This window comes from Platichthys flesus, chromosome 4 (genome assembly GCF_949316205.1).
Source record: "Platichthys flesus chromosome 4, fPlaFle2.1, whole genome shotgun sequence".
NCBI lineage: Eukaryota > Metazoa > Chordata > Actinopteri > Pleuronectiformes > Pleuronectidae > Platichthys > Platichthys flesus.
This window is the reverse complement of record NC_084948.1, coordinates 6,953,999-7,098,177: the sequence shown is the minus strand read 5'-3', so window position 1 is coordinate 7,098,177 and position 144,179 is coordinate 6,953,999. Positions and strand designations below refer to the sequence as shown.

Here is a 144,179-nt window from a genome sequence, read left to right as displayed (position 1 = left end):
TCACTTTATCTAATTGTCTCAAATAGATAAGCAACAACAATAAAGAATAGTGAAAAAAAAAGATTTATATAATGACTATATACTACTTTGCTAAAAGTTTTTCCTGGGAGGTCATTGAGATTCCACATATCTGCATACTTTTTGAATTTTCCTGAAAATAAACTCAGAAACTGCAGTGATATGAGTTTTTATGTGATAATGATAATGATAATATTAATCTGTCCACAAACATCTGTGGCTCCTCAAGATCATGTTCATAAACATTTCCATGATTTCATCCCCTGCCCTCTGTGGGCCTGTCCAGAGCCGTGTTCCACAGTTTTATATACACTGTGACTGACTGCTAATTACAGTGTCCCAGAGGAAATGCTGCTTTGAAATATGGCCGTATTGACATATATCAAATTTCTGTGGCAGGATTAGGTTTTTGTGGTGTCACATAGCCAATAAATTTAGTTCTGGTGGAGGCAGAACAAAGGTAATAATTATGAACGGGTCGAAAACGAAACCTTTCGGATGGAAAATGAGTCACACTGAACAGATGCCCAAATTCCTAAATATCCAAAATAAACAATATAAAAAAGTTAAAGCCTACAAATAAATGATACATTTCACTGGTTCATCAATGAACACTTGTATAATTAGAAATAACATAACAGAAACAAAATATAGAAGTCATTTCAAGCTCAGCTTAGATATAGCAGACGATCCACGACAAACTGTGATCGGCTGTGATTTTGGACAGTCTGACTTATTTCAGAAACAAAACTATTGATACAATTCCCTGATGGAGATTTATTCAAATTACACATACGGTTGAAAGTTCCTTTCACTCTATCTCTTCTTTGGTTTTCAGTGGAATGTTGTGTAGTGTGCTGCCTTCAAGTACAGTTGGAAACACTGTTCCAAAAAGAAAAGAAATAATGCTGCTCTCCCCTCTGCTTGATAAAATGCAGCCTTTGTCAAAGGGATGCGGTCACGCCCCTCGACGATGACAGAAACGATAGATATAGATTGGCCAGAGACGACAGCCTATTGCGGCCACTGCCAAGAAGTCATAAATTCAGCCAGAAGGATGAACATATCAAGTAATGTAAGTGAAGCAGAGGAACCAAAAAGAATGCAAGACATCTGCTGAAGAGGAATAAAGATTTCCATTCATTCATGTCTTACTTCTGGTCGATAAATTCATTTTTGTTATAATTGTACTCATGTCCTGAAGTAATAATGATAATTTGACACAACACACAACAGCCATCTAAAATAACACATTATCAGAAATACTTATACAACCCTCCTTACATTTTCATTTAAAATGTTAAATTGTGTTCCTCTTACAACTTGGCCGTAGAACATTACAAGAACACATTGAAGACAGCATCATCCACTGAGGTTCGTTCCACGCTGCGCTGCTCTGTGGGACATTCACAGCTAAACACCGAACTCTGCTGGCTACTTGTTGTAAACACAACCTTCACACTGACACGTTCATGCCAGAGGTTCCCCACTAAACATTGACCGGTTTATTCTTTAAGTGAATACACAATGATTGGGGTTGTTCCATTGTCCCTGAGGTAAACGTAGTAAAATTAAAACCTTGACCTTTCTTCCAAAAAGTACTTCACTGCAGTGAATTGATATACCACCTGACTCTTCTGCTCGTGGGATATTCCTGTTATGTAGAGTTACACTTTTATGAAATCACAATAGACAGATTTAACACTTTTAAGTTAAAGCCACAAAATCCAAGATATTGTCACTTTAAGTCTTTGGAGCAGAGTCAAGCTTTAAAAAATCACTAAAAATGTTGATGTATGTTGATGTAACTTAGTGTTACACTGTTGATCCGTAACTGCTCAATGGCCCCAGTCTTTCATATGCATGCCTCTGGTTTTCAATGCAAGCTTTGTATTGATATTGCCCTCAACAATCCTGAGTGGAGGTGACCCTGATGTTGCTGTCGGAGTTACCTCTGTCATGATTCTGCTCTTGTGTTTTTATACCTGGACCCATTCATGACACTTTTCTTAGTTGATTACCTGCTACTCCTTAGTTTTACCTGAGTCTTTATCTATTTTGTCTTTTCTCCCTTGGTTCTGTGCCAGTTCACTAGTTTCTCAGTGTTTTCCAAGTGTTTATATTGTTGGCGTTATTCACCTTGTTTGGTTTTATGGCTGTGCTGTCAGCCTGACAGATTTGTTTTACCACCTGTCTACCCAAACCCATACAGTAGGTCTTAGATAAAGACTGTTCATTGAACGTATCCTAGTTTGAACCCTGCATTTGGGTTCTCACTCATTCCTTGACCTAACAACCAGTCAAAACTGAAGAGCCAGAAAATCTGTTTTCACAAACTGTAACTAAGGAGCAGAAAACTGATGTGTTTGGCTAAAATTCATGCCAAATGTTATCATCCACTGAGCATCAGAATACACAAAAGACACAGTGTGTTTCATATTAATAAAGCTTAATACCTTCTGAGCCCACTTGCATTTTTGATATGTATATACATATATATTTTTTTATATATATATTAAGACATTTAACAAACATGAATGACACAGTAGACAAAGTAAACACAGTTGGCAAAATGGATGAAAAGGATATTATTACGAGGATAATATAGTGAGGCAGAAATAATAAATCAGTTATTTAAATGTGATGATATGAAAAGAGTGGAACAGTAAATATTAGGATAGATTAAGTAGGTGACTGTGGGTGGATGCTTGTGGACAGAAGGTTTTTGGTGTGTGTGTTATAGTGGCATTACATATGTGAGGTGACATATGAGGGAACCCACTCTCTTAAACTCTTTGAGCCAAGAAGATGTTTGTAAAGAGCATTTGTGATACAGTGTAAATGATATATGTGAAAGTAAATAACTGTGAAATGTTTGACAAGAACACCAGCCACACTTTTACACATCATCAATCTTACCTCAAATAAAACTCTAGTTTCCCTTATGGGCCAATGCTCTTTCCTCTGTGGCTACTATGTGTCTCCATTCCTCTGGAACCTTGCTTCAGACTCCTTCAAATTTATTTTGATGTTGTCCATTTATCCCACACTTATCCTTTGAGGGTGGCAGGGGGAGTTAGAGCCAGATGACATTTTATTACTGTACAAGGGTAATTTCTGCTTTTATGATATGTGACTTGTTTTCTTGAATTGATATAAAAAGTTAAAAACATTTTAAGGTAAAAAACTCTTAATAGAGAGTTTTTCCACCATCACAAGCCTCCAGAACAGTTTCACTGGCCCTCATCATGGACGTGTGTGGGACTCTACCAGAGGAATGAAAACCATCTTCTAAAAGGTAAGCACTCATATGGTGTTTTGATGAAGTCACTAGATGGTGCTGGTCCCATAGATATTATACAATGGGTTTAAATTGGTTGATTGTGAAGACCATATAGCATCTGCTTCACTTAATTCTGTGCCAATCATGAAAATGTTCAGTAACCCCTAAATCTTGGTATCCTGTAAGTTCTCATCCGTCAAAAGCCATCTATAATTTCCTGAATACTAGTCACATGACACCATCTGCCAGCGTTCACCGGATAGCATGCATGTTCCTCCTACCACTTTTTATACAGTACGACACTTCTTCACCATCATTCACATCAGGGTCATATGTTACACACTAAGCCCACTAGGTGGCATTGGTATCCTTCTGTTGACTGGAGCCGATGAACCCATTAACCCCCACTTTCCACCTCAGGAGTGAGAGAACCCTCAACCTCCCAGCACAGTAACAGAGATATGAGCCTGTCCTTATGCTGTTTTAACTCTGACATGCTGGAGCTGCCTGACTGGGATGTGATGAGCTGATTATGGATTTATGTGTGTGTCTGTGTGGATATGAGAATATGTCTGTCGGCTGAAGTGAGTTGTCAAGAGTCCATCTTGGTTTCCTTTCCCCTTTTCCCCTGCTCACTCCTTAAAACATGCACATGCACCTCCTCGCTGCATGTTGCTGCTTAGGGCTGCATGTATGTGTGTGTTGCTGTGGTGTCCTGGGCGCTGAACCCCTGCCCAGACTACTAATGCTCTACCTCCTCCTCATTAGGATGTCCCGTCTGAGTCCGGCCATCTGCACCAGCTGGATGGCAAACCCTCTGCCAACCGTTTGATGTCGACGAGGAGCACCGCGATGCTCTCACGATGGCGTCCCAGCGCCAGACTTAAAAATACCTTTTTGCTTTGTAGATTTTTTTTTTTGAAAAATCCTGATGTTTTCATCTATAGCCTGGCAGGCTTATGAGGGACCTAGGTGGGTTGGGTTGAGATTGCAAAAACCGAGGTTTGCACAGTGTGAGCAGCCTGAGGTGTGCTGGATTTGTCTTGGCAGATCCTTAAACAGAAAGTGGAGGAGGTGATGTGGTGGTAAACAGGAAGGAGGGGGGACTAGACTGAATGCACAAATTGTTTTCCTCTCACTGGTTTGCAGCCTGTTGCAAAGTCAACATCATGAAATCATTGCATGACTTGTCAACATATCCTGGTGAGATTCAGCCAGGTTTAATGGCTTCGATTCTAGACATTTGTAAATAACTGAAGAATGTCCATTCGCCCACATTACATCTTGTCTGAGTTTTATATCCTGAAGAAAGTGCAGGTGTAACACCACTGTAAAGGAGACTGAGGTTGTGTTCTGATTAGTCTTTTGGGGAGTTTGAAGTTGACAAGTTTACATACAATCTAAAACCCTACATAGTGTTTTTAAAAGCTAACTTCAGTATGGTTAGACTCAATATACTTCAGCCACTAATATTCATGGCTAATACTTTATTTCAGGTGATATAAACAGCTGTGGCTCAGGAGGTAGAGCTGATCGTCCACGAACCAGAAGGTCAGTGTTTCAATCCCTTGCCTTTCCAGTCCGCACACTTTGTGTGTCCTTGGGCAAGTTACACAACCCTGTCCCTGATGGCCGTGCTGACAGTGAGTGAATGGCAGCAGAAGCTGATTTTGAAGTTATATTCTGTCAGAATTGACTGTGCATGGTTGTCATTATCTGTAAAAGCCATTTGATGTACTTATATTCTCAAGTGACCTGGTTTTCAATGTTAGTGGTGAAGTTAAATTGCCTTCACAACCAAACGCTTGACACTTTCAAAACCCAGTGCTATTTGTGCATTTCGATACCTTACCAATAAATTGACATTGAAGAACAAGGTCCTACAAAGCAATTTCAGTAATTCATGTTCAGAAACAATTCAAGAAAAATAGAACTAAACAAATTCCATATGAACAAAAAGATAGAATGTGTGTTGGTTAGCATCAGCATATTAAAACTCAGGAGATCTCCTCTGCCTCCATCAATGTCATGGAGGTGACTGAGAATTGAGTTTGTGTTCAGCACAGTGAAAAATTAGATTTGAAAAATTTAACAGCAACACAGTGGAGCACACTGTCCACAGACAGGAACCAGCTCCGATGAAAAATTCTCAATGTGAAGTGTGTGCGTTTTCTAAAATGAGCCTTGTTTCAGTTGAATTGATCATTTAAAATGTATGTCTTTAAAAATAAACCTTTTTTTGTATCGTAACTTTTTGGATAGTAACAATTTCTCTCTTTCATTTTGTGATGTCTACCACTACTCCTCTAAAAAGGGGTTAGTTATACTGGGTTTATCGTCACTCAATCTTTGCTTTCAAGATAACATGTTCCATGGCCTGTTGTTTTTTATCACCTGTATGTGTGTCACTGACACTTCTCCTCAAAATAAGAAACCGTTGGTCATTATCTGTCTGAGGGGAATATGACGAGGTTGCTGTTGGATATCTGTGAAGTGGGTAAACATGTTCTTAGAGATACTGGATACGGGTAAATTCACCCAGAGGCACCGGCTGACACAGGACGAGCTAATCCTGCGTTCAATCTCTCTCTCTCTCCTTCACAAAGCCGAGGGTCTGCATGAGGACGAGAGGAGTGTAGGGAGGCAGTCTTTTAAACATGTGTAATGGCTGACTCTCCATCATACCGAGCCTCTCACGGCCTGCAGTTGCCAGACCTGTGCAGCGAAGGGCCCGGAGATGAATTAATCATTGTCCTTCTCTTCCACCCTCTTCTCTACTCGTTCTTCCTCCTCTTTCACCGTCTCTGCTCTATCTCCAACTCTCACAAATACTCACCTCTACCTCTCTGCTCTCCATGTCAACAATCCATTTCATCCTTCCCTTTTCGCAGCATCTCCTCTCTTTGCTGCACTCCCTCTTACCTCTTCCCATCTTCCCCATCCGTCTCTCTCGCAGCTCAAATCCTTCCCTTCCTCCCCTCCAGAGTGCCGTACTGATGCGTAATGCTGACCCACTTTATCTGACGGGAAGCAGGAGGAAAAGAAGTCAGCAACCACTGAGGGAAAGGAAAAAGGCTGAAAGGACTTCACATCTCTCCTCCTCTTCCTCGTCTTCCTCTCAATCCCCCCCTCCCGCTGCTCGTGTCCCACAGTGCTGTGTTTAAGGTAAATATTTTTACAACACCACTCATCACAAGGACTTCTGGGACGGCCCTTCCCACCTCGCCAGCCCACTCTCACCACCAGATCAAATATTCATACGCCCTCCCATCATCTCTCTCCCTCTTCATCTCTCCGTTACGGGGTGTGTGTTTAACCCCCACATCATGTCTTATCTAGCACTGTCACTCCCACTCAGGCTTTTCCACCCACTCATCCTTCACTTCTCCATACTTCAACTCCCATACCTGTGGCCATAAACGTGACGTCTTTGATGGTTTCAGAATGATGCACTTGCAATTTTCCCGCCCAGCGCCCACAATGTAGCACATGCAGGCACCCATGGGTATTACTATCTTAAAATGAGGTGTGGGCATTGCGGTGCATTATTGGTGCATCGCTATTGTAAAGCAACAGAAAGTGATGGAATGACAAAACCAGTGACCATAATTTCACTGTTATTTCAAGGTTGCATTATCAAGACAACATGCACCTACAGATGGTGCGTCCTGTGATTTCACTTTGTGCACAAGCTGTGATTTAAAGCAATAGTAGATTGGTTTATATTTTTGATTATTTACATCAGCATCTTAAAATGATTTACTGGATCGGTCTCTGTGTTTCCTCCGCTGAGCCACTTCTGTTTGATGCACACCTTTACCTCAGTGTAGGGGCAGGGCCACACAGACGTCCATGTGAAGTGAACATCGTGGGTCAAAGTTCACCACTGCATACAGAGCCACACTGTGATTGGGCGAGGGAGAAATTGTTCTATTGCTTCACCCCCGAAACATTCATGTATGTGTGATTTGGCCTGAATTCCTTCTGGCCTCTGATTGGTTAGTTCAGATGCATGTGATCTGTAAAGCATGGGCTTACATGTATGCGCTCTGCACAGTGGCCACGGCGCAAAGGATAGGACGCAGTTTCTTATTGACTGTAAATGAATTACGTTTCCACCACAGTGTGGCCTCAATCCGTCAGCGGAGACTGTGTGTGTCAAACTAAAGCCCATGAAGCACATCATGATATTTAACGTTTCATCTCTCATCCAAGAGGCTTCTTCAGCTCAGTTTACTCTCACTGTGATTGCCACTTCACGCAAGCGCAGTCAGGGGAAAAGGCTCAGAGATGGAATCGAGATGAAGTCGGTCTACCATTGGTCCAAACACTGGTCGGGAGCAATGCATCGCTGCTCGCTCCGTCCTGCATACTGCATGGCAAATGACGCACAGGGTTTCTGTCGTGAACAACAACTGATAAAAGAAAAAAAAACTGTCCATCTGTTTATTTTCATCTAGAGTGATTCAACCACCTGGAACCCTGACGTTAAAATTAGACTTGATCAAATGAATCTGTATAAGACTATTTAAGGATGTGAGGATTTGATTTAGAAGATTAGTTCATTAATTAGTCCGGTAACATATAAAAGCTGAGTAGGTGGGAGAAGGTGAAAGCTTTGTCAGAGTGGGGACATATGCTTATTGCTTCAAGCCACCAAGTACGATAAGATAAGTTATCTCTGGTAAACACTATTATACATTCATCTGTAGTGTAAAATGCTATCAAAGGAAACTCAGCAGGAGCAGTATTTTTAGAATTTGTCACATTTTTAGCATATTATATTTGAAAGCTGACGTTATATAACTCACAGTGGTACCATAGGTGTTACAAAAACACCATCACTGTCAATGTCTGTTGTTTCTGACTCTTCTCTGTCTCTGTCACTTTCTGCCACTACCTCTTTTCCAGCTCTTTCCTTATACATATTCTCCCATTGATAGCTGAAAATCAGACCTGGCTGATGACAACAACAGGGGACGACGTAGAGCAGAGAGAGAGAGAGAGATATCATGATGGAGATTTTAGGGCTGTCTGAAGAGAGGGATGGAAGTCAGACAGGAGAGCACGTGCCGAACCTGCCTCTCCTGTCTCTCCCTCTATGAATATTTGATGCAAGGGACTAAAACCAGCACCATGAACTCTGAAGAAGTGTGACAGATAAAAATGCTCGGAGCGGCTTACAACAGCGAAAACGCGAGCTGCTACTCTGGGAGACGTCTGAGAGAAAATGGGCGCTGGCACGTGAGTGTGTAGAAGCATGGCAGGGTAGAGAGAAGGGAAACTGTAGATAATGTGGTTAATGTAGGCCAGTTTCATTCCCCTTAAAACCCACATGAAGTGTGCATATACTTCGAATCCTTAAATCCACATTTATTTTAATCCTAACATTGCCTCTTAAAGAAGTGAGTTCTGCCATATTTTCCTTATTCTGCGGGTATTTTGTCTGAGCTGGCAGGCCCATTGAAATATTGATGGAAGCTCTCTCCTTGCCTTAATGAAAATCGCCCTCCGATAAATGTTTCATCCCTCCAGATGCATCACCTACCCATTTTTAACAGATGAGGCAATTTGCTGTGGAAACACAAATGCGGGGGGGGGGGGGGGGGGGGGATGGGTCTTGCAGCAATTTGTTGCCATCAGCATACAAGTAAGAGGGACAAGCTGGAGGAGATTTTAAAAGACAAAGGGAAGGGCATGAACAAAGGGAAAACAGAGATACAGTTTTACATCTATTTCTCCCTTCCTCTTCACTCGATACATAAAACAAGCTTTGGGCTGATAGATAGCAGTAAACAGCCAAATAAGACCAGGTAATTGTTATAATCTACTGACTGTGACAGATTTATCATTTACCCTATTTAGATTTAGCTCCTCTGGCCCAGGAAGTTTTAGTTTTTGAAGCTATCACGTTGTAATTAAAAATACAATTCCAAGTACAAAAACTACATAACATGTTGTATTCGATGATGATAATTAACTTACCTACTTACTTTTAATTTTCTCTGCGGCTGACCATGTTGTTACCAAGAGCTAACGAGCATTGTTTATTAAGAAGTTAATAGATCATAATACACCCTGTGAGAGGCTACGTCTTCAGGACAGAATGGATGCTACAGTGACCAGCTATTAGAAAGTGATTATACGGGCTGATTAGCATTCTAACTTTAGCATGAGCAAAGAACTGATAGAAATGAAAGTAAAACATAAGTTAAAACGATTTACGTGTCCCTGGTGGAAACGGCTCTTACCAAATTAAGTTGACGCTGAATTTGCAGCATTTCTACATAACTGGTAAACAAACAACTGTCAATACTAATGTTAGCGACAAGCTAAACTTCCAGATTGTACCTTTTTTAAAGGGAATTAAGACTAAAAGATGCTAACTATTATGCAGGTATGGTAAAAACTGCACAATATGATAAAAACTGGATTTAGATTGACTGATTCCAATGTATAAGAAATAACTTAACTGACAAGTAATCCTGGATTAACTTTGTAAAGTCAAAACAGAAAACTTCATCTTTCTGAAATGTCATCCCAATGTTGTGTGACCGTCACTGTCAGTAATGAAAAGACCATAGTCATTTTCCCCCCTGAACTCACCACTTTGACTGGATGTTTAGCAGACGCGCGGAGTGAAAATCCATCGCAGAGGAAGCAGACATATACATTTTTCCAACAACAGAACCTCTATAAACCAGTCTGCTGTGCAAAGGCATGGATTGACTTTGAACGAGAGGTGTGCCTGTGTTCTGGGAACTGGGGATTCAGAAATTTAAATAAAGTTAACAAAAACGGGCCTGACAGTAAAAGTCAATTTCACCACATCATCATTACCCATAAAACTACTCCTAATATTTAAAGCTTGTTATGAGTAAACAATACGTCATTCTGAAAGTAGATCCAACCTCTCTGTGGGGGGCTTCGTTACAACCGGATTCTGCATGTGACTATGCAGCTTTTGAAGATTTCAGATTTCCATTTCTAGTTGGACCAATCATGTTTGAGCAGGTAAACAGTCTTTGTGAGAATAAAAGAGGCGGATCACTGGCCGACAAGCAACGGCTTTTTAATCAATCTACATTCATATGTTAATGAATGTTTAAAGACATTAGCCAAATGACTGTTTGTATGGAGACATATTTGGCTAATGTGATATAAGAAACAAGTCTCTATATGATATATGAAAAATGGAGTCTTGGTCCAGATGTCAGTTGTCTACACTAGAAGCCCCAAAATATTGGTTGTGACCCCCAGAGGCTATTCCTCGTCAGGCGGTAGCCAATAGGCTCAAAGATGGAGGAAAATGCAAACTTTCTTAAGGTTGTAACACTTCTCCCATTCATATTTTTTTTCTTTATTTGACCCTTGAGTGTGAGCCAGCAAGACGATTCCCTTGAAAACCACAACAAACTAACTTTTTCGATATCAATTTTGTTGATTTAGTTTTTTAGCAACCTGCATATGAAAACCTCTGTCTCTCTGTTCTGATTTGGCTTTGCCCCTTTTATGAGAAGAACCAAACTCTAATTTAGGATATTTAAATCGACTTGAACGTTCCCTGTTGAGTGTAACTGTGTTATAAACCCTGGGATGTTGTCCGCTGACTCAACTTGAGACCTGAAGTTGATGAATAAAATCTATACAGACAGTGTGTGTGAAATGTATGTTTCCTATCAGCCTGAGCCTCTGACCCACTAACCCACTTTATGCCATACCAGCAGTCCATGGTTTTTGCCATGCAACAGAGCATCTGCTGTTTAGCTCACACCACCTGCTTGCCTATATTTATTCACTCCCATATACCACGTATAATATATATATATATGTATTTATATATATCTTGTACCCCACATGTCATAACCGCTTAAGTGCTTGCTTAAGTTTTCACACGAGCTCTTTCAACTGTCCAGCTGTGGTGGCATCAATAATTGAATGAGCGATAGAAAAGTGAATGCATGGATAGTTTCACTTGAGTCACAACAGCAAAAGGGCCCCCCTCCCCCGTCTGAAGCCCCACTGATACATAGGAATGATTGATTACCCAAGGCCCAATATGTCGTCCAAAGCATGAAAAATAACCTGAGCATTTTGATTGTTGCGTGGAGCAGCTGGGAGTGGCTGCCCTGGGTCAGATTACAGTGGAGGCTTGTTTGGGACATATTTTCCTGAACTGGAAAGCGACTGGAATTAGAAAAAGCCTTCCTGCTCCCTCGCTTGCACAGCAAACACATACTGTAACTATAACTCCTCTGGGCTATTTTCCCAAACTCTTTCCAGACTGTCAGCGACTGCAACTTGTTTGATTGGCAGGGCATGAGAGCTCAACATGGAAAGCGAGCTTATGCACAGAACGGCATATTAAAATGCATCCAACCTTATTAAGATTCAGAGCGGATTGGCTGATTCCGTCTTTATGGTGCTCTCTGTCTCTTCATTGTTATCGAGCGAAAACCCATTAAAGCTGGGATAAGACTTGGCAAGCTTGCAGGATGCTGCCAATACAACTCTGCTGACATTGTCGGTACCCTTGATACCTCAGCTGTTCGCTGTTCTCATGCTGAATGATAGAAATATTGGAATTCAACTGATTTCCCCTGGCAAAGCCCTGACTCTTTTCCCAGCTGCAGTAAGACACAATACAAGAGGTGAAATAGCTAAATTGAAAAGATAAAATAGTTGCAGCAGGCGTATTTAGAGACAATGGTGCCAATCAGGGAGGGTCCTAAAGGCATGAATAAGAAAAGGCCAAAGTCAATGGATTCTCCAGCAATATCCCAGTATGCCAGGAGGGCGAGAGGAACACGGCAGCAAAACGGCTGCTCAAAATCAACGTTTGTTAGTGCTGTGTTAACAACCTTTTTGCTATTCCTTGTCCTGCTGCTTCATTTTAATGAGTATTTCAGTCACCTGCTCTCTGGCTGATCTCTGCAGGGCCGCTCCAAACCAAATGCATGTGTTGGAGTTCATTTAGGCCAGAGCTTGGCTGGCCACCAAGACAAATACACGACTAAATGGTGGCAATGGTCCATTATCAGCTAGGTTAATAGTCTGCTTATGCTACCCTACTTGATTTTTGGAAAAACTGACATATGGGCCTGACTGTTCAAATACCAAGAGAGGCATTTGCAGCACCTGATAATGAGGAAAAACCCACTGAATCAATAAAACAAACCATCCAAATACAACGTTTCAGATGTGGTCACATTTACATTCAAACTGGTGATTAAAGCACACATCCTTTAGCCATTAGTCATTGGCTTTGGGTTATTCAGTCACTAAGTAAAACAATGTTCTACTACAAATGCCTGATAAAGGGAAATGACACAAATTCAATTCAAAGGAATGACTCAGTGGATAAACATTACAAATACAGATGCCTGCGTATGAACGATGTGAAGAGCAGGTGAAAGGAATTGTTCATCTCCAAAATAAAATCTGTTCTGTCCTTCTATCAAAGTCATTATGTAGTTCAGTGTTCAGCAATGTGATGACATTGACTTGAAGAAATTGTAACGGGCAATCTTCAATCTTTAAACCAAACTGAAAATGATTCATTGCAAAAAAAAAAATTATAAAGACAAAAAGAGTGTTTATGTATATACCATAAATTACCCAATATAAGCCGCTACTTTTTTTCACACGCTTTGAGACTGCGGCTTTCACAACAATGCCGCTAATTGATGGATTAGCTTGGATGACGAGCGGGGAGAAATCCTTTACAAAAACTGGCCGCATGCGAAGAGCAACTTTTTCTCAAGTCTGCCAGTGGATCCTAACAGCGTGGAGCCGTGTCAAAGAATCCACCTTCACCAACGGGTTCCGAAAGGCTGGACTGCTGCGTGATGAGGAGGACAGCGCTAGCTCAAGGGCGGCTTTGCCTCGGGAGGAAAGTGACATTGAGATCGCAAACGAAAGAGAGACTGACTGATATGAGTGCAACGAGGACGATGGCGATAGTGATCAATGACTTTTGCTGGTAGGTTCCTATATTTTTGCCGAGAAAATGTGTGACGGAGTAATTACATACCTTCAGGCTGTTCAATACCGATACTGAAGAAGACAACTTTAGTACTGTTATAGCACTGTTCTGAAAAAAAGCATTATTATTATGTATGTAGTTGTGGATGTTACCGGCATTTATTTAATTAAAAGTTATACAAAATCGATCCTGTAACATCTTATCGCATTAATATCTCATGTTTCAACGGGGACACCTGCGGCTTATAGACAAGTGCTGGTAATTTATGTACAATTTCTTTTTTCTTTTAAAAATTTGCAAGTGCGGCCCATATATAGCCGCACTCTATAGTCCGGAATTTATGGTAGATTGGGATATATATATGCATTTCATAGCTAACTTGATTTGTCTTCTTTTTTATTAACTTTTCTCCTATTGCCATCCTGTTTCAGGAATTGTAGTCTTCATGTAAGAGTTAATTTGTCTGTGTTTTACTACCACTTATAGTGATTTTTTTTAAATTAATTTATTGTAACAATGGTGATGGTCATAACAGCTTATTACACATAACCCTCTTAAGTTCATCATGTGTCCTAGTTCTTCGATACTCAAACATATTATTTTGAGAAATATATATCACCCTTACAAGTATGGCAAACATGCACTGTACCTGGATTATGCATTCCAAACATTTAAAAACTTGAGTGTAAAACAATGAACACCTACAATGGTTTCTGTTTTGGATAAGCAGTTAATTTGTGAAAATGGTGGCTGAGAAGGAGCACACATAGTCAGTGCTGATGTCAGGGGAACTTAATATTGTATGATGTCAAGCTACAGGTGACCACTGTTTAGGACATGAGGAGGAAACGTGACAGCTGCTGCCAGGCCAGGACCAGTGTAAAGGGATGAACATTAGAAAGAACAGAAAGATGGGAGTCAGACTTGACCCCATTTTGCGCGGTCAGAAGCTGAAAGGAAAAGTAGTACAGCACTAGGGTGACCACCTGCTAATAAGCCCAAGGGAGGACAAGGGGTATGTTTTGGGGGGACAATGGGGGACACTGCCTGAAGCGGTGGGTCCCCCACCTCACGGGCAATACCTTACATGGTAAATTAATAATGCTGTATTCCCCTAAACATGTGCAATTACTGATTAATGCTCTTGAATAGGCCAACCGATGTGTATTTTCTTCTAAATAAAGATTCATAATACTTTGAACATTCAATGAATTGACACACAGATGCACTTCCACTCACGATTTACTTTAGCTATTTAATTTTATTTATTTTTCATTACAATTTATTCACTTTAAATAAATTATAATGTAAAATTATAGGATTAACAGGAATTGTAGTTGCTCAACACCACAGGAACAGTTTAAAAAAAAAAAAAGGTCTTAAACTCACGACTCCAGAGGTTCATGGAACGAGAAGGGGGAGGAAGGATGGTGAACTTGCATGTTAGTTAAGGCAGGCGCAGGAAAAAAAACTGTTCAGTGTTCTGGGGACATCTTTAGGACGTTGGGGACACCTTTAGGACTCAAACCTCTTCACCAGCATCTGAATCAAATAAGGAAGAAAGATAAGAGACAGAATTAAAGCAACATTAATTTTTATGATAAGCTTCCAAATGGTTTTCCAGTATAGACAGAGGAGTGCAAACCCATCACCATCACAAGCTGACAACAACACAAAAAGGGGCCAAGATACAATCCTATGCAAAACAATGACATATTTTGACACATTTGCACATCAAACTTCATCTTAGACAAATGGGGTCTTACATAACTAGGTTTCTTACCTTCAGGTTTCTTCTTGAACTTGTATTTCTTGTTGGAGCGTGCAGCATTGAGGAGAACCTTCTCTTTTACTACATAAGTGTAGAAGTCCTTGCAACTGAATGTGAAGTTGCTCTTCACCTGGATTTCTGACTTGATGAGGTTTACCGAACATCTGTTCCTTGTGTCCGTCCAGCATCCTGTCATCAGTGAAAAGACCCTCTCCACTGAAGCATTGGTGATTGGTACACTCAAGAGGAAAGAAGCTAATGCTGTCATGTTTGGTGTGTGTGTGTGCTTGAGTAAGGTGGCCCACTTCTCCCCAACTGGAGCTCCAGACTGCACGATGGCCTGTTGGTGTGGCAGAACGACACAATACTCATCATATAGCGCATCCATGTCCAACTTCTTGCTTAGCTGCAGGACCTCTACAGCTTCACAGAGATGGGAGAAGTTGAATGGGCTGTTCTTTAGTGCCAGGCTAGCCAATTTCTTCTTGTAGTTGGAGTCTGAGAAGTCATAGCGCTGCTCCAGGTAGGTGAGAGAGGACTGGTAGAAGTTGCACATGTCCTCTCTGAGCACAGCGGCCTGTCTGTCTCGAAACTGCTGGAGGAGTACATCCGTCTGGGCCCCAAAGAAACCATCACTCTGTCGTAGCTGTAGATTGGTTTTTAGGGTGAACATCGTATTGTAGAGCTCACAGACAGTCCCATCCTCTTGCTCCAGCGCCAGCACAGTGTCGTGGAAAATCTTCAGCGCATTGCTGAGGAAGGACAGGTAAACCTAAAATACGTAAAGAGAGTCAATGATCCTGTGTGCTGGCACTGTTTGCATTATCATCATTTCTCTAATCCCTGTTTCATGTAATAATACTTAGATGAAAAAAAAAAGTTGAGTGCAATTAAAATGAATTACCTGTAGATCAAGGGGGTTGCCCTCACCATCCTGGTCATCCTTGAACAGCCGCCATAGTGACTTTGGGCACCCGTCCTCTCCCAATGAGAGAAAGTAGGTCTTGATAGGAGCCCAGCTGTCGTGAAGCCTTTTCACTGCAGGCCACAAGCTCAGCCATCTTGTGGGCATATTTCTAAGCAGGGGCTGGTACTCTATCTCCACAAAGGTGTGAATTGACTTAAGTTCCTCAGTGCGTTTGGCAGATGAGGAGAAGTGGCTAAAGGTCTTGTTGACGACATTTTCAATGTCGATATTTAGCCGATCTCCTGCGTGTTTTGCACTGTTGTGAACAATGTGGGCCACACAGTTTGCCTTCAAAAGGCAATTGTTGTTCTCTTTCAGTTTCTGGAAGACAGAGTTTTATCTCCCGTAATTCACACTAGCATTGTCAGCAGAATACGCAGATATCATGTCTAGTCGCAGTCCGTTTTCCTCCAGCTTGGTGACTATCTGGTTGTGGATTGCGGCAGATGTTTCATCACTGTCATCATAGAAATCTAGGACCTTCGTCTGGACTCCCAAGTCTGGCGTCCAGTAACGCACTGACAGTGGGAAGAGCTTGATGGTCCCATGATTGGAGGCATCTGAAGCCACTGAGAAGAATGGCGTGTTGGCTGTGGAGACACACACACAGATGGGGTGAATTTAAAAGAGATTCTCTAAAAACAGATTATTATAAAAAATTCAAGATATATTATCTATAGAAATATTTATACCTTTCAAAAATTATAGTTGTTTTGTTTGTTTAGTTTGGGAGATAACGAATAGTGAAATGTTGCTCACAATCATGTAAGGATACACAGAGCCTGGTTTCACGAAGGCACGGATGAGAAGCATTATGTTAGCTAAGAATGCAATTTCAGTGAACTGAAGGAAAAGTTGACTTTTAACATACAGCAGAAGATGATTAGCTAACATTAGCTAGCTAACGCTACACAAATAGCTAACACACAACAATGTAACATCCATGAACATAACTTTACCTCTGGTTGCCTCTCGTTGCTCATTCAGTGGTCTTCTGAGGACTTTCAAGAAATCTTCGACAGAGGCAGGGCCAAGTACATCCGTGACAATGGCTTCTGCCTTCGTCCGACCACAGGCCGTCCTCTTGGCAATGTCAGAGTCTGGATACATCGTTGGGGCTAGCTTTGTGCCACAATCTCCTGCTCGATATGATGTAGCGTGTTGGACAGTGTGATACACACTGGTCACCTCTGCAGCAGTCACTTTGTCAGCTAGACAGTCGTTTTTAGGTCGGAGGAAAGCATCCATAGATTTGGATGTCTCTTTCTGTTGGACACGTTTCTTGTGAGTGTCCGTGAGTCTGTGTCGTTTAATATCGTATTCCCCTCCATGTCCGATTGAGAAGGACGTTTTGCAAAGGTCACAAAAAGCCCTCTCGGTATCCCCCTGAATACCTTTCAGCCACAAATATTCATTTTCCCAGTCTTTCTTGTACCCACACCTTCTCACCTTCTTTTTAATTGGAGATCGCGATGCCTCAGACTCCGCCATTTTTGGAATTGGAAAGCGCGCATCTAAAAGTTCCTTCCCAGTGTGCATCTGGAATGCATGTGCGTGCGCTGTCATGACAACAACGAAAAAGTTGACAACAACCTAGTCAGCAGTTCAACTGAGAGGGGGGTGTGGCAACAGTAGCGAGCTGAACTGTCAAGTAATGTTCGTTTGGCTGCCTGGGGCTCCAGGATATAGAGAGCGACCAACCTTTTTTTGAAAAAGCATTGATTTCGCGTGACACGGTCTCGATTTGCGGGACGCATGGTTGGGCTTCAAAACGCTGTGCACGCACGCGGTACGCGTGACGAGTGGTCACCCTATACAGCACGGTAATGGGAAATAGGAAATGGCAGTTATAGTAATCATGATAATGGGTTTGTATATATTGATTGTAGTGGTTATGGCTTTTGAGGGAATTTTTTGTCAGTCTTTCTCCATTGGTCTTACAAATGCCAAATGCATTGTTGGACTCTTTCCTATTTCATTTGAATTGTTGTCACTGAAAGACACCATTACTGTAATAAACTGTTCTAGGTAAAATCTATTGAGGTGGTATATGCATTCTCCAACTTTCCACTTTCTATTTAAAGCTGCGTCTGTCCAATAACGGAGGCAGCCTCTCCCTGTACGTGTTGTTCATCCAGATGAATTGTACACAGATCCAATAGTTCAGTGATACAATTTCATGCCTCAGCAGATGAAATGGTGTGACTATATATTCAGTAGGAGATTTATACTCTCAGACACTATTACAGCTACTTCATCCCTCACGGAAATTCAGAAGGGAGGGAAATTTCATTTTCAAGTTTCCATACTTTTATGAACCATATATATCAGTGATAATGATTTTTATAAAGTACAAACAGTGCCAAAAGCTGACCCTTGCAGCACTAAAAAATGAATGTCATAAATATTATAAAGCCTATTATATAGGCCTACATGATCACAATGATATTAGTGGCATATACAACCAACTGTTCTAAGCTATTCCACTGAAATATGATCAAATACAGTTAGAGTTTAGTGACCATAGCGAGGAACGACAGGTCTTTGGGCTTCTCTTCATGCTGAAGCTGTGTGAATGGGATTCTAACAGGAATATAATACTAAAGTGTTTGGAGGATCGGTTTGTTTGTGATAAATTCAAGAGGATTTAACTGAATATGTGTCAGCTCTAATGTGATCAGTATGTGTGGGCATGCCTAGGCAACAGTTCCCATTTTACTGTAGTAAATGAGCCTCACTTACAAGTCAACATTTTATTTGCGTAATACAATATTTTGATAGGTGACTTTAGAGAGTTTTGCTTTCAGTACTGTCACAACTACTGTGAAATATACCTGCAACGAGTGGAAGCCGCTTATATCAAAGTGACTTTAGCTACTTTTTTTTGTTATTTGTTGACTTCAGGGATCTTAGATCAATGGTTCTCCACCTGGGGGTCAAGGGCTCCGATATATTTAGAACCAGGGTTTTTGAGGGTGTTTGTGAAAGTAACCAAGTTTGTGGGTACATGATAGCCTGGATGCCAGACGAATTTAGCCCCGCCCACAACATTTTTGGTCGGGCAGTTCGGTCTGGATCCGCTCCATTGGGAAAAAATTATGCCAGGACCGGGCCAATCAGATTGTCAGGGCGGGCTTTATACGATGATTGACAGATGATCAACGGTAACGTAATCAACCACGTCATCAAAGTGCCCTTGGGTTGAACTCGTTTTCAACAAACATGCCTGCCGCTGGCGAGCTGAGATGTGTAGATGCTGCCATTGAGTCTGTTTTAGAAGACATCGACAGCGCATTCATTTTGAAAGAGGAACAGAGAACGTGGAGGCGACGCCAAAGCACCGCGCTAATTCCTATCGCCCCGCCGCTTGGCTGTTCACAACGGACACTGAAGCGATGCTGAACCGCCGGGCAGCGCTAATAATATCACCCGTTGATCCAGTAGATCGCTGCACGGCTTTGTGCCGGTCACACCGGAGACTGAAGCACCGCGCTGCGCCAAGGCTGCCTCGCGGTGCTTCAGCCTCCGGTGTGACCGGCAAAAAGTTTTAACATGGGAGTGGATGGGAGCCAGCTGTTATTTAAGGCTTGGTGCTGCGCTGAAGCGTCCGGTGTGAACCCGGGTTAGTAAATAACTCACAATGCGTTGCATAGCATACGTCACATACTACGTTGCTCTGATTGGTTGTAGGTCTATCCAATTGAGCGAAGAGGAATTTTACTTCCTGGTCAGTTGAAACACGCCCCATAATGAAAGCCCAATGGAGCGGTCTCAGACTCACATTCTGACTAGAATTGTAAGTCTGACAAAGTCAGGCTAGGTACATGACTAAGTGCTTGAACAAAACTAATGTTTTGATTTGTATGTGCCTCGCGATAACGTATGCAAAGCCAATTATATCTGAATCTATTTTTAAAAACATTCCTTGTTCAAGTACCTTGTGCACTTCAAACAAGCTTAAAAGTGAAACTTTTTACACATCTTGTCACATTAATTGGCACATCAGGGGCCAATTAGATTTCATCTTGGGCCTGTGCCCCCCGCCGAGAACTTTGTTTGTAAATCGGGATGTTCAGGGGTCAATGCTTATCTACAAAGCGTTTTTTTTCTACTGTTACAAGTGAATCACACTGACAGATTTAATCTCTGTGTTGCTTGTGCATGTGTGTTTTCCCCTGGTGAGCATCCAACAGGGTTGTGATCCAACAGTGTGATCTTATGTTTTTCGTCATGATACCTAAAATAGCCTGCTCCTAGTGTAAGTTCAGCCTTGCAGCACTTCTACATCTCCGTCATGGATCATTAAATAGTCAGGATGTTGACCTTTTAGCGGGGAAATGCAGCTGTATCCTCAGTTTCTTAACATGATATCATGTATGTAGCCATAAAGTGATATGAATAGACACCATTGCAGGGTTTTTGGATCCAGACAAATCAGGCAGGTAGATGTTATCAACAAATGCTTCTTTTTTCCACCTCTCACTTATTAGAAAGAATTACAAGTGGTAAATCTCCCTCTTGTGTTACAATGCTAGATAGATAAGACTGACAGATGTTAAAGGGAGCAGGGCATAACAAAGGGTAAACCTAAATTATAGCACTTGGAATGGAAATCATACATGAACTAGCCGTACCAATCAGTAAGAAATAAGCATCCATTAAAAGGAAGGGTCAAAGGTCAGCACGAGGCAGTTTGTCCTTCTTTGAGACAGCTGTGGGAGGTAAAACTGCATCCAACTGGTCTGTAATTCGTCCTTTGTCACAACTCCTCCCTGCTTCCAGCCTCTGTCCACCATGCAGGACGTAACCGTTGTAGCTGAGGAAGAGAAGGTCAGCTGGTGTGATGACACTGTCTTCTAGCTCTTGACAACAACTGCAGCCAATAGAAAAGAAAGAGAAAAATAAGTTTAAGTGTTTTTAAGCTTGCTTGGAAAGCAAAAAGTACCCACTGCTGTGAAACACTGGAGACGTCCAGCCCAAGTGTTGGAAATGACTTTTACTTTTGAATTACAGACACAACCTGAATGAATAAAACGTCAATCATGCAAATCTGGCAATATCCCATAATTCAATTGTGAATTTCTCCATTCATGCAAGCAGCTTTCTATAGGCAGGCAAATGAGAATGAACGATCACAGGTAGTTCCAAAGGACTGCTGGCTTCCCAGCCCGAAAACAGGGTTGTATGGCACTGCCTGGCAGCATCAGACGGCACCCACATATCATAACAATACAGCGCTGGCACGCTTAGGACATACTGACACAGCAGTATAGCTGGGCTGGCAAGGTGGCAATCATACCCCCACACTGGTAGGCCTGGCAGAAACATGAGCTGGAAGAGCCGTCGACCGGAGCCCTGGGCATGGCTGTTGGCATTTACAGTGCTGGTGTAATGACTGCGTGATTGATTGGAACCACAATGGGGGCTCATGTACTCGGAGCAGTATACAGCGTGCACCAGGCGGCTGGCACTCCTGGATCAGAGCCCCCCCGGGGTTCCCACCCAGATTAAAGGGTTACATTAAACAGCATGAATAAAAGATTGAAATTATTCTCTTTGGAGGGTACCCGCAGGAGAAAGGGTTGGAGTGTGTTTACATATGTGCCTGCTGGGGAGGAAGCCTTGGATGAAGCTTCTACCGTTTCCTGTTTCCTCTCAAAAACACACTAACACACACACAGATACACACACACGCATACACACACACAAACCTACATGCAGCACATGTCTCTATCTGTTGCTTTACACATCCAAGGGCAAGCCAAATTTAAATGTGTAATTACCAGCTACAAATTGTACAAATGGGACAACCGGAACATGATTATGGCAATGTTAAAGGTTACCTCAGTCATTTGGATAATTACATTTAACATGCACGGGCCAGGCTCTCCTTAAAGGGGGGGGGGGGGAGGGGCAGCAGTGCCACCTGAACTGTTTGGGAGGAAGCGTTCAGAAACTTACTGTATCATGTTTTAATTAGGACATTTGAGCCCGTGGTCAAGATAATTTTGCTCAAAACCTTACGAAGAAAGATGCCTGCGGGCGCTTTTATGATTTTAATCTCTCTAATTGGCCTCATAGTTCATGGGCTAATGTAATGAAGAAGGATGGGTCGCCTTAATCAAGTACAGGAATTGTGGGTAAACCAGCGGGCAGCTTGGGTGCCTGGTACTGTCGACTCCCGCCCCTTGCTGCATTATTTCATCGTGAACTCACTGGTCACTTAAGCAAATGAACAGGCCACTCACATGTCGTCACGGTGATATTTCACACGTTTTTTATCAGCATTATAAATATTACAGCCGTTTCCTCCACTCTTCCTCGCGGTGCTTTGCTAATTATTTATTTGTAAAAATTACAGCTTGAACTGTGTTTTACAGTAACTTTTACCAGCGGTTCATTCCCAGTCTTGCCAAGACTGATGGGAAGCAGCCAATGCAGGATGTAAAAGCTAAAGAAGCTCAATTTACCTTTAAGGGGAATCAGGAAATAAAATCAGGATTCACTGCCTTTCCGATTGGGATTTATTTAGCTATTTCTATTGATTAGTAATCAATCATCATTCCATCCCAGGCAATAGGCTTTAACACATGCGGAAGAAGAGTCTTAGGCCTCAGATGAGGCCTCGCACATAATCAATGCCTGATAATACAGCAGCAGGCCTAACTATTGACGAGCAGAGCGATGCTCCCCTCTGTTTCCCTATGCATTCACCGAGGGGTCAATTAAAAAGCCGTCTCGTTGGTTGCTATCCAGTTGGTTGAAACAGACTCGAGTCCCTTGGGAGACAGAGGTGAAAGGCTGAAGAACCTTGGGATTTAGGGCCTAAAGGCGAAGCAGTACACAGTTGGTCTTTCTAAACAAGGAGGTTTAAGACGTAGAAAAGGTTTACTTATCAACTCGCTCATCAGCCGACAGCTGCAGAATCACAGGTGCAGCTTGGTATGGGATGGGCTTACGGCAAAATCGCAAAATCAACAACAGCTTAAGGCAAGGTTACAGTCTCCTGCTCGGATTCATTCTCTCAATTCAGGCTGCATACGGTTTGAGAGTGTGTTTGTGTGTGTGTAGAGGGGGGGGACCCTAGCTAAACTGCAGCATGCTTAGTGGCTTGTGGTTAGAAAAAGTTTTCCATTATATTGCACCAGGTGCATCTTTCATCATAAGCATTCCAGACATTTCTCTGTCTCACTTGTGAAAAACAACTGGAACGTGACCTGGAAATATATCAACACATATCATCAACAGCCTCTGTATCTCCTTCCCACACACACACACACACACACACACACACACCTCGGTAAAGACGTGAGACCACCTCTCACGTCTTTACCTCCTCTGACCCAGCCCTGCAGGAATCCTCTTCCTGCACCCGGCCACCCTCGACCCCTCACTGCTGTCAGCTGATGTCTTAATGGAATGTTGTCTAATCTTATTAAAAGGTGCCATCATTTGCATCAATTGTGTGTTTCCAGTGATTTAGTATGTATTAAATTAGATTAATTGAATGAAACTCATCCTTCTGCTGTGATGCATATAATTGACTCACTGATTTACACCAGCCTGAGCTGTGAGGTCATTTGACATGTGGAGCTCTAATTAACTCTCTGGGATAAGAAGCACATAGTGCAGACAGAACGGCCGCGATCAATCTCCCTCTGTGGGCAGAAGTGTAAATGTTTAGATGTACAGCCGTGTTACTTCCCATATTAACACACATCCATTAGACGGAGCCAGGGTCTATCAAGACTAACTCTGACCTGCTGGGCCTTTATCAGTGGGAGACTCTGCACCTGGACGACTGGATGGTTGTGCATGTGGATCAATGCACAGATATAAATGTGTGTGTTTGCACAAGCATGCGTCTCTGTGTGTGTTTGGGTGTATTATTTCAAGTGTGTGTATACAAGTGCGACCGCTGAGCATGAGATGCTGTGTTTTTATGTCACAGGTCAGATTGGGAGAGACTGGGAGGTTGATGGGATCATGACATAACTACCACAACATTCCCCCTCCTCCATCACACACACACACACACACACACACACACACACACACTCACTCACTCCTGTAAGGAATGCAATTTTTCAGCACACGTGTGATTCCTTGTTTGAATTAGAGGTGCAAACATCAGCCTGCTTTGATAAATGGTGTTTATCCAGGGCCAAAGGATCAAGGCAACTGTTACATAGTGTAAATTGATGAAGAAACAACGAGAGCGACAACCAAGGTGAGTGGACAAAAAACACAAAGTCAACACTGTGGTCGGTGTGTGTGTGTGTGTGTGTGTGTGTGTGGGTGTAAGTGGTGTACGTGAAGCAGAAATCCAGGGGCATCTAGATTTTACGTTGGGTTGAAAAAAAGAGCAAAGCAGGGGGGGGGCATGAAGAATGTCTGGAGGCCGCTCTTATCTCTCTGAATGAATGGAATGCACGCAACTGAACAGAGCAGCCAAATGAGATGTGCAGTGAAGGAGAAGCAAGAACAAATCAATGGGTACTTTAACACCCGGCTTCCAGGGGATATAAGGATATCTTCAGGGGAGGACAAGTGTGTGAGTGTTCATGTGGTTCTTCTGTGGTTCTTTGTCTACGATTGCATGGAGGGGGGGGGGGACAAAGAATTGTCCTATGTACTTTAAGCTCCAGGGGACTGGGGTGGGAACGATCTCCTCCCGCGCACGACCTCAATCAACATCCCCCTACCTCTGTACACACCTGCACCCCAGCAGGCCCGCGAAGCCAACTGTCTGGAACCTCTTTCAGTGGGGTGAAAAGACGGTTTGGATGTGCTCTGTGGTCGGGGGGCATTTAATGACAGAGTAGCAGGGTGTCTCTAAGCCGCCCGTGGGTGTACCTGAAAGGGCACCGACCCCCCCGAAACGAGGCTACAACTGTGGTGGCTCTGTCATCAGCTTTGGTGCGGTGCACTGAGGGGGTGGGGAGAGCTAGTGCGTGTTGGTTTGTGCGGCACAATTGTTACCACATTCCAAATTCTGTTGGTTTAATGAATGAAATTCCTGCATCAAAATAATGTATCATGACAGTTTGGATGATTTGAAATGGTCATTTATTATCCCAATAGCATTTACTTACCACGGCAAACAATTACGCTGCACTGAACTGTGGGTAAAGTACAAGAAAGTTAAAATAACGAAACCAGTAATTATTACTTGTGAACGAATATCATTCCCGTCTTACTAAACCTAGTCACGCGAAAGTGAACGACGTTAACAAATCCTTTCTGTTTCCTCTTCTGAGCCTATGCAGGTCACATGAAAAATTATCCAAAGACTCGTACAAAGACCCAGTCAGGAAATTAACGAATAATTTCTGTTTCCTCTAGCTAACAGTAGAGAGCCAATGCAGGTCACGTGAAAAAGGATCCAAAGACTCATACCCGAAAATCAAGTCTGGAAATGAACGAATCATTTCTGTTTCCTTGACTGAGCCTATGCAACAGTACTGATACGCGGCTATGAGAAAATTTACGAATCTCTCTATTTGAGAGGACTTGTCACTCCTTGTAAGGATTCGTTCAAAATGAACAAATCATTCACGAACGACACATCACTAATATAAAGTAAGGAAACAGACATTACAAGCTAAGGTACAGATTGATTGGATGAAATAAAAACTGTCACTCAACCAATCAGGCATCCTAAGCCCCGAATACCCTGTCCCAAAGGTTCATGTGCTTTGGTAAAGTACTGATCCCCGAGCAGGGACTTCTTGCGGGTAAAAGGATTTCCTCCAGAATTGAATTTAGACACTGGTCCCTGCAGTGGAAATGCACAGAAGTTCCTGGATCCTGTGGTGAAAAGACATTTTATATTTCAGTTACGCTCACTGATTTAATCCTTGCTTAGATAGGGACTTGTACTGACCAATTCATAGTTCCTGTCGAGCAGTGCCAAAGTATAGGAAGAAAAAATATTGAGTTGACAATCTTTGGGGTTAAATGCTGTATGTGAAACTCACAATTTGCTGTGGCCTTTAGGTGGAAATAAATGGTATGTGCTAACTACTACTTCAGACAGGTGCAAGACAGGGAAATGACACAATCTTACAAACAATACGTATTCAAAACCTAACAATACGTATTATATGCAGTTTAATACAAGAGATAATCTGAGTATGACCTGCACTCTCCTGTTTTCCTCCACTTGTTATATGCTCAGTTCTTTTTGTGTGACTGCAGTGGGTGCTCTGCTAAAACAGCCCAGTTTTACCTTGTTGCTTTACCCTCTCAAGCTGAGATAAAATAAAAGCACCATTTAAAAACTATTCTATCCTGCAAAATTATGATAAATTGCAGCTGCAGCCATAGATTTGTTTAATGTCATGAATGAGGTTACTCTGCTACAAAACACACACCATTTTTCCTGCTGCCGGCAGAAAACTGGCTAATTCATTGCGGTTTATGGTTCATTAATGTGATTTTATTTTCCTTGTGTGGGAGAGATGATAATTAATAGATGCATTTATGACTACACTCATGGAAAGGGGGAAAGACGGTTTTATGATATTTCTCTGTATGTGCTCACCCTTGGGCTGCTGTGGAAGCTTTTCTATTATGTGAAGGCATTCAGTTCAGACTTGTGCCGTAAATAAACAGGTAACAAGGAAATAAAAGTTACAGCTTCATTGCTGTTAACAGAGTTTCACTATTTGGAAGTAGGACGCCTTAAAATATCAGATAGATTCATAACTGTGACTGTTCTGTATTCATCAGATGCACTGTATGAATGGGTGAAGTGACAGCGCTTTGGGTGGCCATCAACACTAGAAAAGTTTATATAAATACAGACTACCATTATACATTTACCATTAGTTTTAAATTGCAGTCAATTTTTGCCATATTCCATCTTCTGTGTTTTCCCTACTGAAGATCATTAATGTTTTGCAGTGTCTGCTTTCATAGATTTGTTTTGTTTAACAACGGATTAACAGAACGAGGAAGAATTACACATGAACATGCAACGGACTAATGTGGAAGAAATCAGTTGTTAAATATGAAAAGAGCCACTCTCCTTACTCACTCTCTCTCTCTCTCTCTCTCTCTCTCTCTCTCTCTCTCTCTCTCTCTCTCTCTCTCTCTCTCTCTCTCTCTCACACACCCTGGGTGACCCGAACATTTTGTCTTCATCCATTAGTAATTACAATCTGTTTCCTGAGTGTGTATCCAGAGGCTTGCTGAAAAAAAAGGCTTTGGAGGAAATGATAATAAATAATAATCAGACTGAACCAATTAAGACTGATTACCCTCTGCGTGATGTTGGGTGCTACACACTGCTCGACACACACACACACAGAGACACACAGACATGCTGCGTTTACAGGTCTGTGCCGATACGTGAATGTTTATGTACAGCCTCACTTGCTGCTGGGCTTCTTCCTAAATAAATTCCATGCTCTACTTCGTAATATTGCAGTAATTGGGAATCCCCAAACATTCGACTCCTCACTGGGGCTCAGTCTAATTTCAAGAGACCGGGCCCGTGCCTCTCAGGAAGGCTCTAAGCCTCTATAAGCTTCAGTCTTAGCAGAGGACAAAAGCTATGTGGCTTGGGGCGGATTAGTAATATTGGTGGAGAGGGTCGACATCCTAAAAACGTGATTAAGTGTTTGGTAAGTGACTGAGGAGGACTCATGGGACTTAGAGTAACGCACTGAAGACGCCAGGTCCTTTCTGATGCTAAATAAGGCTGGGAGAGGGAGCTGAGTGGGGGGAGCGGGGTGACAGTAGGGGAGGAAGACGCAGAAGACGTCAATAAGGAACGTTTGGCTTCTGACGAGGAAGATGCTGCCTCCTTTGTTCCTCTGGTGTCCTGAGGGTGGACCATAAGGAGCTGGGATCGCACACACACGGCACACACACTTTCTCTGGTGTGTGAAATGAATACTATACATTATTGATCAGAAAAGGGAATGTTCTCTCTCTGACCAAAGCAACCCCTCATGTTGGCCTAATGCATTTACACAGACTCTTTAATGTTATGAAAAAAATAATCCCTCAACATATTAGCCGGACATGGAAAACGTTTTTCTTTATGCATAAAGACATATGCAACCCGCCCACTCTGCCTTCATATACACAGTATATATTGTACACATTTTCCCAACATCATACAGGATTCATAGGTTACTGCTAGCACCTCTCTGTGCCTCTCCTCTCTCTGTCAGTGGGTTTTAAATGGCGTGTAATTGTCATCTGTCAGTTGCCTGTGGGCCCGTCCCCAACGGCTGGTTAGTGACTGACACCCACTGCCACTGCTCTAAGAAGTGCCATATGGCCACAGTTAACACCAACATATAGGACTGTAACGCAGCCTCATGGGAGGAGAGTGACAGGGCCTGTGGATACAGTGTGATGAGTGTGAACTGAGCGCGGACACACACTAACAGATTGTCTCTTAGTGATGTTCCTGTTTTCCGTGATTCAGGAAATCCCTCTAAACCTTTGGAAATAAGAAAGAGGGAAACAACTGTTGTTTTTACAATCTGCGTCAGTGGAGTGTGGTTGATTGTAATAATGCACTGATAATCCAGGTGTAATTCATGTGTTATTGATGAAGAAATAATCAATTGTGTGATAGATAGAAAAAGAGCGTTAATAATTTCTGGTGTCAGTAAATAAAACAAAACCACCAAGGATCTCTTACTCCAACACATGATTTGTCGGTCTATCTAAGAGAGCAGATTGAAAAACTCAAACATTAAAGGGAATGCAACATTTGCAAAAAAACACATACAAAGAGGGAATAAAACATGCAACAGATTTCTTCACCAGAAGTGCATCAGGTTCAGGATGAATGAAGTGCTTGAGATGATGCACCTGCACATCAGACTGTGTGGACCCAACCAAGAAAGTGTCCAGTTACTATGTGACTATCCAAATAGTCTGTTTGATACACCTGTTCTTTAACAGGTGATATAATACGAATATGTATTCAAGCAAAAAATAAAACAAACTGCTTCTGTTCATTTTATTATCTATGTATATATGAACTGTGGTGATACACAGCATCTGTACATATACCAACCTCTGAATGCACAGAGGGGCTACTGCTGATATAATGAACACTAAATGTATTATGTCGTTTTGTAGCTTTTGACAAATTGTAGCAACAACTCTTGAATTAATTCGGAGACTTTACGTTTAAAAATGACATAATGATATATAACACACCGTGGACAATAGAGTGGTAAATTACTAAAGTGATTGCCGAGAAAAGATTGGTCTCCCCAGGAGGAAGGGGATAATTGACCAGTTGCTCATTTACCTTCCATCCATCACACATTTTAAACCTGATGCTGTCCACAGTAAAATACAGATTATTTATATGATGAGGGGGATTTTCTTACAAACGTCATATTTGTCAGCTCTGAGCCGTAGGTATTGTTCTGCAGGCTGCTATTACTCTTTCAACATTAAAACAAGCCCCTCGTGTCGGCCATTCCCCGCTCTACATTTTACAAGTGCTACTTCTGCCTTCACTGATCATGTACTGGAAGTGTGTATGTATGTGTGAGAGTGCTCTGGCCTGAGTCATCTACCATTGGTTTAGTGTGATAAATATGACCTGTCTCTGCTACTCTGGGTTATGTGCCATTGAGGGATGGCGGCTGTGTTTTGTTACTGAGGAATGAGGCTGGAGAACAGGTTTAGTAAATGGCTTTAACCCTGGGAGAGAGTTGGGTTATTATTAAAAGCGGCGCAACACCGATGCACTGCCGTCGGAGCTCTAACCTGAAACACAGAAATGACAAGGACATGAGATGTGGCGCTACGGTTTTGACCTTGTGTCATTTCATAGGGACTGTGTGGTTGGCTGCTTTTCTCTTTTTTTCTACCTTTTAGATTTATGTACCGTGCATGTCCGTGAGTTTCGGGTCCACAACTGTGAGTGGAAGAAAACATGCTGACACACACACACACACACTTGGATACGTTCTCAGTGGCTGTTCTTCATTTTTAGTTCTTGGGTTCAATTTCACTCCTATCCTTGGCTCACAACCCATTACAAATTGCTTTCATGTCATATCAGAATTATATCTATTGGCCAAAGAGTAAACCCTGTAGAAATTGGTTCCTTGCTGAAATAGTCCTACACCATCCCATTATGCACCTGGTTCATTTAAGAATGGCAGCAAAGGTCAGCAAAAGCTGGTAACTTCGGTCTGGGTTTTTGTTTGATCGTTTCAACATGAGAGTGCAAAATGCACGCAATACCAGGAAATTGAATACATGTAAAATATGAATGTAAATATTGATGCACATTGGAACAGTCAAATTGTGTCCATTCCAAATGTTATTGCCTATATACAAATTTTGCTAGCAAGAAAGCATTTTAATAAGCACTAGTGTCAGTGACTACAGCTTCCAAGTCATGGTGTGTTTGGAGACTAATTTTCTTATTTCTGTCATTTCATTGTTAATCAAATCATTAATATTCTGGAGCACCATCCCTTTTGCGCGTGTAACCCACCTGTCTTCATTTCACACAAACCTCCATCATCGCAGCTGTCTTCCTCTTCCTCACGTTCCCGTCTCTCCGTCCCCCTTTCAAATCAGCGTGTCAGTCCATCACTTTCTAAATAGGCCGCGGCAGTGCGGCATTGTTGTTGATTTCATACATGTCACACGACACAATTACATTAATGGCCACGTGAATGGATTTCACAGAAAGCCAGGAGGATTTGTTTGGGAGGCAGTTTAGAGACACAAAGAGGCTGTCATCTCTGTTGCATCAGCTCCAAGACTCTTATTAGCAGACAAGAAATTTGACAGTCCTGTTGCAAATGAAGAGATGATTACTTTAATAGACACAAGAGAGACTTGTTGAAGATTAGTTCATTTTATTTCTTTATTTATTTCCTTTATTCGTTCTTTCTTCCTTTCTACAGCTGGAAAAATATGAAACGAAAAACACAGATTGGTCTTTTCTAATATAAAATGAAGGACATACATAATCTCTCTAGCAAACAAGGGCCTTATTTTCCCGAGGGGCTGTATGTGGGAACGCAAATGTCCGGGTCAGTTGCTCCGCACATTTTCTAGAACTTTTTCCTGTGAGACCCGCCTGGTAAAGTGTTGGAGTGAGCCCATGTGAGGATACAGAAGGAAAATGTCCGTCCAATTTACAGCCGGCGAGACAGATTCAAAACTGAGGGGAAACAAAACAAAAGAATAAAAATATCTCAGAATGGGAAAAGAGGAGCCATACACGAAGGAGCGATGTTGGTGTTGACGTGCTGCAAACAAAAGCATTGATTTCCACAGCAGAATCTTTAGGTCATGTCCGGCCTCCTGCACGCTCTAGATGAGATTAAATGTGAAGTTGCATGAAAAGTACCTCAATTTTGCACTTAACTCTAGAACACTAACGGCGGACGTTTTTTACCCGAGCAAGTGTGGTCATGGGATTTTCATTGTGTTGCTGCTGTCTGTGTGGCGTGGGTCCTTGGGTAGCTTCTGTCTGCTCACTGACGTCATAGAAGGTAGGGCAGTTTCCCTACCTTTCCCTGTGTGCGGGTCATTTTTACCCGACGTGAGTGTTAGAGGGTAAATCAAATTTTCAATATGATATAAGTTGTAAATTATGCAGGGAGACTGTGCCTTCACCGGACATGACCCGGAACGGCTGGACCAAAGAACAAGTTACCATCTCTATTATTCTTTTTTTTTAAGGAATTTTTCTTTAGCGACCCCCTAACTTTCCACAAATTTTAGAGCCTTTTTATAGGGTCCCCACATGATACCTTTTGTTCGTTTTATGAGATGTATCGGGGGGGGGGGGGGGGGGGGGAAGAATACTTCAAATTGCCATGTATTGTTGTACATTATTATGTTTTGATGAGACGTCAGTGTTCTAGGGTAAAGTACCATTCAGTTATTGCACTGTTCTTACATAGAGCTAAATTGTGGTATTGGAAACAGAGTTTGTATCATATAAAAATGATGTCCTGCTGTGATTGTTTTTACATAAACATAAATCTCTAAATGTCACATACATGCACTGTTAAGTCAGTGAGGAAAGTTTTCTCTCACAGGAAGCTTAGAGGGAGCAGTGGCCCTAAACCAAGTCAAACAAATGTGCGGCAACAAACTATTAAATCACATCTGCCAAAATCATCCATCACGATTAATGAATGTGAATATCACAGACATCGTGAGTGTCAGTAAATATACAGCCTGACTTGTTTCCTAAAAAATGACTTCAGCATTTACAGTATCACTGAGAGGCTCGTAACACTCGCAGCACTTGGATCAGGTCTACACGCTCTCACATTATGTTCTGGTGTCACGATGGACGAACTACAAGCTGAGTTGTGTCAGAGATCAGTTTCATTTTCTCCTCTCTCTCCGCCTGGAGGCATCACCAAGGCTCAGTCTGCTGTAAGAGCGCACAACTGCATTAGTGATCAACCGTCTGCTAAACATGCACAGTCAACAGATGTGATCGCACAACATTCACACAACACGTTATCAGAGTCAGAGCAGCACTGGGTTCATGCAGCTAAAACCGGAGGCAAAGGCTCATTGTGCTGCCGCCTGGCCAGCAGCCACCGCAGCAGCAGCCTGCAGGTCAGGATGTTGCAACAGGGGGAGTTAGGAGTGGTCCACCATGCCAACCCAAACTGAGTCACAGTGCTGCGGGGAGTTTCACATTAGACTGTTAGTTTTTGTTGGATATTGCTGCTGACGCCATAGCAGAGGAACTTCTGGTGTGAGCGACAGAGCAGGACTTGAAACTACACATGTTCAAAGATAAAGAAACAACCTTGGCCGACAGGAAGGGGGCAGCTGACTTATGTGACCTAAAGCCATCACTCATTCATTCACTATTTCCTTAATGATAAGCACTCAACAAAGTTATGAATCATTATACTTCTGTGTCACCCCTGGTGTAATATTGAAAAGAGAGGGTGTAAGAAAAGCGTCTGAACTGCAACATATACAATAGAAAACATGCGTTCTGGTTTTTGTTGTTTATTAGTGAAAGACCTAGAGCGTGTAGTGTTTATTTTCATTTTCAGAGAATCCGAGTAGGTACTGCAGTCAGTGGAACTTCTCTCTCAGTGCTCAAGTGGTCACTGAAGTGGTTATTTCATAATCAACCTCTGGAGACATCCACATAATTAAAAAGAACATTTTCCTTTCATGGCTCTAAGCCTAACGCTTTATATGAAACTTATTTTCCTATTTGGTTCTCCGTCTTCTTTTTCAGTCTGCACAGCAAAGTCAAATCTCTACTGTTATTTTTAAACATAAAATGCCAGCTCAAACACTGACTCATAACATCTCTGCCACTTGCTAAAATACCACTACATCACAGAGTAAGGCTGTATAAAACAGACAGTATTTTGGAGAGAATATTTTCTCTTTCTTTAAAACAGCAAGATCTGACAATTTGGGACATTTCCATTGGTTTCTCAGGAAATGATCTTGATGTGGAAAAACAAGACATATTAATGGTGTGGAGATATATGAGTCTGGTGCAGACTACCAGACTGTTTCCTTTTTCCTTTTCTGTGATGTGAGCTAAACAGACGCGGAGAATTGTTTGGCCGAGGCGGAGGTATGTGCTCCACTGAGTGCCATCCTCTTCATAATTGCTTTCAAAGGAAGTCGTGAGGAAAAAGAAACATCACTCTGACGAACGCACTCAAGAATGACCATCAGCCTGGAAAAACGTGGCATTGAACTGTGGAAGATAAAGATGATATAGATACATGGGTGGGGAAGAATGATAGATTAAATCTGCTTTCAGTCTGAGTGAATCCTCGATGGAAGAAATGTCTGGTATACAGAGGGATAAAGTGTGTTTGTGTGTTTCTGTGTGTGTGCGTGTGTGTTCACGTGCTGTGATCTACTGGCCAAAGGTGGCTTTAAATTGAATGCTTGCCTCTTTGGTGACCCCACTCCCATCTGTCATGGTAGGTAAAGAGCCCTCTGACACCCGCTGAACCTCCACCAGGACCCTGATCGCCCCAGTGTGCCAAGTTATGGGTGGGCTTCTGTGGATTGGGAGATCAAGGACACACACACACACGCACACACAAGAAGATATCAACAAACACACTTCCTCCTCATTGTGGGGTCAGTGTGGGGTGTTAGGTGCCTGACAGTTTGTTGTCACATTCATGACAACAGCGATGGGGTCTTCCACCACCTGGCTTAGATCAGCACCCTATGCCAGATGTAGCGTCTCTGCAACACACACACTGCAGGTCTGACACGTCCAAAGAGAGAGTATGCTACAGAGTGAGGGGTGGCAGTAGAGAGTTGGAGTACGGTGGCCAGAGAGTGATCTGAGGCGTGACAGGCATGATTGAATAAGTGAAGCATCTGTTCTCCTCCGCGGCCTCCTACAATAACAAAGCCTGATTTGAAAATCTGCTGCCTCAGGCCCTGGTTCATGCCTCATGTGCAGCTCAACGTGCTACAGCCATACACTGTGTTCATGTTTCCAATGCTCGGCTGGACTGTTCAACACGTCAGTGATAAATGTAGGAAACTGGACTTTCTACATAGTCCTTTAGGAGCGAAAACCCAAATTACAGCTTCTTTCTTGGTTTATTTATGTTTAACATCCAACGGCCACATGTCAGAGTCTAGAAATGCAAACCCCCCCAAAAAGCATTTTCACATCAAGGGTCCATCTAGTGGATGTTATTTATCCCAAACACATGCACAGACATGCAAAGGCACACTCATGCAGGTAGGGAAATGTAATCTCTGCTTTTAACCCATCTGTTGCAGGACACACAGAGCAGTGAGCGACCATATACGGCGCCCGGGAAGCAGATGTTGGGGGAGTAAGGTGCCTTGCTCAGGGGCACTAGACAGGGTAGGGAGAATCTTCTTGGATTTTTGGACAGATCAATCCATTATGTAATGCACAAAAAACTCCAGAGCAGAATCTAAACTACCCTTGAGGTGAGTTTGCTTTGTAAACTACAATAACCCTGGGAAATGGTGACACTGTTGCTTTCTCTTCAGATTAAATGAAAGCAATGTCAATGGCTACATTTTATTGGAGGTGATGGGTGTAGATGTACTCATTCCTAAGCTTTATGTAATTCACTTTTCTCTTATTCCTTCTCTTGAACGGTAAATGGTCTTTTCATCTGTAAAGTAGTCTTTACAGTCACTGCGTGGGCAAGGACAAGACAAGATGACCTGTGGTGCCTGACAACTGTTTTTCTACTCAAAGAGTTGACAAAGCATGACCCAGTGTTGGATAATGTGTGACTCAACTAAAGCCGTGTTACCACCTTTTACAATCACCCAGTTACACACACATTTATACAGTGCATCTGTGAGCAGCAGCTTGGGGTTCGGGACACTGCCTGTAGAATGGTCAAAGCGCCGGCCTTCTGGTTACAGGAGGACCACTCTAACCCCTGAGCCACAGCCCCCCCCCCCCCCCCCCCCCTCCAAAACCCCGGAAATATAGAAATGATTCACAAATCTGCGTGTGTGTATATTTGCTGTCTTTCAGTTTATTGTGTGTATTGACACCTGAATGTGTAACCCATCTTCAAATAATGGTCTCTCACCGGACAAACACATGAATCAACAGTAAGACAACAGGAAGTGCATCGGTGGTGAGAGGAAAAACGACAAATTCAGCAAACTGTGGGGCCCTATTTTTACTGGAGCGCTAATGTAGTTTTTCAAAGTCCAGCACTTAGGCGGCTTCACTTCCCTGATATGCCTCTACTCATTCCAAAGTAAAGACAAATGGCAGTGATGTCATGCTGCTTAACATTTTCATAATGGAAACAGAAACACAAACGAACAATACCTCATGTGTAACAGCCACTTGGCCTTGCATGATTTGAGATAAAAACTGAATTCATACTTAATTCTCCACAGAGAAGATAGTGTAATCTCGTGTATTTTCCTTTGAAAATTATTGAGCTATATGATATGTTTTCAAAGCAACTTTTCCAACACTTAAGATGAGATGAAACTTTAATGACCCCTCTGGGTAAACCGGCTCAGTGCAGCAACAAAGAGAGGGTTATATTGTCGAACCATTGGAGAACAAACACATGCTTCAATTGTTCAAACACACTTTTGTCATGTGTAACACTCATTTAGTGAGATTCCAAACAGATTGTGTTAATACAGAAGTGCTGACTCTGTCTTTTGGTGCATCTTTTTGTGAGAGGATGGTACCAGACATCAACCGAGGCTCCATCAATACCTCGATTTTAATTTTCAAAAACAACATTTTCAAACTAAAACGATCTCTGTCTGATCAGTTTTAAACAAGGCAATTGTCGCCGATTGTTGAAAAAAAATTGTAAATAATTGTCCATGTTGCATTCTACACTGGTAACCGAGGCTGTGTGACCTAAAAGACCCATCTGCAAGCTGTTCTCAGTCTCTACGTTGTTTCCAAACATCTGCATTTCTGCTCCTCTAGACCAAAACGCCGCCCCACAGGGCCAGTAGAGTTTCCAAACTTCTGTGTTATAGCTGCTCTAATACTCCGTAGTGGTGTGGACAGCAAGCGTAGCCGTGGTAGAGTTGATGCATTGTAAAAAAAAATCTAAAATATATAAGAAGGTTCATTTTGTGGCTGTAGCATCAGACATAGTCAGACATCAACTCGGTAGTAGGTGAACCCCCCCCCCCCCCCCCCCAACCTCTGCTCCAACACCAGCTCCAATTCTCCGCTCATTATCAAGTCGTTATCAAGATCCTCAGAAGCTCCTGTTTGAACCCACCCCCGCCTCCAGCCACCCTCCAATACACACTCTGACCGCAACTCTCCGTCTGACCCAGGATCAGCTCAGCTTTACTTTTCCTTCTGTTTGTCTGTTTTACTTTTCGAAAGGTTGATCTTAAGCTCATTTTAATTTGACCACCCATTAGAAGACTAGATGAGACTGATCACAGACTTAAACACCAGGGTGCTTCACTCCATGCTATTTTCTGCTCTTTCATTGTCTGTAGTCTTTTGTCATGCGCATGCAACTTATAAAAGGCTATTTGAAACCCAATTATACATAAACACATCAAAGAAACGTGCGTTCTTCTGGAAAAATCCCTCTGAGGAAATCTGGTTCCTCTTATTCCCTACCCTGATTACAGAAACTAAATCACTCATTTACATGATATTTAAGAATTCAGCTTAGTGGAGAGGCCGACTGTAGATCAGTAACTTAAGTGGCTGTAAACAGAGTCAATGGTTAACAGACTGACATTTTTGTCCCTTTCGATACCATACCTCCATACAACCTGAAGTTGCTTTCAGACATTCACCGAACTCAAAATGATCTCCTGAAATGATCTTGTAGGGCTGCGTGTCAGAACGCACGTGTCCGAGGCAGTTGCTGTGAATATTCTCCGGAGTTTCTCCTGCCATCCCTCTGGTAAAACCTCTGGTGAATGTCTGAGTGAGTTTGAGTGACAATACAGCCGGACTATGTTCAGAGAATTCACCGCGAGCAAGTGAGCGCATTGAATTTCTATCGTTCTTTTTCTAACATCCGACAAACGCGTATCTCAGGATGGGAGAAGAGGAGCTATACAGTTAGAAGACACAGACGGGGATGTCAACATTGAAAGAAAACAAGATTTAAGAGCTTTTGGTGATACAGGTCCACCGTGTCTTTGATGTAAACTGAACCATCCTCCATTCAGCCTCCTGTATGCTGAATGGAGAAAATTGTAAGGACTTTCTCTGGAGTTCATATCTGAAAATGGCTTAATTCATGTGCCAGTTCTTATAGCTAATGAGATGCTTCACAGAAGAAGAGCAATGACCAGTTGGTGTTGCAGAGTTTTTTTTTATAGTCGTTCAGAATGATCAACCAAATTACCAAACATGAACCCATGCTAGTCGTATGGCGGAAAAGCAAAAATGAATTTAGATTAAACTGACGTCATAATCAGGGGTTCAACATAGAGCTGCTCTCAGGTCAGTTTAATAGAGGGATTTCACTCAACTGTGAGAGGTTATTACAGCCCATGTGTAGCTCAGGGTGACAATTTAGCAGATGACACTGCTTCTCTGGAGTGAGACGGTCTGTCAAAGAGAGTGAAAAGTAGCACGATGGACCAACAGGCTCGCTCCTGCCCACACACCACCACACAAACCTGCCGCACCGCCCTCGTTATCAGCAGATGAAGAGGGGATGGGAACAGGAGACGAGGGTGACAAAGCACTGAGGTCTTGTTGACAGGTAGTTGTCCAGTGGTCCAGACTCTTTCCGACAGGCCTGCCAGAGAAATCATGTTGACGTGTCTTGTTCTTTGAAGAGACAGCTGGGTTCCCGTGTGGTGGTCGCCGGTGTAGGAAGTAAATGAACGACTCTTACAATGCTGCTGTTGTGTTACAGGAAGCTCTTGACATGTTGTGATTTATCACATTGTTTCTTTCGGACTGATTCAGCAATACTGGGCCCTGAGTGGGGGGGAAATAACATGTCATGCAATTTCCAAATCGTCAAAAGTGGACAAAAGTGGTATGAATGTATAAGAAAACATATGGAGCTGAAACTCTGATCTCTGATGCAGGCTCCAAACATCTGCTCTGAAACTTATGCTGTAGTAATTCAAAACTAGCGAAGAGACTAATTTGATATTAGAATTAGCATATGTGCTAAAACCTCAGGTGCCTTGTGTCTTAACATGCTTTTTAATTGGATCATTTCTTCAACAGGGTTGACACTTCCATGAAACATTGCTCCATCTTTTAGGTATCAATGCACCGCTGCACATAATCTCACATTATTATAAACGGACTGACTCGCTCAGTCGCTGTGTGTTTCTGCACAGAGCGACCTTGAGTGTACACTTGGTTGGTTCCTTCGCCGGCGCTGACGGTTCCAGGCGCTCCGTGGGCTGCAGCACTGAAACTCAATAGGGCCTCCATATTAGCGGGTACTGACTGAAACAGTCAACAGCAGTGTTTCAGGGAAGCAGTGGAGCTTTAACACCTACTGTAACGCCCTGCCCTACTTCCTGCTCTGGATTACATCTAGGCTTACGGTATAATAGGACACACACACACACACACACACAGACCTAAATGCTGAGACTTTTCTTCAGGTCTGCCTCTTTCCCTGTGTTTTTCACCTTTCACACCCACTCACATTCATACTGGGGTTATTCAAACGTCAGCATGGCACCTACTCGTTCTCACATACGTACGCACACACATGCAATGGCATCCAAACTATTTCCTAACCCATTTAATACGTACTTGTTATAATAATCTGTTTTTAAGTGTCGTGTTAATGGACAAACAGCCAAACACCTCATCCATTAGTTATAGAGACTACACTTTTCAAAGCAGCTATGATAGGATTACACTCACTCACAAACACACACGCACACACGTACCTTTTTGTTACATATTAGGGAACTGGTAATGGAAAGCCCCCTCCTGTGAGTGCTGGCCTCATTTCAGTAATTACTGTGTGGAAGGTGTAATGGAAGCCTCACCCCCTTACGCAGTACAAAATGACAAGCATTCACACACACACACACACACACACACACACACACACACACACACACACACACACACACACACACACACACACACACACACACACACACACACAGACCTATGGACACAATCAATACACTTGTCAATATAGTCCACGTTCTCATAAAAGAACAATCTGCATTTTTGTTGTTTATCCTCAATGTTGATACGTTTCTTTCTCATAGTCTGCCTCAAATACTCACATACAGTAAATATCACTTTACATTAGAGGTTACATTCACCCATTTACACACATTATTACAGTGATTCCACATATAGCACTTTTTTTACTTATGCATCCCCTCCACATCAGGGACACTTGGACATGCAGAAAGGAGGAGTAGAGGATTGAACGACGACCTTCCAGTGAGTGCGCAGCACGCATTAACTCCTGAGCCATAGTCGTGCCTCCATGAATTCATAGGACATTACATTCACTTAAATTACATTAATTTCCTGGGGACTTACCCTTGAACTAAACCAAACCTCACCCTAACCTTGAAATAAGATATTAATCTATGAATAAAGTAAGAATTTATGTTTAGGTGACTAGCTTTTTTATTTGACTGTGTAAACAGATTTGGGTCCCAGGAGTTATACTTGGAGCACTTACACACATACACAAACACACACACACAAACACACGCACGCACACACACACACACACACACACACACACACCATCTGTCAAATGGCCAGTCCTATCTGTTATCAGCATGTCTTGGCCCGTCATACCTGCCTGTCATCTGCAGCCTGTGTCCCAGAATACTGGCAGATAAGCCTGAGTTGTGTGTGTGTGTGTGTTTGTGTGTGTGTGTTTTACGTGTGTGTGCGTGTGTCAGGCATCAGGTTGGACATTTTGGATCTTACACACATCCCCTTTTAAGGGGGCTCCCACAATCGCCCGGGTTAATCTCAGCCCCTGATTTGGCAGCCAGCCACTCAGTAGAGCACCGAGACAGTTTTTGAGAGGCTCTATGTCACGATCATATGTTGCAAACGTGACCACATACACACACACGTATAAATGTAAGAACAATGACACACTGTAGAAACATTCGTAGCCGTGAGATAAGACGCTCACCATCACACAACATCAATTCAGTGGAGAACTGAGCATGAAATAAGACCTGACAGTTCACACAGCTACTTGTTACAGGGCAAGATGAAGGCTCTGGAGTCAGTTTTAAACAAGCCGGCAGTGTTTATTATCATGAGTCATACACAGTACTGAGGTCAATGATATGATCCTGACATAGTCCTTGGAGCTGAAGGTGTTTTCCTGTGTCAGCATCTGATGAACAGCTGAGATTCGGTAAATTACAGACTAGTAAAGGATTTGTTTAAATTCATTGAGTTGTTCTTTGATATTTGAACGTGTGGTTTTTGAGTGACCATTGAGAAAGATGAGTTCAGATGTGGAAAGTGAGATTTGAGATGAGAAGGGAGGATGTCTCCAAACATGAAGGATTTCTGCTTCTTTTTCTGTGTTGGTGTCTCACTGGATCTGTGAATACATTACATTTCAGTTTCATCTCTCATGTTCATATCAGCCCACACTTAATCTTGCTCTTTCTTTGTAACTGTTGGACCCATATCTCAAACTTCAATAACATTCGGAAAATATGTGACTATATTGACATCACTGAGAAACTCTGCTTGCTTCAAGTCTGAATGAGAAAGTGCCTGGCAGGGAAAGGGTCATGAACATTATCTGGATCTTTCTAATCTCAAGTCTGAAATGTGAAAGGATCCAGGAATCTCTGTAGGAATGTTTAGTGTCCCTGCTGCTAAGCTTGTCCCTACTCTAGTCTGAGTGTGGGGCTTGGGAACTCTTGGGTTGGAGTTTGAGATACTGAATGTTACTGTTGGGTCGGTGATAATCCTTGTAGTAGCTTCAACTTGTGTAAAAACATTTATTTACTCAGTGAGACCCGTATTTTCTTCCATTCATCAGACTTACACAACAATAAAAACTTGAGTAAAAAAAAACACTTTCAGTTTTTAAATCCATCATTTGTCTAATTAGGGTAATTTCCTTCTTAGTTCAGGAACTGGGACAATTTGGTCAGAGTTTCCATCTGCCACTGAGTGTGTGACATTATCTCCCAGTGTAGGATAATGGTAAATAAACAACCACCATCTACCATCACATGTTATGGCTGTTTTGTTTGTCTTCTGTACTGATTCACCTTTATAATGTATATTGCTGGCTGCTGTGGCTCAGGCAGTACAGTGGGTCGTCCACAATCCAGAATATTCAATGCCAGTTCCCCCACTTTGCATGCTGCAGTATCCTTGTCCAGATACTGAACCACAAATTGTCCCTGATGTCTGTTCTGATAGTGTGACAGAGAAAGTGCTGCACATATGTGGTTACATGTGTATGAGTGTGAATGTGTGAACTCTACTGTCAAGCACTTTGACTGTTAATAAAGACTAGGAAGGCTCAATACAAACACAGACCTTTCACCAGAAGGAAATCATCAGTAGGTTTCATGTTATATCAACGGCTAAATATCAGGTCTGTCCAAACCAAGCAAGGAATAATTGTGTGTCTATAGACAAGCTGAATATGTAGACACATACACACACACAGACACACACACACACACACACACACACACACAGAGGAGGGGACCGAAGACACAGTGCATGGAGGTGGGTGGCACTCCTCAGCGACTCAGTAATAAAAGTCGAGCGTGATTTGAAAAGGGCCTATTGTGGCTTCATTCTGTTTTTCCACGAGGGTAGCATTCCTTCCAAATTGGACAAAAGAATTTTAATGGGGCGGCTAATGGACTGTGATTAGATAGGAGGAGAGGGAGAGAAAGAGAGAGAGTGAGGAATAGGTAGGCCTTGTTGGGAGTGGGCAAGATGGGGGTCTAAGAGTTGCCTTGTGGGGGGGTAGTTTCATCCATGCAGAGAGAGGGGGCGATGGGCCAGGAGATTACTCCATTTACCTGCAACCTTTGAGGGGGAACTGGAGAGGAGGACAGGGGGGTTTACTGTGTGGGTCAGGTTGCAAGGGGGGGCACAGGGGACTCCTCTCCAAAGGTCTATCTGAACCTATGGTGGAGGGCTAGAGAGAAGCCCACCTGCTTTTAGCTGTAAGTGGATTCAGTGTGGTTGAAGTGGCTTAATGCAGGGCTGTGCACTGGGCTTTACTTAATATAGGACTGGGCCAACATCCCCCTCTTTTAGAATAGAGTGTAGGTTTTGGAATGGTGCTATGTGATGTTACTGACGTGTTGTGAAAATGTTGCTACTTCCATCTGTTATTGTGTTGGTATGTCATCTTAGACATGTAGGTTTGTTCTTTATTTTGTGTACAATTTGCAACATATTTTCAACAGTGTCAAATGTTGATTGAACTTTCAACTATATTATATTGATATTGCCTCTTTTGTGAAGTAGGAAATGGCTTTTATTTTTACCCTCAAATTTTAGTACTTCATTCTTGCCGTTTACTTTGACATTTACTAACACCTTACATCTTGAAATTAATGTGAAACAATTTTCAGCGGAAAACTGAAAACATCAAATGTCAACTCTATGTAGAACTAAAGGAACTATTTAAAACCATTGCAAAAGTGTGTTATGGTCCCTCAGTGATATCAGCAGTCAAATGATTTGTTAATGCAGTGCACAGTGACTGGTCACATGAGAGAGGTTGTGGGGTCAGGGCTGAGATATGTCTTTATCATCCACCCGTCTGAGCTGAGACAAACAGGAGCCGGTCAATGATTGGCCGACTACTGTTGACTTTTTATCCACTGAACAAATGGAGGGCACCCTCCACAAAAGTGTGGAGGGTGCCCGAGATCAGATTACAATGTGATCATGACACTTCGTTATTGTGCATAAAGTGAGATGTAAATGTTGCCTTTAGGATTGATGACATTTTATTTTGTAAACGTCAGAAATGCATAAAATATGACAGTAGTAGTTATTTTGAGTTTCTATTTTTTATTTTATCTAAATTTATCCAAAGGAAACATTTACTGATATGACCATCTAAGTCCAGACAAGTGTTATCATGCTCTCACTGTAATTAGCTTTGCATGCCGCATTAAGTTGTTTGTGTACTTTTCTTCCTGAGGTTCAACCTCTCAGGCTCAAGAGAGACACTGATTGGTGGAGGTTATATCAGGCTGCAGCCCTGAGGAGAAGACCTGCAAGAGGTGAAAACAACATTTGATGTATCTCTATATTTTTCATTAGCATCTTGATTAAAAAACACTATTGGAAACCAGACATAGAAGACAGACAGAAGCTAATATATCATTATAAATCGGGTTTCTATTAAAAGTACACTATGTAACTTGGGCTACAGGGGACAATAAGAAAAGACCTAGTTTGTTGACGCAGGTCAGATAAAAATCTTTTTGATGCGACTGAGGCAATAATCGGTAATGAATTATCGTGATCCATTACGAGTGACTAATATAAACCATGGAGGGGAAAAACAACCAACTAGCAAAATGGTAAACAGTATTTTTCCTGGAAGTTATAAGAGACGGTAAAGCAGGTATGACGTAATTAAAATGCGACCAAAATGAAACGTCCTGTTACCTTAAATGAAGTTGTGGATAATGTAAGCAAACAAGTCAATGCAATATAAAACAGAGGTTGCGTTGTTTGAGAAATTTGAATAAAGAATCGTCACATAATATATCTTTAACAGCGCAACAATAATGCCTTTACTTACTTTTGCAATTGCTTATACTTTGGAAAGCCTTATAAGACCTATAATATGACAGGATTTGCATTTTTTTTATAGAAACTCTTTGACTGGGATGAAACCAGCCCCCATACAGACTCTGTTCATTCAGTATGATCATTTTACCTGATTGAAACTTTGTAAGTTTGTCAGTGTGTGGGTTGGAAACTTTTTCAAATAATGGAGATCATCTGGAAATAAAACCTCTATCTATAAACCTTCTCTTTAATTCTCAAAGCCAATCCTACCTGGTATAGTGAGACGCACCTCTTCAGAATGAATTCTTTTCTTTCAATAACAAAACCCCATTTCTATTCCAAATGTGTGGATCTCTCCTCTATGATCTCCATCATCACGTCGCGTCTGTCTCTGCCTCCCACTAGACTAAAATCTCCTCTGTATTCACACTGCACAAGCAAACCCATACACACACGCTCTGCTCTTACCTGCATCCCTATGCAGCTAAACCGCAGACACACGCTCGCAAACACACACCTACATACATACTGCCATTCTTTTCCAAATTGGATAGAGACACTGCTATGGGATATTTACATAAGTAATAACAGGCAGCTGCTCCGAGGCCCAGCAGCTCCTATCTCACAGCACAGGATGGGTAATTGCTATTTTGGCACTGAGTTGCTACCTGTGTGTGTGTGTGTGTGTTTGTGTGTGTGTGTGTGTGTGTGTGTGTGTGTGTGTTTGACTATGTGTAACGTGCGCTTGGATGGAGGATCTGAACAAGAGTCCGACTAAGAGTGTTTATTTGGTACGTGCATGTGTGTGTGTGTACATGTTTGGATCCTGACAGAATAAATGTCTTCTTCTTCCTCTCCTCTCTTTATTTGCAGCACATGTCTCAGTGGCTGTTTGTGTTCGTTTGGGTCCAGTGGGAGACAGCCGGCTGCGACTGTAGCCCACAGCTCCTCAGCTTGGTATTTGGTGTTGGGCTGGCGTTGTTTGTTATCAGCACATATTCTCCCACTGTGCAAGTGTGTGGTTGTGTGTTTTAGATAGTTGGTGTGAGTGGATTTTGCCGCCTCCCAATCTATGTGTGGTTGTGTGTGTGTGTGTGTGTCTGTCTGTAGTTATCAGAGAAAAATTTGGTTAAATCATTTGGACCCTCATATAATGCCAATGAGTGTCCTTTCAACTCTCTCTCTCTCTCTCTCTCTCTCGTTGCTTGAGAGAGAGGGAGAGAGAGAGAGAGAGTTTGACTATGCTTATATGAAGCAAATATGTGGGCAGCTGTCAGTTGCTCTGGACGATTATCTGTGAATATGTTGATTTGAAATGACTTTGCATGTATTCCTGACCGCAGACTGTGTGTGTGTGTGCTGCATGTTTATTCTTACCCAGGGTCATTGTGATCATATGTATGAAGACAATGTGAGGTAAAGACTTGAGTCATGGACTGGTGGGAAAAACGAAAAGCCATGTTAATGCAGCTAATGAAAGTTCTCCACATGAATGGTAAGTCAAACCGGTGCTGCGTGGATGCTCGTGTGTGCTTACGTGTCTGTAATCATCAGCTCGACATCTCGACAGCTCTCTCCTCCTCCGTGCGACTCAATAATCCTTGTTGCTGTCACCGTGAAGCGGCGGGACACCATAGCATCCAGTCGGTGATTACCATGCCCGGCCTAGCCTCACCCACCTCCACCATTAACACCCGCGGTGCAAACACAGCCCGCCCTCGGGAGGAGAGGGGTGAGAAGGAGAGGGAGAGAATCTGGTCACAACAAAATAGTTCACCTCTGCATCTCTGTAAGATTAGGGCCCCTGCATCGTGTGCGTTTATTGTGTCTGATTGTCAGACAGCAGCGATTGTGTTGCTTTCACTGGCGAGAATAGAAAGTAAACGGTGTTCAGTCAGACATACTATGCAGCCTCTCTGAGTCTGAATCACTTTGGAGTAAACCACCAGAGAAAATTCCACTTGGCTAAGGGGTTGTATTATGCACTCACACTGTGTTTCAGTTGCTGTTGTTGCTACTTTTATCTGAATAACATGATGCATACAGAGTGGACACTAAACACATTGTATTCACATGATGCTGAGGAGCTATAAAAAGCACCTTACAGTGAAATACAGCATATTTCTGTGTTAATCATGTGCACAGGGGCCACTGTTAATCCATCGGTTCACAACACAGTGAGAAGGGTGTGAACTTCTCTTTCTAGTTCTGTTTTTCTTCACACAGCGTATTCACTTTCACCTGGAGACGCTGTTGGACGACCTGTTGCCTGTGACAACTTGTTCATGGTTCATCTGGAGCATATGAGTCAAATCAAGTTCATACAGTATATATACAAAATTATTTATTCCCTTACACAATTCCAGGGGTTTAGGACAAGCCATGCAAGTTCTCCAATTACATCTAAGACTGTTGACAAGTATTGATTTCACCATTTCGGTTAAAAACAGATCCAGTTTGTCTTGGGATGCGAGATGCACCAGAATCTCTTGATAGGGATTCAAGCTCAACTCAGGTTATTTACTGATACTGTTCACACATCCCAAATCTACATCTGTATATTTACAGCTTGAAACTCTTTGGGAGACCAGCATTGCTTTAAAACAGATTGAGTGGTCAACCATGACAGGTTCTGTCAGAGCACACTTGACACCTGACCACCTCAGTGCTATTCAACCAGAAACACCACAGCAAAACCCTATTTTTATACAGTTGATTGGTTACACTGCTATGCTAATAATGCTTGTAATGCTAACTAGCGGCAAGCCACCAGGCAGGCCCACCGAGTGTGTGCTGGTCCCAGCGCTGCAAGATTGAACCCAAAGTTTATGTCACACTCAGACTCAGACAGTGACAGGAGCATCAGCCTGAGGATTGGATAACATGGATCCATTTTACCCGTCTAGATTCCAGGTAATGAGATTTTGTTTTTCGGTGGCTCCTCTGTTCGCAGTGTGGCGTTATTTAGCTGTTTTACTGGATCCGTGTTGAGGGACCACTTTTGCCGGGCTTCACAACATCCATAGACTGTTTGCATAACGCTAAGGTAACAAAGAGGGGGGAGGTGTAGAAAATTAATAATTTCTATGAAAGACTGTTGTTCTTGCGACAGTGTGATATAACCTTTAACACACTTCATCCAATCAGATACCCTAAAGAATCAGCTAGCATAATTCACAGTTCTGCTGAAATTTGATATATAAAATCATAATAAGAAACAGGGAATATTGTTTTTTTCCTGATCTTATCCTGCCAGACTCCCTGTAAAATGTCCAGAAACTTACCAGGTGAACGTTGAAATATCAGCGAGTAAGTGGTCATGCTGATTATGTTTCTAAATCACAACGGACACAGAAGTGAAACGAAACAAAAGATTTTCCAACATCTCAGGGTGCAAGTGAGACCACAGGATTCGAGAGCGTTTGGATATAAAGGGCTATGCTGTTGTTGATTTGCTGTAAACAAGGGTTTCCTGCTGCGACCTTCATACACGAAAGGTCAACTTTGGAAAATGTCCAGACCCAATTTTTCGGACATATATATATATATATCATATCTGAAGCTAAAATTACATTAAGTCTAACCATCTCAGGTAGTGAATGGGCTTGCATCAACTTTCCGTTCCTCAGGTGGCCACCATCTGTAATTATTTATAGTTTGCATCATTGGCATCACTCTATGTAATTTGATATGCAGATTTATGAATTCTGTAAGTTTAAGAAAGCACACTGTTGCCATTGAACATTAGTGTGTGGTTCCTTGTCACTTGCTGTGACACTGGGTTCTTATTGGCTGTAAAACTTAATTGCTTTATGGTTGAGAACAGGAAGAGGAGGCTGCTCTTCCACTGCAAACACAGCTGAGGCTTTTTTTGGTTAGCAACAATCTGTGACTGGAAGCCACTGGAAAATGTGGTGTTAGTTTAGCAAACCACATTTTTAACACTAGTATGAACACTGGAGAGAAATAAAGGCTGCTTACTGACCACAGTTTTATTTGTTTACTGTAATAATATGAAATTATTTTAAAAAATAACCCTCCATTTGCACCAGTTTGTCTGAGAGTAACAGCTGAAGGGCCAAATGCTAGTTGTGTGTTTATAAACTCCCACTGCCGTCTGTCCCTTCTCTTGGTTCTCGCTCAGTTAGGAGATGACCTCAGTCGGGACACATTCTTCATCATCAAATCACAAGTTGGGTGGTACAGCAGAGTGTCTGTGTGTTACTGTGATGCTTGTGTCTCAGGCCCTGAGTCGTAAACTACACAATTTTAACAATATCTCAGACAGAGTTCTGTACATGATATTTCTTCATGCAATTTGGCTGAAAGGAATGTTTGTTAAAGTACAGAAACACATGCGTAAGTAGATATGCATACTTTGTTGCATACATCGACATTCACACGTGTATTTGTATTTGCATACAAACAGCACCGGAGCTCATAGGGTAATGTTCCTCATTGAGACGTGCATTCCTTCTATATCTCCCACATACACATGCACTTGTTGTCACTTCCCCGCCTCCTTGTCTTTCTCTCAGAATGATAATTAGGGGGTGCTCCTGAACGCCTGACACAGCACCATAAATTAAGTTACAGACACCTTGAATCATCTCCCCTGGAGTGCTTATTCCCTTCTGCGGTTGCCAAATGTCTTTTGCGTGTAATCTTTTACATCAAAATTCTAAAGCTGCCTAGAGTTGGGCCTGATTTGTTGCTTGTGTCGATGCTTTAAGCACTGAGTGACTGTGCCGCCCCAGACATCTAAATGCATACACCGACAGCAGCTTAATTCTGGAAGCCAGATGAGAGTTTTCTGGATTGTTACCCAACCCCCGAACAACCAAAAATTATGCTTTTAAAACAAAACAGTGGGATACGTTTTCATGGGGTTAGAGAGAAATATGGGAAGTTGATCAAACTTTGCTGTCTTTACGCTTCATAAAGTAGGACACAGCAACTTGTACATACAACTTAGTCACAGGCTAAGAAGATAGGCTTTCTGAAAAAGTGCATTTCTGTTTCATTCTATCAGACTGAGCAGAGAAAGGCCATGTGTGGCATTAGAGCGACTCTCTGTGTGAGCCAGGCCTCCTGCTGTTAGGTCTCAAACCAATGGCATTTCCCAGAACAACAACTCAGGACTGGAAAAAGGAGGGCGGTAAACAACAGGGTAGACTCAACAAGACTCGCTTTGAATACCCTCAGGTAATTCAAAAATGGCACAAAGGGTCTCTCGTCGCTTGGTTGCTTTTCCACCACCACAGAGAAAGCTTGTGCCTGCTGGGCTCGACTGCTGGACCTGCCGTGATGCTTATCGACTGACGCGCTGCTGTCAGGGGGTAAAGAGCCGGGTGGCAGGGGCACGAATAGGTCAGATAACAGCCAGCGATCTTGCATGGGGCATGATGCTGTACGGTACACAGCTTGTAGGGAGCTGCAGACATTTTTTAAACATAGAACGTGAAATAATTATTTTATTTTTGAATGGAGGTGATCCTTAAACCTTTTTTATTGTATGTCACTGTGCCTGTCTTTAAGTTTAAGAGATTCTGTAACTGTCCAACAATAGCTTATCATCTATTACTAGGCACAGCAGGACTGTACGCTTTTTTGAATGCCCCTTGGGTTGTTGATATCTTCTTTCATGAAACATATATGAAAGATAAACAGTGTCTTTATCTGCTCTAAAATAAGCAACACAAGTTAGCATGAGTATTTACATTCGCCAAAGAGTTCCTCTACAATTTTGTAAGGTCTCGACTTCACGATGTAAATAGCCTATAGAAAATGTATGTTTTGATTTGACGCTATACAAATAGAAATTAATTGAATTGAAAGTCATTAAGGAATTATATATTACAGTATTTATCTGTGTTCAGCACTTTAACATTCACAGTTAGCGTAGGAGTTAGCGTGTATCGGCCGAACCTTGCTGCCGTGGATTCATTGGTTGATAACTACTGCAAAGACTCTGGCTCCAACTACACAAGACGAATGCAGTAATATCTGGGATAGTTTAGCTTCCTTTCAGGATCACTGGAGGAAGTGGAGCCACGTCGTCCATCTTGATCTACAGTCTATGATTCGTGGTGTTATATGGTTTGTTCATGCTCTTTGATTTGGGGATGATTGCACTAAGTCATCTCACTGACGTTAGATCATGTTACATCACAAAAAAGTGTGAATCATATTAGACCTGGTATTTTAGCATCGTATCATGTATGAAGATGTAAACATTAAAAAATCACCTGGCAACAGTCTTCAACCACCTCAAGGAAGTTTAGCGTTAGTTTAAACAGACGCTATAGGAAACTGCTGGCAACATTTACCAATAATCAGCCTGCCTTTGTTTCTGTATGGATTATAAAAATGGCATCAGTGGATTAAGAAGTCACAAAGACATTGGATTGGAATTACTGCAAAAGAAAAACTGTAACATTGTTTTGTATCTCTTAAGTACAACAGGAAACACAAGAAACAGGAAATACCAGGAAATGTTAACTTTCAGTTGTCCTGATTTCTTAATCATGAATATTGAACAGGTTTGTTCTATATCGCTCCAGATGACAGCCTCCGCAAAATGCCTTACATTTAAATGTAAATGTAAACAGAAAGGAGAAGTAAGTGGTCGAGCAGTGGTTTGGAAGATAAACACAGGCATAATATGAGTCAGACATGTTTCCTAAACATTTCCAAAGGCTGTCGTGAAGAGATAAAGAATAAACAGTGGAGGGGCATTATGAGCGTGGTAACTGTGAAATAGTTGAGAGAGAGAGAGAGAGAGAGAGAGAGAGAGAGAGAGAGAGAGAGAGAGAGAGAGAGAGAGAGAGAGAGAGAGAGAGAGAGAGAGAGAGAGAGAGAGAGAGAGAGAGAGAGAGAGAGAGAGAGAGAGAGAGAGAGAGAGAGAGAATGAATAAATGCTGAAAATAGATATTCGGGATGTGGAAAGACATACATTACTAAACGACTGGATGCTGCAGTCGTCCTGATGAGAGATTTATAAGTTTTCAAATCATCCGAAATTCACAAGATCATATATGGACTTACATTGAGCTGTCAGATTTAATGTGAGATGAATGTGAGTGAAAACTGCCTCAGCCAATAAAGATGATGACTGTCAAACCTCAGCATGTTGGAATAACACAACACACTTGTGTTTATATCAGTGTGCATGTGTCTCTAGGTGCTTGAGTCAGCAATATTTCCAGTCCAGTGGATTTTATCTCATCCCTGGCCTTCTGGTTCAGAGCGACTCTCCTGCTGCTCTTTTGATCGCCTCTTCCCATTCTGCTCTGCTCTCCCCTGACTCCCACTCGCTCCGACCTCCAGGCACGGTCTTCCTGACTGCGGCCCGGTGAACACTGCGTGAGGCTGGGGATCCGAGGGCGGTGGGCAGAGCTCATAGCCTGGAGGGTCACAGGCCAGCAGGAGGGAGGTTAGGGGCTTTAGTTGAGACAATGGTCCGAACTGTAGTCACGGAGGTGGGAGAAAAATACAATGTGAGTGGGGGGTTGGAGGTTTCTGCTTTGTTGACAATAAATGTGTGGTGCACTTCCTGAAGAGGTGTAGATGATTGAGCGAGGTTGCTGTGACGACTGGTAGCCCATAATTTGTCTTTTGAGTTGACAACTTTTGTCTTGTTGGTCCTAACACAGGCGAGAAAACACAAGTCAAAAGTATCAGCCCTCATTTACAGAAGTATATAGCAGGTTTGGTTAACCTGCTTTGGGTAACTATAAATCATTATAAATCAAGTAAAACCACATTCTTTCTGAAATTGTGGATAAACAAAGACAGTAGTGGGTCATATTTATTGAGTAACTTAATCTTATAAATAATCTTTCAAATAGGCTAAATCCAGTTAGAGGAAAACACTATAATGTTCATGATTGAACTTATGGCAAATATATATACATTTTAAAATCCAATCTTATAGATCATATATTTCTTTAACATACGTCTAAATAATGTATAAAGTCACAAAATCTCAGTTTACAAGCATGTCACCTCCTCTTCTTGGGGCTGTACAATTTGCCGGTGCTTATGTTCCTATGACACCCCATGTGGTACAATGGGCCTGGATGCAAATACAGCTTCTTTGAATACTCTGACTCTGCATGTCAACAACCTCATGTACGTATATGCATTAGAAAAACACAAATACCAGCCCATTCTAACCACTCACATGACCATTGGCATAATAACTAGTGTATCATGAGTGACGCTGTGCAGGAGAACTGGTCCTCCAGTGGGAGCTAACAAAGGTGGATGAGCTTATGAGACTGTCATGGGAAAAGTATTTAATTTATCTTCTGCCCACTGCAGCCCAACAAGACATGACATGATTCCTACTCCCTGCGTAAACTGAAAGTTAAGAGACTCCACCGGGGAAACATGAGGGGGGAAGTTTTCCCTATCAACTTTTTCTTAAAAAAATGGAAAACAATTCGACAATAGTTTCATTTATGATTTCAAAGAGTGACACCATAACTGATATTCAGTATTTTAACAAAGCAGATCGTGGCAAAACACATACGAGAGCAAATCAGTCGACAACACAAGTTTGTGGTTGTTAATTTGAGTGAGTTTGTGTGTGTGTGCGCGTCTCTGCTCAAGCAAAGGGTTTGGAGTCGGTGTGCATGATTGGCACACAATGCAGATGTGTGGGCAGCAGATGCCATCTGGAGAAAGCGGAGTGGGCTGGTGGAGGGAGGAAAGGAGTAGGGGGGGGATCCCAACAACCCCCCGCACCCACCCAGAAAAACAAGGCTGCTGGTTTGACAGGAAAATAAAAGAGATGATGGGAGTGTAATCAATCAAAAACACTGTGACACAAATAAAGACGCTAGAAACACAACACGCCCACTCGCACTCCATCTTGACCACCATCACGCATGGTCCCGTCTTTGTTGGGCCCTGAATACTTTGCCGCCATTGGTCGAAGACGATCAAAAGCGTCCCTCCAGGTCTCTCTAGGCTTTTTAAGGTTGCCAAGCTTGTCGCCAGGGTAAAAGTGCCTTTCATCTGGGGATGTAGTTTTGGACAATCAATGTTTGGGGGTAAATTGGCCAATTTCATTGGAGCACCAGATGCTTTGTCTGCATCATTACGCCAGTTGAGATGCTTTGCATCTTTAACCCCACAATGGCACAGTGCTGTGTACCAGGACCCTCATAAACTCATAAACACACCTCTCCATCGCTTCCAAATCAGCCTCATTCATTGTTTTCCTTCAGTAATCCAAGATCCGGAATCCGCTGCTTCCCTCCTCAACCAGTTATACATAAACACACTGTACTCTCTCTTTCTTTGAGTGGCATCTGTGAGGGGAAAATAAAGCCACAATATGTGTGTTGAACCATTTGAGACAAAGGCAGGTCTATTCACAGTGAGATCACCCCAATGAGAAAACTCTGAGATGTTTCCTTGTATGGGCAAAAATAAATATATATTGTAGCAAAGTCTTGGAAGCTTGAGGTTGGTGTGACAGCTACAAAAAGGTATGGGATGTGCCAGACTGCCAAAAGCTGATGCTAGAGGCAACAGATATGTTTCAACACAGAGGCACATGCATGCAGAGCATGTACGATGCTGTAATGACATGACAGAAAAATACATTCAGACGCCAGAGTGAACCAGAGTGAAAAGAGTCGCTTTAGTTCTAAATGCATGTAGCTTCATTTGAAGGTTGCATGATTTCACATCATGATATCTAGACATTTCTAAGATTTGGGGTTTTTTCTACCTTCAGGATGGATCAGAAGTCCCACAGCTGATAAGGATGCAGCGACTTTCCCAAGGACACTTTAGCGCCGTGTATGTTTTCCTGTTGAATCCCTGTCTGTAATCTGTAAAATAGCAGCACAGGCAGACACAATATTATGAAGGTGCTGTTTTATGGATGTGGAAACCTATCTGTAGGCCACGGCTGCAGTGTGCGGCGATGCAGAACACCCTAACCTGCCCACTCAGTGACAATCTCCACTGCAGATCAGTCAAAGGGGGCTGCCGGCCACTGCGATGGGCACATCTCATGGGAGCTGTTGAAGACCTGTGTGGGAGGACATACAAAGAGCGAGAGCACCCTGTGGGCAAAACCCCAAACCTGCACACAGCTGGCCTTTCTCAAACATGAACAATGGGGCCCTTTGTTTAAAAGAAAAGCCCAGAAGAACCTCTATTCCTGTGCACCGCTCACCTCTGGAGCTCCAAAACACCACCTCTGCTCTCCACTTCACCTACACATGGGTGAGGGGGCAGATTTCACCATAAACACCTGTAAAGCCTTGATAACATTAGAATAATAGCGTAGAGTGTCTAGTCCAGCTCAAGCTAAAAAAAACCGATATTGTCAATTCCACAAAGTGCAATAGCTTGTAGTGTTATGCAGGTCATGCACATGCTTGTTCCCTGATCCAATTTTGGAGGCAGAACAGGCGTCAATATATCCGCTAGGTGGCGACCTTGGTCTGATGCGGCTCACCTTGGACAGCGCTGCGCTCGACTGGAGCCAGACTTACATGCAGGATCAGGAGCGCAGAGGACGAGCACTGACGCACTGCATTTGATGCATATTCATATGTAGTTGAGGGACAGGTTGTGTGTCTCATTTAAAGTTAGTAAGCAGGCGTTTGTTAGTGCGCACAGATAGACACACGCGCACACACATATTGAGACATAGGTTGGCACTGTGGACTATAACACATGGCATTTTCACCCGCTGTTTATTATTAATATGTCAATCGGTGACTCAGGCCCAGAGTGAGTTTCTCCTTTGGACCTGCGAGCCAAAGAAGTGTCACTCCACACAAGCCCATCCTCGTCCTCTCTCTGGCTAGATGACCAAAGAGTGAGTTGTGCAGGATGGTGACTGAGTGTGTGTGTGTGTGTGTGTGTGTGTGTGTGTGTGTGTGTGTGTGGGGGGGGTGTTAATGATTATTTGCCCCCTTCTGTCCACTGCGTTTCCTATATGGTTTGACGGGCTCCGCGTCAGAGCGCACAGACTCAATCAGTAGACCCGCCTCCTGGCTGTGGTGCGCTCGGTGCGTCTCTCTCTCCCCTTGTCCGCTTCAAACCCATATTCCACAGGGAAAGAGAAAGAGAGAGAGGGAGTGAGAGAGAGAGTAGGAGCTGGGAGAAGAGCAACGAAACAAAAAGAGGAGAGAAAAACGGAGCAGCGACACAAATGGCACTCATGGCAGGGATTTTGTTCACGGCCACCTTTCTTGTTTTTGGGATATCTACATTTGTTTCGCCGGCTCGGATATATCCCCCGAATGAAGGTAAGGACACGGGGAGAAAACAACAACTGCCGCGGACTTGTCTCTTTGCCCCGCGTGTGCGTGCGTCTCTGCGCAGCGGAGCCCCACTCATCCAGTGTCCTCTGTGGCTGCGCGGAGCCGCGATGGAAAGCACCGGCGATCACCTTTTACGCACTGTCTTCTCTGTCCTGTGAACGGGACTGGGACGAGAGTTGTCTTGGGCATGGATCGTCCCAGCTGCCCGAGAGGACTAGCTAGGAGCAGGGATATACTTGTAGCCCCGATCTCTGTTAGGAGAGAAGGTCAAGCCGATGTGTGTCCGGAGAGAAGTGGCATCACCACAAACAGACCTTTAGAAGAGATAGGAATAATTCTCAGTTTTACAACAGTGATCGAGGCGGTGGTCACGTTGAGTTTAGATGGAAACATTTTTTTGAGATTAAAGGAAAATCAATTCTAAAAGTTCAATTGTGCCACATGACGCACTACATACAATCCATAATAAAGCATATAATGGTGGTTGTTAAATGATCTTCGGTTGTGCACAGAGTTTATTAAAAAATCATGTTTAAATTGAACATGTGTCCCCAAAACAAGACGCTCAGAAGCTCTCAGGACTCGATCGTCCTGCCCGCGGTCCCGGAGCGCAGTTTTAAAATGTTAGATCCAATACACAACACATAGACCTTTATATTACATTTATATATTTTTACCACAAATATAAAAAAAAGGGTTTAAATTTGATTTGATTATAAACACTGGTCTGACGCACGAAGTATCCTCCGCGCTTCTGTGTCTGTCCTGTTCGACAAAGCAAAGCTGTTGAACACAAGTCCTCGACAATGCATCCCACTCTGACTGTTATTTCAATATGAAGCAAGGGTTTGACATTAAAAATGGATCAGTCTTTTGTATACAGGAGAACAAAATTGATGGGGATTTATTGATTATGCTGAGGTGTCCAGTAACCAAACAGAATTCAGAACAACCCTAAAAATGTATATAAACGTGCTCAATCCATGTCTCTATATGATTGAATTACTGCTTTGCAATTAAAAAAAAATATTTTGCTGTGTATAGAAAGTCCGTCTGTGTAAGTAGCAATTTAAATGGGTCTTGTTGAAGTTTACGCACACGGCTCCTCTATCTGACTCCGATCACATCAGACAGGCTTAAAGCTGCCTCTGAGCCAACTGGAAAATCATTATTTTACACACACTTGGGAAATGCATTCGTCATTTGTAGAACAAATCTTTTTCTCAGCGAAAATCAATCGAAGCGACACATGTAAAGCCCAGCAGAGGATTACTGTAAACACAACGCAACGTTTACAAGTGAGTCATTTGTAAGAAACACTGTGCTACAGTTTTATATTCTGTCTCTGGTCTGACATTCATCTAAATTTTACACCTGATGAATCATTTTAACAATTACATATATTAACACGTTTTCCTTCCTCAGCATGTGAGACCATAGTGGATTATAAATGTTTTGTGGAGAAACTGAGACTGCATCACGCTCACCTCTCCCATTTTTGTTTTCCAGTCACGTTATTGGACTCCAGATCGGTACAGGGGGAGCTGGGATGGGTCGCCAACCCGACAGAAGGAGGGGTGAGTAGGCTACTGCAAAGAAGTGTCCCCCTTGTTAGGAACGCATGATCCCCTATTGAGCAAAAATGGAGAGATAATATGCTTTATTGGCAGGAGCCCTTGAGTGGACCACCAGTTAGATTCCGAAACTCCTTTGATAAGACGTTTGTCCCGGGAAGGCCTTTACGGGAATACGTCTGTCCGTGATTTATTGTGCAGCTGTCTGCACTGTAGGGATATTAGACTCAGGGTGAGGTCCAGACAAAATTTCCAGTATCATACACTGAAGTATGGATAAATCAGACTTTGCTGTTTTGTTGTAGGCCTCCTGGATCACTCCAGGGCCCCATGGGGTCCCCGGAATTCACTTTGAGAGCCACAAGGTCTATAGGCACCCGTCTCTCCCCCTTTTCTCCTCGATCCCCTCTCTCTAACCACTCTGTAATGGTCAGATGCTGGGGCCGATACTGCAGCGGGCGTCAGGTTTCCTGAATAGACGGTGGATTGAATCGGTCTTTGTGGAGAAACTTTATATCCCTTTCCACCATTGAGTCGTAGATAGGGGGAGAGGAGTGGAGAGGGGGACTTGGCAGCTGACAGAGGGTCCTCTGGAATGGATGAATAAGGGGGAAAGTGTAGAGCGGTCCAGCTCTTGCCGCAGGACGACTGGGTCAGGCTATAAAGCAACGTGGAATCGGGTCGACCCAATGTGTGATCTCAGTCTAATTGGGATATCCACTGTGTTTTCTTAGTCGTGAGAGAATTGGGACTGCAGTTAGGCTGCAGTGAACCTGATGTGCCACTGACTTTAGCTTGTTACAGAGAGGTGAGGACCATGCAATACCTTTTACCAGGTCTAAATCTGAGGGTTTAAAAAGGGCCCAAAAGTTACCTAAATGTATAAATGCCCATGGAATCAAGCTCAAACCTTTTTTGAAATTCACTTCAAATTTGTAACAGTAATGTAAACTAATTAATATGAATCCTGGGGAACAAAATTTCACCTCATGCACATGCTGCCGACTCTGCTACACAAAGCTTTTCTTAATCAACGTGGCTGCCGCTGAGCTCAGGTCCTCCCCTTGGCCATTTTATCACAAACAAGTGATTGACAGGGTCCCGGCTGCCCCTGTCAAGCCCACATACACCCCCTCATTACGACCAATTGGCCTTATTCTTCCTCTTCCCTGCTATCAGGGGAAGGTACAGCCTTATCTCAGCACCGCTTGATTTCCACAACAAAAGGGGGGCTCTAGGAGGAGAGCAGAGTGAGATGGAGCAGCGGGAATGATAGACATTTTCTCAAATCATACAGCTGCAGCTATGTTTAGCATTATCCCACCCTTCTCTGGGGAAATAAAGCTTTAAGCCAGATTGTTTACGATAAGGCCTCAAATCAAATCTGGCAGCATAACCTACATCTTCCACTGCCTCGTTGTTATTATTTTTTTGTTCAGTGTCTAGAGGGTTGAGGCTACGGCAGCCAAAGGCCTGTCTGCTCCGTTTACAGCTCGGCTCACTCAAAGACTCTATTTAAAACACACGGTGAAAAACTTGAGGGAACACAACGCTTTGAGCCTCTTAATACATCTTCACAGTGCTCTGTCGAGAGGGGAACTTTTATCACAAGTAAAACAAACATGGCTCTCGGCAAAAATAAGACAGGCCTCGTTGGATAACGTAATCCATGTGCCCCACGTCAGCGTCTCCCTCTCGCTCCCTACATGTTCTAACTCATAACAGCGGTGAACACTTGCGCTGTCTCCCAGCCCCCATCATGTATGGAGATGTAAAGCAGGCACATATTAGATCATAAGCATTGGTTCAGAGAGACGTTTACTTTTTACATTCACACAACCCCCTCTTTTCTTATATACTCCTGATACCCTGAGCCATCCAGGTCTGTGTGTGTGTGTGTGGGTATACAGGATTTTGTTTACTTAACTTTAGGCATTTCCTATGAATAGACCTAATAGCAAATGTCCTTTTTCTCACTAAGGGAAAAAACATGAATATTAACATCTTTATGAATCTATTTCATGAGTTTAAGGTCTTTTAGGTGCCATGCATTAAGTATGGCCATCAATTTAGCGCTCTGGCGAGTATGAAATATTGACTTATCTTTCCTGCATGTTGTTTTGAACAGTATCTCTCATTCTTTGTATAGACTTGCTCTCAGTCATGTGTAATACTTTCACAGTCCATTCTGATCAGGAGAGCCTTTAGTTCTGATATTCTTCTGATGTTGTTTTCCTTTAACAGCACTTTCTTCCACAGTTTTGGTTTTGTAATTTAAATATGATTTAATATGTTTATGTCCTTGTAACATTTTTATGTTCTGGCCTTTCCCCAGTGGGAGGAAGTGAGTATTATGGACGAGAAGAACATTCCCATACGGACGTACCAGGTGTGTAACGTCATGGAGCCAAACCAGAACAACTGGCTCCGCACTGACTGGATCCCCCGTGGTGGTGCTCAACGAGTCTACATTGAGATCAAGTTCACCCTCCGAGACTGCAACAGCCTCCCGGGGGTCATGGGAACCTGCAAGGAAACCTTCAACCTTTACTACTATGAGTCCAACAATGACAAAGAGCGCTACATCCGTGAGAACCAGTTTGGAAAGATCGACACCATTGCTGCGGACGAGAGCTTCACTCAGGTGGACATTGGTGATCGCATCATGAAACTGAACACAGAGGTACGAGATGTTGGCGCCTTGTCCCGAAAGGGCTTCTATTTGGCCTTCCAGGATGTTGGAGCATGCATCGCTCTCGTGTCTGTCAGGGTCTTCTACAAGAAATGTCCTTTAGCAGTGCGCAACTTGGCCCAGTTTCCTGACACCATCACTGGAGCCGATACCTCCTCACTTGTGGAAGTTCGCGGCTCATGCGTGGATAATTCAGAGGAGAAGGAGGTCCCTAAGATGTACTGCGGGGCTGACGGAGAGTGGTTGGTCCCCATTGGGAATTGCCTGTGCAACCCTGGATATGAGGAGCGCAATGCAGAATGTCTAGGTAAGGAAATGACATTTGTCTTGATTTTCTGGGGCTGACTGGCTGTTTTGGCCCCCTTCGCTTTTTGTGGAACACTTTTTCACAATGCCTTTCTGTTCTGTATCCTACCTCTTCTTCACTCCTGCCCTTCCTCTTGCTCTATCTCCCTATTTATGACTGTTTCATTCTCTTTGTCCTCTCCACCCTCTCTCGGCTCTCCTACCTCTTGCGCTGTTGGATAATTTTCCTTTGCGCTCTCCCGTTTCCTATCATCCAACCAGCCAGTGTCTGGTTGGATGATAGGAGCAATGATGATTCTAAATGGAGTAATTAGTGGGTCCACTGGGAGGTGTTGTGCAGTGGGGTGCATCCCAGGAGAATTGGTGACACTGGGAGGCGAGATTCGAGCTCCAACCTGTTCACACTACTGCCTTGTCTTACACCCCCACCTGCTATTTCTCTTATTCCCAGTGGAGCCTGAAGCTTGGAAAATGAGATAGACAGCTATATAGGAGAGAAAGAGTTTATCATTCCAAGCAGGTATGACAAGAGTGAAAATACACAGCTGTGAGATGGAGTTGGAATGGTGTTATTTGGTAGGGGGGAATGGCCCTTCGTGGACGATTATTCTAGTCTCAGCTCGCTGTGATCCTATACAGGGCTGCTTGATGAGGTTTTAAGGTCAGTGAGCAGTGCCTCCGACAGAGGCCTCAAATCATAGCCTTGAAATGTCTACAAAACCAGCCAATAGATCTTTCGAAACTTCTGCTTTTACAGGTTTTTTTAGCTCAGGCTGTCATTATCATTGGCACTTTGATAGACTCCACTTAGTTAACCGGGTGGTTTCATAGCTCATCGTATCAGTTTATGGTATGCAGCATTGTATTGTGGATTGCATCCAGTAGTCTCCAGCAGCTGTTTTGTGGATCACATGCAGCATTTTGCCACTCCAGGGCGCAGTTGTCAGCTGGCCAGACGAGTGAATGCTAATTCGGCCACGATTGGTTTACAGCAACCTCCACCCGCCACCTTTACACCAGAAAGAAGCAGTGGGCCACAGCAGTGAGGGGTCAGAGGCTGGGCACGGGTGATTAACAGTGGGATGGACCACTACACTTCTCCTTATTTACAAGGGAGCCTTTATCTTGGAGGACTAATTGCATGACAAACAGGTCTGGTGATTTAAGGGCACTACTGGCTGCTAGGGGTGGTGGGGGGGAAAGGGGTTCAAGCAGTCAAAAATGGGTTTGTGTGCATGTGTATTTGTTCCGAAAGAAAAATTGTGTTATTTAAGCATTATAAATTCTTGTTGTCCATCTTCGCTGTCGCTTTGCTCAGATGGCTGCGGCCAGGTTTCGGTCCTCAGGGGGCAGCTTCAAAGAAGCAGAGTGAAATGAAGGGGTGATTGAAGGAGACCAGACGGTAGTTAGTTACAGACTTTGGGTAAATTTCCCAGGATTGGCTATCTGTCATGCTGTTTACTATAATAACCTCTCATTTCAACCCTGATCTCATACTGTATATCACAACTTTAATTTGCCTGCCACATCGAAATAGAGTCCTTATCTCTCCTTTAATTCCAGTGAAGATAAATAGCTGTTACCCTGCAAAGAAGGCAATAAAGGATTTGGAACCCCTTGCTTTTATATGACTAATGCCGTCTCGTAGTGCTTGCCAGCCTCTGAGCTGGCAGAAATGCTTCTCAAGCCAATACATCCATTTAGTTCACATATCGCTGCATCTGCTACGCTTTGTTTAACTTTGCAGTGCCAGTACATGCACTCCATTCACTTTGAGCTCCAATTACACTATTTAAAAATGTTAAACATTTCCCTTTCAGTTGTATGTAGGGTAACATGCAGTGGATGTGATGCTGCATGGCAGCCCCAGTAACTCAAGGGTTCAAAGGTGGTGGCCACTGTCAGTCTACAAGTGCACTGATGAGCTGGTTAATATTCCTCAGTGAGACAGGCTCCATGGTAGCCATGTTACCATGTAGACCAAGGTTTTAGATAAGAGCCAGGTTGGCAGGAAGGGAGGGGCTTTATGATTAAATAAAAAGTTTTAAGAAGTGTATTAAAGTGTTTCATCCTATGCTCACTTTAGTGTTGGGTATATCTATTGTTTATAAGGGTTTGAACATGAGCTCTGTTTTGTGTGTGTGTGTGTGTGAGTTCCCATACTTGTGTGTCTGTTCTTGTCTTGTGTTCGTGGGGGGTTACAAGGGCACCTTGGCCCCTGTTTCCCAGCCCAGGATGAATGGGCTCTCCTCCATCATTGTTTGGGGCAGCAGCCGAGCCGACTGAGGCTGGTGATGCTTGGTGGGTTGGGGGTGGTGGTAAAAGGGGGGGGGCTAGTGGGGCACGTAGGAGTTATATGCTCTACCCCTGGCAGAGGTCAGGGGTCACCCCCTTCTTCATCCATCTTACTGCTGTGTCTGACAGGGTCGCGGATCCAGGATTGATTAAGACGTCAGAGTTTTGACAGCTGTGGCTGGTGTGTGTGTGTGTGGGGTGTGTGTGTGTGTGTGTCTGTGTGTGTCTGCGTGCTAGAGGTAGGCCAAGGGTGGCTGGGGTGTTCACACTGGACCACGGCAACTGGGGCAACCAGGGCACTTAGGGCCAAGGGGCCCCCTGATCTGAGGCAAGGGTACAATGTCTGTTTGCATTTGGGATCCCTTTGCCTGTTAACCACATCCCCCCACATGCGCAGCGGGGACAGGGTGGGGGTCAGGCTGTCCCCTCGCTGCTCATCTGGTGAGGGGGTTCCTTCTGTTCGAGGGGTGCTGCTTAGATGGTGGAAGAGAGAGGTAACTAAGCATTCCATTATGGGAAAATGAGGATGACAGTTTTTTTTTGCCAATGTGAGACTACATTTAGAAAGACGCTGTGCTCTGAAAGCAGGAATCTGCCTTTATTCCGGATTGCCGTCAGCTAGAATGGACCGGCAATCTGGAATAAAGGCAGCTTCCTGAAAACAAACATCAAAGTAAAACTATACTTGCTTGTTGGGAGCAGTGACAACATGCGAATGAGGAGTCCACATAACAGCAGTGGGGTGTCTATTTAAAGAGGACGCTGAGTGTAAATGTTTGGTCTTCAAATCATTATTGTTGGATGAGACTGCAGAGTGGCAGTCATCTTAACCAATCTCAACACATAATTGACTGTTTAGGACCACATCTTCTCACCTGACTCCTCTCTCTTTCTCTCCTTGTGGAGCTGGAAACTCTTATTGGTCTGAGGTTTTAGGGATGAAGTTTCTCTCCTGCGCTTTACCCATTTTGTTGCTGTGTATGTGAGTGTGTGTATCTAGGTCTCCAATACTCTCTCTCTCTCTAGTGTTAAATATGCACTTGGGAGCATCATTCTAAATTCACCAAGTAATTCTATTTAGCCCGTCGGTCCCCATTGGCTTTAAATATACAGACTCAGTCACTCTCTCCCCTCTTCGTTTACCTCCTCCCTCTCTTCTGCATACACACAAATCACCCATTTATGTGTCTCTTCTTCTTGGTCGGCTCAGTTGCTTGTTGTTTTTTTTGGTGCCCCTGTCTCTTCAAATTACCTGTTGCTCCCTATGAGCTTTCTCCTCTTGTCCTATGTCTCGTTTTCCTTTTTAACTGCCTCCCTTTTTGTCGCTGAGTTTCTGTTAACAATTTTCACCCCTTCACAGTCCCTCTCTTTTATCACTTCTCTTTTTCTCCCCCTCGTCGTCTCTACTCCGGCCGATGAGGTGGTTAGTGTTTGTCAGCCTGTCTCTGGTGGCGGCGGCAGGAAGTGGGCTGAATAATGAGATTACCTTCACTGCTGTGAGGGACCCAGCTAGTCACCCGCTGCCGTTCACACAAACCCACATGCTGGCGCGTGTACACGGGAACATGCGCATGTGTGCGAGTGTGCACACAGATACAACTGCAGAGAAGGATGTCTTAAGTGAGAGGCACCAGTACGTGCATGTACACTCACCCACGTACAGCCATGCGAAACAAGCAAGTCCAAACACACACATGTAAGAAAGGACACGCTAAGTACACAGGCAAATAAATATGTACAGCAGATGCCCCCACACACAAGCTTCAGTTTGTGTTAAGACACAAACTCACGCACTCCAAGCTGAGCAGAGCGCAGCAGAATAGAGGTGAATGTACTCATCACTCTCGCTGCCACCGGAGAGGCTCACTTTGTGCTCCTGAATGGAGACGAAGAATCTATTACCCGCAGAGAGAAGGAAGAACAACAGACACAGAGAGAAAGGACAAAATGTCTCATGAGCAATCCTCATTATACCCTCTCCTTGCCGCAGAAATATTTTCTTAAAGCATTGTTGTAATATTCCGTTCTTCTTTAGCTCCACAAATGATGAAAAAAAAAGCCCTCTCAACACTTCCCCTGACTGGACGGAGGCGGGAGGGTGCGTCGGGGGGCTTCTGGTGGTAATTCAGCCGGTCATTAGCGGAGGTGCTGAAATGCTTTTCCTGCTCGGGCTGTCGTCCTGCCGCAGTGTTTGTTCCCTTTTCATTTCTCGACACTCATCACCTCTGTGGCTGTGGTGCCCTATTTAGGGCAGGAAGCCACCGGTGATCGAGCTTGACCCGGGCGGACGGCCATAGAGCTCCCCCAGTGCCAGCTATACACCACACTGTGTACCGGTACGCTGCCACGAGCATCCATCTTTAAGTCATTTAGTTCCTATTTGGGCTTTAAAGCTCGTTTTTTCCTATGAAAATCAAGTTCCTTTTTTTCACTGGAGCGACATGCTTTATGTTGCCTGGTTTCAAGAAACTGACACTGGTTTTCAAGACAGTGCCAGAAGCATGTCAAGCTACATTTGAAATGAGTAGAATTATTACAGCCTCAAATGCTTGGTGGAAAATACGCCCTCAGTGCTGGATATGAAAATGAATAGTATGTTGAGCTGCAAAGGTTTTACAACTGGCTGAATAAAAAGCTAGAAAACTCTGTGTACATATTTTGGACCGTTCACATCAAAGCATGGGGCTTCACCAAATATGCTTAATCTTACTATTATATAATTTATTATATATTTTAACAGTGAGGAGCTGTCGGAGTAACATCATTTCACTAAGTTCATGTGGAGGTAAATTGCAACAGGTGTCATTTAAATACCTGGAACTGGCTGATTTACATTGTGAATTACCTCAAACGGAACAGGCAGACATAAAGCTGGCTTTAGCTTTTCAATGTCAGAGTAAAAAAATCGAAGCAGATTTTTTTAGTTTATCCACAGTGGAAAACATGACAAAATACTCAAACTCAAAGATGCCAGTAGGCTGACTAGATTAGTTTGAGTTTGTTGTTGATGGACACTTTTGCACAGCTGGAAAAATATGTTGAGAGTGACGAGACAGCTCCAGGAACATCTTGAGAGTAAGAAAGCAAATATTAGATCTGAAAATTGATGTTCCGTTATCGCCAGTTGCAAACTGCTTATGAGAATGGAAACTGTCCTACAAAAACGTGAAAATAGTCGTATTTCAATCCAATTCACACAAGCTTGAGATGTACCTTTTCATTGGACAGCGATGGTGAGCTATACGATGCAGATAAGTTTATCAGTGTCTGCTGGAAGCAATTTACATTAAGATGGATGTTCCTTTAGAGCAGCGTAACATGGTTGTCAGCTGGAATTAGCAACAAGTTCTCTTCTACTCTCATCTCCCCCTCACGTCTCCTCTCTTCTCCCCCTCTCCTCTTCTCTCCTCTCCTCTCCTCCTCTCCTCTCCTCTCCTCTCCTGTCCCCCTCTCCTCTCCTCTCCTCTCCTTCGTCTTTTTGAAAAGCATCCTCTCTTTGAAGCCCGTGATGGGAAGAGGGAGCGATTAAAGCAGTCAGCATGCAAATTAGCATGTCAAAAGGCCCTGAATCAATACCCCAGCTCTCTACCAACACAACCCTGCAGTCCTTTCACCCCCTCTTCCCTCTCCCTCTATCCATCCCTGCCGTTCCCCCATTCCTCCGGCTGTTTCCCTTCTTCTCCCTCCATTTTCTCCTGCACACTCTCCCGCTTGCCCCTCTCCTTTGCTTTCACCCGCTTAAAATGCTTCTCTTCCTCTCAAAACCCCTGCTTTCTCCCTCAGCTGACAGACAGAGAGAAGAGACAGGATTTGTAAAGAGAGATGGACGGATGTATAGGCAGAGAAAGACGGATAGGGGGAGAGAAGTGGATAGCGATCAAGTGGGCATGGGTGGACTGTTTCAGAGAGAGAGAGAGAGAGAGCGAGAGAGGTTATGAAAGAGGACGAGGGCCTCTGCCACCTTCTTTGTGCTCTGAGTGAGGGAGAAGAGTCCTCTCTCGCCAAGACGAGCGCTGGAGATGGAGATGAGAAGGAAGGGAGGGAAGAAGAGGGAGAGAAAATCGGACAAAAAACATGGGGGGAAGTGAAGTGGAAAGAGATTTAGTTCCAGTCTGGCAACCGTGCTTTTTTCTACACTTCATCCATCGGTTCACCACTGCACGGAAATCCTTCTGATCTGGGGCAATGTGTTACTGATCACGAGGAGCACACGTGTGTGTCTGTGTGTGTCTGTGTGGACAGTGTTTGCACGTCAGAACCACTATCTGTCCCTTATTTATTCGGTGGATCTGTCGCGGCAGGCATATCGCATGTTGTATCATAAACTTCTATTAATGCTCTAATCGCGTTGCACGATCTGAGCCTGTAGACAAAGCATCCCGGCAACCCCTGCAGATGGACGGCCATCTCTCCCTCACTATCTGACAATGGGAGGTTGATTGCAAACACCTTGGAAGAGCTTTATCACTCCCTCTCTGTTTCTCCTGTGCCCATTTCTATCCTAAGCTCCCTCCATCCTGCCGGGCTGATAGTAGGTGGTCCTTTCTTCTCTTTTGTCCTCATCTGTTTTCTTAGAGGGTGCAGCGCTCCGTGGCCAAATCATAGGCTGCTCCGTTGCAATCAGTTAGGGGTTATGACAAAAAGCCTTGCAATAAAGGGCTGCTCTGCAATCTGATTGGCCCGGTGACTGGACGCAGTGTCCATTTTAATGAGCTGAGATCCCTCTGTGATCACAGAGGTGGAGGAAATTTCACACACACACTCATACATGGAGGTTATTACGAGGAAACATCAGTCGGTGCGAGTGGGAGGATTAATTTAGTGAGCCTGGGTTTCTAGAAGTAAAGTGCAGTTGCGTTTCCAAGGTTTTTCAACTCATCAGGAACACCCAAAAAATTACCAACTGCATCCGAATATAGCTGATGTGTTGGGACCTGAAGGTTCAAGCCTGTGCACATCATTTCATAAGGAGAGAGGTCAACTCTGACTTCCGACATCCATTTGAACACAGGGATCTGTTATATCTGCTGCTGACGGAAAAGCCGGACCTTCAGTTACTGAAATCAGGACAAACATGCAGCAGATTAAAACTGGTTCACTTTTACTTTCTTTTTTTTAAAGAATTCTGCAAGTACAGCACAGTTTTTACTACTGGGTAGTGTATTATTCAGACTTAACCATCATACCATAAACCTAAATTATATCTGTTTCTATTTTATCCTCGTCACTGACCTCATTTGAAAAATAGTCTGTCACATAAACTCCTGTAAAACCCCCTCTCGTGATTCTCCCTGTATCCAAGCTTTAATGTTAAACTAAGCTAATTGCCTGATCGTTGCGGCTTTGTATTAAGCATACAGACACGGGATTGATACCGATCTTCTCAGCAAGCAAAGCCCATGCCCAGAATATAAAAATATACCTTTTAAAGACAACTCTGAAATGAGTTTGTACATTGGGAAGCATGTGCCACCTCTCGCTCCTCTTCTTGGTTGCAGGACTTTGAGATCAGGTGGCTGATCTCTTGCTGTGACGACATGTGTATGTGCACAGATGAGCAAGCTACACGTGTATCAAACACACGGTGGGGTTGCCTGCGAGGTGCAACCTCTCTGCAGGAGACCTGGAATGTAATTTGGGGATGTGGAGGTCTGGCAGCACAGGGGGAATCTGAAAGCTGCTGATCTCCAGCCAAAGGCAGAGGTGTGTCCATGCTAGGGCACGTCTTAGGGATTAGAAACCTTGATCCTTCCTGATCCGCAGTGAGCTGTCAAATACTGCTGGAAGAGGAGGAAGGGAAAAAAAACACAACGCGTTCCCTTGAAGGTTCACTGCGCGGAGCAGAGGAATGTGAGGGGAAGAAGAAAGAGGAGGAGGAGGAGAGAGAAAACAGACAAAGGAAGATAGGATAGAGATAAAATAAGTGATTGAAATGAAATGGAGTCGTGGATGTGTGTGACAGAGGATGTGTGTGCGGAGTAAAGGCGAGAGAGCGATGAACTGACTCATGTCTTGTAGACCTGATAAACGGCAGGGGGTGTAAAAGGTGAATGGGGGGCTGTGGGCACAGGCTGATCGCTCTTTGAACAAGCCTAGTTTGGCTGTGTCACGACCTCCAGCAGTTGCAGCGGATATAACTGTCAATATCTTTTTGATTGATTAGGTCCACCTCATGTTTAACTGCTTCGTCACAACTTATCCCTCCGTTGAAAAATCTGTCCCTCTGAAAACCTGCTGTTATCACACTGTGTAACATAATCTCCATTTTAAACTGTTTAAATGGCAAAACTGTAAGTAGATGTGATATGGATCATGTGTGTTTGGAGTGCAAAGATTTCTGGGAGCTCCGCAGAGCCGCTCAAGTCGCCGACAAAGCTGCCAAGTGGCGAAATAAACCATAAAGATAAGGAGAGATAACAGAGGCGGCAGTGGGAGAGTGGTGTTCATAATCTGAGCGAAAAAGAGGATGGGGAGGCCAAAAAAAATAGAAAACACAAGTCTGGCTCTCTTCCAGCGGTGCCCACACACCGGCTCGCTGTGCAACTGAATCTCTCGTTCCGTTTGTTTGCCTCTTCCCATCATCACCGTGCCTGTGTGTCTGTCCTCACATCAAAGCTAAAGGCTACAGCGTTACACATTAGCGGAGTAACCCAGTCTACGCAGCAGCCATTACCCCGGGGTCCTTTTACACACCCCATGTACCCCCCCTCTCTGTAAGGCCAGGTTCAACTAGCCTGGGGTTAGGGAGGGCGATGCATGAACCCTGCAGCGAAGTCTGTGGACCCGAGTAGGAGCTGCTAACTTTGGAACTCACACACACACACACACACCATGCAGGGCCAAACCATGCGAGAAGGGGCTGCCACAGTTTCAAAACGGTGGGGGTATCACTTCCACGGCAACAGTGACCTCTTTGCCATTTTGAGAGAGGGACAGAGAAGGGGAAAGTGGTGTGGAGATAGTGAGGCCCGGGTGACACCGGCAGAGGTCAAAGGTTAACGCAGTGACAGCCACAGGGGAGACCAGCCGACCGTCATTGGGTTGACATGAGCTGTTGAAGAGCTAGTGACCCAGGAAAGTTTTTATGTACCATGCCAGAGCACACGCACGCACACCGCACACAGACACACACTCGCAAACAAATGCAGAGACACAATGCCATGCACAGTTTTTCTCAGGAGCACACACCGTCACGCACACACACACGCACAATAGAAGGTGTTTTGCGGCCCCAGACAGGCTGTCGTCTGGGAGCTACGAGCAGATTACCTAAACAAACAACCTAAAAATACCTTTTCAGCCGTAAGTCGGCGCCCTCCAGCCCCTCCTCACAACCCACCACACCGCTTCTGAGGAACAGACAGGGGCGATGTTAAATTCGGCCCTTAGGCCAGAGATGACGATCGGTAATTAAAGTTTTGTGTGTTTGTGCACACTTGAGCGTTGACAGATGAGTGTTCACACTGATTCAACACACCATGTGTATTTGAATCTGGTTTGTAGTAGAGCTACCTAGACTCTCTCTTCAGACATGACCTATTGGAGAATAGGGTGGCCCCATGATAGATGTTCATATTTTGTTCATTGATGAATTGTTTGTCCGTTTTTAATTTTGATAGTCTCCATTAACATCAGAATCTGTAGCTTTTCCTTATCTTTATCTTTGTGAGTGAACTGAACAATTCAGTGAACAAAGCTTTTTCATGACATCGAATATTTCGCTATTTCTTGATATTCTTAGACTAAATGACAAAAAAGTAATCTGTCATAAAAATTGGTTGGTGCCACTCAAACACTGATATAGATTTAATGTCATCTAGTCGTCTATCCCAACTCGGAACATTGGTTAAATGTGAACAATTTATTGGATATTTATTAGTTTAATAAAATATTCATCACTTTTGTTTTGTTTTATAGTCTCAATATACATTTCATACCTTGATTAGAATTTGTTTATGGTTTCCCTTCCTTTAATAGACAGGAAAGCAGATCATATTAATGATATAATGAAGAGATCTGATATGTTTCATTTATATATTTGTATTTATGAGCTACAGACTTCAATTCAATTCAAACCACTTGTAATGCAGCCATAAAAAGCTGGAAGGGACCGATTTTTAATGCAAACCAAATCCCACATGACGTGGGCTCAGAAAAAATGAATAAAAGTGCAATAAGCTCACAGAAGCCAGCGTTGGGACTGTTGCATTGTGGGGGACTGCAGCGTTTTATTTTGTATTTGCGCCACAGCACGGCACGTGGTTTACACTTGTTTACAGAATTGCATGAGGCCCCACTCAGACTGCCTCCCTATCGCTTCCTCTTCCTCTGCTCCTTTTCTTGGTGTGTGTGTTCTCCTCACACATCCTCCCTTTTCCTGACCCATTCTCCTCAACTCACTGCTGCTCAGTTTTCCCGATTGTTTAGGGGTGTGCGCCCATGTGAGTGTCCCCACGCACAACAACATGAGCATACTCCCCGCACCCCTCTGCCTGTTTTTCATAATTGAATTGCAATGTGGCTCTTTTCATTGTTAACAATATCAGGAAAGCATATATGATACGCTGCCCGCTAACACACATACACATGTGCACAAACACACACTTGAATCAAACCCCTGGAGACTTTGAGGAAATTGAACCAAGACAATACCTTTACTGAGTTTGTTCACCTCTCATCCTCCCTGCTGTGCTCCTGTCGTCATACCTACACAAAGCCTTCTCGGTAGATGTGTGTGTGTGTGTGAGTTTGCATGCGATCACGCTATTGCGATTTGCATCTGCGCAGTCCAGAGGGCCTTTGAAGGACTTTGTGTGAATGCCTGAGAGGGTGCAGGTGTGCACAGGTTTGTAAGCCTCTGTTTGTGTACATAAATCTCTGTCTTGTTTGCCTTGAGTTATCGTCCATTACCCACCTGCTGTGTGGATCTTAGGTCACAAAAGGTCCTGAGTGAGTTGGCGCTGGGCCCGGCTTTGGGAGTCGCCACCCCTGTGGACCTGGCATGGGTGCAAAAGTGGAATCTGAGTGGCCACCCAATGTAGCCAATTTAAACAGGGTTTCACACAACAAACAGGGAGCAGTTCTGTAGCTCTCCCTGTTCTGTCCATCTCTCTGTCCTCTCTCTGTCCGTTATGTCCCAGGTTGGTCTCCTATGTGCACTTTTCCCGAAGAACCAACTCTCTCCTTAGCTTTCTTTTCATGTCTCTTTCTTTTCCTCACAGTCACCTTCAGTACCCAGAGTCTTGGTTTTTAAAGGAGGGGCCTTTGACCAGGCTGAAGTGGCTGGGTGGAATACTTCAGATGTTTGCGATAGAACCATTGTGGTAATTCTCCTTCTTAAGGCCAGGCTATAGAGCGATAATGGAGGAAGTTGAGGCCTACGTGTCAATAGGAACGTGGGGACCTTGGTTCGCAGGAAGTCCTCAGAACAATATTTCAATTTGTTCAGTTATGCAATCCTAACAGCAACAATGCAGGAGGCACCGGTACTAGTGCTCGTAACAAAGAATGTCTCCATATTGGAAGAGGAAATGGTTTGTTTGGCCTGTTAAAACAGGCTTTATACCCTCTCATTCTATATATATATATAAATATATATACAGTATATATGTACTTACGCACAAGAAATCCGTTAATAAACTGAGATGAAAATGGCACATTTGATGATTTATTTTTTTTGCAGTTGTTCGCTAAAATGACAAAAAATAAGCATAAAGAAAGAGTTATTTGTCAAACCGTATTTGACAGTTTTATTGTTACTGACTAACCATCGCTGTTCATGTTCACAACATGTTTTGCTCATCTGGCTCTTTGGCTGGTGTGGGTACAGACATTTTAATTAGGGCAGCGTCCTGGGTGGCTCTCATGTGATGGATTGGTGCTGTTGAAAATACAGTTATTAATCATCAGGCATTTGACTGACAGTCTGCTGGCAACTCTTGCACGCCCCACTGCTGGCCACCATTAAAAGTGATTGTCAGCAAGGTTAGCCTGTGTGTTATTAACACTGTTGCCTAGCTGGCTTTTGTTCTTAGCCCTCATTAACACTGGTAGAGATGTCAGCCCAGATTTCACGACCCAACCTTTTTCGGTTTTGCATTTTAAAGGATGGTACCACCAGTATGGGACCTTTTCCCCTCGCCAGGTCAAGGTCAAGATGTGTGTCGAGTATGTGTCATCAATCATAGTGATCAGTTTCGGTGGCCGTGTGTCCCTCATCCATCACGCTGATGGGCTCCGCTGGCCGTGTGGCTACGCGTTGCCGTCAGGACCGGAGGTAATTAATAACCCCCAGCGACGGAATTAATGAGTTAACCTGCTCCACTCTCCTGCTGTTCCAGTGACAGATGTTAACGGTCAGTAGCTAGTTATCCCTGTTAATGTGCCAGTGACTCAGGTGTTTTGATGTGTAGGGTCTTTTACTATCTAAATGTCTCTGTCATATATGTCTGCATGGGGATGGACCGTATAGAGCATCTGAGCAGCCGGGGACAGTAGCCAGAGGTAAACACAGCCCCATTATGATGGCAATCCTTTCCAGCAGGAGTCTTACCTGAGCAACAAATTGCTTTCCACAGGGAAAAAAAGAGCAAAAAGAGAGAGAACAGACACAAAGGCAGAGGGATATGGCAAAGAGGCGAGTTGAATAGAGAGTGCTGGCTCCTCAAGGTGCAGGAGAGGGAGAGACTCTCCTTGCCCTCGGGTCTTGAAAGATGATCGCTTCGTTTTTTTGAAAGAACGGCTTTGTGAGGATGGCTCTGACTGCTCTTCTGAAGAGCGCTCACTGTCTGTTATGACTAAAAAGAGTGACCGAGTTTTCATCACCCAAAGAAGATAAAGCACGGCCATGAAAGGAGAGAAAATGCTATAGTTTGAAGTTAATTCTCTTTTTTTTTTATTACAAGAGAGGTGATTGTTTTGCCTGGGCCGGCCTAGTTATTGTGTGCCGTGTGCTGGGTGTTATATTCCTAGGGTTTTCGGATGGCTATTGTAGCGCAAGTTTGCTCTCATGCTTTCAATCCCCAGTGTATTGGATACTTTGTTTTGTAGGCTGCAGAATAGCTCGCCTATCAGGCTTTTGAAGCGGGTCACTCAAGGTGGGCTGCAGGGGATGTGTGAGTGGGTAGATGTGGATTTATTTGCCGCCGTTGTGGGGAGCATCCATAGCTGTTCAAAGCCTGGTGTGTAGGTTGTTACCACTCAGAGGAAAAATTAGCTGGGTTATAGCTGGCTCGCGTGTGGGTAGCTATCATTGTATCATTAGCTTTGGTGCACTCCTATTTTTTGTCTTTTGCAGAAGCTGCATCAACGGTTTTGTCTTGAACAGAAGTTCCTGATTTCACGCAGTGCATCCAATTCAGTGAGCAACCCCCCCCCCCCCCCCCCCCCAACATGGACCAAACTACTTATTAACTCCCCCAATCCTCTCCCTCCACCCTTGTTGCCCCCTTTCCTCCAAAGCGCGCTTTAGCTTAGAGACAACCGGGATGGGGCGGGGGTAAGGCTGACAAAAGGGAAAAAGGACTAAAGCCAGAGAAGAGTATTGAATAAGTGAAAGAGCTGCCAGGGGAGAAAAGGGGGAAGAATGTGATGTCCCAGTCTATGAGGGATTCCATTTTTTTGCCTTCCAGAATAGAACAGTAAGTCACCAGTCTCTTTGTTTGCCTTTGATCTCTCGGCTCAGGGATTTGGCACCTGACAAACCCCTCTCAGTCTGAAAGGAGGCCTGCCGAGAGAAAGCCTAGGAGAGTGGGAGACAGAGATAGAGGACGAAGGAGACTGAGTAAAAATAATATAGGAGAGCTGGAGAGTGATGGGGTGAAAAAGGAGGCGGTTGAAAAAGGGTTAGACTTTTGAGAGCTGTATGAGAGGATATGATGAGGGTTCCTCAGCTTAAATCCCATAAAAACGAAATACTTGTGTGTTCATGTATGTGTGTGTCTGTATTTGCGTATGCATGTGGGTTTGCCACGGCTGACTCGGACAGTGATAAATCTAGAACGTCTTAAGGGAGATTCCTAGGTGAAACCACGGTCTCTTGGACCACCCACTACTGCGGTCTCTTCTCTCTCACACACACACACACACTCATGCTGCTAATAGGAAGCAAATTCTACAGCTTTACTTGTATATCGACCTCACTCTTCCCTCAACTGTTCCTTTCTCCAGGGCAGACGCTGCAATAAACAAGCCCTCATATGTTGACATCACATTTACAAATGCAATTTTTGAAAGGCAAGTTAAAAAAACCACAGATCAAGATGCCAAAGCCTGTCTATGACAAACAGGGATGTGAAGTTGTACTAAAAATATGGGGCAGCTGGTTGGAATTCGGAGTTCAGCCTGGTACAGCTTAATAATTGACAAGCAAAAAACTCATCAACCGTGCACAGTTTGAGGTAGCCTGCGCTTAGACTGCGTCTCTTTAAAGAGGCTCAGGCCCAAAGGCTGTGAAGCATGGGACTCAATTAACTCTCCCTCCAGCTTTTATCAGGGGGGCATCATCTCAAACAGCTGTTTGACCCCACTCTCAACTCGGGACACTTTCCTGGTCAGCGCACATGTACAAACCCTCACAGCAACTTTGTGTTTTGTCACTTGAACGGTCACAGCCTCTTAAAAAATACCTACAAATCCTAGTGTCCTTCTGTCTCCAGTGATGAGATTGGGCAGTCAAAGATTGTTTTAAAGATAGAGAGATAACACAAAGCACCTCCCGACTAATCTCTCCTCTTTTCTTTTGCAACTGTGTAGAAAAAGAAAACGGAGGCTTCACGCACCCCTGCAGGCTACAATCAAAGAGGCCCTTAGCTTAGCATTAGCAAGTGAAGCGGCAGGGATTTAGCCCTGATTGACTGAGTGGGAACAGGCAAAGAATGGCTCGGCAGGTAGCAGCTAGCCCGGCCCAGTTAACGCCGGGCTACGATAATCCAGCTGCTCCACTGCAGCGGCTGCGGGGCAAAGAGCCCGACTTTATAACGCCTTCGTGAGAGGGATTTCCCAGTATTTTAGAGGGTTTGTGGATTTCCTCCGCTGTTTGTATGTGTGGGCATGTCGCATGGTTGGTGGAATGTGTGTTTTTGTTGGAAGACGGACTTCCTCCTCGCTGCGGTGTATGTGGTTGATTTCTAGTGTGGTGAACATATGTGGGAGTTTGTTTATGTGACGGTTCTTTTGTATATTGGATCCCCGATGTATTTATGACTGTGGCATTAAAATCCAGCATTTCAATACACACTTTGAGTTCAGGATTGTGCATGTGCTCGTGAGGACAGCCAACTGCTATGTGTGTCTATGAGTGTGCCAGTCAGTTGGGATCGCTTTACCCCTGCAGACGTTAAGTGTGTAATTATCTGATTTATACTACGTATGAATATACCCATCTGTCTCCAATGGGTCTTTTTACATAATAACAAGACAGACAGACACACACATACACACACACACAAACACACACTCACCGCCCACGCTACGAAAAACGAAACCACCAAACCTCCAGCCTCGATGCCATTTGCCGCCCACTGCCAAGCATACGGCATCTTCCCTGATTGACAGGTTATTTGGACCAATCGGTGTTGTGAATGTGTGTGCCGCACCTCTTGGAGAATTGTTCTTTTGTCCTCCTCTTCTGGTTCAGCGCTCAGGGGGTGAAATATAAACCTGTGAGGCCTTTCCAGCAATTATAGAAATGGATAGACGAGAGAGAAACTCCTTGAAAGACGAGCCCTCCAATCAAAATGTCATTCAAAGGAAGGCGAACACTGTCACCAAAAGTAGGAAAAGTTTCACTTAGATTGCCATTTCAGACTGAGGTGTGAGAGTGTGTGTAAGGCCCGGCAGAGTAGGAACCGCCTTGTGAGAGTGACGAACCTCCTGGTGCGCCAAGTGTGGTGGCATTTGTTTGTTAAATGGTCCGAAATGCCAACGGCTCTGGTTTCACTGTGGCCAATAAGGGCACAGGTTGAATTCATGAGGAAGACAAGTGGTAGTTATTTGATCTTCTGTTTTTGTCAGAGGAAATAGCGGCCCTTACTCTTGTTCTGTTATTTCTGATAATAGAACACAGGTTTTTGAGAGAGGACACGGGGGTGAAAGCGTTGAAGATGGAAAATGAAGACAAAGGGAGGAGATGCCTCAGGGCAACATATTGTTTTCTCTTTGCTAATTGGAGGAAAATGGGCAAAACGACAGTTCTTTTCTTTTTCCTCAATTGTGAAATATTTATTTGAAGTCAAGGGTAATGCTATGACAACATCCTCTTATAATGCACTGAACTGCAGAGATTTGGATTATCTGGAGTTCATGTCTAAGAATGGCTTGACAAATGTTTTTTGAGTTGTGTTAACAAGCAATGGAGAGAACTTTATAACTATATACGTTATAAACCATGAACATGAACAATGGACAACACAGATTCAGATTCTGTGTGTATGTGGTGTTTTTGTTTATTACAGAGTTGCGACATAACTATTCTAATTCCCATCTGTCTCAGCTGTAATAAGCAGCTACAAGCAGGATTCTATCTCTTTGAGCAAGTTACATGTGCTGAACATCCCCATTGTCTGTGTGATCAGAGCAATACCCAGCTAATTGTAGGCTGTTGCATATGTCGATGTCTCATCTAACCACACCTCCCTTCCTCTCTTTCAGCCTGTAAGATCGGTTACTACCGTGCTCTGGCCACCGATGGATCCTGTTCAAAGTGTCCGCTCCACAGTTACTCGGTCAGGGAGGGATCCACCTCCTGTGTCTGCGACAAGGCATACTTTCGCTCTGAAACCGACCCGGCATCCATGCCCTGCACCCGTAAGTACACCCACATGCAGCACTGGAATACATGGCATACAGATGTGTTAGCAATGGTTTACTGTGATTTGTAAACAGCTTAATCTATCTTGGGTTAACCCCCCCCCCCCCCTCTCTCTCTCACACACACACACATACACACACACTGAATGTATCTCTCTCTCATGCAACCTGAATTATCCACTCACACGCACACAAAGCAGGCGGCTGCGGGTTTAATAGGTGTCTTTATTTCCAGGTGGTACTTAGTGAGTCACGGTGACAGAGAACTAATAAGGGTATTAAACCGCTGCATCCCAGATTCAGTCGAGACTGCAAAACAACAGAGGGTGGCGAGAACAATGGAGGAAGACAAATAGAGACAAAATACAGAGACGCTGCGAGGTGAAGAAAAATAAGGGCAAATGGAAAGCAGGAGACATATGTGGGGAGTGAGTAAGATGTTAGAGAGAAAAGGGTTTAGGTGCCAAGGAGAAAGTAAAATGAACCAAATACAGGAGTGAATCGAGCGGGAGGAAGATGTTCAGAGTTTTATATCTGTGTGTGTGTGTGTCTAGACTTTCTTCTGTCCGCCTGTGTGAGTCAACCTCTGGTGAATCTGGTTCTTCCTATCCTCAAGTCCTGACTCACCATGACAATGATAACAAACACAGTTCACAATCTTGCTGCATAGTTACACATCGTCCTTTTTTTTTATTTCCTCAGTTCCTCTCGGAATTACAGAACAGAGAGTTAGTTCCAATAGGAAACAGAGAATGAAACTGACAAACAGTCCCAGATTTCACGGGAAAATTCATATGACAGACGTTTGTGTATGAGTATCTGTCGTGACTCCGTTTTAAAAAACTAAAACATCTGGTAAAGTTGCTCAGCTCATAGTTGGCTCCCCATTAGGCCTGAATGATCTTCCTGTGGATTAATCACACAGCAAAGCACTTTACTGAAAGAGACGAGCGCCCCCCCCCCCCCACCCCCCCAACACAATTTAGTCAACTCTAAATCCACTTTTTAAGTTGAGAAATTATGCAATTTAGTTATAATCATAATTACAATTATTTTACCATCCAATTTTATCTTGGTGCCATTTTATATTACTTTTATTTAGGTTTGATGAGATGCTCAATGTAAGAATTTACTGCATTTTTAAAAACATTTCAATATAATATGTTATTTATTTGTATATTATGATATTTTGAGTTGTGGACTGTTAGTGAAGACACTTGATTAAATAATTTTTGGCTCAAGAAAACTGTAATGGGCATGTTTTAAAGACATGCCCATTACAGTTTTCATCAAGAAAATAATTGTCAGACTATTCAATAATTAACATATATTTTATTTGCAGCCCTATAATGTCTTGGTCTTGAGCAAGTCAGAAATGCAGGACTAAATGCTCTTCTTAAATAGTCTCATCATTTAATAACTACCCAAAAATGTGAAAGGAAAATAAATTGAATTTGATTTACAAACATATTTCCTAAGCTGTTGACTACTGCAACAATTTAAAAGCGTTAAATCATTCTTTTCCTCCTTAATGTTTAACTTCCTGTTAGAGAAATGAAAGAAAAAAGTTTTTTGTGATGTTTATTCTTCAATCCAAGCTTCACCTTGGTAGTAAGTTTTAATTAAATTAGATAAATCCTCTGATAATTAAAAATAAAAAACATGACCCCAACGACTAAGTCCCCCTCTCATCCCCTGACTGTTTTGCCACATCACTAATGTATTGAGTTACAACCACTAATTTAATGGAAGGGATTGGGGTTCATCCCCATTGTCCTGTTAGTCACTGAGGCATCTGAGCATCGCTGCTGCAAGCAACAGCTGTCAAAGCTCATTACTGGGCTGGTTTTTATAGGAGCCTCCTTGGCCTTTTCCAATACATGCGCTCCTGACTCCACCGCGAGGAAGTGAACATAAGCCTGACTCTCGTCGACCCTCGCCCCGTCAGCTTGTCATCTTATGATCTCTGAACTTTCACCCTGTCGTTTGCTATTTTTCTTCCCTGTGCTTAAAAAAAAGAAGAAATTCTCACCCCCCTGGTAGAACTCTGTAATTACAGCTGTCACTCATACATCCGTCCTCATTCACATCTTGTTTTCAGTCTGTCTATCTTTCTCTCAAAACCCGCTCAGAGTCACGAACAGAAAAACAAAACTCTTTCAGTCATTTCCCTGTTCGACTTTCTCAATATGAGGCTGGGAAAGAGCCAGTGGTTGGTAATTGGGGAACATGTGTGTGTGCGTATGTGTGTGCAGGTAATTGAAAACGCTTTTTCTCTCGTAGCGCGAGGTATAGTGAGGCAAGGAGATGATTAAACCGAGATGTTGCGTTATTCTGTCATTGTGCGACAATTTTGTGTGCAGGCCTGTTATTCCACGTCCCTTTCTATCTGGCGGTACCTGTCTTGCATCTTTGCCTTTTGCTGGTTAGCAGCAATTGCTCTTTTGATCGTTGTTTAATGTGCACTATGTTTGATCCAAAGGCTAAATCGCATTCTAAATTAGAAACAAGAGACAAGCAGTTGTTTCCCTCCCACACCTTGGATCAATCTGCCCTAACATCCTGGCAGGGTGGAGGAGTTATATCACTTTAAAAAATATATATATATTTTTTTGGTGGATTGTCGTCGCTGTATCAACCTTTTATGGCTTATTTTTATGTTTCCATCTTGTTTTTATGTTTCCTGGCTCGCCTCCATTGTTTTTGCTGCCTAGTTTCTACTTTTACACCTCTTTGTAAAACCCTTTTGGACCCTTGCGTTAGTTCATTTTCTTCAAGCTTGTTACACCTCCAAAGACCCATAAACAACTGTATAAGAATTAACCTTTGATCATATAGTAATCGTGTTCTAAAGCCATATATTTACATCACATTCAACTTAAAGTAACTTTAGAAAAATTCAACGTGTACGAGACATCTGGTACATGCAATAAACTGTTTAGTACAGAATTATTAGTGCAAAATCCGCAGTACGCATGAATAACTTATGGTAACAGGACGGTAATGAGGACCAGGGACAGACACCCATGGGAGTAGGTTGCTCAGCCGCACTCAGGTTATAGGGAGGGGGGTGTTCTCCATTTTGGGGTTTCTCTTGCCTCTTGATGTGTTTGTCAGATTTTCCCCAGTTTTCTTAGCGGCGGTTTGTCGGAGGAAGAGGGAGGGACGGAGGGACGGAGCGAGGAATGAACGCAGAGCGGGGAGGGCTCGGGGGGGGGGACGGAATGAATCCCAGCCGGATGGTAATGGCGGGGTCGATGCTCAGGCCAATTTCGCCTGCTCAGTACCTCGGCCCAGCGCAACACTCAGCTCAAAATGACTGATGGAAAGAGACGGGAGACAGAAAGAGAGAGGGATGAAAGGAGGAGAAACAGTGGAGAGGAAGAGAGGGAGGGGGAGAAATTGAGAATGTTAGTGAAGTATATTGAGAAAGACCAATTAAAGAAGGCGTGACAGGAAAGAAAGAAATGAGGCTCTGAGCAAATTGCACGGACATAAACGAACGGAAAAGGAGCGGAGGGGAAAAGGGGAACTTTTTTCTGGAGAAACTTCAGTCTCCCCCTGGATTCCACCCATGCAGAGTTTTTGAATGTCCAAGGCCACGTTTGAGCTAACGCTGTATGAAGGTTATCTGAGCGCTGTGGTCCCGCCTTCCCCTGCCTCTCTCTCTCTCTCTCAGGATTAATTATGGGGTGTCAGTCACAACCGACGGCTCTCTCACACGCTCCCTTGCTCCCACTGGTTCATTGCTGGAGAGCGACAGGTACATACAAAGGTGTGGCCTCTCTCTCTTTCTCTCTCTCTGTCTCTCTCTCTGTCTCTCTCTCTCTCTCTCTCTCTCTCTCTCTCTCTCTCTCTCTCACTCATGAGTAAAGATATCACTCTGACATTTAATGAGGCTACTTCTTTAGGAAAATGTGTCATTGTTTTCCTAGACAAGGGCTCGACAGGAGGACTGGTTTATACCTCACTAATCAGGGACCAGCCAAATTATAGCTTTGAGAGAATTTCAGTATTAAAAGGTAGTTGAGGCCGGTTGAACCTAGCCCACTGACAAATACACTATTATAATGATGAGTGAGTGTCTGCACCTTATTTTAGAAACCCCATCTGTATCCTGTTCCCACCATCTGAGATGTGGAGGGAGAGAATGAGGTGGAAGAGAGAGGGAGTAAAAGTGGACGACGAAGGGGAAAAGCAGGAAGAGGGGTTTAATGAGAATTTTATTAATAGGTTTTCATTGAAGGCTGCAGTTGGAAGGGAAATCTGAGTGATGCAAATATTAACACTGTTTTAACCCAGTGTGCTCTGCATCCTTTCATTACCGGGCCTGTGTTGTTGTGCTGTTAGTGAGCTTTGAGGTCATTTTCAGTTAGAGACAACGCTCCTGAACTGCCATTATCCATCTGTCCTTTCCAGTCTCACAAAGATGCATGCGACTCAGCTAATGCTATACTCCTACATCTCCATTAATGCGGCCATGCTCGTGCAAAAAAGTGCACTCACCCCTCCTCGGGTGGCCGTGTGCTCGCACTGCTACACCCTGTCCCCTCCGCTGCACCCTGTGTCTCTGTGAAATCACTCATTGCCTCTCTGCTCCTCCAAAAATAACACTGATAATTAATTTCCGTTGTGAAATGAATCGTGTGTGGACTGACTAGCTTTCATATTTCACCCTGCATCGATCCCCCCCAGCCCGCTCGCATGCGCTTCATTAGTCAGTGAGAGAGAGAGAGAGAGAGAGAGAGAGAGAGAGAGAGAGAGAGAGAGAGAGAGAGAGAGAGAGAGAGAGAGAGAAAGAGATGAAAGAGAGAGAGAGAGAGAGAGAGGATAGAGGAGGGAGGGAGAGTTAAGTCAATTATCGCTGCTTATGTTTGAAAGCATTGCAAAAAAACACATTAATTACAATAAAGCTGACATGTAAAGTGGGATTGATGAACAGGGGAGTTCGCGTCACATATCTGCTGAGCGGCTCCCACATAGATCTGCAGCGTAGGTTTTACATCAAAGCAGAATCCTAATAACAGGGTCCAAAGCAAACTTTGTCTAAAGTTATTGAGTGGGTGCCATAAAGGCCCCGCTGTTAGCAGCGGGCTCAGGCTCTCTGCCACCTCCAGCTGATTCCACATATGAATGGGAAAGAAAGCTGCTGGCCTATTGGATTTCAGTTAACGTGCTGGATTAACTGAAGAGAAATCGGACCCTCCCTCCCTGTAACGGACAGGACATTAAAAGGCAATTTGAGAAGCCTCTGGTCTCAACCAAGGGACAACCCAGTCAATTATATTTGTTATATATACGTATGGAAAGAGATTTCACCAGAAGTTTATTATTAATATTCTGGCCAACAACAGTTTTCACGGAATAAAAGTTGCACTCTCCAGTTTTTATAATAACCTCGATAAATAATAATGTTACTCTGTTCCTGCGTATCATCTTGCCGTTTACTACTCCTGGTAATAAATCAACTCTTTCCTCTAGGTCCTCCGTCTGCGCCTGTCCACCTCATCTCCAATGTGAACGAGACCTCTGTAAACCTGGAGTGGAGCGCGCCCCGGAGCACGGGAGGGCGCCAGGACTTGACATACAATGTGGTGTGCAAGCGCTGCGGGCCCGATGGCCGGCGCTGTCAGCCCTGCGGTAATGGCATCCACTTCAGCCCCCAGCAGCTGAGCCTGAAGGGATCCAGGGTGTCCATCAACGAGCTGCAGGCCCACACCAACTACACCTTCGAGGTGTGGGCGGTGAACGGAGTCTCGCCTCAGAGCCCAGGGCCAGAGCAGGCTGTGTCGGTGACCGTCACCACCAACCAGGCTGGTGAGTCAACAAGACAAGAATATATATGTTGATACAGGAAAATAAACTGTTGTAAACAGGAAGAAAGAGAGGTGTTCAAGTATTTAAGAGTTTCTCCCAAACAGATCATGAGACAACCTGACAAATAATTGACGTCTTCCCTAGTTTAGTGTCAGTTAATATTAGTATTTAGAAATATACAGATAAATAAAGATAAATATTTAAATCCATTGCGGTAACATGGGTGCCCGCCATAGTGAGAAGGGGGGGAAAAATGTGTTCATTATGAAACTTTGCCGAGAAAAATTTGAATATTGTTGGGCCGCCATAGTCTAGAGAATTAATAGAAATCACTGTCAAAGTTGTGCTTAAAGGCTTCCCATTGATTGATTCCCAATAATAAATAATTGTATGGTGATCTGACTTTGGCAGTACTGCTTGGCTTGATATATTAATCCATATTAATATACATTAATATACAGCAACATATTTATCTTCCCTATCAATTATGTCGTTTGGATCCCAAAGAGATGATTGCAAATTATATGTTTTCATACAAGATATATGGATTTGGTTTATCATCATTCCAGGACAACAGTTCTCCAACTAAAGCAGAGGATGTTTTAAGGAAATAGGAGATAATGATTACAACAGCCCCTTTATACCAGGGCCACAGAAAATAGATGTTTCTGTGTGTTTTCTGTGTGTTAAAGCATTCTGCAGTCGTCTGACTGAGAAAAAGAATGAACTCGCCTCTGCTTCATGGCCTTCTTCGCCCGGACCTCATCAATTATTTTCATATATCCGGACACATCCTCAGATTCTATCACTTAGTCGTCTAAATTTAGGACGTCTCCCGTGGTTTGCTTCCAATCCAAGTTAGTTTCTTGACTCACCCATGCATGTGAGAGACAGAGTGGAGGCTGGAGAAGCTTTGTAGTTGGGTGTGCAGGCTGATGTTTGATGCAGAGCACAGGTTCGTTACACTGAGCGCTTGAAGTACTTTTTCGGGGGGGGGGGGGCAATCTCCGTATCAAAACATGTTTATTAACGCTGTGAATAGTTTAGGGGCGAAGGCTGGGTGACTACTGAAGAGGATGATAAATTCTCTGCAGTGGGAAATGATTTTCTGCAATATTTCACTTGAGTTTTGCATAATTAGGCATGAGAAGCTTAGACTGAAGATAGGGGCAACGCACTATATTTAGCTCCCGAGCTAATGAAATAGATGAGTTGTATTGATCTGTGGAGGCTTCATTACAAATGCTGCTGGATCATGTGCGTTTGTGTGCATGTGCGTGTAATTATTCTAGTAGAATACGCCCATGAATACAGCCTCTCCTCCGGAGCTGGAGAGGAGCCATCGGGCCCGGGGTTGCGTTCAAAGCCTCCTGTTGTTTTGTCATTTAGCCATTTTGTAACTGGTTGTTGTGCAAATGGATTTTATGACCCTGGCCCTTTCTCTTCATCCCTCCCTTCTCTCCTCAGCTTATAGCCGATCATTACCTTGGTCTTCTTTATTGCTCCGCTCTTGGGTGGTAAGCTAAGTGCTCCTTTGTGTCGCTTTTTTTTATCACTAATTTCCATCCCTGGGAAGAGTGAATATCTTGAATAGGGCTTGGACTGGCCATGTAAGGACCCACTGGCTTGATTTATCAGCTGGGGTCAGCAAGATAGAGATGAATGGAGGTGCTGCCTGTGGGAGAGCGGTGAGTGGTGCCAGACAGACATGTGCGAGAGCTGTAATGGAGCAGACCCTTGAGTCCAGGCAGACGGCTCGGAATAGCATGTCAGTATCTCCCTTTATACAGAGATGCTGCTATTTTGCCGTGAAGACGACTCCGTGTTTTGCTGTCATTGCTTAATTAATGTTTAATTAAACCAAAACAAGCCGGCATATGTTAATTAATACAATTTACACATATGTTATAAAAAGAATAAAAGTACACATTCCTGCCTTCAACAGTTTGTGAAAAGGGTCACACGATGCACTCCAAGGTGCATACTCTCACACATGGATCCATGAAAACATAGTAACACACACACACACACACACACACATACTGATGTGCCCTGGAGGTTGCTCGAGGCTGATCTGCTGACTTCAGGTTGTAAGATATAGATGATGTTGCCTTTTGGCTCGTCACTGTTGCATGTTTCACAACACGTCCCCAGGATTGGTCATATGAAGCTTGCAGATGGAGTAATGGAGAGTGCGTTAGAGTGCATGCACATCTGCAGAGCTTACTACATCCTTCGCTGCAAGTGAGAAAATGTGTGTCGCACAAATGTGGATGGATGGATACATGTTACCCCTTAAACAATGTAGTCTACAAGCTTGAATGTGTGTGTGTGTGTCTTCTTATTTGTGAATGTGTGTCGGTGAATGTGTGTGTTAAAGAGAATAACTCCAGACTGATTGGATTTCTTACTGCTAATGCTCGGTAGGGGCTTTGGAGGATCTGGTTGCACCCGCTGGTAATCCAGCCAGTCATCTGCGGCTGTCCCTCTCTCTGTATCGCCTCCCCTCATCCAGACACTGTGGATTACACATTTATTATGATAGATTTATTAGGATTTTTAAATGCTGGGGAAAGACGCCCCCGCCACTGCCTTTCCATAAAAGTTCAAATTTCAGCTACAGAGGAAGAAGTGAAGTTGGCAGGCTGGAAGGGAGTATCGTTTGTGGAGCTTTGCGTGAGAGGAGAAGGATTTAGGTGAAGCAAATAAATGCCAGGTGACCAAAAAATCTAAACTTGAGTTTTGTTGCTTGCATGTGTATGCACGTGTGATATAGGCATGTATTTTGTGTGTGTGTGTACAAAGAGGTCAGACTCCACATCTCGACATGAACTGTCGTAAATCAGCTGGGGTGGAACCCCTTCGCCCGGACTGCATGTAGGGAGGGGAGAGAGGCGGGATGGCCAAGCTTTGAACTGACCCCTGGTTGTAAATGGATGTTTTTACCCTTTTATGGGATCAAGTTCCTTATGTCTGTGTGTGTGTGTGTGTTTGTGCATGTGTGTGTGTGTGTGTTTTTGTGTGTGTGCGTGTGTGTGTGTGGGAAAGAGGGAATGAGAGAGGCAGAGTGAAAGGTGTTTATGTCTCCATACAAAATACTTGGCAGGCTTAGGTGACTAAAAGTGAATTAGTACATGAGAGAGTGTGTGTGTGGGCTGGTCTGTCAGCACACATGTGTGTGAGTTTCCATGTCTCTGGCGAACCGGACAGACATGCATGTGGAAATGGGTTCCGGGGAGATGGAAGCAGACTTTGTTGGTGAAGGGGGGGGGGGGGGGGGGGAGCATCTTGTATGCAGGAGCCATTTTCTCGAGACACTGAAAAACGGCTCCCTCTTTTGCTATTTTTCCTTGGCGGCATCAAAATTGAGTTACTTCAATCTGGCACCCAGGTTCCAATCTGGCAACCACATGAGCACCACGGCCCCTGTCTCTTTTAATGTCAGATTGTATTCGATTGCACATTCCGCACAACTGCTCTCGCCGACCAAAGCCGCTCCTCACAGCACAAATAATTTGTGCGCACACGTTTGCAAAGACAAACTTGTTCACTCAACGTGTTTCCTGCTGAAATAAATAAACACCCCCAAAATTGCCTCACAGCCTACACTATTCTCTTGGGAGGGTGATTTTCCAAATCAAATCAAACCAAACTCTGAACCACATGTCCCTCTGCCGGGATTTATCATTATCATTGTAATGTATGCATAGGTAGTGTGACTGCAGTGTTTGCTGTCTTTGTGAGATAAAGGCACTGGGTGAATTATTGTCTGTGTGAATTTCTATCTTTCTGTATGTGTAATGAGGTCCCTGTGTCGCTGGGTGTGTGTGTCGGCGTGTATTGCATGTGTGTTTGTGCAAGCGGCTGTGAAGAGATTTTTTTGGAGTGCAAAATTCTGAAATGAGTTCTGAATATTCATTTCGCTTAACACTCGTTATTCCAACAGTATTTTAAGCCCACACGTTCAGGAGAAGGAAAGAAAGGACAGATATGCTTAACATTTTTTTAATTAATCTACAGACCATGGTCTGCCTAAATCAAACCCTTAGGTGAAACTTTTCTCTCTTTGGAATAAACATTTATTCTTGTATCAGTTTTGTCCACAGTTTGACAGTTTTTTAAATTTGCGTGTGTGTCAGTTAGGTTTTTAGGCACAGACCAATTTGTCTGTGACAAGCCATAAGACTTGTCCTTGACGGATTGCTTGTTTTGTGTCTGGGCTGCCTTCTCACATAGTGAACCACAGACAGACCCACTCAGAAAATCACTCATCTTTATCCTCACATTAGACGAGGGGAAAATAAAAACGCAACAAGAGGAGGGGAATGTGATTAAAACGCCATATCTGTCATCTTTGGGAGGAAAGATGGATGTGTGGATTACCTTGGGGGAACGAAGGCCTGTGACCCCCTCAGGGGTTTTCTTTCTGAGCCGGAGAGCTCTCGGTCAGCCCCAGGAGGGCCTTCAAATTGGCTCTCTCTGCTGGGGTAAGATTGATCGGATGGATACAAATGGCCGCCATCTAATTGTTTAACGGAGAGACGCAACACATTAGGCCAACAGGATGACACAACCTCGGGTTGATCTATTTACCAAGAGTCTGCTCTCCAATCCCTCTGTCTCCATCCCAGTCACAACCCCTCCGCCCCTCCTTCTCTCTTCACCCCCCCCTGAAACTCTATCCATGGCTGGTGCTTGAATTCGAGACCCGTTTGAACTCAATCCGCAGCTAAAAGCAGGGTTTTGTTAGAGCTAGCTCGAAGGCTAGGCTCCCTGGAGCCCCTGGTCAAAGTGATGAGAATGTATATAATGTCATAGATAATCCAATCATAATCGGTGGACCGCGAACCCCTCATTAATCATCCCACTGTAATTTTTTAAAAGGCAGATGGTCTGAAGCGAGTGAGGTTACAATATCAGTGAGTGTCAGAGGTCAAAGATTCACTCCTTGTGAACTTGTAAGAGCAGATGCCACAATGAAATGCTACATGGGCATCAGAGGAATTTTTTCATGTGTTTGTATGCGTGTGGTGCTTTGTCTGTTTGGTTTTTGAGTTGTGGACTTGTAGGAAAGTGACTGGGTCATCTAAACCTCCACTGGGATATCAGCTGGTAGAATCACTAAAATGCTGGAGATGTACACAGTCTGTTTGTGTCCTGTCCTCTTGAACCTGGGTTGTGTGTTCGATTATGTTCCCTTTTGTTGATGGTGTATAATTCCACCTGTCCCCATTTATCTTCCCGACGGTCCAAAACTCAATCTGTACATGAGTGCTTCTCTGTTTACAACACTATCTCCCCTACGTCCATGGATTTCTCTTTGTAGCATTGAGTGTGCATGATCCAATTTTGGTGTTGTCACAATCCCTGAAGATAGAGGCTTGATTTGTGCAGCGGTGACACACTCCGAGGGAGGGGACGAGTGTAAGCCATTATCTGTGCTTTAACCTTCACGTGTTAAGCGCGTCTGAATGCAGATAGCACCGCTGCTTGAAATATGGCCTCATTATCAGCTGCAGCAGAAAGGGCTTGAGATAAGATCAACCACTGGAGCTTTAATGAAAACCAATTGATTTGCTCTGTTGAAATGGAAAAAAAGCAAAGGCAGTGAGCTCATCCCGAGCGTTTTGAGGTGGACTGTAGCGATGTGAGGTTTCTCAGGGTGACCTGAGAATCTGCAGAAAATGAACATGGACATTATTTTGCAAGCTTGTCGAGATGCTAGCACCAGCCAAGAGGAAATTGGATCCGTTATATGGACACCAACCATCAGTTCAGAAACATTAGTACTTAAGAACATCAGTATTGCTTTACATACTTCAGCTGTGTGGCCTTACACAGCTCTGGGAGGCCTCAGCTTTTGAATGGATGCCAAGTGTAAATACGAATGGAAGTGATTGCCTTGTGGCCTGCACCACTGTCTGAGTTTCTCAGCAGGAGCAAAGAGTGGGGGGTACAGGAGAGCGACAAAAAACAGACTCAGTGTCTCCAGAGGTTGAAAGAAACATGGAGGACGTGGAGTTAGCAGCAGACTAAAACCTTTTTCTCTCCTTTTCCTTTCTTTCTTTGATCATCTCACCAGCTCCATCTCCAGTGACGTCCATCCAGGGCAAGGATATCACAAGACACACCATCTCACTGTCCTGGCATCCACCCGACAGAGCCAACGGGGTCATCTTGGAGTATGAAGTCAAGTACTATGAGAAGGTGAGGGGTCCCAGGGGAGTGGTAGTCTCTGCTGGTGAAATGCATTTCAACACAAAAAATACACCCTTGATTGTTTTAGTGCCTCACCATCATCTGTCTTCCTCAGGACCAGAATGAGAGAAGCTACCGAATCATAAAAACATCATCCAGGAACGCTGACATCCAGGGCCTCACCCCCCTCACCTCCTACGTGTTCCATGTGCGAGCTCGCACCGCAGCAGGCTACGGGGATTTCAGCGGGCCCTTTGAGTTCATGACCAACTCCGGTGAGTTCAGCCACGTCGTCTCTGCTCTACTTCACTGAATGACATCAGCACAGTGCGGAGCCAGAGAGCAGCTGAGAGCCAGCTCCCTCACGCCCATTTCTGCTAAACCCTGCAATGATAGCATCTTTTGCGAGTCTGTCTCTTTCAGTGGAGACTCCTTAATCAACGCCGCTGTCATCTGTAAAAGATAAATGATATTGTGCTCCAGCACCTGACAACCTGGCAACTTATAGCTTCCTTTATACAACTCCCAATGAGTCTCAGCGGATGCGCTAATTTATGTTTTTTCAAAGATTGATAGCTCTTCTGACACTTTAGTTGGAAGCTTTTTGCTTCCCATCAGTGGCCATCGATGTGAGGGTTTCAAAGCCAAAAGCTTGAAATGTTTCCACCAGACTCTGAAACTCAATAAAATGCCTAAGATAACAATGTTAACAGCGTCTACGTGTGTGGACTCTGATCACAATTTATAATTGCCAAAACTCACAGAACTTTCTTTTAAATTTAAATTTCCAAAGATTTCTGTACGATTTGAATTGAGCAGCTATAGAAAACAACCTTGGGATAAGCTGATACTGAACGTATTTGAGTAAAATAACAAATTTTAACATCCAGGTTTCTGGATTTATATGAATCTTACATTGGCACGTCAGATTTTTCTAAATCCGGGCCACAATTTACCAAGTGGAGCCAAATTTATGCCAAACATCCATGTGCATGTTCTGATACAGTACATTGAAGTCATTCATTGTTATTGTTTGCTCAGAAACATTTAGAAAATCATCCATTGTTCAAGCATATTGTGTACCTTTATTATTATATAAAAGTTAATGACACATTTTAAAATTAGTATTGTTAAGTGACAAGTAAAAAAACTAATGACAGGACATCTGCACTTCAAAAGTGATCAGATTTCAGCCTTGGGGACGATACGCCCCTGGCTCTGCCTCCAGAATAATCAGTTATTAAGGAAAAATAGGATTAACGGCCTATTTTTTATTGACATCTCTGATCTACCTAATTAAATGTTATTCCACATTGTGTTGACTTTACTGACAGATATTGTTGTAGAGGGCCACACAGATGCACTGTAAACTCAGGTGTCCCCATTGTAATGTAAAAACAGACAATGGTGCATGATAATGACACGGTCAAGCTCACATCCTGAAGGGCCGTCATTGTTTCTCAAGGAGCCGGGCAACACTGTAGGATTTACAATGGGGGAATTGTAAAATGGAGGAATAGAAAGAGAGGACAAACATTGTTTGTGGCACGATGAAGATCAATGATTTTAACTTTGTCACAACTGTTCTCTCTTTCCCACTCTCTCCTCCTCTCTTTTATTTCCACACCATTCCTTTCCTCAGTCCCAGCACCCATTATAGGCGATGGAGCCAACTCCACAGTGTTGCTGGTGTCAGTGGTGGGCAGCGTGGTCCTCCTCATCATCCTCATCAGTGCTTTCGTCATCAGCCGAAGGTGAGCATCATCCCTCCCTCTCTCCCTCGGCCCCTTCTGCTTTCTGTCTCTCTCACTCTCGCCCGCTGTAGGTGAAGGATGTCTTGCTTAGCGACGGGAAGAGTAGCTGTCAGGAGATGGACGTCACTCAAAAACACAGTCACACACCAACACACACTCAGTCGGACAGCTAGTCCAACTCGCTCACGTCGGACGAGTGATGACTCGCCACACCGGAGACGTGATTGACAGCTCTGACAGCTGAAGAGATGCAATCAGTGACCCCTCGCTCCTTGTCCTCTGCATCAATCCCCCGCTCCTCACATCACACCATCCTTCTGCCTCCATCTCTCAGCTAGTGGCTGTAATCTGGGCCGCTAGTTATTTCCCCCCGCTGCGCCCTTGCCCGCTGCTGTGAAGAGAATGAGCGAGGGGATAGAGAAAGGGGGATGGGGAGGGTGGACAATGAGATAAACAGGCAATGAAAAGTGGGAGATAGAATACAGAGAGCGCAACAGAGAGGCATCAGGTGGATTTGCAAGTGACCCAATCTCAGGGTGTTAACCAGCGAGCGGGACAAAGCACCGTCACAGAAATGGGATTACATGCAGATGGGGCTGTCTCACCTCTGGGTGTTGCCAACACTCCCCCTTTGCGCGCGCGTGTGTGTGTTTGTGTGCTTAGGGTGTATGTGTGCACGCATCCTTAAAAATGTTGTTTCACGTGTGTGGTGGCACTGGGGGGGAGGGAAGTGTTAACGGCTTGTGTGTTGATTCCCGAGTGTGTCTGTGTGTGCGTGCTCCTTTTATGAGCATCCGTTGATCCCTTTATGCGTGCGAGTGTGCCTCTTCATATGGAAACCAAATCACTGTTTGCATGTGTGCATTGCTGCTGAGGATGATGGGAAGTGAATGGGACTGCTGCTTGTGAGTGTGTGTGCCTGTGTGTGTGTGTGTGTCCGCTCGTTTCCATGTGATTGCCTCTCTCCCCCAGCCAAGCAGGTGGCTGCCTCTGCCTTTTTTATATGCATGTGACGGCCACTGTCATTGTGCGGCTGCAGCCATCCTGTGATTGTGGGGAGGGACTGTAATCACGTCCTCGTTTACCATCATTACACAAGCATAGAGGAGGACAATGTCTCGCACATCTGGTCATTTCCACCACTGACCCGACACATCAATATAAGCCCAGGTTTCCGGCTGCCTGAGGGATTCGGAAGGATTTGAGTGCATCTTCTCTTGGATTTATTTATAGCTTTTATACCCGCCAGCTTCTTGACTCCGCGGTTTTGCTGTTTTTTCTGTGCCCTTCAGAAACCGACAGTGCTGATTGATTTCATATTTGAAATAGTCAAGACAAATACAAAAATAAATACAATGTTTTATTTAATGTATTTACTTACGTAGACGTACACAACTATGAGCGGCAAAGTAACTTAAGTATTGAGTAATTACCCATTATTCAGAATGGCCTTTCCTCATACTGATGAATACTTTCATACTGGTATACGGTGTTTATTATTGGTTTATTACCACTAATGCATTACATATAAGTAGCATTGTAATGTTAAGCTAGTCAGGTTGATGTTACTTTTACAACTTTATCTAAACACAGCTGTGTAGAAACCCATATATTTTCTATGTAAAACCAGAATTAGCAAAGTCATGTTACAAATTAAATAATATAAATGCATACTTAAAAAACGGAACTAGTCAATTTCGACACATGGTAAACTTAAGGCTTTTAACGATTTTAGGTATTATGATAACCTGGTGATAAGTCATTATACATTGAGTATACATTTAACATAAATGAGTAACTTGACATCCTGGGAATACACTTAAAATGCTTTTCACACAAGCAACAGCAAAATAAACCATTTAAATAGTACATTTTAGATTTGATTATTTTACCTATGGACAGAACCAGGCTATCAGGTCCCAGGCCTGTCTCCTGTCTTTATAAACTGTCCTCTCTTGTAAAACCTTTCAGCACTGTGTTTCCTCCCAAAACGATTTCTTCAAATATTTTACCTACACAGCTGAGCACACTGAGCAAATATAAATACTTTTTTTGTGGTTGAAAAATCTCATTACAGTGTCACTTTCTGTCTTTGTAATGAGCTCTCTGGGGTTGATAATTATATCAAACAAGATTATCAGTGCTTCATCAGTAATCACTGATTGTTTTGGCTCTTCACAGGATTTGTTTGATGTGTAAGTGGGTTTAAGAGACTTGGTATTAGTTTTAATCAGAGATTACTGAAATGACACTTGTGTTCCATCATTGTTATTATTAATACATTTTTTGTTTTCATATGAAGATGCAGTTGCTGTAGTTTGTGTTCTGACTCTTTCGCCTCGACTGACCGACCTGTTTTTTTTTGCCCCCAGAAGGAGTAAGTACAGCAAAGCCAAGCAGGACTCGGATGAAGAAAAGCACTTACATCAAGGTAACTCCACGTTAACACACTGACAACACACTCCGTATAATTGACAAACATTAGCGCTGTCAGGTGCATTTATGTGCGTACACTTTAAACCACAAATGAAGCCCATAAAACAGGGGGGAAAAACAAACTATTTTAAAGTGAATGTACTGGCATCCCAACATGCTCCAAACACCTCATTATCAAGTCATCAGTGTTGTTATTTGCATCCCACAAAAAATTCAAGTTAATGAGCCCCATCTTTACTGAAGTCAGCCACAGTGACATGAAAAGCAGCGGAGTCGGTGTGAAGGGAAGTTTGGAGAGAAGAAAGGAGGAGGGGAAAGAAGAGGGGGAGGCTCCACAGAGGAAGGCAGTGTAGCCTGTAGCATGATGGAAATAAAGAACAGATGGGGTTTAGTTGCCGGAATGAATTAACCTTCATTTTTCACCCCCTTCTCTCCCTTTTAAAAAAAAAACTTCTTTCCTTCCTTCCTTTCTTCCAAACTTCTTTCCTCAGGAGTGAGGATATACGTGGATCCCTTTACCTACGAGGACCCGAACCAAGCCGTCCGTGAGTTTGCCAAGGAGATTGATGCCTCCTGCATCAAGATCGAGAAAGTCATCGGCATCGGTGAGGATCTACAGTTTGTTTTGAATCCGACTTGATCATTTGATTCCGACACTTTTCATCAATCATTATGAATGTGTGTGTTCTGCAGTAAGGCCCAGAGTATTATACTTTGGGTAAAAGCATCCACCTAAGGAAATAAAATATTATTTGTTATTGGTTTCATGCAAATCTTCCGCTAAAAGCATTTCTGTGACAGTGATACGTTTGTGTGTGGCTGTGTGTGCTCTCATGTTATTACCCTCTGAAAACAAAGAAACATCATTTCCCTAGACAGCAACATTTCAGGTCAGCGAATAAAAAAAAAAATAATCGGGGGGGGGGGGGTTAATATGTTGTCTGTGCTATTCCTGTGGCCAGAGAAAAGTCACCCAATGACAAAATAATAAAGAGAAAGAATCAATATCAATTTCCCCTCTCTCTGCATCAGTAGGTGAGGAGGGGAGGGGGAGAGAGGGATTAGAGACCCTGATCAATGTTTAAAGTGGAGCCTTTCTAACCGGTGCACACATGCACACACACGCACCCGCACACAAACCCCCACCTACTCCCCTCCTGATGTGATTTATAGCCCGTGCACTGTACTAACAGAGAGCTTGTGTGTTGTGTTTTCAGGGGAGTTTGGCGAGGTCTGCAGCGGCCGCCTGAAGATGCCAGGCAAGAGAGAGATCTGCGTGGCCATCAAGACGCTGAAGGCCGGCTACACCGACAAGCAGAGGAGGGACTTCCTGTCTGAGGCCAGCATCATGGGCCAGTTCGACCACCCGAACATCATCCACCTGGAGGGTGTGGTCACCAAATGTATGTCAAGCATGACTTTTGCTTCCTTTTACCGTGGAATAATTTTGAAATGAGGGAAAGGACATGGTAATATCTGAAAATATATCTCGGGGACTTGGGAGCAAATTGTAATAATGCTCAGCTCACCCAGTCATTTACAAACACACATATTCACACACATACCCACACACACACACCCTGCCACACACACACTCACATAAGCAATATATGACAATTCTTGTGTGGACGGCCATGCGCATGCCTAGAGCTTGAAAAGGCAGTTTTTAAACTATAACATAGTAGTATGGATGTAACATTGTTGCACTTGTTCCAGGATACCTGTATTCACACATGTATTCTTGGATTTGTGCACTTGTATACATGTCTCTATGTCCCATCCCGGGTATCCCCAGGTGGGCTTTGTCCAGATGGAAGGGGTCCAGCATTGGTGGGGAGGTGGAATTAAGAGGTAGTTGAGCAGTTGGGAGGGGGTCTAATGGGTCCAGGACCAGGCCCTGTAGTGCGGCACCAGGCTCATTAATCATGGTGTCAGCCGTAAATGTGTTTGGGGTTAAGGAGTGATACCCTATCCCTCCTCTATCTGCTGCTGCATGGCCACAGAACAACGGCCAAATCTCCCCCTCTGCCCTTGGAACTCTCTCCTCCCTGTCTCTCTGTTTTCCCACCTTTTACACCTTCGCCCGTTGCTTTTTGTTAGGCTAGAGATGTACACGTGTGTGCACGTGCATCTGCGAAAAGTCTTGTAGGCACATGTTGGCGTCTGTGTGTCTGTAATTGTATTCACGTGTGTGCGTGAGTATCACCATAGCTGATGGCCAGCTTCGGCTCAGGTTAGATTGATGACGTGCTTTAATGTGTCGTGACACAATAGCCCGGCCCTATCTGTGGAAGATACCACTGTCTCTCTGACTCTTCTCTTGTAGACATGTACACATACACACACACACACAGGCACACACTTAGCCCAGCTGGAGCTGAAAGTGAACAGCAGCAGAGGCAGAATTGCTTATCACCTTTCACACCTCTCACTGTGAGGAATGACCTCTCAGACCTCGCGGAGACAGAGTGAGAAAGACAGAGAAAAGGCCGACAGATGGACAGGAGGAAGGAAAAGAAATTGGACTCAGGCTGCAGCCAGCGAAGGTGCAAATAGAGACGTGGTGAGAAAGAGACAGGGAGGCGGTTAGGCGCTGATGGATTAGAGGAGAGACGGAGAACAACAGCAGGAAAGACAGAGAGAGAAAGTGGTAGAACTGCTGGATCGGACACTGGAAAAAGAAAGAGGCAGAGCAAGGCAGAGGGAGGGAGATGAAGGAGAATCAGAACAGCTACGCAACGATGATGGGAGCCGACATGAAAGGATAGTGAGCCAAAGCAATAAGGGCATCCGATAACTCCCGCTCCACCTCCCTCCACTCTTACTTTCGAGAGCTTGACACAAGGTTTTGGGCAAATTAGTCCTTCACACTTGAGTGTGTCAGTGGAATCTATTAAAAGTCCATTATTTGAATTGCATACCCCTCTCTATTACAATCAAGTTAGAGGGAACTCTCAATCTGGCCTCAGTTTGCTGGCATGTCCAACAGAGCCAATTAAGCCTTATTAATTATGGAGGAACTCCAAATACGCACTAAAATACATAAATGTGCAAAAATCTCTCACTGAGGATTGCTGGCTGTAGTCCACCATCTTGAAGTCTGTATATACTTAATGTGTCAGTCATGCTGGTGCGTAATTAAAACCTAACTGCTATTGGAGCTCAAAAGAAGACGTAATATATTTACATAAAGTAAGAGCGTGCTAATTTAGAAAAGATCTGCTCTTAAAAAACGATCTTTGTTAGCTGCAAGCGTCAAGGACTAAAGCGAGCGTTTGCCCAATGTTCCCTCAAATATTGTGCCCTGTTGCGTTTCTCCCCTTCCCCTGTTTTGTTGGCAGGTGATAATCGTCCCACTGGTGGGGCCCTTGCCCAGAGTTCATTGCCAAAGGCGGCAGGGTGTATTCAGTAAACAAGAAATTAGCATGCAAATGGCGAGGGAGGAAGAGGACAGGGCTGGGAAGGCGAGAGTTTAGGGTCGCAGGTCAGACGCTCCTCAGACTTGATTGGGGACCTGTCAATCACCGGCAGCCCTGGGGCAGAGGCGCGCAACAAAGGGAACAAAGATGGCCGACAAAGAGAGTCCCCTCTCTCCCCCAACTTTAACTCTACATCCTTTTGGGGCATTGCTGGGGCGCCCCATAATTAATGGCGTGCCAATCATATGGTGGGTAATGCGGTGACTGACGGCCTCTTGGCTCGGCGAGAGGCCTGCTGCGGAGTGGAGGAACTTCACCTTGAAGACCTCAGCTCCCAACCGCTCGGCTGGCTCTCTGCCGCTTTAGGCGTTTTGCTGGGGGACACAAGAGATTTTACACGACTTTCCCTCAAGGCATCAGGCTTAAGTCAGCACTTCTCATCAGCACAATAAGCTTTTAAGTCCACCTTAACTGTGCCACTTAAAATGGAACGCCAAGAGCAGCGCAGTCCTGAGAGGAATCGTTGGCGGCACTTTTCAGCATGTGCTGTTGCCACGGCTGGTTAGGCACCAGCTTGCTGCCATTTTGGGACAAAAACAATTCACCCGCCCTTTCCTTTCCCTTTTTTTCTATCTCCTCCTGCCCACTATCCCCTCCTCATCCTCATCCTGAGAGACAAAGACAGACAGAGACCCACCAGGGAAGGTCCATCCTCCCCGCCGCTTGCCCCGGCTCAGATAAAGACACAGACGGTTCCCCAAGAGAGACAGAGAGGGGAAGACAGAGGGACGGGGTGAAAAAGGCCAGAGAGAAGGGGCGGGGATTAGGGAGAAAAGAGGGAGAGAGTATAGGAGCGAGGGAGGGAAAAAGAGAGCAGTTAAGAGGAACTAGCAGGAGAGTGACAGATGTGTCCAAAGTTGGCTGAGGAGAAAGAGGGCAAAGGGACAGTGACTGACATAAACAGCGAGTCAGAGGGATTCTCGGTGGGTGTCTCTGATGGGACTTTGGATAATGTGTCCAACATCAGTTCATATTTGCATAAACTCAAGAAGTCGTGCGTATGTGTGTGTCTGTGTGTGGGTGTACTTTTAATTTGTCTCGGTGGAGATGCCTTTGCATGTGCAGGGTAAAGAAGAGGGGTAGCTCAGAGCTAATTAAATCACTACGGGACAGAGATGGATGGCCTAACACACAATCGTGTACACACACACACACACACACACACACACACACACACACACACACACACACACACAGACACACACCATTGCTCATGTTCCCTCGAGACCCCCCTGCTGTGTCGGGCTGTGATGTGCATCGTTTACCTCCATAATCATCTGCCTTTCATTCTCTCACTCTCTCCCTCTCCCCCTCTCTCTAGGTAAGCCAGTGATGATAATCACAGAGTACATGGAAAACGGATCGCTGGATGCATTCCTGAGGGTCAGTCATGCGTTTCTGTCTGTGCACATGTGTGCATGTGTTTGAGTGTGTGATACGAGTGTAGATGCCTGATCCCCTCTTATCGCTGAAATGTCATCCACCGAAATTACAAGCGTTTGTTCGCAAACATTCGCCCTAATCTTGATCGACTTACTGTTTTTCTGACGAGGAGGTTGGCAGAGGTTTCATTTCCAGGAATAAACTACCCTTACAGTAGATGCTTAGATACTTGATTCAGTATATATACATGCCTAATTAATTACTCAACAAAGAAGAAAACAATGAAAGAAAAAGGAAAAAGGAAGAGAAAAGTTTTCCTGTCTTTGTATCAGTCACACAGCTGTACTCTAAGAACATTTTTAAATGTTTAAATATGTCTCTGTAACTATAACCCTTTGTATGACTCATTCAACACTTGTGAAAGCAGTTAAGAACAATTGGAGGTTTGATATATCCCCAAGATCATCTGTAAAAGGGAGCTTCTCTATAATATTGTTTAGTCTCGACTTTACTGTAAAGTCCCTCAGGATAATGTGCATTGTGATTCTATGCGATAAAATAAATTGTATTGTTAATATTATATAGTTGTTATACATGTGCAAATTAGCTCATCTGTTAATAAATTTATCATAAGCTTCATAACAGTAAAATACATTTTCTTTAAAAAAAGTAACACATCCAGGTTTAAAACATTCATGTTGTTCTGAGTTATTGGTGTTTATGTTTATGCACTGCTTCTAAAAGCTAAAACGGGCTTTTAAAAAGAACATGGTTAAAAAAAAAAAAAAAAAGCTTAAACAATTTGCAAAGCATTGTTATAAAACGTTACTTACTGACTTTACATTTTTGTCACTGCTAAATGTGTGTTATGGTGTGTTTGTTTAGTTCTTATATCCCAAAAAAGTCAAATAATTAAAGCTTAATAATTTTAGTTAAATCTAATATGCAGCATTTCATAGTCATTTAAAACGAAAGATAATTTATTTTTCCTTTTTAAGCTGAACAGTAAAGTACAACTTATCAGTAAAACCAATAAATCAGTGAAGTTACTGCAGTTGAATGTCAAACACAATTCAAAACGTTTAAGATGCAGGACTCCAGGATTAAACTCTGTCTTCCTCTCTGCAGAAGAACGACGGGCGCTTCACAGTCATTCAGCTGGTCGGTATTCTGCGTGGCATCGCGTCGGGCATGAAGTACCTGTCAGACATGAGCTACGTTCACCGTGACCTCGCGGCTCGCAACATCCTGGTCAACAGCAACCTGGTGTGCAAGGTGTCCGACTTCGGCATGTCCCGCGTGCTGGAGGACGACCCCGAGGCTGCATACACCACGAGGGTGAGTTTGTGTGTGTGTGTGTGTGTGTGTGTACAAGCAAGCACACGTCAGCGGAGTGTCTGCGTGTGTCACCTTACTTGTCGACTTTGTCAGATTTCATTAATCAGCCCATCTTTCAATTACAGGGAGGGAAGATCCCCATCCGTTGGACGGCCCCAGAGGCCATCGCGTACAGGAAGTTCACCTCGGCCAGCGACGTGTGGAGCTACGGCATCGTCATGTGGGAGGTGATGTCATACGGCGAGCGACCATACTGGGACATGAGTAACCAAGACGTAAGTCTGGAGAAATGTAATCGCATGCGGACCATCATGAACGTTATACAGCTTGAATTAGTGTGTGATATTACAGCTCAGACAATGATTCCCAGTTACTGTCCAACATTTTTAAGATACTTCATCATTTTAACTTGGTTAGATAATCAAATTATCTCCAGGGGTGATAAAATACCAGCAGTATATTCTATTTTCTCGTTACACTTTGAATGCACGAGTCTAATGCCACTAATGATGATGAAGGATTTAATTTATGCATAACCAAATGTCTTGCGTTGGAGGCCAAAGTAAGGTGATACAAAATAAGAACAAGGTATAAAATTAAAGGAAAAAAAGAACATAGCTGGGATCAATCTGCCTGCAGTGTTTACTACAGTTTGACACTCGCCAGAAAAACTGTGAAAGAAAGTGACTGACAGCACTACTCTACTGTTCAGGTCATCAAGGCTATTGATGAGGGCTATCGGCTGCCCCCGCCCATGGACTGCCCTGTGGCACTCCACCAGCTCATGTTGGACTGTTGGCAGAGAGAGAGGGCCGACCGGCCAAAGTTTGGACAGATTGTCAACATGCTGGACAAGCTGATCCGTAACCCCAACAGTCTGAAGAGGACCGGGGGAGAGACCGCAGTCAGGTGAGGGGGCATCTGCGCACACAAACAGACACACAACAGAGGTTATGTTAGGTTGTAGAATCACAGATTAAAAAAAGTTCATTCTATCCCGGTGGTTGACAGGTTAGAGGTTGAGCTCCCCTCAAGCAATGATAAATATGAGGGATCTCAAAACAATTTCCAGGAGATTAGCCGGAAACAAACCAATTTCTACTACTCAAAAACTATTTATTTTGCTTCAAGGCATCTAATCTTTTTCTAGTGAATGGCTACATTCTGTTTAGCTCCTCAGGCCTGTACATCGGGATATTAAATAAAAGGTTACTTCAGTAGATATTTCTTAAACTATAGAAAAAGTTTGTAAGTTTGACACATTTGTTGATAAAATCAATGTAATATATATTTAAGGTATTAATTTCTACTAAAAAACTATTATATAACTTAATTTCATGTATTTATTACCTAAACTAATAATAAGACGAAACTACAACTAAAAGAATCTTTTTAGCACAGTTGCTTCCATCATCAGATGGAGCAGCTGTGTAGAAATTATTTAAAAGTCTTGGTTTTTCAACCTGACAACCAACAAAGATGTTGTTAATTGAATCAATGTCAGTGTGTTTGTTCACATTGCAATTTGCATAAACACACATTGACTTATCTGCTAAACTCACAAGTTCCCACTCGATATATGCAGCCTAATAACTGTTTTTTTTTTTTTAAATGAACACCACACACACACACACACACACACACACACACACACTATCCTGTTCTATCGCTGGTATTTACATTCACCATTAAACATTATCTACCAGCGACGTGTGGCTCTTTTCAGCACAAACAGCCTCCTATAATGGATTTCTCTGCAAACTGTCTTTAATGGTGCTGTACACTGAGGAATGTAGCTGCTCTAACAGCGGGGGAGAGTTACGACAGAACGCAGAGTTAAAAAACAAACATGACCCAACAGCTCCACCATCATTACTCTCGAGTGGCTAAACGTGTTAAGAATGACCTACGCATGTTTACAGACTCGACACTGGCCAGCGGGAGTCTGTTTGAGTTTAACAAGTGTGTGAGCGCGCAAATGTGGATGCACACACGCACGCTCACACACTCACCTAATGGGACTCATTGAGAGAGGGGGGGAGCCCTTATAGTGTAATTACAGGAACCGAATCCTGTGAATGCTGTTTTTATGTTAAAAGAGGGAAGGAGAATGTGTGTGTGTGTGTGTTTGAAGAGGTCTTGCTGTGCACACGCCTTTTCACCTACTGAGTAGAGATGACTTCTCAAGAGTCTGACACCCTGTTCTCACAGTGCAAGTCAACATCCTTTTCTAAAAACAAGAGAGCATGCTAAAGAGAGAGATAGTGAGTGAGAGAGTCACCAGAGCAGGACGAGGCCGCCACCGGCTCAAACTCATTCCCCGTGTAAATGTTTCATGGTCGATGGCGCTGCCGGTTAGCTCGACTGAAGGGAAAGACGTGCAAAAGAAAGCGGGAGGTGAATGTGCTGATGAATATCTGAATATGAGGAGGAACTCAACCAAGTGGTAAAAACTATACTAAAGTGAGACCAGGTTGTGGTTTCTGTAAAATATGGTTTAACTAACTGTGTGGCTCACACCCAGGAGGAACTGTGTTTGACTTGGCTCCGTCTCTGGCAGGACTCACAAAACAGCGACACAAAACAGAGCTGAATCTGATCCCATCGGGGAGGGAAACGGCCGAGAGAAATGTAGCATGGTGCATTTTACAGCTTGAGGGCTGCTCTCCGTAAACGCATGTGTATGTGTCATTGGAGGAAACTAATTCCCATAATGCTGCCGCTTCTGTAGTTGTCATGAATCAGTGGATTTCCAGAATGTGTGAGAAAGCAGATCATTACCTTTCAAGTCAAATGCACTTCAACAGAATGTAACTTTTATCGTCTGTTTGCACAGACACTTGCACACATCTTAGGTTTGGCAGCTTCAAACACCGACTCTAGATACAGAACCACACTGAGAGTTGAGACGACAACCATCAAGCTTCAATGAAAGTAATCGTCAATGATTCCCTTATCCCTTTCTCTCCTCCACTCACAACAGGCCCAAAACCACCCTATTGGAGCCCGGGAGCCCAGAGGCGTCCTCGGCCGTGGGAACAGTGGAGGACTGGCTGCAGGCCATCGGCATGGAGCGATACATCGACAACTTCACTGCTGCCGGCTACACCACTCCAGAGGCTGTGGTCCACATGACACAAGAGTGAGTGGGAAGGGGAGGAAACGAGAGAGCGGAAAAATAAATAGAAGAAAATGGGAAAGAAGGGAAAAGATGAGACAGAAAAGGTTTTTATATCAAGTGAATTGAATTTTATAAAAGTGTATTTTCACCTTACACATATGGTCCCACTTTGAGAAAGTGACCCCAGATAATTCCCAACATTTTGTAAAGAATATGCCGAAAGTAGGTTTCATTCATTATTCATGGTATGAAACGTTCACTTTTTTCAAGAATAACGCTTTAATGGATATTAACACTGGTAAAGAAACAAATAGCTTTTTCATCCCTGGAAAAAACACATTTCACAATATTTTCAAATTATTTGTTGTAGCAGGGTAGTAGACTTTTATGTCTACAACTTTTTAAAAGAAATTATTACAAAAACAGAAATTCAATCTTTGAATTAAAAAAAAAAAATTGCAGTGCACACTTACACCACATCCCATCCCTTTCTCAGTAACTTGAATGGTGAAGTGGTCTGAGACTTTCCTCACTGTATACATGTGTTAAATGTTTCTAAGTCGCTGTCACATGTCTTCTATATATTTTTTTTTTTACGATCAGAATTGCTGCTTTGGCAACTAAAATTCCAGCTAAAGTGTCAGGCCTGTTTCCTGTGGAAGGCTGTAAAATCCATTATGTGTATCAGGCCTTCATGTGTTTGTTATTGTTGTCCGCTCTCCTAAAAGGCCTCTCTACCTTTTTTTCTTTTTTAGGGACATGGCTCGCATAGGTATCTCCTCAGCAGCTCACCAGAACAAGATCCTGACCAGCGTCCAGGGAATGCTGTCCCAAATGCAACAGTTGCAAGGCAGAATGGTTCCTGTCTGACAGATTCGCGCTAAAAACAAAAAAGGGAAAAGGAAGCAAAGCGACTTCGTTTCTTATGAAAAAATAAATAAATAAATAACAAAAAATATGAAATATAAAAAAAGGGACAAATAAACTATGAAGAAATAGTTTACCTCATCCATGCACTTTAAATTGGATCTAAAAGAAAAGAAGACATTGATGAAGACGAAAAAAAGTGAAAATGGCACTTTTTTTTTTAATCAGACCTTTACCATCCCCATTTTTTTAGTTTTTTGGGAAAACGGGGCACTTCTGTCTGCAGCGTTTATGGATAGATGAAGGGACGGCTGGAAAAGTGCTTCCGAGAGGCCAATCTGGAGTGCCTTTAATGGTCTGGAAGGAAAAGAAGAGGGGGGAACCATACCTCTCTCCCTCGTCACGGGCAGTGTGTTGTTTCTGGAACTTTCTTTCTGGAATAATCCGCAGAGCAGATTTTTTTGATTTCCTGTGACTGTGTTTATTGTACATGAATAGATTCTGTGGGACTCTCCGGCTGCCCCAGCCACCATTGTTCTCTCTCTCAGCTGGATCTGCTTGGTATCTCACAGACAAAATGGAGGATCCTAACCCATCAGATATAAACAGAACATCTCTGAGAGGTTGAGGGTTGGATTCCGAGGGGAGATGGCTTTGCAGGGAGGGCTTCTTTTTGCTTTTTTGCTCTGTCCTGGCCTTGTTTATCTCCCAGAACGCCGTGTTGTGTTGCCCTCAGGACGCTGCTGAGAATGTGTTTGATCTTCCAGAGGAGCCATCCCGCTCCCCTGTCTTCCCAAAAATGCTCTCCCACACCTCAGATAAACACACAATTTGGATTCTTCGATTCATCATCCCATCTGGATCAAAGCGCCCGGCCCAGAGCCGCCGGGACCCAGCGCTTCCTCGCCACTTTTGATAGACAGCCGTCTGGACCACTTGAATTGCCGTTGTGAACTGGAATGCGAGAGTGAAGGAATTCATTGGCAGGATTTACTCGGACAAAAGGATACAACGGAGGCAATCTGGATGCAGAGGAAATCAGAACCATCAGCATGATCATCGCCAAGAAAAGGCACTCACCTTCAATCACTCCATCATGAAGGTGAGGATCAATGGTGTTGTACTTTTTAGCTTCATGCCCAAAGAAGGCCCATTAAAACATAACAAATGAAGTTATTGGAGTGAATCTCCCTTAATTAGTGCAGCATGCTTCTAGTATGTATGTCTCGCCACCAAGAGACAATAAGAATCATTAGACCCTGCGCCTCCCAATCACTTGCCCCTCCAGAAACTGTGTTAATTAACAAGCAGATCGAGCCACTGCACACAGCCAGAGCAGATCAATAGCCACTGGTCTGTGATCAGTCTGCAATGCTGCTTCTCTTAGTATCTTAATGAAAACAATGAATCAGCTGCCGACTCCCAGTCAGACAAACGCAGCCCACCAGAGCTGGGCCACACTTTCCAGGGAAGACAGAAGGGGTGTTTTAGTATATTAGATAATAAATTGTTCTCTCTATGGTTTTAACCCGTGATTTTCTTTTTTTATGTGGAACTGATAATTTTTGCAGATAAATCCAACACAAGTTAAGTAAACACGGATTTAGCTTACTTTGCAAGTTCAAGACTGACAGTTACATTAACAACATTATTTGATTTAAGTTTCTTTGCTCATATATTAGTTTATTTGATTTTCTCATTACATTGTTTTGTCATTTAATCAGCTACACCTCTACAACTAACTCTGCAATAAATAAAAATAATTGAGATTAATCTGCCTAATTTACTATTTTCCCAAATTATCTTTTGGTCTAAAAAATTTCAGAAAAGAGTGATTTTTTTCCCCAGAGCCTAAGGTAAATATAAATTCTTATTTAGATAGGTAACTATAAAACACTTCAAATCCTCTCTCTCTCGAAGAAGAAGCAATTGTTTGACATTTTGGTTAAAAAATACTAAGATAATATTGGCATGAATTTTGTTTTCTGACAAATGACTAATTGATTAATTGGGAAATCGTTTCGGTTGAATTTTATGTCATTTTATAGATTAAATATTAAAAACCGAGAAGTATAATACATGTTATTTTTCGAGTAGAATAGAATGGAATGGAAAAGAATAGAATAGAATAGAATAGAATAGAAATCCTTCTTGAATTAGAAGATGTCTACGGATACAAAGTTTTTAGTAACAAGAAGGAATATATATGATAAATATTATGAGTTGTTGAGATATAAATCATCAATGTTTCCGCTTGAGCAATGTTGAAGGATTTATTTCAGCTGGCCTTAGAACAAAGTAAGTCACTTACTGTTGAATCCATACATGGAGAAATCATCTAATACACAAGCTGATTAAATGTGCATTGTCGTGCTCTTGATGTGTGCCAGTAAATCAAGGGCATGTTTCATATATTATATACACAAAACAGCATGTGGTGCACATGAGTTAATACATCAAAATCCATATTTGAGCCCTGGGCGGCCGCTTGCACTCTCTGGACGCTCTGGCTTTGGCACTCAATTTTGTTTAGCGGATGAGTCGAATGTTCCATCGAGTTAGAGCTGGAGAGTAGAATATTGTTGGTCAGGAATGGATGCCAAGCTTAAATTGTTTATATTCAAAACCACCATGACTGATGCAGCCTCCCTTTTTCTCCCCCCTCCTTTTCTTTCTCCCCAGCTGCTGCCGTCCATCATAAACAGGATTCTGGCCTTGCTCGCCACAACCAGAATTCTTCCTCCTCTTCCTCTTTGTCTTCCTCCTCCTGCTACCCCCCCTCCTGCTCTCCTCGGAGAATACTCCAACACAGAGATGACAAATCCATCCCCCAGCGTGTGGGACGTCCACCCTCACAACACGTCAACTTGACAAGCTAGCCAACGTCCGCTTGTGGCCATCCAGTGATGTACTGGAATTACTATGAATGACTTAACAACATAAAAAGAGACAATACGAAGAATGTAATATAATAGAGAAGCCCTGCTCCAGCGGATAATGTGCTTTTATTTTGAAGGCCTCATTTTATTTTGTGAAATTTTCTTAGTTTTTTTATTGCTTAGTTCCGTTTGCATGTAAAGTAACAAGTGCTTGATTTGAGTGTGCGGATGTGATGGCGTGTGTGCATGGATGACTGTATGGTTGGGCGTGTGTGTGAGTGTGTTAATGATTGAAAACGTCTTTGAAGTATCAGTAACTGTGTGTTTTCATGCCACTGTGGAGAAGGAAGAGATAACTGAGTTGTATTCTTTTTTATATAAAAAAACATGAACCGATTTTGCTTTTGTGTCTAAAAAAACTATGTACATTTTTATAATTTTGGCTCCAGACCTGCAAAACTCTACTCGACAGCGTTTTATTAAACAGCTTTCTGGAATGCAACCAATTTCTGCTTTGGACAGTAACAGTTGCTCACAAGCAGACACACAACAGACGTACACTGGAGTTTGGACTCCGATATAAGTGAAGGCGGACACGTAGGAGCCAGCTCTCTGTTGAAGTGGGAGCAGTTTAAAATGTCGCACCTGTACACAACAATGGATCAGAGATGAGAGGAAAGAAGTGTTAAAGAAGAGAAAACTGCTGGTTATTTTGAAATTTTCCACACGTCATATCGCTACAGATTTAACTCAACGGACTATATTCATTTTTTTCCCTTTATCTCTTCAAAAGTAAACTTATGTGAATGTCTTTGAACTCGTAAGTGACACTTCATATAATTCAGAAAACACCTCCGTCCTTAATGACAGCTCGACTGCTCTTTCCTGTTTTGGCAACATGTTTTTTTTTTCTTTTGGGTTTTATCTATCGTAAAAGGACCTGTTTGGAAATATGCAAGACATGTTGGGAAGGAGAAGGAAACCAGAATGTACTGTAAAATACTTTGTTCCTCTACTTTAATGTCGGAAGATTTGAAAAATTCAAATGAGAAAAAAAAATAATTAACAAACGCCAGAGTTATTGTTTGTCATTTTACACCTTCCGATGCCATATGATTCAGCCATGTAGATCTAACATTCTCTCGATCGTTATTGTACTTTTATTTTGACATGATCATCATTTTTTGGCTTTGTTTTTATTTGTTTTATTTTGTTTTTGTCAAGGAGCTCTAGGTACATGTAACTTATGTCATTTATTTATGTCCTTTTATATCTAGTTTGTAAAATAATAGCCTAAAGTGAAGAAAATAAAAGGGGTGCCAAAGTGCATTCTTATTAAAGTAGAAACCATATTACACTGTGCCTGCCTCTCATTCACACATACACACACACATACACACACCCACACATGCATGCTCTCTCTCTCGCTCTCTCTCTCTCTCCACACACACACACACACACTGCAGTATCGGACACAAAGGTCATCATCAGTTATTGCAGTTATTATGTCTATAGAGAAGAGCTGATTACCTCACCATTATTCATTGATTACTCCATTGTATGATTGAACATAATAGAGGTGTTACATAACTGAAAAAGGAGGCCAAGGTAAAACATCAAGCGATTTCTTGGCCTTGTTTCTGCCTTCTTATTTATACTGTCACTCCCTTCACTCCCTGTAACTTCAACAACACGCACAAACACACACACACACACACAATAAAAAAGGGCAAACGGTTGGCAGTTTGTTCCCTCTGCACCACATGTTAAGCAGATATCATGACTCTGGATTTCACGACTTGGCCCTTAGCTCCTCTCAGGCCTTGAGGCAGCAGCGAGCGTTGCTCACTTGGCACAGTGCATGTGTGTGTGTGGACTCATGTGTGTGTTTAATCAGAACAACATCTGCTTCCTGCACTCATTTCCAGCAGCGATAAACCGCTGATTGTCCTGAGTCTTTGATAAGGGCCTGGTAGAGACGGAGGAGAAGAAAGGACAGTTTTAGAAACGGAGCTCAGGCGAACGTTGAGCCAATTGCCGTTTTACACATGTCCTGAAAAATCACCAGCATAAGGCATGCATACATTAAAAGCTCTGAAGTTTGCAGTGGGAGATATGTATCTGCCTCAGAGGGAATGTGTGCCTCCTTCGGAGATTGTTGGCTGGCCTAGAGAGGAAGACGGAAGAAGATTAGTGAGGCTGAGATTTGCCGCAAACTGATGCTTTTTCGTATAACTTGGCCTTAAAGTTGAATTAAAAATTGGAAGAAAAATAGTAGCTGTAAAAGCCTGCATGTATATACAAATGCTATTCTAACCATGGAGCCAGTAATTTACTAGACACTAGACAAAATTTTAAAAATAGGATAGGAAAGGTCAGGATCATCAAAATCACAACCTATCCTCAAGGGCCATCCTTAGAGCCACACTTCATGAATGACTAGAGAAGAGAAGTAGAGAGTGTGTTCTTCAAAGAAACGGGGGAAGCAAGACAAAGAAAAGTGCTGGATGCAGCCGTGACTGAAAGCTAAACAAAGAGGGCAGAAAAATCCCAGACTGTGAGAGCAGGTCTCATGGAAAGGAAACTGCGCCTGTCTGGTCTAACCAGAGTGAGTGGAGTGACCCCTCTGTCAGCGAAGAATATCTCTTTACTTCAGTCACTTAGGGGGATGGCTCAAGGAAACAGTCTTCCAGGTATTCCAAACCAGTGATACCTCTGTCATGGTAACTACAGGTGTTTGGGGTTCTTTGTACCGAGTCGAGCTTCACTGAACTTTGAATAAACAGGTGAACAGAAGCAGTGGCTTCAGGGTTTATTAGTCTGAGTCCTGCAGCCAGTCTCAATTACTGCACTTTATAGTTTCAGAGAGAAAGCCGGAACAGCATCACCACAGCCCAACCAAAATCCCCTTCCACACAGCCAGGTCTAGAACGGGCACCGCACTCTCAAATAGAAAAGAAGCCTGTGGCTGGACAGAGCAATGTCACTACACTGGATCTTACAAAGCCTACAATACTGGACTTCACCAGATACCTCACATTCAATAACTCTGATTGGGCTAAAGGCCAAAATAAACTTCATCCGGGGATCATTAGTAACCACACCTCAACCTTATATCATTTGCCATAACCACAACATTTTTGCAACATTAATCATTCAATAGTTGTCAGGGGCAGCTATTGTAGAGAGCATAAAGCTGAAAAACTCTGGCACTAAATATAATCGAGAGTCATTCAGTATTGATGCTCTTCTCTGGCAATAGAGTTACATTATTCACAGAAATATAAAAAATAGCCTCAGCTAACTTGTCTCAGCTGTGACGACCCAATCAGATCTCAATACAGTGAGATCTCTTACTTTTATTGCCAAACAAGGGGGATAAAATGAAGACAGAGTCAAGAGATAATAATCACACCACTTTAGATCCTCTTTTATAGACACACACACACACACACACACACACACACACACACACACACAAACACACACACTTTTGTCAACCAATCTAATTAAGAAACCTTTAGGTGAAGTGCCAGCCCTTCAAACTGGCTTAACCCCCGCAGCTCCATACTGTCACTGCAGTTCTTTTCATCAGGTCACTTTGTTTCATAATTCAATTTCCTGATTCAAAAAGATAAAGCCCCTCCTGGCCCGTCTTCTAAGCCAATCACAATGGGCCATCCTTCACACTGACATTATGATTACTCTGCGCTTTGTGTTGCCATTCTTAAGTTCGTCCTTAGGTCCACACAATAGCATAATCCATAATCCAAATGCTTCAACGTTAATCCACAGCTGCTTCAACCAAGTCAATAGTTTTTTTAAGTCTTCAGGTGACTGGTTGGTATTTTTGTTGTCGTGAAGGGGATTTAAGAGGAATAGCGGTTTCTGTTATGACGAACCAGAAAACATAAATGGGAAAAGAAAAGGGGTGAAAGCTTCAGTGGGAAAATAGTTGGATAGGGCCTTTCAAACGTCTGAGCATATTGATCGAGCATGCAGTTGACCTTGTGTCTGGGTCTGCGAGGTATTACTTCTGAGGAATTTTCATGGGCAGTGCATACACAGTAATACACATGGAGGGCCTGAAAACATCTATGTGTGAACAAAACAGGAGCAAATTCTGGCAGCACGACAGACTGTGTCTTAATTTAGCTGTGTTTGAAATTTCTCAGTAGTAAAACTCCGTCTGTGTAACCGTCAAATGTTGCTTTGGTTCAGCAAACCCCAGAGCCAGAAGCCTCTGTCGCGGGCTAACATGAAAAAGCACTTACAGGAGAAGCAGAGCCAGCCTTAAGCACATGGGGGGGCCTTTCAAGAGCTAATGTGGGGCCTTACCCCTCATAAAAAATCACAAGGAAGCAAGGATCCAAGCAGGTTTGCATCAATAATGGTATATTTTCAGATTTCAACTCAAATGCATAAAGTGCACTTTCAGTATCATCAACTGCTCAATATGGAAACACAAACAATTCTCCTGATTTCTGTCTGAAACGCCATTAGGCCTTCAGTATTGGTAAAATATCTACAGCTACTGACATTGTTGCAAGAGAAACAGTAACTTGTGTGTTAAATTACTTAATGGCATAACCACACTAACTCAGTCACTCAGAGAGAGAGAGAGAGAGAGAGAGAGAGAGAGAGAGAGAGAGAGAGAGAGAGAGAGAGAGAGACCACCATGAGCTTCACACTGCAGCGTCAGGTGAGGGAAACCCCAGACTGTGCATGAGGCCGACCATATTGTCCTACTGTTTAGAATTTACACACACAATGAAACGCACAATGAACTTCACAATCCGTGTCCAGTGTTCTAACATGGTCTATTAAATTTCATTGGGAATTTGAGATGATACGTTTGTAGACCTAATGTATCTATAGATATTTAAAAGACTGGGTGAAAGGACCTGTTTCAGCTGAAATAGATACAAGACGCTGGAAGATGCCCTTCATCTCTTGTTAAAGCCACATTTTTATTCCAGACTGACTTTGATGACCCTGCGTCTTCACTTTGAATTCCTCTAAAACGAGGGTGACCAACAGCTCAATACTGTTGCCCCTGTGTAGACACGGATTGCAGCATGGGAGCTGCTGCTGATCTGCTGATGTGCTGCTCACTCTATGAAGTCTACTGTACTTAGACTCAGAATTAGTCTTGCTCTGTAATGGCTGGGAGTCCAAACAGGGAGTTGATTGCTGCAGGACGGGGGTGGATGATAAAGGGATTGCGAGGGAGATCCGGATGAAGAGTCCAAGAGGTTTCCTCTGTTTATGAATTCACTATTCAGCACCTCATAAAACAAGACTGTTTTCAAAAACGTCATGGCTCTGAACATCTGTCTGAAGGTTAGGAGGACAAATCAGAAAGACACATTTGTGGCAAAGCCAAACTATGAGCTTGTTGATCACGCAAACCAGTCAGTGGCTCCTGCAGCTGTGTCTCTAGGAAAACAAAATCCAGTGTTTGACAGTGTCGACTGCAGCAAAACTGAACTGGTTCGTTTTCGTTCAAGGCTACAGACGCTAAACCAACAAAAGAAGAGCCTTTAAGTGAGTGGCCTTGCATCTCTCTCCACCTGCTTTGTTTGGGAAACCATCTTTCTCTAGGAACGTAATCCTCAGTGATTGTTGGTCTGTTGGGAGAACGAGGAGCTTTATCAACCCCACCAGACTAATCTCACCTCCGGGCCAAAGGGCGCCGCCAGGGTTGACTGTTCCCAGCCGAAGGCAAAGGCAGGTCCCCTACTTGACCCATCAATTTCTCTTTATCTCGATCCAGTGGCTACACTGGTGGCCCCACCTGATAGCCTGACCTTTGACCTGACCAAACACACAAATACACAGACAGCTAAAAATCCACAAATACACCAACACATACATGCTAATCTCTAGAGCAAACCACTTTCTCCAGCCACCAGGTCACTTGACTGGGACTCCTGTCTGGAGTCAGAGATGGAGGATGGAAGGTTGAGGAGGGAAAGTTCACACGCAAGTGGGCGATGTGGACTTCTGGGCGTCTGTATCTGCCGGCAAGATGCTGGTTAATCAAGCCGACGCTCGCCCCTCCTTCCTCCTACCCCTTTGCTGATGAAAGTCCAGGAGACTATCAGCTCAAGCAGAAACCTGATTATCACAGTGAAAGCATTGTTCAAAAAACCCTTGATAAGGGCCTGATAGACTGAGATAGATGGACAGCGATGTATATATATAAAAGGACAGGGGGAGAAAATTGAAAAAGAGAAAAGAAAAGAAAGCTGCAGATGAAAGTAGAAGTTGGGGGACGGTAATTCAATTCAAAGTCTTTGCATTTGCCTGCTTTTTTGAAACAGAATTTTACTCAAGAAGTTGGGAGAAGGGAAAGAAAGAAAAAGAAAAGAAAAAAGAAAGAAAGAAAAGGCACCTCGTGACACCACAGCCATCCATCATCTGCTACTTTGAGCCCCTCGGTGAGAAAAAGGAGTGCAGATTAAAGGAGACAGCGAGCTCTGTAACGCTGCTGAGAGAGTCAGACTCTGGGATTTTCTCTGTTCAGAGCAGCTGTGGCCTTTGGACCGCTGACAGCAATAAGATTCCTATCACCGCTCACATGTGCACTACAACACATGCAAGCCAGCACAGACGTCCACACAAAGCTAAACATGTGGACATATATATACGAACAGGCACACACACTCCACTCAGTCTTAATCCTCACTTTTCAGCAGGTTGGAGGATGGAATGCTAATAGCGGCCAGGCCAGGCGACTGTGGTATAATATTTTGTGATAAGATCGTGCAGAGAGAAATACAGTATGAGCTCACCTTTCTTTCAAAACTGGCAGGTCTTTGTTAACAAGGGATATGTGCGTTTGAGTGAAAAAAGATAATACGGTTTTGTATTGCACATTTAAAATGTATTACAACCACAGCGACTGTAATGCCAATACTAACACTGATATTTCTACTCGTTTGAGTTTGGTTTGGTTTTATTGTGTCATAAAACAATACACACAATTAGGGTTGCAAAGGGGCGGACACTTTCCGGTAAATTTTCGGAAACTTTCCATGGGAATATTCAGCTCGGGAATTTGGGGAATTAAAAAAAAAATATATATATACTTAAATTAAACGCTGAGCAATAAAAACAACATTCAAAACTCTATATTAAAGATGTATGGAATGCAGCACACGCTGCACGTTGAATTTCAACCCTGCACTGTGCATTTCTCCATCACATGCACAGATAGTTCCCAGCATCCTGCACGCTACAGCAGGGCTGTTGAGGCCTGCTGTAGTGTGCAGGACCAGTCAGGTAAGTTTTGATGATATTACTGGGGAAAATATATTAACATGCTGATTGATGATTGTTCATCTGTCCATTTACCCTCTCTCTATTCATTTATCCATCAATTGTAAAATATTTTTAAAGACGATTCCAATTGTTTGGCTAACTATTTATACCTCTGGCATTGCATTAGTGTTTTTTTACAAGCTTTTTTCTCATCTTATTCTACAGAACAATTCCACGTGCACTCTCATGTGTGGAGACATTTCACCACAGCCAATGTAGAAGGAAAGGCCGTGTACATTTGCAAATACGATGCAAAGACCTATGTTAAGAATGACACAGATCCAGAAGCACATAGTCAAGTGCCCAAAGTTTCTTCAGGGCTCAAATCAGCCTATGACAAAACAAAATGTTTATATTCATGTCTGTATATGACAAGGTAAATACAGTTAGCATAAATTACCCACAAAATGTCCTGCTAATTCCTGTATATTCCTGTATATTCCTGTATATTCCCGTATATTCCCGTTAATTCCCATGGCAAGTTTCCAACTTTGAATATTCCCGGAATTTTTCAACCGAACACACAATACACGCTTTCTAAATTATTTATAATGCAGGACAAGAAAAAAACAAAACACAAATAACCCGAAGAAGAAAAAAAAGATTCAATAAAGCAATGCTACATAGATGAAGGCAAACATAAATAAATAAATAAATGAAATGAAATAATAATAACAACACAGCATAACCACAACCAAATATGATGCATAGACATTGAAGCATTGCATGATAAAAACACAAAACAAACATAATAATAGTAATATTACATTATATTAACACTTACAATTTGTTATTTATAAAATAGTATTTCTATACATTAGTTATATAATATAATAATAATATTATAAGCTGTGCATAAACTTTTTTTATATTCAAATAGAATTATCTATACATTGAATAACTTAATAATAATACCTGGTACTATGTATGCAAACCCTCCTATATATAAATTTTTATTTAAAGAAGAGCGGACAATACTGGGAATGTTACCATCAAATATATTTTTAATATAATAGCGAATTAATGAATTTAAATAAATGTATAGGTCCAGATGAGCAGTTCCCTGTCCCAACACTGAAATTAGAAATGTGACATAAAACTGTCATAATGCAATTTAATAATGTGAGATAAGTATAACCAGTGAGAAGCATTTCTCCCCTAAGTAACTTAGTAACTCTAAATCTCATCAGATGTTAACTAGAATTATCATAAAAACTTCACAAGAATCACAGAACTGAAAGATCCATTCTTAGGACTGATACTAGGCTCATAATAAAATGGATGAAGCGATAACACCACAGCAATCTGTGCTCTGGCTCCCTATGCGTCGTAAAACCCTCTTCCTTGTCTGTGAATGTACGTCATAGTGATTCTGTATGAGCTTAGCCTCAGCAGCCTGATAACTGTTTCCATGGAGTCACATCTAAACATGATGAAGCAGCATTTAGTTAATTAACAACACAGAATGTAGGATCGAGCATACTTGAACCAAGAACCAACTCTACTACCGAGAACTAATGCCTTGGCTACCCTACTGTGGACATCCCCAGTCCATTAAAAAAGAAAAATCTTCACCCACATTGTTGTTTTTTGGGGCGTTTGCTCATCACAAAATCGTCAAAAAGCTAGGGAAAAAGTTTGTTTTACAAAATATCAGCATAAGTCTGTACAGGGCATACAAGTCAGGGAGGCTGTGGCTCTGCAGTACCCTTTAACACCTCCAGACACAAACAGCAGGTTTAGAACTCTCTTTTTAACTGAATCATAGCATTGCATTTTGCATGTTTGTACGTATTAAGCTTTACACTGAGATTTTCCACATGCCAATCTGATTTCATATTTCGATCTGTCTCTTGGCCTCATATGAAATGATGCTGAGTTTAAGGAACAGCTTGGCATTAAACATTTTGTCAGATGGAGCTGTCTTGGTTGAATCATTACCAATAAAGCCAATCTTTAAATAGAACTCTGACTCCGGCGTGTGGGAACGTCTCCATTTCGCTGGAGTTTGGATTCTCCCTGGGTTTCCCAATCCAAAAAAACATGCAGGCCAGATTATCTACAGACGCTGAATAGCCCAGAGGTACGGTTTGACCTATCAAGGGTGTTTCCATTCCGGCTGCCTGATTAATGCTGGGATTGACTCCAGCTCCTTATCACCACCAAAATAATTATAAATTAGCATAGGAAAGTTTGGAAAATTAATGACTTAATAAAATGGCATTTCCTGTGCTTCATGTTCTTCTCCTTTCCAGCTAATTAGAAATCAGCAAAAAAATCTACTGGCCCAGAGATCACACAGTGTGATATAGTCCGCTGTGAAGCAGGAATGTGTTTTTCAGAAATAACAAAGCTCAGCGTGCTCTCTTTGGACACTGGAAATAGACTAGTCAATAAAGCTGTGTAATAAGCAGGAGGGATAGCCGACTGGTATTTGCCTGCGTATTTATTTGTCAGTTCTTTCATTTAGCCTCGCTCAGCTTGCCTCCTTACATCCTATTTGAGGCATCATTCAAACTCTGAAGTCCGGCCCCCCCACCGTCCCAGCTCCTCCAACCCCCTCGGAGTGAGGGATTCTGGGGCCGGACCAGTTTCTTCACCCATACACGACCCCATTGACTCAGCTGCTCTCCACCGGCTAAATGATTGATACTGGCCTTTGCTAACTAGACTCCTGAGTCCAAAAACAGCTAAGGCTGACTGTCCATGTCTGCTGCAGCGCGCGTGTGTGTGCATGTATAATCAGCCCAGGAGACCCAGTAAAAATAGTGTGCAGCAATGAGGTGTGTTTGTGTATGTTTGTGACAAAATTTGCTTGCGGGTATAAAAGTTTAGAATAGCAAGCTTTTTGAGTAGTTCAGGTGATCATTTTGTGTATGGTTGTGTATTCCTTGCGAGCATGTGTTTGTGTAAACCTTAGCACAGCGTTGCTTTCTCAGTTTCATGTTTGCCCTCACATCCCAAAAGCACATATAACTTACACGAGCTCTGTGGTGAGGGAATACGTGCGAGTGCCTACAAATTTGACTGGTTGACTTAAGTTCAATGAGACCACACAGCATGTACTGATGGAGACAAGGCATGGTCATGATAAGGTTACGCTACAGGCTAATTGAATGAAGAGCTTCGTGCTCTGGTTCACCAGTTAGCCTGCTAGCACTTTCTGAACCCATGACACCAGTTGTATAGTCCATTAAGCAGCTATAACGGTTCCATTGCAAACGTAGGATGGGTTACAAGACAAAGACTTTCTGAAGAGAAAGAGTTCTACCTGGAAATAATAAAAAACTAAAAGAATCCTGAGTAACATTAAAATCAGAAACAAGGAACTCTATCATTCCCTGAAGATTTAAAATGAAGTTAATATTAGGGAAACCTTTATTTGCAGCTCAGCTTTGTATTCAGTCCTTGTTATTCCCGAGGCTATGTACCTATTAATAACTATTATTGCTGTGTCTTTGCCATTATTACTGCAGGTCAATGGACCTATCTAGGGAACTATCACCATGGAAACCAAAGCCCTTTCTCTCATTAATTGGTAGTTGAACTGGGTTCAGGAAACCTTTCTTACTGGATTGCGGCAGTCCAATAACTGAAAACCCATCCTCCTCAATGGATATTGGATACAACACGGTTTGTCATTCCTAAAAGCACAAGAGAAGCAGCAGCGGATCTGTGGTGAAATGTGAAGACAAGGTTTGGATGTCAGTGAAACCCTTGAGGGAGAGAGGTCAGCACTGTGCCTGTCCCTTATTCCAAAGCAGCACTCCAGGGCCGACGCACTCAGAGAAACATGTAAAGGAACAGAGCGTTCAGGCAGGGGGGGGGTGCAGCAAACGGAAATGCTACGGAAATAACATCAACAATCGATAGTTATCAGCAAAATATCGTAAATCTCCTTTTTTTTCACACATGGCTTTTACTTTCATCATCTTTTCTATGCTAACTTAGTAAAGGTAGAAAAGGTTCACCTGGATAAAGTAGTGAGTTTATTTTGTACCACAGCAATTATAACCCGATAGATCAAATGTGTCAAACTCAAGGCCCGCGGGCCAGATGTGGCCCGCGGATGAATTATATATGGCCCGCATGATCAAATCTATTTACTATTAGAGTTGGCCCGCCGGCATGGTTTTGCAAGTTCTCAATACAAAATGAGTATTGAGAATTCCTGAGGGTCAGTGAACAGGTCGGGATGGTGCACGTGACAGTTCTAGACCAATGGCTAGGGGGTTGTGTGAGATGGAAGGCTCTCATTGGCTGATGAGTGGGCGGGTCAAGAGTGAATGACAAATCCCAAAATGCACTGCCCATGTGTCAGCACGTCAATCGCGACCCGCGAACGCTATCCCTCTCCCAAAAAAAAATGGCTAAACGATGGGTGGAATTTGAAAACAGTAGTTTTCAAGACAGGTGGGAGCTGCGATGTGCGGTCAAAAGAGTGGATTGGTGGGGAGGATCAGAGAAAAGATGAAGGAGGAAAACATCACAAGTGAGTTGACAGCTTATCACTGCATCATACACCAGGAGTCATTGTGTGGCAAAGCCTTGATAATGGAACATGTGCCGAGCATCATAACATTAGCAGTTAACTTTATCAGAGCCAAAGGTTTAAATCACCGCCAGCTCAGAATATTGGGACTTGCCCTATCACACAGAGGTGCGATGGCTGAGCCAGGAAAAGGTGCTGGAAAGATTTTTCCTGTTGAGTGAGGAGATCTGTGAGTTTATGGAAAGCAAAGGGAAAGGCACAACAGAGCTCCGAAATGAAACGTTTCTGTGTGACATCACGAGCCACCTGAAAGCTTCAGGGGCGAGGCCGTGTCATAACTGACATGTACGCTACAGTGAGGGCTTTTAAAACCAAGCTGCGGCTGTGGGAGACGCAGATATTGCAGATAGAGCCATAAGCAGTTAATGAACCTGATTTTATTACTTTTAAATTTATTAATGTATTATATGTTATTTATATTTCATTTATTTCCTAATTAATGTTGTTTTATCAGCAATACTCTATAGGCCTTGTTAGTTCCAGGTTCAATATGTGCACTAAGGTTCTTTCAATAAGTTTTCAATAAATGTTGAATCCTTCTCGCCCTTGACTTGTAGCAATTTTTAATTTTGGCCCACTGTGTATTTGAGTTTGACACCCCTGCGATAGATGAATGCATCCACTACAGGATGAAGAAAGCTGATCTGATTGTATATTTCTGTTGTCAGGTGAAAACCTTGTAACCATAAGGCTCTTTAGTACGTGTGTTTCCTCCGTGGACCAAGAACATTCCATAACCCTCAAGCTGTGGAAACATGTTCAGGATCCAAGTTGGACACACTCCACCAAAACAAGCCTGTTGTTCATATTGTGACAAGCTCATGTGTAAACAGGTTTCATAAACATCCATTGATTCATTGGTGTGATGACTTGTATGCTAAAATGTATTCCCCCCCCTCCCCCCATGAGCCTGCCCCCTCCCCAGCCTCTGCTTATTCTCTCTCTTCCTCTAGTCTAAATAAAGTGTCTGCAGGGGTAACTCAGTCCGTGAAACCGAGGAGATTAACGTGTCCACTGGGGACAACAGAGAGTAGAGGGCGCAATGGAAGAAGAAAGTGTACTCGCTGGGTGGAATCCAGTTCACTTAAAAATAGACCCCTGGCTTTCCTCTCAGCAGATTCAGTTTGGAGGCTGCACAGCCCTGCCGAATAAGAATGACTGGATTTATACAATGAAACTGTAAACTAATAATGTTTGTTCTTATATCATGAATCGAATGTTCTGTTTTCTCAGTGAAACTGTCTCTACAGTGAAAGTCTGCAAAATGCATATTCACAATTTCCCAGAGCCTAAAGGTGACGTCCTTAAATGGCTTGTCTCTGTCTGACAAACATCTGGAACCATCCAATCCTTCTGTTGGAGAAGCTGGAGCCACCCAGGCTGGGAAGTTTTCCTTCAATAAGGACTTTAACAATTCAAACTGTTGTTGATTACTTTCCTGTCAATCAACAAAGTTCATTCTTATATTCCATGTTCTGAACGTGCATGAAGTGTAATTCATCTGCAGCTGCTCATGCTCTTCATTAAAATGTCACTCGAGAGGGGTATTGCTTATTTCAGTTTTCTTTTTTTGTACACATGCCAGTGATTGTTGACAGATGTTATTTTTCGATATCCGATGCTGTTAAACTGTTAATGTTTGTCTCGATGAATGAAGACACACAATGCAATTCAGTGCAACACAGAGGCAACTTGTTCCTTTATTCACCCTTTACAATGAAAGTTGAACAAGGACATCTAGAAACGGAAAACAAGACATCTCGCATTCAAAGTGAAAGTTTGAGGTTGTGAGCCACTGTGAGTAAATTGCCAATGGATCTTTTGTAAATTGACTCTTCAGCCAACACACCTCACAACCCAAAACCTTTAGTTTGAAGGCAAGCCGACTCTGTCTCTGTCTCTCGGCTTCTTTGTTCAATATTCATTGTATGAGATAGATAAAGAAATAAGTTGATTTTTTTCATACTTTTTATCCCTAACCTTTACTTTGGACTTAAATAAAATGTGAAAAGCTCAAACTGTGATGACATGAAGCCATAAGATCCCGTTATTAAAAGTCTTACAAAATAAATCTCAACAGCTACTGAGCTTGGATCACAATAGTTCCATCTAAAACACATGATTCCTGTGATATGGTTGAAATCTGTGAAAACATGTAGACCCTCAGTTGGGATTAGTCAGCAGGGGTTGGAATTATCTTAAAATCCAACTGTTTTCAACACGTTCATGATATTCATAATATCCATTAGTGTTAAACCGAATAGTGTCTCATTGGAGAGTATTAAAATAACATTGTTATCCAGAAATTCACGGGAAGATCACATTAGCATGATCATATTTTACTCCTCATATACTCATCAACACTGTTACACTTGTGAAGCTGCCGTTGATAACGTCACGTTCCCAATGCGAGGTGTTAAAAAGTAACTTGTAATAGGACAGGAGGCAACGGGGTTACCTCCAAGCCAAACACTCGCAGCTATCCAAGGAAATCAAACAGGCGGCCGGACAGACAATCCTCCAATTTATTTGGCTCACAGCAGGCTACCGGCGGAAAGTAAAGCTAAAATGGAAACTCAGTAAGTGACCTTTAATGTAATGCGGCGCCGATGGCTCTCCGAAGAAAAAAGCCTCTGGAGCAGCGGCTGCTGTGTGACTCTGAATACGTGTATGTGTGTGTGTGTGTGTGTGTGTGTGTGATGAGTTATGACCAGCTCTCATGTCGGCATTTGGAAAGTCGAGAGCAAAAGCCAGGTGGATTAGGACAACTTGCCCGTGTGAGAAAGCTGAAAGCCTTTAGAAAGTATGTGTGTGTGTGTGTGTGTGTGTGTGTGTGTGTGTGTGTGTGTGTGTGTATAACAGAACAGAAATACACTCGCAAAGGCATAAAAAGGCCGCCTTAAACAAAAGTAAGCAAAATAAAGAAGCCAAACCACCGGCACAAAACGGAAAGTAAAACATAAAAATATAATGTGACTCACTGAGAAAATCGAACTAAACACAGGCTGCCATGGAAAAAGCTTTGGTTTGAGGCACTAAACTCAAAGATACACACTTTCACTGCCCTGTTCACACAAAGGTCACAACCTTTCTGACCTCCAAACAGGTGTGTCAGCGAACCCTCACAGATTGTTTTGTGTGCTGGAAACAAATGATACTCGTAAACGCTTTTTTCAGTCTCAATAACTGGGACAGGAGGCTAATGGCAGCAGGGTGGAAAAGAAGTTTCCAATGACTGAGCTCGAAGGGAGAAGGACTGACCTGAGAACGCTCCAGGAGGAAAACACATTGAGGAGAGAAAGGAGCAGGATTAGCTTTCAGAACGAAATTCACTGATGATCCTGTGAAATACACAGTAGACTCGCTAAGTGAACATTTCCTGCTGCCTTCATAATGTAAAGAATATGTAGAGAAATGTGTCTGTAATTTCAGTGGATTTATGAGTCTTTGCTGCAAACACAGTATAGAAATCCAACAATATCCATTTAAATCCTGACCAGAGAACATTCCCATATTATTTTTCAGCAACTGAACCAGAGCATCCCACGAGTAAATCAAGAAATCTCTCTCTGTCTCTCTGTCCGCTGGCCTTTCTGCCAGTCTGTCTGTTGGTCTGCAGGCACTCACACAATTGACTTCAAACTTGGTCTGTGTGTTGCTGAGGACTATGAAATGAAATATTTTGGATGAGCAGTCGTCCAGACACCAACCCCCACCCCTCCAAAGCCAGATGGGCTTAATTGTTTCGAATAATCCTGATCCTAAATATACATCTCTCAATATCTCTAAATTTCCATATTAACATGCCTCATCTTTTTTAATTTAGCAGCAGGGAAAAGGCCTTGGAGGTCGGGAGAAGTTCTAAAACTTCTGCTGCCCCACTTGTCTGTGCTAAATGTTGTCTTACCTTATTTAATAATTCCTTTTATGGGATTTTAATCAATCAATTCTGGTTTTAATTTGAAAGACACTCAAGGTCTCTGCAATGACCATGCCCCTCATTCAGACTGCTGCTTGTTACCTCAACATAACCCTTCATTTATTTTGAACCTTTGTATATATCAGCACTGTTAGAAACAATCTATAACCATATCAGAGTTATAGACAACCTTAAAGATAAGAATGGTAATAATCTACTTCTATCATTGTTGACAAATGCCATGAATGTCTAAAAAACACTGATCTGAACATCAAGCATTCACTTTGTGGACATGAGCTGATAGAGGTCACAATCTTTTTTATATTGTAGGGGTGACATCATCATGATGTCAATGTGGCATAATAGTGTAGCAATGCGTCATCTTTGCAAGAATTATTTTTAATCTTCATCTTATTTTGTATAACCATTCATTCGTCATCAGATGGTAAAAGGATATCATGATGATTATATTATGAAACCTCATTATTACAATATAAAATGTGTATAGCATCACCCCAATTCTTTTCATTATGACTGAATGTTTGTCATTCCACTACGATGTATACAACAACTGTAGATTATTTAGGATCAGTCCTCCATTCATCGTCCTGCTGCTGAAAACACTATGAACCGAACCACAGCTGAGTTGTGACCTGTTTCTTAAGGGTCTCATCTTCAGTGGGAGTGAGTGGGTGTGGGCCTGACACCCGGCATACACAGTGTTTTCCTATTTTGGAAATTAATAAAGAAACACGTTGTTGCTTTAAGAATTTTTGAAGCAAGCGTACAAATAATCAGACAGAAGATGTGACACATCTTCTATGTCCGAGAAAGAGCTGTAGAACGTAAATAAGATAAAATAAAGAATGAGAGGAAATTATTTCTTGAAATGATAAAGTGTGCTTAACAGAAATTTTCATCTAATTTACAACATAAATCCTTCGTTGTAATCCTGAGATTAGGGATCCTGAGTAGGTTTGTTACATGCCATTACATCAGTCTCTCCCCAAACAGAACACGTTCATAGAAAGAGAAAGAGCTCCAGTCAAAGCTTGTTCTCCTCCTCTTCTTTCAGGCAATGAACAGAATTGCCTTATTCATCTTTTTCCTGCATTCGGAGCGACACATGAATACATTCATCAAAGCTACTCTAATCCTGTGTTTTGCTCACATGTGTTTTTGTTAGCGCGAGTGATGTTGCATTGGTAAACATTATTATCCAGGGACGAGGTGTAAAATGACAGCGGGACACAGAGAGACGGAGATAGAGACAGAGAGAGAGAAAGATGAGGGAGCTGCTTAGGGGAGATATCATTTGTGTCAGTCCAAGTGAACACCTATCGATTTACATCCAGCGCTCCTCTGCGCACCACAATGAGACTTCATGTATAATTCATGCAGGACCTATGAAAGAGCCATAAATACAGTCACTCCGCTCGTCAGCGCAGCACACTCTCAGCACTTATGGTCACCCAACACGGCTAGTTGGCAGAGGAAGTGCAGACATGCAGGGATGAGGAGGAAGAGAACAAGATGCACTTGAAGCAAAGATGACGGTGATATAATGCTCTAGCTCTGGCTTCACTAGTTTGGGCCCACTGCCATTTAGTGCTTGTGCACCATATTTGAGCGTGAGCTGGCCTTTACCAAACACGGACCTGTGGCAGGAAGAGGGGGGGGGGGTCCTCGATGACTCCTAGAGAAGTCTTTTGTTTGACGTTGTACCCTCCCCAGAGTCGTGGAGGCCTTTTTCAGCCCAGCCGCCAGTGCTTTGACGACCTAGAGGATTTACATCCCGCTCACAGCAGTAAAACAGCCGCTCGCCTTTGATTCCTTCCACCTCACCTTTACGATCTGGAGTGGATAGGGTGGCTGAGTTATGGGCTTTGTTTGGGACAGAAGAAAAATAAAAATGACATACAGCCGCAGCATGTCGGGTATGTCAGGGGGGAGCGTCAGCCTCACATGTGCTGAGAATTTAGACGGGGGAGCTGAGCAGGGGGATGAGTTGGACAAATGAACAACAGTGTGTATCTACAGCGCCCGCTGTTGCATGTGCAAGTCTTCATTAATCCGTTGTTACATCCAATTACGCCGATGAATAAATCAAGCGGAAAAAAAACAGGCATACGACTCTGAATCAAATATTTGAGGTACGCAGCAGATGGAGTTACTGAAAGTGAAGGAAGGGTGCTCGGAAAAGAGCAAAGTAAAAAACAAGGCCTCTACTTCCAACATAATACACACACTGTGTGCCTGTGCACTGCTGAAACAGCTGCTGTCTAATGACTTGTTATACACACGGCTCCATTTGGCAAAAAGAGCACATCTCCCTTATACACTTCACTAAATCTCCACGCTACCAAGGTCGTCGCCTCACAACGGCCATCCCTGTCCTGCCATCGATCTGCTTACGCTCAACACCCCCCCCACCCCCCCAAAGTGCATTTTCTCACACCAACATGCACACAACATAGAACAAACATCACTTTAGCTCTGCTCCTCTTCACCGTAAAGCACCAAACGACTGCTCTGCCCTTGAACGAGAAGTATTAGGGAGACAGACGAGGTGTAGGAGGAGGAGGAGGAGAGAGAAAGCACGAGAAGGAAAACAAGGTAAAAGAAAGGGCTTTTTCATAATACCATCAGTTCAATGTGAGAATACTTAGGGCTCATATATCTGCTGGCCCCAAGGTTCAGGGCAGCTGGGAGGGAGTGATGCAGTGCTGTGCGGGGCCTGGGCAGGTGGAGGAGGGCCCTGCCAGGCTGGTCAGGGCGAACCAGAGCCTGGAAGGGTCGGGTCAGGTCGGGTTAGTCTGTGTTGATGAGCCCGGAGCAGCCTAAGGGAGGGTCAGGGAGCGGCTGGGGTAAGCAGTGTCAGCCATGAGAGCAGTGCGGTCGGGCACATAAATCTACAGCAGCAGACAGGAAGGACGGGACATCCGTCAGCAGAGGTGCAAACCGCAGAAGGCACCACAGGGAGCAGTTAGAGACAAGGAGGAGCTCACACAGAAATGCATGGTCAGGCACAGAAACACTCCCTTCCTCTTCTTCTTCCTTCAACTCTTCCAAACTGATGCACTGCACCGACAAACGCAGAACAAGCAGCTTACAAATACATGAAGAATAAACCACAATAAAACTTTTCACTAAATACACCACTACAGGATGATCATTGAGATTCTGACACTGGCCTTTTTCCCTTCGTCTGAGTGAATGATGTACTCATGTTAAACAGCCTCCATGGCAGCCATATTGGTGGGCATGAGATGAGCGTCGGATGAACTGGGCCAAGGGTATCTGCTACAGTCAGATGAAAAGCCAGCCACTACACAAGGGAGCCTCTATCCACTGAGGGGCAAACTCAATTCTAGGCCAAGAAAGTTATTGGTGTGTGCGAGTGAAATTGAGACAGAAAGGAGCTTTGGCGTGCGAGAAGCAAGACAAGGTAAGGAGTTTAAATCAATAAATGCCATGTGAGGGTGGGAAGGTCTTAATGTGCGGTTTGAAGGGCAATTAGCTCAAGCTACAGCCAGTCAAAACAAATCTGAGTGCACAATGCTTCTCTTTGGCCTTCAGACTCCAAGGCCCGACTCCGTGCCATGGTTGCAGAAAATATCAAAGGTATTTCAATAGAGAGAAGACGAGGCTGTGTTAAAGTGGGTTAGAAGAGGTCGCAGAGCTCAGAAGCATCTTTTGATCATTAAGTTCAATACAAGAATACGAAGGCCGAGGGGAAGGGAATGAATACCTCTCTATATTGAGAGCATACCATTTGCAGGCAGCAAAGAGAAGCAGGGTGGATGGAGACGACAGATATGCCTGGAATGCCTCGAGAAATCAGCTTTCTCGAAACGTTTCTCTTTTTTCCTCTTTTCTTTCTTCCCTGTCAGGGTCAGTGTTTTAAAATGATCAAAAAAGTCAAGTGGATACTCAGCTGAAATTCAACTGGGACGATGTAGTAGCCCAGCATCTGAGGAATTACATCTTTCAAGAAAAGAGTACAAATTAAAAAACTAGAAAATTACTCAGTAGAGCTCCTAGCTCCGCAAAGGCCCAACAGTCCCCTCATTAAAAAAACACTTTTATTATATAATAGTTTATGTATAGTATATGTGGATTTTTATTCAGATCTGCCACCAATTATACACACATAAACATTATCAATATCCATGAATTATGGAAATATGCCCCCTCTCGCAATGAAAAATATTCAATGGGTTCTTTTCTGGCCCGTATCACATCCCTCCAACAAGTTTCATGCTAATCCGCACTGTAAACTGCATAACCTTGCACACTAACAGACGTACAAACAAACAAAAAAGAGACAATTTTAGATTGAGACATTTTACTATGCTGTTTGGAGAATTTTTTTTAAATTAAATGCTTATATCATTTTTATAGTTGAAAACTACATATCTTCTTATTGCGTATGCAACAAAATTGCGTATCTCCTTTGTTATCAAGAGAAAGTGATTAAATGTTGCTGAATTTCCACCAGCTTAATAAAGAGTTTTTGGAATCATCAAAATTTGTTCTGAGCTTAAAAATGTTAAAGTCAACAAACTAGGAAAGAATTGTTGTTGCAGTCATGGTGCAAAGATTATGACAAAATCTGTTCTAAAGGGAATATGGTCTCAGTTTGAAACTGTATTTTTTACTTCTTTTTTTTTGTTCTAAATGAAATAACATTACAACATTAGAGATATAAAATAAGAAGATGACAAGGCAACATAAGCCATGAAACTAAATAAAATAAAGCAAGATAAGGTATAAAATAATAAACACAATGAGTGATTAATGTGAAAGTTGGATTTGATTTACAATATTTAGAAATCAAACTCCGGCCAAAATCTCCAGGGACTGAAAAGTAATAATTTTTCTGAGCTAAGTGATAATTGATATTTTAATGCGAATGTGTTCTTTTGTTCTATTTATTTGTATAAAACACACACGGACAGACAGACATGGACACACACACACACACACACACACACACACGCACACGCACCCACCTAAAATGTCCCAGACTGTGGGATAGGAACAACATTGGCTCAGGATCTCAGTGTTGAGCGGAGGAGGGGGTAGTGAAATCATTATCTCCCTAACAGTGAACAGATGCAGGGACAGAAGATGGAGGGCAGAGAGCAGAGGCACCGCTCCTGCCTTCACTTTTTCACTCCTTATCATATTCAGGCAAAATTGTAGGCTAATAGAAGACGGCTTGGAACAGAACGTTTCGACTACACGAGGTATCTTTGATGTGACGTGCCAGATGACTGAGCGGCTTCCAAAGTGGACCCATAATTTCAACGATTATGAGAGGATTTGTTCTTCTTGTGTGTTCACGAAATAAATAGATAGATTTGTCCCAGGCCTGCTCTCCATCAGAATACAAGCAGAGAAGTCTTGTTGGAGACAGTAATCCAGAAGCACAACATTTTATTTAAAGTCTTTGCACAACTGGCCTATAAAGAAGAAAAAGTCTGAATTTCCTGGCCGTACTGTAAATCCTTATTTTGCTTAAAATGGGCTGGAAAAATATTCATTCAAAAACATTCCGCTCCTGAGTCAATATGGAGGAATACAGGAGCGGATTCGGCATATTTCTCCCTCGGTTTGTGAAGGCAAAGACCCTGAAGGGAGGTGACGGAAGCCAGAGGAAGGCAGACGGAGAGAAGGGAGTCGCAGAGCAGTGGACGGCCGTATCTCACAGCGTTAGGTATACATTGAAATTTACAGCGTGTGGTCTCTCGCTCTAAACGCAGATATTAAAATCATTACCTCTGTGTGTTAGCATAAGCTTTTCCCTGCTAGAGCCAAAGGGCTGTGTTTTATGGCTCTTTTATTCAGTAATCCACAGCGGCTTCTACGAGCCCCCCCCCCCCCCCCCCCCCCCCCTCTCAGCCTCCCGCTCCGGCCGCACTCCTCTTATCAAAGAAGGCCATTGTGTACTTATTATTGAGCCGATAATCCAGTTATCAATCCTGGCACCAGGGGGAAAAAGTACAGACAGTTAGTTGTGAAGGTCGGCTCACACGAGGGTTGATTTAGAGACAATAGCAAACAGACAGAGACATAGCGACACAGATAAAGGTTGAGAGAAATATTTCCAGGCAAACAGACAAAAAACTAAGTGTAAAGTGTAAAAACAAATATGAGAATACACACACATCCAGACGGCGTGTCCTTGGTTTAACAGCCTTCAAAAGATTATAAATAAAATGTCATAGACTTTTTCGGGGGGTGTGTGTGGGTGTGAGGTGGCGGTCATCCGATAGGAGCAGCGGCACGGCCTCGAGGAGAGAGCCGCTCCGTGTATCTGGAATTCCACTGCAGGGTAAACACTGAGTCAACTTCTATGTTTTATGTCAGGCCAGAGAAATTCATTACGTCTTATCACACATTAAGGTTTCAGGGTCAGCAGCAGAACAATAAACCCAGACGTGCAGTCAAAGTTTATTATCGTGCACATACATATTATTTCACTCGTGCGTTTTTCATAACTCACGTAGAGGGCAAAGGGCCGGGCAGAAATTCAGTATTCATTAAACGTGCCGCTCTGCAGGAGTTTGCATGGGAAAGCCATCACTGACACTCGCGGTGCACAAACAGAAGTAAAGAGGCAGAGGGGGAAAAGCAGTGGGAATAAAAATTGAAGGGGATTTTCACATAAATCATGAGTGGAAAACCACAAAACGTATTGTCACTTTCCATAAATGTGATGTGGACATACAGATGTGTTCTCTAAGCCTCTGCCTCTGAAGAATCTGCTTGTAGCCCAGAACAATGTGGATGAAGGGGATTGTTTCAGTGTGTTTCAGTGGAGTGAAAGAAGCTGACAGGGTGTTCTGTGGATTATCCAGAGCAGCAGGGAACCAGGTTCTGCACACAGGTGTGAAACTAAAACCCAGAGCAAGAGCCAGCCTGTTGTTTAGACCCAACTCTGCTGAACCGGACTCACATCACTGGTTGATGTTGAGAAAGGTTTAGAACCCGAAAACAACCTGGTTAGTTTTAGAGAAAGATTCGATTCTGGTTAATAATTAATCGAGCTTGCACAAGGGTCCTGGTTTCAAGCCTGGTTTTGATCGGGACATGAATTATAAATCTGTCCATCCAGCTCTCTGTATTCATGATGGTTATATCATCCAGGTTTCAGATCATTGGTATCTGGATTTCTTACCATCTCTGCCACAATGTTCTGCACCAACAGAGAGAGCTCAGGCCACAGTGTCCTTGAGTCTGTATATCATGTCCACGCTTCTCCAAACCGGGACAAAGCCCTGTCCAGGTTTCTGAACAGCGATGTTAACGTGCACATCTTATCCTAACTATATGTGCCAAAGGATGGTTCTGCTTGATGATTTTTTCACTGATCGCAAACCAACAATTAACTGTTACTGACAAGACAACGGACATCAAACTGTGATCAAGCAGTAACCCTAAAGCTTTTCCATTAAAAAAACCACAGTTGGGCCTGTGCAGAGGTCCGCACGCTGCTGTTTGCTGCTCTAGTTCAGCTTAATCTACCGTATTAATGCATTTCAATGAAGAATGACAGCTCTGGAAAGAAGCAGCAGCCGGAGAGGATAAATTGGGCGAGTGCTCAGGTGACAACATGTGAGGTCCCTTGACTCGACCATACTTCTACTGCACGAGTTTCTATTTTATCTCCTCTCTCGCTGTCCGTTCATCCACATGTTCATCCACATAAAAACACTGATGCAAACACACATAATCTGACACACACACACACACACACACACACACACACACACACACACAAACACACACACACACACACACACACACACACACACACACACACACACACACACACACACACACACACACACACACACACAGCTCGGCCGTCCTCCGGCTGTTTCTGTCGGTAGTGGTTTATAGTGGGAGCCAGGCACCTCATTAGTGGACAGCTGCTGCCGCTGCAGCACCTCCTTCCATACCTTCACTTCCTCCATCTCTCCATCCTCTCCCACTCTGAGCTGCCCTCACCCTGAACCTGTCCTGAGGGGGAGATAGGGAGTGGGGGAGGACCAGGGAAGGACAGGAAAGAGGAGCACGGAGGAGGAGGAGGGAATGAGCAGAGAAATCTTCACGGTCAGAACATTTTGCCTGTGTCTGAGAGTGAAGGAGTGGGAATGTGTGTGTGTGTGTGTGTGTGTGGGGGGGGGGGGTATCTAAGTGGATGAAAGTCCCTTAAAGGGTGATGATAGAGTGTCTTTATTTCACATCGCCGTGATCACAGAGGAAGTTAGAGGAGTCTTGTCACCGAGCTGTCGTTGTTTCAAACATGTCATTCCTCCATGATGCACACGCACCACACGCACACGGAACCAGAGTCTGTGTCTGAAAGTTATTTGCTGACAAAGTGAGAAGTAAACATGAACTTTCGGACATGTAACATGATAGGAGGGGAGTCCCATGTTTTCAGCCACATCCATCTGACCCGACACTTATCCGTCCCATCTCGCGGATCTTTTCCTAGGCTGGAATAAATCCAGGCTGCTCCGCTCTGAGAGCCTCTCAGCGGAAAGCCTCCCCCGAGGGGCGGCCATCAATCCCTGCTCCTCTTTCATGTCTAATCGACTTTTACAAGCCGCCGACCCTCATAGGCCGACTTTTACCACTTTTCGCTCCTGATTGGCCGGATGACCGAGTGTCGCCGGGCGACACAGGTGCAAGACATTAGTCCCTGTAATCAGGGGCAATTACTAACAGGTGTGTTGGCTGCGGCACAGCCGGGGACCGTGGCGTTGGAGGAGGAGGCCGCCGCCGAGGGAACGCCACGGGACCCACAGGGGGCTTCATGATGGGAGCTGACTCGTTTTCATAAGCTCTGCTTATTTCCATTTTATAAGTCGGGCGGACGCCAGTTCAACTGCAGCCGTAGCTCCTGCTTGAACCCAAATTCGGGTCAGGGCAGGTTTGAGGCTGGAGAGTCCCTCTGTCTGCAGATCAACATCATGCATGAGGACATAAGTCATCGTCTGAGCACTTATATCAATGGAATAAATAATCAGAATTTGAATGACATACCTTTATTTTCCTAATATTCTAATAAGAATATATATATATACAGTATACATATGTCACCTTTCAATACAGACAAAAATCGCAGACAGGACAAATAAAACAAGAATACAAAAGACAAGACACAAAGCCAATAAGAACATTTACAATCAACTACAAATTAAATAAAAACTAAAACCAACGACATCAGATAAATTAATAAATTATTTAACAGTAATGGCAACAAAAAGAAAAATATAATAAAATGCTGATTTTTTTTAAACATCACTGTCCAAATAACTTTCATTTTACAAACGATCTCTGTCAAAATGAACAATCTGTCAAATACCAGAGAAGAACAGTGTGGTCTATATGATACTGGGTGAGGTAGACGCCTGTGAACGCAGGTTATATGGTGCAGCTAAATTTAGCTGCTGACTTGTAATTAGACCTGGGGGTGCTAACCAATAGAGAAATCAGTATATAACCGCCATAGTTGTTGTTTCTGGGGCATGCTCATTACACACAGTAATAATGGACACACGCAAATAACACTGTGATGTGTTATTTTCCCAAATGCTCAGTTTTTGAGAATCTGCACTTTTGAAGCCTTTTGTTAAAATCTCCTCTAAAACGCTGTATGTGTGTTTGTGAAGATTTATTTTGCAGAATGTATAAACAAGTGTGGTCAGGGCTAAGTTAGTAGTTAGTAAGAACCTCTGGAGCTTCGTGTCTGAGGCCCTTGTCAGGCATGGTAAACACAAGTTATTAATGCTTTCATTCAGACAGGTCATTTTTACATGAATCTTCCCTACGGCTTCATTCAGATGAGATTTACAGACAGAGCTGTGTTCTCACACTGGAGGTAGAGAGAGTGCTGATTGACAATTGATATACCAGAGAGGAAGGGGACTGTTCTCTACTCTCACTCCGGGTGCATCACTGATGGATTTTAGAACGTGTTTTGCCATTAAAGCTTTAATTAATGAGCAGCATCGGCTCAAGGGACACTGGGCCTCATACCCTCACAGTGAATCTAATACATTTGCATCCATTTCATAGTTTAACTTTATAAGAGAGTGAATTTTACTGCCCAACAGCACGAGCACTGAATGACAGGACATTAATTAGGGGATTTGTTTAATTGCTTTTCGCTCTCATGTTGAATGCAAAGTGCTTAACTGGATATTAATTTAATCAAAGCATAGTTGGCATGAATGAATACAAGGTGAGACTGTTGGTTAGACAGTCAGACTTGTGCTTTACAGAAAGTTATACAGAAATGTTACTTGGTCCAACTGGGTCAGATTACAGTTCCGACTGAATGTCCGAAAAGGGGATTAAGGTGATAGATCTTTTTCACCGCAAACCCTATTTACACCTGGAAATAACATTAACATCGTTGGTGATCAGACTAGAACTGGATAGTATGTGACCATATGAAAGTACAGATGTTAATGCACCCAGCCCACATTAAAGAGGGATGGTTATCCGATCGGCCGAACCATCTCTGGAGGCGTTCAGGGACACGTTGTGACCACATTGAACATACAGTAAGTGTAATTGCAAACGCATTGTCAATCCACATGTGGGCAGATTAATCTAATCATGTGTGACTGTTTTAGACCAGCGAGGTAACAGCAGCCATCAGCCAGTAAACACATGGAGCAGTTGTGTTCTCAGTCCTCAACTATGGATAGATTACAAATCACTCAAGGAACTAATTAAACAAGACCTGTTCACTCAGGAGCGACTTCACCTGAAAAACCAACAGAATGTATTGCCGTTCACAATAAGAGATGAACGTGATTGGATATGAATGAGAGTCTATTTTTCAAGGTTGAAAGGGGGTGTGGCTGCATAGTATGGGAAACTCTAGTTGTCGAGTCTCTGGTGATGATTGATGGGACCAAGAGAATGTCGAGGATCTGATGGAATGACTGGACTCAGCTGGGTCCGACCTGGACACTGGATGTAGAGACTGGAGTTGATTGGGGGGGGGGGAGGGGGGAGGAGGGTCACAGCGTATCCCAGAAACGACTGCTGACAGCGACAGTGAGCCTCTCTGACATAAAACGGATTAAAAGTGTGACAGCAAAGACATGATTGGCTAATTGAGATCGTGGCAAAATCTGATTGGAATAAAGTAAACAACCATCAGTCAGCTGATTAGAGGAGGCAGGTAGAGTGAGAGGATGGTGAATGAATGGGACGTTCTTCCTAATTGAACTTACTCTTCATTAGTCGAAGATGGCTTCTCCCCCGCCTTGAAAAGCAAGCAAACAAAATTACGAAAGCTTAACAGGCTACTTTTTGCTTTTTACTGTTGGAACTGACAAACCCGGCAAGAATAAGGAGTTTATGTGAGTTGGACAAAGCGATTCAACAATCTGGATTCCAGCTCTTTGACTGGTAGAAAATCCCAGGAGTTAACAAAACATAAACAACATTAACAATGGTCCCATTCCATTAACTAATGAAGAGCAACGCAACTTCTAGCCAAGTATATTTTGTTTAAAAAATATTTCATGTCATTCATTCTTTCTTTTTAATAGTCAATTTTGTTTTATAGACACCGATGATCATTTTCACGTTAGCTTCTTGACTAACACTATGTTGTATTTCAGTGACAGTGAGTTCCTGCCAGTGTTATTATCTATTTTCAAATATTCTTTGATGCCTTGATTGATGACAGGAGAAGTGAGCAGAGACATTTGTAGCAACACGCAACAAATGTTCCTCCAAGGCCATTCTCCAATGTGACACAAACAATCTACAGTTATATCCTCATAAGACTAAATATAAATCAAGTGTGTCATAATTAACAGTGACTGACAAACAGTGGAGTTGGTATTTCTCTATTGTAGCTGTTACGTCTCTGATTCATTAGTCTCTCCTCTGCTTTGATTTAATCATCAACTGGCTTTGTTAATTATAATAAAATGCTCCTGCCATTGATGGTCTTAGAATATTTATGAAAATGCATTATCACATCATTTGTCCTGTATCCATTAAGAGCACAGTGGGTGCTTACGGCAGTGTGTGTGTGTGTGTGTTTGTGTGTGTGTGTTTGTTGCTACAGATTTGAATTATGGACTCCTGCAGCCTGGTTTGAAACTGCAGTGGCACAATACATCAGCACTAAACTGCAGAAGACTCAACTTTCAGCAACAGCTTACTCTTGCCCAGACTGAATTATGAGATCGAATTAATGCGCCATCTTTACTCTTCTTTGCGATATTTTTTACATATGTTGTAGTCAATAAGTAGTTTTTATAAAGAAACCAGAGTTTTTAGTTATCAACCAAAAAAAAAAATAAGAGATATAAAGTCTGGATAATGTCTGGAAAATCGGTTCTGGACATTTTCTGGAGTTGGTCTTTCAGATATGAAGAACCCAGCAGAAGTTTGTCCTGGCCAGACCAGTTCACAGCAACAGGGTAATCTCCAGAGCATTTAGGTGAGGGGGCAGGACACAGGAGGCAGGACATTAGATGTCAGGTCTTTGGTTACAGCGAAGGCTCTGGATTCTTGTTGTCTCTCCAAGTTGAGTAGACGACACCTCTTTTTCATCCTGATATATATATATCTTTTTTTTTTCTTCAGTTTTACATTTGTTGTGTGTTACACACACCAACCCGTCCACAGGATCTGGATAATATCCTGTATATCCTCTCTCCTACTTTTTCCTAGGGGGCTGGGCCTCTGGAAACCATTCTGAGCAACTGATTCACATACAGCCCCTCCAGATAATGTAATGAGAGCATTTAGAGTTCTGTGCATGTCTGAGAGTAGCTATAGTTTGGGCTGTACCCACTGTTACCTACTGCAACGAATCACAACGCAGATTTCAGAGCCTCATTCCGGTGCCTAAACTCTGTACTGAAACAATTGCCCTGCTTATGGGCATCATAACCATCGCAGCATGTGAATAGTTAACAATACACCTACCTCATGTGGAAACACACTCTTTGCATGGCTCTGGCTTCACGCAACATTAGACTACAGTTAGCTAGTGGTTACCCAAAACGACAACAAAATGTCTTAAGCTAAACTGTCAAGGTTATGGCTGTTTTAAAAGAATCGACTTAGCACCGGTATCGGAGAACGTCTAAACAATAACCAACCCTAGCTGTATTTGGAAACAACAGAGCCTTATTTAAACTAATATTTAAACATTCAAAGGAAAAGGAACTGTATTGTATCTTTATTTGAAGGGTCCTTTCTACCTTCTCTAACAGTTCATTCCACCCTTCAGGCTCTGTATTATAACATATTTGTTCTCTGTAAATAAGTCAGGAGTTGAATTCTCAACAGAGATTTAAAAAACTCAAATAAGTCCAAACATTGTGAAAAGTCCAGTCTTTGTGTTGGGACATCACACAAAGACTTGGGTCAATGAGAAGCAAAGATACGTCAGATAACGCATTTTCTAAATAGCCAGTACTTGCCAAATTGCAGAGGTTAGCTGCCAGAAAGAAGTTTAACATGTTCCTCTTAGCGCTGTGGAATGTGCTGCCAAAGAATGGAAAGGCAGTTTACTTTGGTTTTCGGTCGCCACATGTAAGAAGACCTTAGATACACCAAAAAAAACCATCAACTAAATCAGCTGTTGGAGAGAACAGTGATGTGTTTGGTGTCATGTGAATAGAAATGAGGTTTGTCGTGTGAATCCTGTGAAACCTGGTGACAGGCGGCTTAGTCAGTAAAACATCTCAGTGACGGCTTGTTGGGGAAACACAACAACCAGGGTGAGGTGTTTACTGGCACTTTTACAGAATGTAAATATTAGGATAGGGAAAGACACAAACAGCAATCTGTGTTTTGGCAAAGAAGGAAAAATCCAATTAAAGTATTGGAGACAGATTTGAATGTCAAGTGAAAGTGTAATTCAGCTTAGTTTTACAATGTGTTCATGGAGGTTAGAGAGGGGGGAACGTTCTCTGGAAGAAAAACCTCAAGTGTCAGACACACTCAATATTACAGTTTAAGATCCATCAGCTCATGTCCCCGTCACTGCTAAGAATGCTCTTTTGTTCAAGTTTGACATACTCACTAACAATTCTGTAACACTGTCTTCTTGTTGTGTTACACAAACAATGAACAACATCTGGGTTGATTTTACTTGTTATTGTGCACTTTGGGATTTGTTCCTCGAGCTGCACTGAGCTTGAGCGAATGCTGATTAGTGGAACATGTTGTGGCTTTTGACAACCTTCCCAAATCGACAGTCACTAAATCGGCTTAAAAATACATCACAATGCGTATTTGATAGATCGTTATAGATAGATCAATAGATGGTAACTCTAAATTATAACATAAATTAATAAATCACTATAGGTTATCAAAATACCTCCAAAATATAGGGGTGAAACGTGTTTGGGTTCATTTTTATATTATACCTTATCAGATGATCTCAAACCAATCCAAAACTCAAAAAATCAAATCAACGTTTTTTTCTCGACATAAAGATTATAAAGAAAGATTAGTGCCATTTACATGTCATTTCATTAAAGACACTATTTTCGTGGAAAGCATAATAACCAGTTTAATAGTAGGCTAATGTATTATTTATTAGATTTATATAAAAGCTTTTAGACGGAGAAGAGAGAATTCACAATTTTACAACTTTATTTTTGTTACCAAACCTACTCACTCACACATCTGAAACAAAGCCTGCACCTTCGCCTCTGATTCAAAGTTGCTCTGTAGACTTTTCACATGTGAGTCACGCTGATTCCAAAGAAAGTCAAACTTGACCATCGCTTAATCAGTGAAGTACCGTACAGATATTTATTATGCTGCAGATGTTAAATTGTTTTCCTGCTTCAGTCTGTCAGAGAAGCTTGTGTGGAACCAAATAGACAACGGAGTGACTCAGGCCTGCAGCTGTGTGGAGCATGAGTGTTTTTGGACGAGATTGATTAGTCCTAAGTTCTTCACCCTGATCTGACTGGCCTTTGATGCAGGTTTTACCGGAGACTCTTACAGCAGGGAATGATGTGGAAAATGTAAGCAACAGAGGGGTGGGGTGTGTGTTTACGTGCATGTTTGTGTGTGCCATGGCTGTTTGCAAGGGCAGAGTAGAACTGCATGCTGTAGGCAAAGACCAAGCCAGAAACTTGTGTAAACAGAGCAGTGGCCACAATGGCTCCCCTGCCAAACACTGGGTTTCTCATCAACCTCCGCAAACCACACACAAACACGACTGAACTAACACAAAAACAAACACACGTGTGTGTGTGTGTGTTTAGGGAGGGACATTTTAGAAAGTAATGCAAGCATGTACAAAAATGCATAAAAGTATAGGAGGAGTAAAAAAAAAAAAGCACAACAACTCAAAAAGGAACATGCATAATGTCAAAAGAAACACACTAGCAAACTGACCTTGTGGCTCACGTCCCATTATGTAACAACACTGTGAGACATTGCAGAGGCCGAGCAAATCACTGTCAGAGTGGATCCAAACTAAACATGAAACCACATCTCCTTCCGACCTTCTGGAGAGCCATCAGGAAAAAGAACACACAAATATACACACGTTCAAATGTCAAACGGATCCAATCTATTCTCCATCTTGCACACAGTGATTTCAACAAAATGCACCACAAACACACCAACCACGACGCTAACAGGGGAGAGCCCGTTCCACAGAGAGGCAGTAAAGGCTCTGAGTGAGAGATCAAGGATTTCCCAAAAGTGAGGAGTCAAATATGAGTTGAAATGAGGGAGGTAGAGAAAGGGAGGATGAAGAAGAGGGAGTAGAACTGTGTCTGATATCCATCCAGAAACTTTCTAGGACAGGAGAGAGGAGCAGGGAGGTTGGACGTCCTCCCCCTTGACATTTAGTCAACTTCATGCTGGCTTAGAAATCAGAAAAAAAGTACAGGTTGGAGGCACCGCAGGCTTGGAGAGACTCAGGCCTGGGAGTTTCCTGAGTAAGAATGACCTGTGTAGGGTGTTTCCCTCTGGGCCTCTGAGGTGGGAACACTGAATGATTCTGGAGTCGGAGCTGGAGGTGGAGGTGATGAGCAGTTTAGAGAGAGACAATGTTCTGCATTGTTAATTTGTCTTGTCTAGAGTTGTGCGTGTGTGTGTGTGTGCACCTGTGTTTGGATACTTTCCCAGCAAACTTGTTGACGTTGTAGTTCTCTTGTCAAAATGATAGATAAACAATAATTCTACTTTATTACAACTCAGTTCAAGGCTTACACAGGCGGGGGCCCTGTCCCACATGATCCCAGCCCAGAGAGCTGGTCAGTGGAGGAGGAGATAGTCTTTTTGACTTCATGCTGAAAGTGGGGGTAAAACTCAAATACTAACAACCACATAATAGAAACATAGCTTATTGCCAACCCAAATTCTCAGACCACGAGGACGTTTGAACCATATTTCTAAAAGTTATTAATGTGAAAACAGAGATCTTAAAATAATCTCTGCTAGCATTTTGGCTCTGTATCTCTTGTAATCCATGACCATACTAACACTAACGAACATGAGTCGATGACGCAGTGTTTTGTGTGTGTTTGTGTGTGTACGTGTGTGTATGTGTGTGTGTGGAGGCAATCGTGACGGTCTGGACCAAGCTCCTTCATCCTCTCCTTTCACCTGAACAGTAATAACAGGTAATTTAGTGCTTTGAAACCTAGTGCACACATGCAAAAGGGTATTGTTCCCTTTACTCTCACCCATCTTACCAATCATAACATTATCCAAGTGATTATTTTACACATAAACCTAGTAACTCTAAAAAAGAGAATAATGAGCTGTTCCTCTGAGCTGAGAAAATAGATCAGACTTCCTTCAAAGCGCCATTTCATTCCCAAATTGTAATTACCTCTGTAATTACCAAAGACGTGCACTGTATGTAAGTGTAATTAAAAAATTAGTACAACTGTATTGTCTGTAGGTGTCTGTCGCTATTATTGTTTTCTGGAAACCTACATCAATTTAAAAAGTGTTTTTACTGCGGGTTGTAGTGTTGGGCTTCTATGAGCTCACCAAAACCTGCAGCTTTGTGTTGAAAAATGGAAAACAGTCCTGGCAAGCACTGGTCTCTCTCTCTTTTTGTTCTGTCTGTCTCCACGTCTCTCTCTCTGACTTTGAGCGCTCGCAGGCTGCTCTCAGAGGAAGTGATGCAGCCCATCTGGGGTGGTCGTTAACATGCTCGGCGGAGAGCAAGCGTTTGGCACGGGACACATGAGAACATCTTATGCACCGAATCCACTGCAGAACCCACGGGTGCATTATAATGGGGAAAACCATTTTGGGGGGAAAACGTCTGGAAAGACAACAAAGCTGTGGGAAATGTTTCAGAGACAACCGCAAGACCGCTTCATTTTCTTCTGGTTCCTTTCAGCAATCTGGGTCGGAATTGTGCATGGGGTAAATCAAATCATTCATAAAGACTCAATTCTCCAGTGCTGCACCTTTTTCTGAGAAAGTAAGTGGCTTAGATGTTTACTTGTCTCTCTTTTTCTGCCAGTCCACACAGATGCACTCAGCATGACTTTTTGGTACAGTATGTGGCACTCTGTCACTGGCCTGCAATAAAGCGCCCACAGACTTTCAACACCATCCCACTGTGCCATTCAAGACCAAATGACATAATGATGATTTTTACACTGAAACAGAAGGCTCATATAATGTCATTCAGCTGACTGCATCCAGTCAGACACTCCTGGAAACATGATGCATAATGAGGTCATGCAAGTTAAACTTTCCTTTAACTGGTATGTAGATTTTTGCATAATGAATGTGGGTTTGCCTACATAATGAGCTCAGCGGTGTGTCACACAGGGTGCCGGGTGGATGCTATAAATCTCCTGCTCGTCCTCTACTACGACCCACTGTGCCATGTTGCTATCAAGGAGAAATGGCGCATGATCTAATTCTGTGGTTTTCAATCCCCATACATGCACCAAAATACTTAAATTCATACAAATACATACATACACAGAGTACATAGGATTTCAGTTTTGAAAGATAAGTACTTTGGGAGATACTCCAGGGAGAAACATGAAAAGAGTGCTGCTATATCGATTAATGTTTAGATGCCTAACACAAAGACTGGAAACAAAAGGAAACAGTAAGCCCTGTTCAACAGTAAATAACGCAGTACTAACACGTATGTGTTGCATCAATGCTTGACATTGGGCATGCCCAACGCTTGGTGCAGCACCTGTAGTTGCATTAATGTGTTGTGATTGGCTCGTGCCTGCACTTAAGTATTTGTTTAAACACGATTGACTGGAGCCTCCAATGCCACATGAAAAGTTAAGCTCTGCTTAACTTCAACTGCAGGGAGCATGAGCCACGTGACCACGGAACCACAATGCAGCTCGGCAAAGCATGACGTTATTTAAACTGAATTAGCAACATTTCCGATGAAGCCTCCAACTTCACAACTTCACTTCACCGTGATGAGTTTGATAACTGCCACAAGGCCCAAGAACCTGTTAAGCTCAAACTGAAAGTTCATTATATCTCAGTAAAATAGATATTTAATGACCTCATCCTGTGGCTCTCACAAATATAACCGAAAGGCTAATGAACCAGTCATTTAATGTTATTTATTTTAAATCTTCACCATTTTCTTCCTCTGTCATTAACAGATTTGTACTTACATTATTTGTAATGTTTGTTGTAAAATGTATTAAATGACTACTTTTCCTTTCAGGGAAAAGCTCTCCCACCCATGACCTTACTATCACCATCGACAACTCTGTCGTAGCCGCCGCCCAGACACTCTGCTCTGCATCTGCCAATCGGCTTGCTGCTCTGCTGAGAACTAGACATTTCATAAAATCACGACTGTTTGCTGTCCTGGCTCTTAAATGATGGAAGGAGCTCCCCATTGACATCAGGACGGCAGAAAGTCTACACAACACCCACTGCAGACTAAAGACACATCTCCTCTGACTACACCTTGGTTAAGAAAAAGATGTCTAATAACACCTTAAAAAAGTTCAGTTGTGATGTACTTACAGGATTCTTGCTGTTCTGGTTTTGTATCTTCAAAGTTGATTGCAATTAATGTAAGTCGTTTGGGATAAAAGCAACTTACATAAATAATGTGTAATGTAATGTAACCTAAAAGTGACATTTACATGTGGCCATTTACTCTGATGAGTCATTAAGCTAAAATATGCCCCAAGTTTAGTTCTTAATAGCCAGTGAGCTACAGGGGTAAGGGGGCTAATGTGCTTTCCTGTAAGTGTGTGGGTAAAAGAAAGCCAAACGATGCGTATCAAAATGTTAAACAGGGTAAGAGTATCTATTTATATAGGCTAAAGCTGCAGTAACTAGTACCTAAGTGATTCATTAATACCTCTCCAGGATCCGCACTGTATTTGCCCAGGGGAGGTCACACATACCATGTATACACACACAAACAAGCACGCACACATACGCACACACATACACCGTCATTATAAAGGCTAGGCAATTTGGAGGTGTACAAATTAACCTCAGAACTATCATTAGTCACATGGAGCACATTTGCACCATGAGAGCACTTGGTGATTAATTTGTTCCTTCTGTCAGAGTAAAATATATAGGTGAACACTAAAGAGCGAGGCTGCAGGCGGCAGACCCCGCAGAAGAAGAAGAATCATCCTCCACATTTCAAACCCCCTGAGGAACTGAGCCAATGCCTGCGTTAATGGGCCGAGCTGTCAGTGTCTACTCAAGGCTAACACTGCTACATCTGAGCATGTTAAAGAGCATGCAATTACTTCCTGTATCATGAAAACACACACCAAACTGTAACAACATAGCAGAAACACTCCTCTTTGAGTTTTGTTGGGAACCCTGTTGGTTCGATCTCTGGACTGGTGTTAGTAAGCATAATGGTTTAAGTGACTACAATGACTTTGGATCTGAACATGTGAATTCTGGAGGCAAAAGTAGCGGATTCCTCAACAAACGTGATGTTTCTCAGGTCAAACCCATTAACGCTGTTGTATCATCTATGTAGTTTACAGGCATCCTTGAGAGACCATGTTGAGGAGGAGTGAGGCCGATCTTCAACTTGCTGGGCAGATTGGTTTTGCATGGTGTGGTGTTGTCACCAGTTTGGGTCACTCCTTGTAGTTTTTTCCATTTCTCCCTGTGTCTGTGTGGGTTTTCTCTGGGAACCCAGCTTCCCCCTACTGTCTGAAGACATGTGGATTGGGGTTAGATTGATCATAGACTCTAAATTGACTGTAGGTGTGAATGTGAGAGTGAATGGTTGTTTGTCCCTGTATGTTGGCGTAGTGATTAGATAGCGACCTGTTGTGTACCTGGGTGTACCCGCCTCTTGCCTAATATCAGCTGGGATTGGCACCAGCTCCTGCACGACTCTCAAAGTGTAAGTGTTATAGATAATGAAAGGATGCACATGTTTTCAAGTCTACCTTAAAATAATACTGACTCGGAACAATGTGCACTAAAAGACGTATTGGTAGCTATAAGGGTTCCTTCTGTTCATACCAGCTGCAAAAAGAAAGGGATTTAAATGCAAGTGATAGAGGAATTAAAATCTACACTCCTCATTTAGTGTAAAGATTCCTAAGTGCAGCTGAGGTGAATCCAGTAAGTTTCATTAAAAGTTACCCTCTCAGTGCTTCCACAGATAATGTTTGTTTTTTGAGCTGCAGTGGAGTGCCAGTAACACAAAGCAAGAATTTGGCACTAACTTAGAAAGATATGCTTATTCCAATAGCTAAAGCTTCATGTTACCTTCGGGTGAACTTAAGAATTAATTTCTGCACAGAACGAAGATTGTTGATCTTGCTTTCCAAAACTTAATTTGAAATCATTTTAAAGGAGCTATTGCTACAAAGCCAACATTAGCATAAACAGCTGTTTGCCTACCAGTGAAGAAGAGATGTCCCAAGTACACCGTTCTAACTTTGTTTCTTCACTCTCCAAGCGGTCCACAGTGGTGGACAGCAACAGCAACGCAACTCCATTTGCTTCTTATTCTATCAGTTATTTTCCTTATACTCATGATGGTATGCTAACCAGGTGGCTTTGGACCGGATAGCACATGTCATCACTTTCTGGCTTATATAAACGAAATGGAGAGGAAGAACTTCATTGGTAATTTGGCCGTGCCACGTATCCACAGCTCAATCTTCAACTTTTTCCCCTTGCACCAGCGTCCAGTCTCAGCTGCCACACCCAAACATCTCAATATCGTTTAGTAAATCCATATTAAATCAGGAACATGCCAATTTGAGTTAAATCATCTCCAAGCCTCTCCAGTTCTCACTCACTTTCCCCAAATGTCTTTGTTGGCTTTTTGTCTCTGTGTTTATTACTTTCCACACACACCCACTGTTTTCACCGCGGGTTCGATAATCTGCTTAAAAGCCTCTGGGCTGTGGAGTCTTTGCAGTGCGACCAGCCATGGTCAAATGCACCGGGACAAGAAAGAAGGGGGTGAGGCGACTAACTGGGGTGTCTGAAATGAATCTGGATTTGTTCAGGGATGGTAGAGCAGATAGATTTCCATTTAAATACGTCTCACTCACATGATTTGGCAGGTTGTTCCCATGGCAACAGAGTCCCATGTTCGGATTGTGTGTGTATTTCTTTTTGTGTGCGTTTGTGAGTCGTGACCTCTTAGCTTGACACCTTGAGCTGGTTAGTTTCGCTACAGAGGCCAGGGCCGACCAGTCGCTCTCTTTTCTGAGAAGATTTTTGCTCTCTTCCCTGACATTCATTTTTTTTTTCTCCAACTCCTCCCAGCACAGAAGTGCTCCCTGAAATACTTGCTTACCAATAGTACAACCTGGTATTCCATCATGTTCCATCATGAATATGAGCTGTATGCATAGATGGCAAACAAACTATATATACTGAATACAAA

General features: G+C 43.1%; 1 protein-coding gene across 2 annotated transcripts; it reads left to right on the top strand.

The window, feature by feature from the left end:
• The first annotated feature begins 55,338 nt into the window (after positions 1 to 55,338).
• Positions 55,339 to 107,839, top strand: epha4l (eph receptor A4, like). 2 transcript variants are annotated; one of them, XM_062386150.1, is made up of 18 exons: positions 55,339 to 55,525; positions 57,050 to 57,117; positions 59,450 to 60,113; positions 77,057 to 77,212; positions 82,697 to 83,032; positions 89,115 to 89,239; positions 89,346 to 89,505; positions 90,873 to 90,984; positions 93,357 to 93,415; positions 93,912 to 94,025; positions 94,638 to 94,823; positions 98,221 to 98,282; positions 99,411 to 99,620; positions 99,746 to 99,895; positions 100,333 to 100,529; positions 102,604 to 102,762; positions 103,497 to 104,710; positions 106,291 to 107,839. In XM_062386150.1, exons 1-17 carry the CDS (start codon positions 55,429 to 55,431, stop codon positions 103,609 to 103,611), a joined length of 2,970 nt encoding a protein of 989 aa, XP_062242134.1. In that variant the 5' UTR covers positions 55,339 to 55,428; the 3' UTR covers positions 103,612 to 104,710; positions 106,291 to 107,839. The 2 variants fall into 2 exon arrangements, with proteins under 2 accessions (XP_062242134.1, XP_062242133.1); XM_062386149.1 differs by having other exon boundaries at positions 55,353 to 55,525; positions 93,360 to 93,415.
• The last annotated feature ends 36,340 nt before the right edge of the window (positions 107,840 to 144,179 follow it).

Coding starts and splice junctions, on each gene's coding strand:
- epha4l (XM_062386150.1), top strand. CDS start 55,429: ATGGCACTCATGGCAGGGATTTTGTTCACGGCCACCTTTCTTGTTTTT. Junction 94,824..98,220: donor GGAGGGTGTGGTCACCAAAT/GTATGTCAAGCA, acceptor CCCTCTCTCTAG/GTAAGCCAGTGATGATAATC. Junction 102,763..103,496: donor GTGGTCCACATGACACAAGA/GTGAGTGGGAAG, acceptor TTTCTTTTTTAG/GGACATGGCTCGCATAGGTA.